This window comes from Pituophis catenifer, unplaced genomic scaffold (genome assembly GCF_029215685.1).
Source record: "Pituophis catenifer annectens isolate HBS135680 unplaced genomic scaffold, rPitCat1.0.hap2 SCAF_8, whole genome shotgun sequence".
In the NCBI taxonomy this organism is placed as follows: domain Eukaryota; kingdom Metazoa; phylum Chordata; class Lepidosauria; order Squamata; family Colubridae; genus Pituophis; species Pituophis catenifer.
Window position 1 is genome coordinate 72,835,729 of NW_027256888.1, and position 126,295 is coordinate 72,962,023.

The 126,295-nt window shown below is 42.7% G+C and overlaps 2 protein-coding genes and 1 long non-coding RNA gene across 10 annotated transcripts; all 3 read left to right on the top strand.

The window, feature by feature from the left end:
* Positions 1–13,487: 13,487 nt before the first annotated feature.
* Positions 13,488–38,506, top strand: LIN54 (lin-54 DREAM MuvB core complex component). Its single transcript, XM_070948766.1, has 14 exons — positions 13,488–13,566; positions 14,560–15,264; positions 17,511–17,631; positions 19,902–20,047; positions 21,312–21,470; positions 22,824–23,040; positions 25,042–25,118; positions 25,277–25,474; positions 29,250–29,341; positions 30,761–30,832; positions 32,071–32,173; positions 32,426–32,563; positions 34,200–34,402; positions 35,192–38,506. The coding sequence occupies exons 2-14, from the start codon at positions 14,587–14,589 to the stop codon at positions 35,391–35,393; spliced, it is 2,406 nt and encodes an 801-aa protein (XP_070804867.1). The 5' UTR covers positions 13,488–13,566; positions 14,560–14,586; the 3' UTR covers positions 35,394–38,506.
* A 3,282-nt stretch (positions 38,507–41,788) lies between these two features.
* On the top strand, positions 41,789–45,134 carry LOC139320392 (uncharacterized). The gene is made up of 4 exons (XR_011600689.1): positions 41,789–42,182; positions 43,215–43,257; positions 44,239–44,267; positions 44,898–45,134. It is a non-coding gene; the product is annotated as an uncharacterized lncRNA (long non-coding RNA).
* Positions 45,135–48,321: 3,187 nt separating this feature from the next.
* SEC31A (SEC31 homolog A, COPII coat complex component) lies at positions 48,322–115,844 on the top strand. 8 transcript variants are annotated; one of them, XM_070948885.1, is made up of 29 exons: positions 48,322–48,445; positions 55,611–55,693; positions 58,657–58,780; positions 61,712–61,910; positions 62,126–62,221; positions 63,766–63,906; positions 65,907–66,049; positions 66,441–66,540; positions 67,973–68,134; positions 68,639–68,791; positions 70,870–71,100; positions 71,211–71,285; positions 71,751–71,801; positions 73,853–73,930; positions 76,694–76,760; positions 76,889–77,067; positions 80,985–81,111; positions 82,456–82,601; positions 83,135–83,308; positions 84,541–84,714; positions 88,592–88,681; positions 89,524–89,644; positions 94,189–94,491; positions 104,634–104,672; positions 108,343–108,410; positions 110,029–110,301; positions 111,254–111,373; positions 113,974–114,045; positions 115,297–115,844. In XM_070948885.1, exons 2-29 carry the CDS (start codon positions 55,615–55,617, stop codon positions 115,474–115,476), a joined length of 3,765 nt encoding a protein of 1,254 aa, XP_070804986.1. In that variant the 5' UTR covers positions 48,322–48,445; positions 55,611–55,614; the 3' UTR covers positions 115,477–115,844. The 8 variants fall into 8 exon arrangements, with proteins under 8 accessions (XP_070804986.1, XP_070804990.1, XP_070804989.1 ...); XM_070948889.1 differs by having other exon boundaries at positions 108,343–108,401; XM_070948888.1 differs by having other exon boundaries at positions 55,614–55,693.
* The last annotated feature ends 10,451 nt before the right edge of the window (positions 115,845–126,295 follow it).

The following is a 126,295-nucleotide window of genomic DNA, read 5'->3' on the forward strand; positions in this document are numbered from 1 at the left end:
TTCCTTAAGGAGATAAGGAAGAGAAAGCAGAAATGGATAAATTGATTATTTCCCCCCCCCCCCCAAGAGGAGAATATGTTTTAAGTATGGATTTTTCATTTGGGTATTACTTCTGGGTTTTGTTGCTTTGGGGGCAGCCTTCTGGAGTACTTTTGCCACTGCTTTGAAAGGAGGAAACCAAACAATGTTTACCTCCTAGACCCCCTAACATGTCTAAGGGCTGTGAAAATGATCATTAACTTGGTCGGGAAAAGTCTTTGCTTTGTGTGTGTGTGTGTGTGTGTGTGTGAGAAAAAGTGAAAATAAAAATTTTGTTTGCCTATATAGATTACCTGCCCTGTCATTTTCCTTTTGGGAGGGATCAGCCACCCTCTTGTGCCAGGTACACAAAAAGGCGTGAAAAAACCCTCTTATGCCAGGTGTGCAAAAAGGAGTGAAAAAAGGAAATCAAAAGGTTTCCTAGGTAAGGTTATAGGTTATTTAGGTGCGAATAGACATGCATATTATTTCCTTAAGGAGATAAGGAAGAGAAAGCAGAAATGGATAAATTGATTATTTCCCCCCCCCCCCCCAAGAGGAGAATATGTTTTAAGTATGGATTTTTCATTTGGGTATTACTTCTGGGTTTTGTTGCTTTGGGGGCAGCCTTCTGGAGTACTTTTGCCACTGCTTTGAAAGGAGGAAACCAAACAATGTTTACCTCCTAGACCCCCTAACATGTCTAAGGGCTGTGAAAATGATCATTAACTTGGTCGGGAAAAGTCTTTGCTTTGTGTGTGTGTGTGTGTGTGTGTGTGTGTGTGTGTGTGTGTGTGTGTAAAACCTAAAATAAATTTTGTTTGCATATATACCGTAGATTACCTGCCCTGTCATTTTCCTTTTGGGAGGGATCAGCCACCCCCTTATGCCAGGTGCACAAAAAGGAGTGAAAAAAGGAAATCAAAAGATTTGCTAGGTAAGGTTATTTAGGTGCGAATAGACATGCATATTATTTCCTTAAGGAGATAAGGAAGGGAAAGCAGAAATGGATAAATTGATTATTCCCCCCCCCCCCAAGAGGAGAATATGTTTTAAGTATGGATTTTTCATTTGGGTATTACTTCTGGGTTTTGTTGCTTTGGGGGCAGCCTCCTCAAGTACTTTTGCCACTGCTCTGAAAGGAGGAAACCAAACAATGTTTACCTCCTAGAGACCCTCTACCATGTCTAGGGGCTGTGAAAATGATAATAACTTGGTCGGGGAAAAGTCTTTGCTTTTTGTGTGTGTATGTGTGTGTGAAAAAGCTAAAATAAATTTTATTTGCATATATAGATTACCTGCCCTATCATTTTCCTTTTGGGAGGGATCAGCCACCCTCTTATGCCAGGTGCACAAAAAGGAGTGAAAAAAAGGAAATCAAAAGATTTGCTAGGTAAGGTTATTTAGGTGCAAATAGACATACATATTATGTCCTTAAGGAGATAAGGAAGAGAAAGCAGAAATGGTTAAATTAATTATTTTATTCGAAGAGGAAAATGTGTTTAAGTGTGGATTTTTTCATTTGGGTATCACTTCTGGGTTTTGCTGCTTTGGGGGGGTACGGCCTCCTCAAGTACCTTTGTCAGTGCTGTGAAAGGAGAAACCAAACAGAATATTTTACCTAGCTTCCAAAAGAAACCCCTTAACATGTCTAGGGGCTGTGAAAATGATAATAACTTGGTCGGAAAAGTCTTTGCTTTTTTTTATTTTTTGTGAAAGAGGAAGAAGGCAAAAAAAGTTAAAATAAATTTTGTTTGCATACAACCTGTCATTTTCCTTTGGGGGGGGGGAGGTCAGCTACCTTATATGCCAGTGCAGAAAAGGAGTGAAAAAGGAAATCAAAGACTTGCTATAGATAAGATGAAGAGATGCAAATAGACATACATAAGTATGTTTTATATTTGGCTCTTACTCCTGGATTTTGTGCTTGTGATGAAAAAAACTGAAACTTTGATTTTGGTTTTGTCAAGTAGATGGATTTGTCATTATATTTGTCACTAGTTATATACTAATGTGTAAAAGCAAAAGGTTGAGGCTGAAGTGTTTTTATCTTGCACTTGCTTTATCTCACTAAAAAGAGTTGAAAATATCTTTTTTCCCCTTTTTTCCCTTGTACCTTACATTTTATTTCTCCCTCTCTTTTTCCTTCCCCTAATTTCCCATTTCTATTTTTCTTTGTGTTTTATATATAGATAAAACAATAAAAGCCATATCCTGAATAAAGACTTGCTAGATAAAAAAGAGGAACATAAGCAAATCTAATGGGCACCCTCAACATTTATTACCCTTTTCTATACTTGTCTGGCTTTACAGACAATTCTTGCTTCCATTACTGTACTTCATGTCTTATTTTTATTATCTAATCAGGATTCAGAAAACAAGTCTGTTTTGTAAAAAAAAAAATATGAGAGATTTTATTTGCTGTTAAAAGAGTCTCAATTTGTTCGTATCATAAATAGATGTCTTTTTCTTCTACTTTTGGCAAGTACATTTCAGGTCCATAGAGTTAGTAATATCTTCTGAAACTATGATGATCCATTCCTCAGAAAAAAATAGATAAGCTAATGAACAAATAGGTTTATATAAAGCATGCACACTCGCTGTGGGTGAGTGGAAGACTATATAAAATATATTTGAAAATCAATATGAATGTTGTCTGATAAGTTGCTTTATTGCTATGTTGACAGTGAAAATGATGTTGGGAAGTTGAGGTAAATCTACAGAGTACTTGGAGCCAAATAGTAATTGCATTTTAAGAACCTAATCTTTTCTAAAGCTGTGTAATTTTTTTAGTCCAAGGACTGCACTTTTCTAGTCCCTGACATGCCAGGGACTAGACATGAAAAAGTTGGTGACACCAAGGTAAAAGTAAAATTTTATTTCCATTCAATAGAGTGGAATGTGGAGGCTCTGGAGGCTAAATCCAAATTTTTCAGGGGTCACATACAACATTGGGCCATACATTGTGAGCCTCTGTTTTATAATATAATTGTTTTAAATGTAAATTAAATGGATTGATTTTTTGTGAGGGAGTCCTTGGTACTGTCTGAGGTTAGTTGTTTGCTTGCAGACTTTTATTACCGAAGTATAGCATGAGCAAGTAACATTAGCAAATAACATAGCAAGCAAACAACCAAGGTCAGAGAGCACCACAGTTCAACCTAGAGCTACATACCGATATATTCCCTTCTGATAGGATCTCTATTTTGTTCCCTCTGGATTAATGCCAATGTAGGAAAAGGAATCAGGCTTTTCTCCTATTGTAGCGGGTAGGCGATGGTATTCAGATTACTTTATAACTGCTAAAATTATATAGTAATCTTAACATATACAAAAATTTCTCTAAAGGTTTTGCTGATATGATTGCTGCGGCCAATGGCTTGGCAAGATTGTGTTGACAAGAACCTAATACATAGAAGAGAAACCTAAATTTGCCCAGATATTGAATTGTTGTAATTTGGCAACAACTGAGAATCATATATTTATTGCTGCCCCCGTTTCCCTGAAAATAAGACCTCCCCAGATAATCAGCCCAATCGGGCTTTTGAGTGCATGCTCTAAAATAAGCCCCCCTTGAAAATAAGCCCTCCCCAAAAACAATTAACCGCATGCGCAGTTGGTCCCTGCCATTTCCTCTGGTTAGGGTTAGGGAGACAGAGCTGGAAATCAGGTAAGACGGAAAGAGGAGCCCCATCTTGTTCCATGCACCCCAAAATAATAAGACCGCCCTGAAAATAAGGCCAAGTGCTTATTTCGAGATTCAAAAAAATATAAGACAAGGTCTTATTTTCGGGGAAACACGGTAAAGTGTGTGCCCAGTACTTACGCTTGTGCTTATTTGTGACATAGCATTGGCTTTACAATTTTTCTCATGTGATTTACAGAATAACTTGAATACATTCATGGGTTTAACATTTGTCATTCTACAGTGCCATTTTCATTTGACTATTAGGAAGTGTGCCAACTGCTTATAGAAGCAGTGTCTGTCATTCAAAGACATCCAAGGCTCAAATTCTTTCTGTAATTTCACATTTGCCAGCTTTACTTCTGAGTAAATATGTATTATGTTAGTTCACTCAAGCTCTATAATTCTTTGTTATCTCCCGTTTTGCTTTAGTTTGCTCTGCTGATTTGAGTTTTATTCTTGCAGGTGACCCAAGTAAATATTTTCTGAGATACTGTACACAGTTGTTTGCCTATGGAGATTCTCAGTCATCCAGGTCATGGTTGTCCCAAAGGCAAGAGGCAACTGGACTTTCTGGTTTTTCTTTGAAAACCTTTCGCTTCTCATCCAAGAAGCTTCTTCAGCTCTGATTGGATTGGTGGGGAATGATTCAGTCAGAGCTGAAGAAGCTTGGATGAGAAGCAAAAGGTCTTCAAAGAAAAACCAGAAAGTCCAGTTGCCTCTTATAAAAACACCTTTGGGATGACTGTTTGTATTGACTCTAGAATAAAACAGATTGGATTGGGTTTAGTGGAGCAGATTTCTGTGCATGGAGCCACCGATGATTTCCTATCCTTCCCCCAAAGCCCAAATAATGGACCATTTATTTGGGGGCTTAGTAGGGCACACGGGTAGTCCTCGATTTATAACTATTCATTTAGGGACTGTTCAGAGTTAGAGTGAGGCTGGATTGTCAGAGCTGAAGAAGCTTCTTGGATGAGAAGCGAAAGGTCTTCAAAGAAAAAGCAGAAAGTCCAGTTGCCTCTTGAAAAAAAACACCTTTGGTACACAGTGTTTTGGGTTTTTTTAACTGCAGCACCTGCACTCTTATTTTTGCTCTTGCATTTCTACACTACATTTTCAAGATCTTCAAGGTCAGTTTCTGTTAACATCAACCGTCCGATATCCCCCTTCCTCCAGCCTCAGGTTTAAAAAAAAAATACTTTCGTTCCCATTTTTAACCCGAGAACCTGGACCCTGAGCGAGAACTGTCCCGTCTATCCAAGATGAAACGCTTCTTCTGCTCCTAGAAATCCGCCACTTTTTTCAATGGTGCAAAGCACGGCCGCCTGTTAAGGTGCCGCGGGGACTCGAAGGCGGCCGATCCACCCGGTGGCGTTGCCGGAGCGAGTCCCCCTCCTTGTCCTCCGGCTGCGCCTTCGTCTCAGGGCGCAGGTCCTTCGCTCCGCTCCGCTCGCCGTCGGGCAGCGACGGCCGGGTCCGGCAGGGCTGATTTCCCGGTCCTCCTTTCCTGGCGGTGGGAGGGCTTCCCTGGGCGGGCTCCGGGGCGGAGGCGAGCCCGGCGGGAGGAGGCCGGGGTTGTTGCGGAGCTGGGGCTGCGAGGGTGATGACGAAGTGAAAATGGCGGATCTTTCGAAATCCTATCCCGGCCCTTGACATTCCAGAAGCGGCAGCTCAGCAGCCCGAAGAGGCTCTGCCCGCTTGCTGCCAGCGGCCCTCCAGCTGGCTCCCCTCCCCGCTCCAGCCGGGCAGACCCTCAAGGCGGAACGCCCCTTCCCCACCCGCCCGCTCGGGAGCTGGCACCGACCAGCCTGGAAGGACTCGCGGCTGCCTCCCGGAGAGGGTGAGAGAAGGGCGCATCGAGGTCTGGACAGCCCTGGATGCGCCGGCCACGGAGGCTGGAGCCGATCGAGCGGCTCCTGCTTTGGATGCAGGTGTTCCGTCCCCGGAAGCGCCCTGATTGTGCCGCTGGGAAAGGGATTGGGAGCTCCCGGGGCCTAATTTTCTTCCGCGGGGGGGGGGGGGCGATCGAGAGTTGTCCAGCTGTGCCACGGTTACTTGTCTGGGTCAGCTGGGAGGATAGGAGGACTCGGGGGGCGGGGGAGGTAGTGGCATTTTTCTGAAGGAACCCTGGAAGTATTCTTCATCCTTTGCTGTACAGGGTAGTGAAGAATATGAGTACCTTAAAAGTGCTTGTGGGACACAAAAGGGTCTTACAAACTAATTTCAGAGCTGTTCTTTCCCACATTAATGGGTGTGTTTCAAAAGCCATATCTTTTAATTAGCGCTTGTGAAAGCTTCCACCTGTGTTTGGCTGTTCATGTTTATAATAAGTAAAATAAAATAAAATAAGATTTATTTTTTTAAAAAATATCCTCAACTTTTGAAAAGTGAAGAAAGCTCAGTGTAGCAATCAGTAAATGAACTGATAAAAGAAAAGTTATTAGGAAAAAATAGGGGTTTCTCCTCTTTTTAATGGGAGACTGTGGATGCCAAGGGTGATTTAGGACAGGTCCTATTCCTGGCAAAAATGTCGTAGACAAATGATGATTATTCCACATAATGCCTCTGGAAGAAAAACATTTTTATTTAACAGCTCAATCCTAAAGTGCCGCAAATTAATCTCAACCTTGTTGTTTAGCTTATTTCAGGGTAGCACCATTTTTCTATGAATCTGTAGCTCTTCCACCGCTTTGAACTTTGTAGCAGCTCTACTTAATAGATCTTATAATGTGATTAAATGTTATGATTTTATACCCCAAAATAATTAGAAATGATATGTTCAAGTGATATATTAGAAATAAAATACCTGATAAAAAAGGGATTCTTTTCTATCTTCCTCTTCTACAGTTGTATTTAAAAAGGCCTAATTCTAAAATAATACATAAAACACAAATATAAGGCATTGCAAATTATTTAAATACAACATAAGGCATTTCAACCAGTGTAGAAAAAAACTGTGCTTAGGTACTTTAGGTATTTGATGGAGTATTTATCTTTTTTGTTTTCAAAAAAACATTGGCAGAAGTATAGGAGAACTGTTTATGTTTAGATCATTGCTTTATATTGTATGCTATAAAATGGAAACCAACATAATCTGCAGATTACTTGCCTGTTTTTGATATGTGTTATACTTAAGTAAAATACTTTTACATTTTCAAAAACTATACAATCTGTTTTTTACCTGTAAAATACCATGCTAAGCCTAAAATCTCAAAACCTATCTCAATTAGATTAGATTCTCAAGTTATCAACAGTAAAATACAGCAAATGTAATATTGGGCTAATCTTAAGTAAAATACATCCAAATATCATATTTACATTAAAAAAAACTATATTCTGTTAACTGCCCAGACTCACTTAGGTGAAATGGATGGTATAGAAATGTAATAAATTAATAAAATAAATAAATAGACATTGATAAGCTTGAACATGAAGTCTCAAAATTTATCACAATTAGAATAGATTCACAGGTAATGATTGGAACCAGTGATATCGCAAGCAATGCACCTGTAAAGCACAGCGTCACCTAAGCACACCTACTTATGACAGCAGTTGCAGCAGTTATGGTTACCGTCATTAAGTGAATCAAGTTGTTAGGTGCAGTGCCATATGTTTGCTATTTGTAACTTCCTACCAGCTTGTCAAAAGCCATCAGTGAAGTTCACAAATGGCAACCATATGACCACAGAATACCGTGCCCATTGTAATTGTGAGCCGGTTGCCAAGCACCTGAATCACAGTCACGTGACTGGGGATGCTGACATGGTCACAACTACGAGGATTGTCATAAGTCTCATTCAGGGCCATTGTAACTCTGTATGGCTGCTGAATGATAGACTTGCAGCTAAAGGACGTCAAGGGAATATTTTCCAAGCGGAATGTATACCCAGCTAAGTAATCAGCAAACAAAAAACAATAGTTAAGATTTGTGTAGGAAAAAATTACAGTAAACCAAAGAAGAAAACAATGTTATCTATAGTTTATAAGTAAAATGAATCAAATGTATAATTTATGATCTTCAGCTCATTTTGGATAATGGCATTTCCTTCTTGTAGGCTGTGGCTGGTAGTATGTACTTGTATATACTCAACCAATTAGCCTATAGCAAGTTATCAGCAATAGTAGAACAAGCCAGAATGATAGAAACATAGGAACCAAGCTTTGCAGCACACCCAGATTTATATTTAAACTAGCAACACTATTCTATGTTATAATTTTATGTGCCCACAAATAGTCAATTTATTGTTCAATTGTATCTTGATATGTCAGCAACCTGTATGGCACTCTATATAGAATTAACTGCCTGGTTTAAATACCAAATGGACACTGAATTAAAAAATGTCAATACCTTTACACAAATAATGAACACTTTACATTTCCAAGTCTTTCTATCATTGACGTGAAGAATCTACTCTCAAGTCCCAAAAAATTACAAAAAGCAATTTCATTGCCAAATATGTGAGCTACAGTTCATGCAGTGACTTAGTTCTGTCCATGGATTAAACAGAAACAAAGGGTTCCAAAGCTCCTTAATGTAATATATCAATTAGTTCACCAGTGAAAAGATGTTTTGTAAATAGTTGCTATCTGTAGAAAATTATGCTTTTTGCCCTTTTGTTTCACTTTTCTTCTGTCCTTATCCAGGCATGGGTTTTATGTCAGTATCATAATATTAAAAAAAGTGGAAATTAGAATTCATGGAAGCTTATGATCAATGTAATATTTGTCTTTTAGACAAATAAAGACTGGCTTTATTATGTTTACTACAAAAGGCTAGCATGGGTTATTATCTCTAGAAAGTGTTAATTCTGAGAAGAGAGCATAAAGTAGAGCTCTCCTTGCTGTAGTGCATTCAGTCTGACCAGAGTGGATAAAAATTGATGATTTTTTTAAAAAAAAAATTAAATTAAAAAATGGATTTTTTTTGTTTTTTATCAAATTTATTTTAATAAAATGCTTCTGGAGTAAAAATCTATCTAAAGATAGTTTTCTATTTAAGATACATTAATAATTTAGTTTATTCAACATGAAATGGAGTTTAGTTATGTAGCATGAGGCTGTATATTCTGCAGTATTGGGACTGTCGGTGAGTCAACAGCGGGTCAGAGGAGCAGCTGCTGCAGGACAGAGATGACAGTTGCTCTTTAAAAATTATGATTTAAATCGAGTTGATTTAAATCAAGCCTTTTTATTAGTGGTTTAAATCGTGATTTAAATTGACTTGATTTAAATCGACCCTGAGTCTGACTGATCTATCTATTATTTTACCAGGCTAGTTTGTAGAATCTAAGGAGTATCTTTCTTCCCTGTTCCTTTCCTAAACTAAATAATATTTGCACATAGCACTTAAGCCATAGCATGATTTATTTTGGGCTTATATTAGAAATCATGCCACTATAAATACAGCCATGTAACAAAACAAAACACACACAAAACACACACCATAATACGTGGGATCTACAGAAAACTACTAGCAGAATAACATATATTTCAAATACAGTGCTAATTGGCATAAAACTTTCATGTTAGTAATATAGCTACAAAATAGTTGGATTTAACAGACTCTGCCTTCCATAAAGTATATTTTTTGAAATGAGTCAGTATGCATTATTGACAGCCATATGTATGATTACATTTCTATATTTCTTTGTAAGAGCACACTGGAAGTAATCCAAAGGCATCTTTGATTGCATTAACTTCTATCTATTTCCTCTAAAACATACATATTTCTCTCTTCTTCAAGGATAGTTCAGGAACACAACAAATAATAGATGTAGAATTGGAGAATCCAATTTCTTAACTTAAGTCTTTTTTTTTTACAAGAAATTCTGAGTTCAGTCAGTTTACTTCCAGTAACTCTGCAAGTTTATGTTGAAAAAATATTAATCATTTGAGTAGTCCAAAGAAGAATTAATCAGTAAATTCAAATTTTAACTAAGAGTAGTTAAGTCTAGTGATACTACTAATTACAAATAATTCTCATTAAGTAATGACAAGTGAAAATTAAATAAAACCTGCCTATAATCTTGGATTTCATGGCCTATAAATTTGAAATCCAAATATTTATTATAACAAAGTTAAATAAGGTTCCCATAATTCATTCATTAAACATGAAATAGCTGGTGAGCTTATCGTAGTTAAAATATTTTTAAAAATGCTGAAGTCAAGCACATTGTTTAATGAATGATTAAAACACTAGTCCCGTAACCTGTTTTAATTAGTCATAAAATAATACAGAGTCATGAACCTTTTTAATCAGTGACCCAAACTATTAGTATTTCATTAATGTATGAGAATACTTTGTAGATAAGCCTTTAATTATGCATGGGGATTTTATATAAATAGTCTGTTTGGTATTTATAATTAACTTTGAGGAACTAAATGAACTGTCCATGGAGTCTGATATGTACGATAATGTTGCCTGAACAGAGAAGCTTCTGTATGAAATACATTTTCTGATGAAATCTAGTTGAAAATAAATAACATGTTGATGAATGTTAAAGTAAGTAGACATACAACTGACTGTTTTCATATGTACAACACACATACCCACACATCTCAATTATATAAGATTGTTGTGTTTCCTCTAACTCAAAAATTCCTAGTGCGTATTCTAGTACATGATAATATACTCTCTACAAAAATCAATGCTAAAAATAAGCACTCTTTAAAAAATAAAGATCTATTTGAACCCACGATAGCCAACTATTAGAATACCAACCTGTTCTCTTGTTATAATTTTTCCTTCATTTTCCCAGATTCTGAGGTCAGGTTTTGAAAAACAGGAGGGTTTTTCAGAAGATGGATAATTTTTGCAATTTTTTTTTAAAAAAATAGTACAGTAAACTTGTGAGTGGTACATCCAGTTAAAAATGCACATCAGCTTTATTTATGAAAACCAAGGTGTTCTAAACAAAACAAGCTGCTACATTTTTCTTCTACATTTAACAAATTATGGAATAATTCATTTAATATCTAAATATACTATCTGTCCGTCTGCATATAGCCCTTGAACCTCTTCCCCCAGATGATGATGATAATGATTTGTGTGTGGTAATTTCAGAGCCAACTCTGACTGTAGTTGCTGAAATTAATGGCATGATTTCCTACATTTTGATATCATAAACGCTCAGTATAAAAAAAGACAAGGATTTTAAAACAAGAAAATCCTGAAACTCTTTAAATAGCTTCACTTTAAAAAGTTATCATGCCCCACCTACTTTGCATTTTCTGTACTCCTGTTCTTGCACCTTGATGCTGAAACGTGTAGCCATCAATAAGTTGCCCATCCTTACCCTAGTTGATTGTAAATTGACTACTGTGGGCAATAAACTATTATTGGTGCTTGGATGAGCTGCTTTCAAATCTTTACAGGGTCATAATTTTCATTTCAAAAATTATGATCCTCACTTTGTTCCTCAGATACCTCATTAACCATGGGTTTGAGATACATTTCTCCATGAAAAATGTATCTGAAGTACTCTTGGAATAACTACTGGTAGATTCATATCTGAATCTGTATTAGTGATGCAGTCTTTTAATAATAATTTAATAATTTATTGAACTTGTGCGCTACCCAACTGCCAATTGCTCTTGAGAGGCATTTTTTGGAACATCTTTGCTTTTTAAAAGTATTTCAGTCACTACAAGACTATCACACAGCTAATAAAAAATCCAGATTTGTATAATAGTTTCCAGAACATTTATTTAATCACATTTGTATAGTCACCCATTTGATACAGTTACTCTGGTCCGTATACATAATAAAAATATAGGAAACCCATTAAAACAATTTGAATTAAGTTTTTTAAAGATAACAACAAAATGGTGGCAAAACATAGAGAGTGCTTTCTATTAACTGTCATCTAGCATGCTCGACAGGTAATCCTCAACTTACAACACTTTTAGTGGCCATTCAAAGTTACAACGGCATTGAAAAATGTGACTTATGACCAGCATCCTCATGATCATGTGATCAAAGTTTAGACATTTGGTAACTGGTTCGTATTTATGATCATTGCTGTGTCTCAGGGTCATGTGATCCCCTTTTATGTCCTGAGTAGCAAAGGGGGATGCGGTGGCTCGGGCTAAGACACTGAGCTTGTCGATCGAAAGGTCGGCAGTTCAGTGGTTCGAATCCCTAGTGCCGTGTAACAGGGTAAGCTCCCATAACATGTCCCAGTTTCTGCCAACCTAGCAGTTCGAAAGCACGTAAAAAATGCAAGTAGAAAAATAGGGGCCATCTTTGGTGGGAAGGTAACAGCGCTCCGTACGCTTTTGGTGTTTAGTCATGCTGGCCACATAACCACGGAGACGTCTATGGACAGTGCTGGCTCTTCGGCTTTGAAACGGAGATGAGCATCGCCCCCTAGAGTCAGGAACGGCTAGCACATATGTGCGAGGGGAATCTTTACCTTTTAGAGTAGCAAAGTGGAGTAGAGTAGTAGTTAGTGGGGAGGCCAAATTCACTTAACAATCAGGCTACTAACTTATCAACTGCAGTGATGCACTTAACAACTGAGGCAAGAAAAGTTGTAAAATGGGGGAAAAATAACAAATGTCTCACTTAACAACAGAAATTTTAGGCTCAATTGTGGTTGTACGTGTATTCTATCATGGTCTCCCCAAGATAGTTGATCAACTCAGGTTTTAATGACTTTCTAAAACAAGTTGGGGGGAGCCTCACCTTGTAGGGAATGATGTTTCACAGGTCAGGGGCTATGGCAGAAAAAGCTTTCCTCCTAGGTCCTATCTGATACACTTCCTGACTGAAGGGACCCACAACGTGCCTCTCCTGCTGGACCTGATTTGATGGATAGATATTCCTAGGCAGACACATCCATCAAATAACATGGCCCCGTGCCATGTAGGCTTTAAAGGTTATAACCAGCACATTGAATTGGACCCAGAAGGAAACTGGAAACCAGTTCAGCTCTGAATCAGAGGCATAGCATGTGCCGTCCTAGGGCACACATCATTGCCAGTGTCTCAAAAATACTTTTTCCAAAAGTCAAATGTATTTTCTCAGGTTTTTCTCCTCTCCTCTCCTCTCCTCTCCTCTCCTCTCCTCTCCTCTCCTCTCCTCTCCTCTCCCCTCCTCTCCCCTGTTTTTCTTTTTCTGAAAATGTTTTGTTTCTCATCCAAGAAGCTTCTTCAGTTCTAACTGAAACTGCTTTTATCTTCTAATTGAAGAAGCTTTGAGGATGAGAAGTGAAATGTTTTTAAAGAAAAACAAACCCAAGAAATCCACTTTGCCTTTTGGAAAAAGTACCTTTGGAACAACCATGACCTGGATGATTGAGAATTTCCATAGACATAACTGCCAGGGCCTCTGCATTTTGCACCAGCTGAAGTTTCTGGATTCTCTTGAAGGAGTAGCCCCATGTAGAACACATTGCAGTAGTCCATTGGGAAATGGGCACATCTGGTGACAATAGAAAGCTGCATAATGGCCCTCCTAGCCATGACTGGAACCTGCTCCTTGAGCAGGAGTTGTGAGTCCAGAAGGACCACCAGAGAGTGCACTTTGCTTAGGAAAATGCAACCCCACTAAGAACACCAAAGATCCGAGTCTCCAAATCCAGAAGACCCTACAACTAACCCACCCACCCAGTCTTGCCAGGATCTTCTGAAGCCTTTTGTTCCCCATTCAGGCCCCCTCTGCCTTCAGGCACTGTGAGAGGATGTCAACATTGTGTATCAAAGGTGAAGGAAAATATCCTGACAGTATAGAATTTCTCAATTTAGGATCTGAAAATAACAAACATCATTATCTTTTGCAGCTTCAGCACATGGTGCTGCACGATGATGTTTTTGGAGGTGCACCGATGTGAAGCAGCAGGAATTTAAAAGAAATTCAGGTAATTAGAAATATTTCTATTTCACAAAATCAGTGTCATTGCTGCATAGCGCCAATAGCCGATCTAGACATAATGTCAACATGTCAAGCATTTTGTACCCTCCCTAATTTCATCATAATATTGAGTTTAATTATGAATTCCCAACATTCTTTACCATACTTTGTTTCTGTAAAGCTAGATAGCAACAATGCTGTAATACGTATTTTGTTTGAGAGAAATGGAGTTGTAGTGCCTCTTTGGCTAGCCACGGGGGCCCCTTCTTGCCCCAACCCAAGTCTTTTCATGCAGCACTGGTGCCACTGGGAGGTTTTGAATAAATCTATATGTATTATTGTACACAGGGGTCACTTTCACAGAGTTTGCTGTTGAAAAAGGATGGGATAACTTGTCCCTGCATGCTGTCATTTCCAACAGAAATCCTGCCAGCCCAGTGTTTTGGTATAATGAAAGCGTACGTTGTTAACAAAGGAGGTTATTTCAAAGCAAATTAATTCCCATTTGGCTATGGTTTATCTTTGGTGAGTAATGGGTTAACCATCCTCTCCCTATGTAATTGAGAATCAAAATATCTTCCACTCACAAATATATGTCATGCTTTTGCCGATGGGAATTTTTTCAGCATTAAAACATAAGCATTATGCTGGAAGGGAGGAAAGCTCTCCCAGAGTGGCTGAAGCTGAAAAAGATCTTCTTGTTGATTATTCAGTATATTTATGGCTAATAAGTGATTAGAACTGGAAGTGTCCTGATTTGCAGCTCAGGCTCCTGGTTTCTGAGATATAATAATCCTTTCAATATAATTAGTAACTTTTCTTATTAGCTAATAGATTTCTACGTATGGGGGAGGGGATGCCAATGGTATATTTATCCACAGTTGCTAATACGTCACTTCCACAATTATATAGCTGTCCAGCTATGACACATCTGATGTTTCAAGTTACATAGTTTGGCGGAACATGAAAATTGATCATTTTTTAAAAAATATCACTGCAGTGGCTTCTGTTGAAACCTACCAGCAAAATGGAGGTCGTGTCAGCAGAAGTGAACAGCTTGCTCCCCGAAGAGATCATGGACACAGGTATAACATTAGAGGAAGACGAGAACATCGAAGCTGTAATTGTGGGTGACCCTATTCCTATGGAAACAGAACTGGAGGGAATAGCAAATGTAAGCTCTGCTGATGATCATACTACTACTGGCACACCATCAGTCACTACGGAACCTGTCACATTGTCCAGCAATTGTGTTAGCCCCGTTACCGGCAATTCTGCCTTCGTAAAATCTGATGCCGGTGTGACTGCACAACCTTCTTTTCAAAGCGGCCTCCAGAAGCTAGGCAACCAGACTCCCGTGTCTCTATCAGGCAATCAAATTATTCTTAACAAAGCAACGGACTTGAAAATTGGTAAACAGGCCATAAAGCAGGAAGGTCAAAAACTCATAGTAACAACTCTGGGCAAGCCCGGACAACCGATTGTCTTAGCGCTACCCCACAACCAGCTGTCACAGAAGACCACGCCGCAATTACAAGCAAGTGACTCCAAGGTTCCAGCCCAGCAGTTCAAGGTGGTCACAATTGGAGGAAGGTCAGAGGTGAAACCCGTCATTGGTGTCTCTACTTTGACTCCAGGGTGCCAGCTGGTAAATGCCGCAAACCAGTCATCCGTACTGCAGACCCAGCAATTAAAAGCAGTGCAGGTAAGAAGGACTTCTATCAATTATTCCCTTTGCAATAAAATTGATGTCCTATTGGGAATTCCCTTTGGTGGCAGCAATAGGTGCGGAGGACAGCTGGCTAGGTTAAAAAAAACCCTCAATAAATCTCTAAAAAAGCAAGTTTTAAAGCAAGGATGTTAAAAGACAGCAGAGATGATGAGTAATTTTTAAATAATAAATTAACTTGTCCATCGAGATGGGGTTGTAGTAGTACATATCAGAAAGTGTTTCCTCAAAATTACCAAACTTTGGAAACTTGACTTTTTCCCAGGACTTGATTTTGTTGAGGTGGTGAGCCTCTTTCAGGATTCACCTGTTATTTTGAATGTTTCCCCTCTGGGACATATCCTTGTTGTTGTTAATTGCGAAGTCGTATCCGACCCATCACGACCCCATGGACAACGTTCCTCTAGGCTTTCCTATCCTCTGGAGTCCATTTAAGCTCACACCTGCTGTTTCAGTGACTCCATCCAGCCACCTCGTTCTCTGCCATCCTGTTCTTCTTTTGCCCTCAATCTTTCCCAGCATTAGGCTCTTCTCCAGTGAGTCCTTCCTTCTCATTAGGTGGCCAAAGTATTTGAGTTTCATCTTCAGGATCTGGCCTTCTAAAGATCAGTCAGGGTAGATCTCCTCTAGGACTGACCAGTTTATCGCTTTGTAGTCCTACTCTTTCCTTATTATTTGGGTTATTATGAAAAAGCAAAAAAATAAAAATGGTTAATCTATATTTACAATTATCTTTTTCTTTTTTTTTTTGCTTTTTCATAATAGGCCAAAACCAAAGGAATGTTCTTCAGAAATAGGCATGAAGACTTACAGTTCTTGCGCTTATACTTACCCCCATGAATCACTGCTAAACTGAGGTTTAAATTTTTGCTTATGTTTATATGCGCAGTTGTATGTACAGTTTCTTTCCTTTTCACATTTTCTTCACACAGTGTGTAGTTTCCGGTTTTTATTTTGCTTTTAATGCAGTTTGGGAAGATTCTTATTCATAATAAAAGGGTATACATGTTGTAAGCCAATGTATGAATCTATTAACAGTCATTTATTTTGCCTCCCATCCCTCTATTACACACACATACACCCCAATTGCATATACAGGTAGTCCTCAATTTACAACAGTTCATTTAGTGGCCATTCAGAGTTACAGTGACACTGAAAAAAAAGTGACTTATGGCCATTTTTCACACTTATGACCTTTGTAGCATCCCCATGATCGTGTGATCAAAATTCAGACACTTGGCAAGTGGTGCATACTTACTTGTATTATGCAGTCTACATTAAAATTATATTAGCCTTGGGCCAAGAATTCTCTCTTTCTTAAACTCTACAAAAAACTAGGACTATTTAGGAAATGGTTGGCCAATATTTTAGCTTGTCTGAGCTGCATTAAATAAATGGAATGTCTTGGGCTGCATATAAAATATATAATATACTTAATGTATATAAATAACAAACTGCCTTTTTAAAAATGTTTTTAAATTATCTTTTGGGGCCTCATCACTAGCTGTTCGGGACTGCATGCAGCTCATGGGCTGCGGGTTGGACATCACTCATTTAGGCTATAACCATTCCTCACTGGCTGGATCCTTTCCCAGTACAGGTAGTCCTCGACTTACAACAGTTTGTTTAGTGACCGTTCAAAGTTACACGGCATTGAAAAATGTGACTTATGATTGTTTCTCACAGTTATGACCTTTGCAGCAACCCCATGATCATATAATCAAAATTCAGGTGCTCGGCAACTGGTTCATATTTATGACGATTGCAATGTCCTGGGGTCATGTGATCCCCTTTTGCGACCTTCTGACAAGCAAAGTCAACAGAGAATTCAGATTCACTTAACAGCCAGGTTACTAACTTTATCAACTGCGGTGATTCACTTAACAATTGTGGCAAGAAAGATAATAAAATAGGGCAAAACTCATTTAACAAATGCCTCACTTAACAACAGAAATGTTGGGCTCAATTATGGTCATAAGATGAGGACTCTGTACCCGTCCTACCCATATAGCTTTCATGTGGTAGGTTTAGGCTGTTCTTTTACCGTGTTTCCCCAAAAATAAGAGCCTGTCTTATATTTTGTTTTTTGTGGGGGTTTTTTGGGTGGGGGGGGTTCAGTGGAGTTAGGCCAGGGGTGTGATTCTCCCTTGCTTCTAAGTAGTTTGGTTCACTTCTTAAGAAATGATTGGTCATTGGATTTCTCATTGTTTTTTTTTTTTTAGATTGCTAAGAAAACCAGGACACCAACTTCAGCCCCAATGATAACGAAACTCATCATCACAAAACCAATCAATAGCAAAGCAGTTACAGGGCAGACAACTCAAGTATCACCAGTCATTGCAGGTTTATATCTAAATATATATATATCTTAATGGCTTTTTTCATGTCGTAATATTTACCCAAGGTGTAACAAATGAACGGGAAGTATAAAGTGACGTTTGATGGATTTTGATTTCATAATGGATTTTCCATTCCTGGTTTCTTGAAATTTGTCAATACAATCTTACCTGCAAGCATTGGGAGGGTATTAGGTTACAGAAAGCCCCGGAATATTTTTCTTCAGTCTGGGTTCTCTCCAGATATTAAAGGTTCAACTCTGCAGAGTACACCTGGTTGGGGGGGGGGAGGTTGGGAGTTGGTCCCTGCCTTTGGAAGGCACCCAGATTGGGGGAACCTGCGCAAGAAGTGATGCTGTTCAGATATAGTAGGATGATGAATTCCAGAATTCCCAAGCAATGCAACCAACGGCTCTGCTGATTGGGAATTCTGGGAGTTGTTATCCAAGCAATAACACATTTTGCATTGTGTTATTTTGAGGGAAGTTGCTCTAAATGGAGTGTTTCTCAACCTTGGCGACTTTAAAATGGGTGGACTTCAACTTCCAGAATTCCCCAGCCATCTTTGCTTTGCTTTGCTGATTGGGGGATTCTGGGAATTAAAGTCCACCCATCTTAAAGTTGCCAAGGTTGAGAAACACTCCATTTAGAGCAGGGGTGTTAAACTTATGGTGTCACAGCGGCATCACATGACATATCGGGACTTTTTTCACCTTTGCTAAACTGGGCAGGGGCAGGGCCAGAAGTGGGATTCAACCGGTTCTATCCGGTTCACCCAAACCGGTAGTGGCGACTGCGGAAGGCTTTGCCTGGACGTAATGCGTGAACACTGCATGCGCGTAAGACTGCGCGTACGCTCACATTTACGAACTGGTAGCGAAGGTAAGTGAATCCCACCTTTGGGTGGGGCCAACATGTGACACATCAGGCCCAAGGGCCGTGAGTTTGACACCCGTGATTTAGAGAATCACTCTTTGTAAAAGGGAGCTGGATTTGTAAGCTCTTGCTTTCTTTTATGGTTTAAAGAAACATTTTTCTAAGCACAGGTGATTTGAATACCAGCCATAAAAAGGACTGTTCTCTAGCCAAGTAGAAAAAATATAAAAGTTTATCATCTTATCTCTAGAAGTTCAGATCTTGGACTGATTACGTGGGAATACATGCAATCATTTTACCATGTGCTAAATATAGAAAGCTTGCTAGTTTTATGAATATGTTATAAAGTGCAGAAATGCATTCCTGGTTGGCTTTCAATGATGTTTTCATTCCACTTGGAATTATTGACAGGTTTTATTGCTAAGAAATCAATAGATTGATTGCACATATTATTTGAAGCATTTACTGCCCCATTTCAGCATATTTCGGCATACTTATTTTTGTATTAGAGCAAAAGATCAATCTTTTCTTAGGAAATCTTTTTTTTCTTCAGTGCAACAATGTTTGGAATTATTTACTTTTTCTTTCTTTTGTCCAAGGAAAAAAATAATCATATTAACTCTTACAATCAAGATTAATTGTTTCTCTTTCTTACTACCTACAGAGGAATTATGGGGCAAACATTTGCAGATTCAGTTACAAAATGTACATAGGAGGGGTGGGCTGCAGAGGAAAGGGAGTTAAATTCTGGCATAAATTTATCTTGAATATTTCAATTTATTTATTAAATTTGTAGATAGCACCCATCTCCCTGATTGGGGCGACCCTGGGCAATATTTGATCAGATTAATTAAAAAAAATCTCATTTGTCTTTTATGATGTTTAACAAATTATTAAGACCAGAATCAAAATTGTATCAACATTTTGGGATTATACTAAAATGCACTGCTATAAAAATTGTACTTGTTCAAAAGAGAACAGTGGATTTGGGGTGTTTTTGGCAATGGGGGCGATTCTCTAGTTATGTGAAAAAGTGTTTTATTTAGTTTTTAAGTGCTGTTTGTGATATCTGCTTACTTGGTGGCATTTTAGGTGAAGACCGTTTTGTTTTTTATTGCCAAAGTATTGTTTTGTTTTTTGTTTTTGTTTTAAATAAAGTAGTAGGTAGGCTATTCAAGAGAGAGAAATAATTCAGTGAAGTAGTAATATATTTTATAGTGCCACAAAATGTGAAGATTGCAGCAGTTTAAATTTAATGTTTATTTTAAAAGTTAAGTGGTCTGCTATTAAAAACCAATTCCTCTAGCTCATAGAAAGTGCTAATGCCTCTACCAGATAATCTTGCACTTTATCAGCTGAGAAGATGGGTAAGATTATAACTCTGTTTTTTTTTTTTTACAGGTAGAGTTCTTACACAGACTGCTCCGGGGACACCCCCCAAAACTGTAACTATATCAGAAAGTGGAGTTATTGGGACAACTTTAAGTTCTACAATACAGGAGGCATCAAATAAGATAGCAATTTCCCCTTTGAAATCCCCAAATAAGGTAAATTTATATTTCAATGGCTTATGTATATATAGTATTATATATACAATATATATATATATATATATATATATATATATATATATATATATATATATATATATATATATGACTCCAGTTTTCACATTTGAGACATATTGCTAAGAAATTCCACAGTCCGTTCTCCCGTTTGCACAAATGGATTGATGTGAAAACGATTGAAATGTATGTTCCACTTAAACTAAGTGAGTCTGATTTTGAAATGGACTTTCTAAAGGGTTTCTGGCTGTTTCAGCTGTTTTAGAATCATCTGCTCTCTGGCATTATTCTGCCATGGGAATTTGTGCTAAAGGGAAACTCACAAATCCTCCAAATAAAAATGAGTATGACAGAAAATATTATTCGAGTCAGTGAAGGAATTAGATACAGGTAGTCCTTGACTTAAAATAATTCACTTAGTGACCATTCAAAGTTCCAACGGCACTGAAAAAAGTTAAGTTACGACTGTTTTCCAAACTTATGACCATTGCAGCATCCCCATGGTCACGTGATCAAAATCCAGATGCTTGACAACTGACTCATATTTATAACGGTTTCATTGTGCCTGGGTCATGTGACCACTTTCGCGACCTTCTGACAAGCAAAGTCAATGAAGCCAGTTTCACTTAACAACTATGAGACTAACTTATCAACTGCAGCAATTCACTTAACAACTGTGGCAAGAAAGGCTGTAAAATGCGGCAAAACTCACTTAACAACTGTCTGGCTTAACATTAGAAATTTTGGGCTCAATTGTGGTTGTAAGTCAGGGACTACTGTACATTAATACAGCTATGCAAACTCTGAATTTAACAGACTTGTAGCTGCCACTGCCCCACGGGTGGTATTCAATTACCTTTGCAAATGCGAGTGCGCCTCTGTGCAGCTGCAGGACCTTCTGCGCATGTGCAGTGTCAAAAACGGGACGTGATAATGGGTGGGTGGGCAGAGCCTCCTGCCGCCACCGTTACCGGTTTGCCCAAACTGGATAGAACCAGCTGAATACCATCATTTCACTGCCCCCCCCTCCCACTACCTCTTTTCTCCTTCCATCCCTCCCTCCCTAGTTGATAATAGGTTTACTTTTTTCCAAAATGGAGTAAAACAGCCCGATTGCATTTTGGGTCCCCCCTTGCTCATTTTGCCTCCAGATCCTACCCATATTGTGGAAAGTCTTGATCTCTCACGCATTTGCAATGTTACATATTTTGAAGTTGAGAGTCTGTACTTGTGTGATCCTGTTAAGCAGCTAACGGTGGTGTCGGTCGCCTCGCAGCCTCCAAGCTCCCCACAGAAAACAGTCGGGGTTCCTCTAAACGTAGCACTGGGACAGCAGATTCTCACAGTGCAGCATTCAACGCCCTCTTCCCCGGGAAAAGCTGTCGCTAACTGTACAACTGCTCAGGTACACACTAATCTGAGTCCCCTTCTGAGAGCCTGTTCTTGGGTTTGTGATTTGCAGAATTGCAGAGCTTCAGGCACGATTGATCTTCCTTCTTTCCTTCCTTCCTTCCTTCCTTCCTTCCTTCCTTCCTTCCTTCCTTCCTTCCTCCCTCCCTCCCTCCCTCCCTCCCTCCCTCCCTCTTTCTTTTCCTTCCTTCCTTCCTTCCTTCCTTCCTTCCTTCCTTCCTTCCTTCCTTCTCTCCTCCCTCCCTCTTTTTTCTTTCTTTTCCTTTCCTCCTTCTTCCTTCTGGGGCTCCCCTTGAAGAGCACTCAGAGGCTCCAACTGGTCCAGAATGCGGCCACGCGGGTGATTATGGGTGCGACTCGGCGCACCCATGTAACACCTCTCCTGCGCAAGCTGCACTGGCTCCCGGTGGTCTTCTGGGTGCGATTCAAGGTATTGGTCACCACCTTTAAAACGTTCCATGGCTTAGGACCGGGGTATATACGAGACCGCCTTCTGACACCAGCAGCCTCCCACCGGCCAATACGCTCCCACAGAGGGGCTCCTCAGGGTGTCGTCGGCCAAACAATGCTGACTGGCGACATCCAGGGGGAGAGCCTTCTCTGTGAGGGCACCAGCCCTCTGGAATGAGCTGCCCCTAGAGGTTCGTATGATCCCCGACCTGCGTCCCTTTCGCCGCGCCCTGAAGACCCTTTTGTTCCAACAAGCCGGGCTGGCCTAATATGAATTTTATAAGGGGTGTATGTTAGTTTTTTAATTTTGTGGGCCAAATTTTTATATATTCGGTTTTAAATTGTTTTTAAATTTTGTAAATTTATATGTGTTTTAATATGGCTGTACACCACTCTGAGTCCTTCGGGAGAAGGGCGGTATAGAAATCTAATTTAATCTAATCTAATCTAATCTAATCTAATCTAATCTAATCTAATCTAATCTAATCTAATCTAATCTAATCTAATCTTCTCCCCTCCCTCCCTTTTCCTTCCTTCCTTCCTTCCTTCCTTCCTTCTTTCTTTTCTTTTTTTTCTTTTTTTTTCTTTTTTTTCTTTCTTTTCTTTTCTTTTCTTTTCTTTTCTTTTCTTTTCTTTTCTTTTCTTTTCTTTTCTTTTCTTTTCTCTTTTGATAAATTGAAATTAAAGCACTGTTGAAAGGAATCGCTTAAAGCCAACCCAGAATCAAGTAACTACTAAACTCAGCAAAAACCTTCTGACCTAATCATGAACGGTGTGGTAGCATTGTTTTATCTGTACGTTAGTATCGGACCTGAGGGGAACTGCGCTGACTCTCATTAGAAATGAAGAATTGGCTTGCTGGCAATCTCAAATATATATTTTTATATCGTTTCAACAGGCTGTGAAATCTGCAGTACAGACTCTCACTGTTGGGGGAGTGGGTACTTCTCAATTTAAGACGATAATTCCTTTGGCAACGGCACCCAATGTTCAGCAAATTCAGGTACCTGGAAGCAAATTCCATTATGTCCGGCTTGTAACCGCCACAACTGCCAGTAGTACAGCACAACCAGCCAATCAGAATCCCAGCACCAGCACTGCAACCCTGCAGCAAGGTTAGAAAAGTCTTCATTTGAATACATTTTATGATAATTGGAAGGCGCTTAAAAAAAACCCAAGTAGGAAGCTGCAAAGGACGTTTGATGAGACTGGGAAATTGGAACAGATGCTTTATGCAAATTGAAAGATGACTGCTTAACCCGAAATAGTTGTGTATTTTTAAAATAGTTTTAGGATTGATTTATGGTTGAAACATGATTATTTGTTATTGATCCTTGCTTAGTTGGAGAATGTCACTTCATTAAGACTTAATTATGACCACAGCTTGCTCATCTTACTCATGTGATCAGCTTTGCTTCAGAATTCTTGGAGGTGTTTTACAACTACAATAATGTTTGTTGCATTATTTTTCATGGCTTGTGACGCTATTAACCAACTCCCCGTAATAAAAGATCTGATATTTACGTTCACTTTTATCTTAAGTTCTGAAAAGATTTTCTTTTAAAAATAGACCAGTTGGCAATGTGGGTGTAAAGCTTTACTGATTAATTTCACAACTGCACTTCAAGCCATTACCTCATTTTCAGTTAATACTGAAAAGTGGGGTTTGCATCAGAACGCTGCGGTATGCAGTGATGTCCCTCCTTTTTGCTTCATTTTGCTTCCTCTTCCACTTTCCCATTCTCCCCATCACTGTGATCACTTCGTGGCTCCTGGACATATTTTGCCTTCATTGGAATGGGGGGGGGGGTTGAGGGAGGAAGTTCCCTACTCAAGTTGTGTCTGAAATCTTGATGTTTTTGTATACTTTGGAACTCCCTTAAGCCTGCTAGTGAATTGTTGACAGTCTCCGTTGAAAAAAAGAGTGCTTCCAAGCATTCCTATGTCCCAGGGGATCTCCAGCCTTGGCAACTTTAATACTTGTGGACTCGAACGCCCAGAATTCCTCACCTAGCCATGCTGGCTGGGGAATTGTGGGAATTGAAGTCCAGAAATCTTAAAAGTTGCCAAGTTTGGAGACTCCTGTTATACACCCCAGCAACACAGTTTTCCCCCCTTCTCTTGCTGAACTTTTCTCTTTCTCGGGGCACCTTTGTTATTTAGTTGTGTTGAAGATCTCCCTTAGGATGTTTTCTTAGCATTTTTTAAAAGCCATATACAGCCTTTATACCAACAAGCCGGGTAATACTGTACAGGTAGTCCTCGACTTACAACATTTTGCTTAGTGACCATTTGAAGTTACAGCGGCCCTGAAAAAAAAGGGACTTATGACCATTTTTCAGTTATGACCCTGGCAAGCATCCCCATGGTCATGTGATTTACATTCGGATGCTTGACAACTGACTCACATTTATGACGGTTGCAGTGTCCCGGGGTCATGTGATCCCTTTGGCGACTTTCTGACAAGCAAAAGTCAAGGGGGAAACCAGATTCACTTAACAACCGTGTTACTCATTTAACAACTGCAGCGGCTCACTTAACAAATGTGGCAAAAAAAGTTGTAAAGTGGGAGAAAACTCACTTAACAAATTTCTCACTTTGCAACAGAAATGTTGGGCTCACTTGTGGTTGTAAGTTGAAAACTACCTGTATTATCATAGCAACAAAGCAAAATTGGAATTAAAATATAGAACCCTGAAATCAGATCAGAGCTGCTTTGACCTATTTTTGACATTAAAGCTACTCAAATAAATGGAATGAATATATACGCTACTGTGGAAATTATCTTTCTACCTTCAAAGTGCTTATATGTGCCATGTTCTTATCTTGTTTCCCCGACATTAGATTTCTAAACGAAATTGTATCTGGCTTTTATAACAAGCATTTTTGCAATTCATGGCATTTTTCTGTAGCTATTTATATATGGACAGGAGGATATGACATGCTGGGTAGCATATCTTGCTGAACATGACATAGCTCAAGATAGATCTCCCAGCTTATGTTCTAATAGGTGAGAATGAGGGATGATTGGCTAATTAAGGAAGCTGCCGACCCTTTTCTTAACGTCTTAGTCTAGCAAGTCGCCTGTTGTATCTGATGCAATTTCTTTTGAACAGCCAAACCGGTGGTGGTGAATGCAACCCCTGTACGGATGTCTGTTCCAATTATTCCAGCAACGCAGACAGTCAAACAAGTGAGTTCCACATAAACACCGACTTCATACGAATCCCTAGTTTTTCACAGAAACTTTCAGTTAATTCAACTCTGACTATCTTTATAAAGTTATTTGTTCCAAAAGATTGCACTTTGGTACACAAAAGAACGACATCCTGAATATTTCCTTCTTTGCAGGTGGCCCCCAAACCAATGAACACAACTTCGCAGATAGTTACCACAAGCCAGCCACAACAGAGACTCATTATGCCTGCCACACCACTGCCACAAATCCAACCCAACCTCACCAACCTTCCCCCTGGCACTGTCCTAGCCCCTGCCCATGGCACAGGAAACGTGGGCTATGCATTTCTCCCAGCTCAGTATGTTACACAGGTATGAGATGATGAGAAGGAATTTACAAAAATAATATATAGCATTTATAACTAATACTCTTGGAGGAGAGGCTAGAGCAGGGGTGTCAAACTCACAGCGTCAGGGAGGTGTCATGTGATGTATCAGGATTTTTTCCCTCTTCGTTAAACTGGGCATGGGCGTGGCCAGTGCGTGACGCATCAAGCCCGCAAGCCGGGAGTTTGACAGCCCTGGGCTAGAGAGTTTGTATAGTTGTATAGTTGTAGTTTCTCAGCCTTCTGCACCTTTTCAGCATGCTGTCTAAGGCAGGGGTCTCCAACCTTGGCAACTTTAAGACTTGTGGATTTCAACTCCCAGAATTCCTCAGCCAGCAAGGTTTGCTGGCGGGGGAATTCTGGGAGTTGAAGTCCACAAGTCTTAAAGTTGCCAAGGTTGGAGACCCCTGGTCTAGGGAATTCTGGGAATTGAAATCCATACATCTGAAAGTTACTGAGATGAGAAGTGTCAGTTTAAAGGATGCAATTTCTAACTGCTGCGAGAAACAGCTCATCAGTAAGGTTAAAATCTTAGAAATCGTCTAAGTTATTGTCTTCATTTTGAAAGTTGAGATTGTAGAGTATATGAAGCAGTTAGCTGCTTAATGGAGCCTAGAATTTGTCACTTGCTCTCCTGAGAAGAGGGAATGTTCTTTATTCCCTAAAATCCTGGTGTGGGTGTGTGTGTGGAATTCAGAACAAGGCTGTAAGAAATGAAGTGTGACCTAATGTAATTTAGATGGCTAAGCAGAATGTATTTTCGCAGTATCACATTTAGAGCAACTCATCTTGGAAAATATTTAAAGAGCAAGTGCGGGCAAGAAAGAAGAACAGCTCTTCTTCCACATTGTCTTCTGTAGCCTGTGCATTCTTCAGATGTGCGGGCGTGATTTCCCAGAATTCCCTAAGCAACCTTCTAAGGATTTTAAGTATTGAAATCCATAATTTGGAGAACAGCCAGCTGGTGCAAAAAAGGTACAGGGGAAAAAAAGTTATGATAGCAGAATACTTTTATGGAAAGCATAAGGGAAAATCAGGTTCACAAGCTTGATTTGGATTACACTTGTCCCTTCAACTCTATTTTTTTCCGGTATTTATTCTACATTCTGAATGAATATTCGGATCAATTTTATTTTGTTTTTAAGATGCTTATGCATTCTGACATTACCTAGCCTTAAATGTATTGAGGGGGGAGGGCGAAATGGGGTATCATAAAATAAGTTTCAGAAGACCTCTAAAGAAATGTTTTGCAGAAGTCCACTAAAGGCAATAAGGGGCCCAAAGCAAATACTGGAGAGAACTATAACTTTATTGTAAAACTTTATTGTAAACTATAACTTTATTGTAAAAGACAGCAGTGGGAACAGGATGTACCATGCTCAGCAGAGGGTTCCTCTTAAATTTTGTAGATTTTATGTACCTGTGGAATTTTGACCTCCTGAAGCTAAGAGTGCTTTAGACCAGGGTTCTCCAACCGTGGCCACTTTAAGACTTGTGGACTTCAACCAGTGCTGTGGAGTCGGAGTCGGAGTCGGAGTTGAGGAGTCGGAGTCGGAGGAAATTTTGGGTACCTGGAGTCGGAGTCGGAGTCGGCAAACAATGCACCGACTCCGACTCCTACTAAATTTAGATTGGAATTTTAAAAAAAGCAAGTTTAAATGTCCCAATTCACAAAAAGTTATAATTAATGACTTCTCTACTGTAAGAATAAAGACCAATGCATGCAGTGCCTCACGTAACCGCAAAATGAACACGTTAAGTGACCGTGAAGAAGCATGCTTTTCATGTGCTTCACTATAAGGCACGCAACGCACAATTAGGAGTGGCAATACTTATACTTTCCATAGTGTTGTGTTCTGCTGTTACAGGGAACGCAGCGCCCATGGGTAACCTAGCCTCTCACTGATAAGGGATTAAGTAAATATGTTTTTTGCAGGACTAGAGACACTTGCATAAGTGAAGGGAATGGAGGGTCAATAGTTCAAGACTGAAGCTGTAAACCATTGGAAAAACTGCTGTCATTCAGCTAAGGCTATAAAAACTTGTAAACTCTGATTGTTAGCTTAAACTTTAAACATGACTATGGGATTCTACTAGGGAAATCATGTTTTATAATAAATGCCCCTTCCTGGATCCTCCCACTGCCCTATCTTCAGCAGCAGATCAGCACACAAAAAGGAGAAGGCAGCAGCTTCTGCCCAACTACCTCTCTCTGCTAGAAGAGCTTAGAACAGCGGTTCTCAACCTGGGGGTCGCGACCCCTTTGGGGGTCGAACGGCCATTTCACAGGAGTCGCCAAAGCCCTCTCTGAAACTGAAGAGAATGCTGACATTTTTTTAGACAACTTTGTTGAAGAAGCATTGAAGCTTGCTACTATTCATCATATGCGATGTGCTGTTCATACACTGCAACTTGCCATAAGAGATGGATTAAAAGATCGCCATGCAGCTACATTAATTGGCAAATTACGGCAAGTAACTGTTGCAGCCAGGGCCCCAAAAACAGATGCAATTTTGAAAAGACGTGCAGGAAAAGGAGCCATTTTGGATCAAACAACTCGCTGGGGAAGCACTTATTTAATGGTGAAGCGTTTGCTTGAACTTAAAGACTTCATAGAAGAAATGGACAATGAAAATCTTGCATTAACTGCAAGCCAGTGGACACAAACAAAAGAGCTGGAGAACCTTCTTTCTCACCCCTTCACTGTCACCAAGAGGTTGCAATGTGATGATCTAACCCCGGGTAAATTCTATGAAAGAGGATCTGGCAGAGGCAATTCTCTTCCTTAGAACTCTACATTGAATTGATTTGCATTTGCTAAGCCTATAACTACATTTCAAGATTAATATAAACCATTTCTAGGTTTTACAGATTTTGTTTTTGGTTCATATAGATAAGCTTTGTTTTTGTTCTAAAACAACCAAATAATGTGGTTTGTATTTTTGAACTGGTAAAGTTCCTGTTCCTGATGTTTATGCCTGCTGCTACTATCCAGCAACTTGATTAATTAAATTAATAAAAAAAATTAATAAAACTTTGTTGTTTTCATTGTGTTTGTCTTTTGCTTAAACTGTTCAATACAGTAGACTGTTGGCTTCCCAGCCAGTAGTCCTGTGGTAATGACATGTATGTTGCCTTTCTTTCCTTCAAGGAATGTATAAAATACATTCGCATATTAATACAGAGGAGTCGGAGTCGGGGAGTCGGAGTCGGAGTCGGAGTCAGAAGTACAAAAAACTGAGGAGTTGGAGTCAGAGTCGGAGTCGGAACATTTATCTCCCGACTCCACAGCTCTGACTTCAACTCCCAGAGTTCCTCAGCCAGCAAAGCTTTGCTGGCTGAGGAACTCTGGGAGCTGAAGTCTACAAGTCTTAAAGTGGCCACGGTTGGAGACCCCTACTTTTTGACAGCACAAATTGCAAATCACCATAGCATTTTTTAAATATATATGTAGTTGAGCAGGCTGTTATTTTTAAGTCACATCTGGTAAATTTGCCTATCTTTTTTTTTTCACTTTAAGTCTTTATTCATAATCAAAATTGCATGTACAATAACAAGAGATTAGGCTACCCTTGCAGGTATACTAAACTTGAAGATGCCATTGAAGCCAAAGTTTCTAGAAAGCCATATTGTTTTTAAAAATACCAATGACCACCTTCTAAGTAGGAGAAAAGAAGGGTGTGGGATTAATGCATCTATTTGTGAAAAATCCTCACCTACAAACAGCATGTCATGCATTAACTGTGTATGTGTTTTTTAAGCTACAGCAGCCATCTTGTGTCTCCATAGCGAGCAGTACTAGTCTTAGTGGGACATCAAGTATCCAGACCCAAGCCCGGCTTCCATTCAATGGGTGGGTATTGTCTACATAAATTATGCAACATGCATACTACATGGAAGGAGATGAGATCTGGAAAAGTATTTCATGTTCAGCTTTAAAAAACAAGACAGTCATAGTGTCTTGTCTACGTATACTAGATATTGAAGATTTTCCTTCTTTGCTTTGCATCTAGCTTGGCTACCTGATTAGATTGTGTGTTATTGATTTGGTTATTTCATCCCAGAGTCTCAAGACGGAGGAAAAAATTGAAATGAGGCTGTTAAAAATAGATAAACATAGAGACAGGGTTTTACAAATATTAGAACATACTCTTGCAGCCATCTTTATACAGAAGAATCCAATAAAAGAGTCTATCCATCCAGGCTTTATGTTTATGTTTACATCATGTTTTCTTGATAATGCAGAGTCTGAAAACAGACTTGAGGAAAATGGCCTATCTGGAATTGCCTTTCCCTGTTTCTTAGAAAAAGCGACATTTTTGTAGTTGCCGTCTGGATAACTTTCTTTTTAGAGTGTGTACATGTGTATGACTACTTCCAAAAGAGCTCACCTATGAATTTTGAATTGTTGCTAATGTGGGCATACTTGCTTAAGTGGAGACCATCCAAAAACAGGGATTTGTGTGGAAATTTAGGCACTGTTGTCAGATGATAGCTTGTTACTCATTGGAATGAATGGATGGCCAATTGCACGGGATTCTCATCTAAAGATGGGTCCTACTGGAAGGAACCTAAGAGAAAAGCCACAGCAGATAGGCTCTGCTTCACTTTGGAGTCTTAGACAATTTGTTTTTATAATATATCAACCTTGTTCTTTTGAAATGGTCATCTGCAGGAGCATTTTGCTCAATGCCTCTCATGCTTCTGTCCTCTGATTGTGGAACATGTTGAGTTAACTTGAGTAGGCTAAGTTGTGAAGGGATGTTACGTTGTTCAGATGAAAAGACAATTCAGAAATGTCATATCCTTCTTCGGCTCGTCTCGCTCATTCAGGCACGGAAGGTATGCTGCAGACCTCGTCAGTCAAGGAGCTTTGTCTGGCAACGTCTAGGAAGAGAGCCTTCTCTGCTGCTGCCCCTGAAGGCCCACACTCTCTTAGCCTTCTGCAAAGGGATCAAAATTTGGTTCTGCGGCCTTTGGTAGGGGGCAGAGAGAACCACACAACTGTGGGATGGGCTAGCCCCATGAGAACCCCTTCCTTGCCTGTAATAACCAGAATTAAATGGCCATTTTGGGATTATTATCCTTTGGAAGTTTATAATGTCATTATTCTGTAATTTATTTATTTTAATCCTAACAATGTTAATGTTAATCTTTCTACATTTCATTTATCAATTATATTACACTGCCCAGAGGCCCATTTGAGGCAGATTGGCGGTTTAGAAACATGAAATATAAATAAATAAAACAATACTGAAATCTTATCTTCCAGAATAATCTCGTCTGAATCTGCAAATCGTCCACGAAAACCCTGCAATTGTACAAAATCACTGTGTCTTAAGCTGTGAGTATTATACACGTAGCCTCTTTTGGATGTTTAAAAATCCACTTTGCTGTATATTAGAAGAAAACCCGGAAGAACAAAAGCCACATTTTCCCCAGGGATTCCACTTTAAAAATTATTCTGTAAAAATCTACTGAAATGATACTGTCCATTTGCATGATTAGAACAAGTCTCTATAGCTGAATGATTCAGACTTAGGGGCAGACCAACAGTAAACCTGGGCTTGCAGAAAAAGGAGTACAAGCAACATTTCTTTTTTCTGAGAAATCCACAGGTTATTCCCAGGATGAATTCATGGCTACTAAACTGAAGGAACCCTACCTTTTCCTTCAGGAGCAGTCCACGCTAGTTTATTTTCTTATTTTTTTATCGATTTAATCAATTTTCTACGGCTGATCACTCACCTAAGTGACTCTGGGTAGCTGACATAATATTATAAACAATAATTAAGATAGATAATATTACATCATCTCTTAAAATGGGCACATCTAACATTCCAGTCTGAATGCCTGTGGAAGACTCGGTTTTTTAATGCCTTACAAAAGCCTGGCAAGGTTGGAGCCAATTGAATCAGGAGGTGGTGGGGGCAGGAGCAGACCAAGAGCCGAGGTGGCACAGTGGTTAGAGTGTAGCACTGCAGGCTACTTCAGCTGACTGCTAGCTGCAGTTCAGCAGTTCAAATCTCACCAGGCTGAAGGTTGACTCAGCCTTCCATCCTTCTGAGGTGGGTAAAATGAGGACCCAGATTGTTGGGGGCCATAGGCTGACTCTGTAAACCCCTTAGAGAGGGACGTAAAAGCACTATGAAGCGGTATATAAGTGCTAGTGCTATTTGAGTTCCATGTGAGATGAATGTCAAAAGTCTTGAGTTTTGACATTGACTTTTCTTTAGAGGCAGCCCTTGTTTCTGTTTTTTAATTTATTTGTTCCTTTAGAAGGGCCTGGATAATTTTTATGGCTCATGTCATGTTGAGAATTCCTGCTAAACCCAAGGTTAACATACTCACACTCATGAATAAAGGAACTAGTGTACACACACGCGCACACATGTCTTTCCATAGGTTTGGACAGATGTTTCAGATAAAAGTCCAGCAGGTTGCCACCCTCCATGTCCAGAAGTTTCTCCCAACACTTAAGGGATTCTGTGGGGTTGGATGCAAAAGAAGAGAATGGAGGAAGGAGTCAGAAACTCTGCACTGAATTGGTCAAGTATCATTACAGATTTTTTTTTTTTACAGATATTGTGATTGCTTTGCAAATGGAGAGTTCTGTAACAATTGCAACTGTACAAATTGCTATAACAACCTGGACCATGAAAACGATAGGCAAAAAGCAATCAAGGTAAGATTTTTTTAAAAAAAATAACAATCCTGTATCATCTTGGAGAAATACATTTTCCAAATTCACCGTAGCCATGAATTTCTTCCTGAACAGTGGATTGAAACCACAGCTGTTGCCTTTACTACATTAGATGGATGTTTTTGCCAATTTTTCCTGCAGAAGTTGAATCCCTTAACATTTTGGGGTTTTTGTAATGGATTTCTCTCTCTCTCTCTCTTCTCCTCTCGTCCCTCTTTACATTTACCTTGTTAGGCCTGCCTGGACAGAAATCCTGAAGCCTTTAAACCTAAAATAGGGAAGGGAAAGGAAGGCGAGTCGGACAGGCGACACAGCAAAGGTTGTAACTGCAAAAGGTCTGGGTGCCTCAAAAATTATTGCGAGTGCTATGAGGTAAAGAGGAGCTTTGTGGTGATGCTTTCTTTGTTTAGTCTTGTGAAATCTAGGATTTCAAAAATCTAACCATTTAGTTCTAAAATTTACGTGGAATATTAATACTTTACACCTCTTAAAAACCCAGAGTTCAGTTCAGTCCATCAAAAACCTAGTTAATAAAAATACCTTCAGTTCTTCTAAGAAATTCAGAACGTTGATTGATTTTAATGGAGGCAATCCCAATGTCCCACTTCTATAAAGGCCTTCCACCATTCTCTCCCTATTTAGTAATCTTTCTGTGCATTTGATAGTGACTGTTTTTCAGGGTTTTCCAGCTTCTATTTTGATAACTTTTTGTGAAGTTACTTTAATGAATATCAAGCTTCATAATTGTAGGTCTCTGAGAGAAGTAAAAACTCTACCCCCTATTTAAAATGACCCCTATATTCTAGTCAAGCAATAGATGGGAAATTCTGTTATAGAAGGTAGGGTAATATTTCAGAGTAGTAAGCTTTTCAGGAACAATAAAATTGATTTAATACAATTTTATTTCTTCCTGTCCATACCAAATTAGTTTTTATTGGTCTATTAGTATTAACTTTCTATATTATTTGTCAAAATTCCTTTACTATAATTTTTTTTAAAATGCTAGCCACATCTTTAATTATAAAAAAAGGTTCAAGAACAATCAGGAAAGCTATATCAAAATCATACAGGTTCAGAAGTTCATTAAAGATAAATGTGTTTCCCTGGCAGAAATGAGACAGAAATTGAAAATCTGTATTATTTTTGAGTTGGCAATCGGGTGTTATTTATTTTAAAGCATATTTAAAATAAATCATTCACCTTAATTTGAGCTTCAGAAGAATGCACAACTTAAAGAGTGTTTTGTAATAAAATAATCAGCAAATCACCGTGTCTAGGGATGCGGTGGCTCAGTGGCTAAGATGCTGAGCTTGTCAGTTGAAAGGTCGGCAGTTCAGTGGTTCGAATCCCTAGTGAGTTCCCGTTACTTGTCCCAGCTTCTGCCAACCTAGCAGTTTGAAAGCATGTAAAAAATGCAAGTAGAAAAATAGGGACCACCTTTGGTGGGAAGGTAACAGCGTTCCGTGCGCCTTTGGCGTTTAGTCATGCCGGCCACATAACCACAGAGACGTTTTCGGACAGTGCTGGCACTTTGGCTTTGAAACGGAGATGAGCACTGCCCCCTAGAGTCAGGAACAACTAGCACATATGTGTGAGGGGAACCTTTACCTTACCTAATCAGCAAAACTAAATAAGAACAATAGGAGACTAAAATAATATCTGAATGGAGAATTTCTCTCCGGTTAGGGAGATTGTGATGTAGGTGCCAGATAGAGCTGGCCAGAGGACAAGATCCATTGACCTACTCTAGGTCAGAAAATCTACTTTATACTTGCATAGAGAACGCAAGAACATCTTCACGTACAGAATTGGATTGAAAGAAAGGGTCATTGTGACAATACTTGCATTATGGATTTGCCAGTAATTTGCCTGCTGAGGTTACACTGAAAGAGGAAGCTCCAAATGTAATACATTTGTACCTAGGAGCACTTTTATTCTATATGTTCCATGCAGCTCTAAAACCCAGCGAAAGTGCGTTTGGTTGACTTTTGATTTCTCCCTGTTGTAGGCAAAGATCATGTGCTCTTCAATTTGCAAATGTATTGGCTGCAAGAATTTTGAAGAAAGCCCAGAACGGAAAACGCTGATGCACTTGGCCGATGCTGCTGAAGTACGAGTCCAGCAGCAGACAGCCGCCAAGACAAAATTGTCTTCGCAGATTTCAGATCTTTTAACCAGGCCAGCCCCAGTGCTGACAAGCGGAGGGGGAAGGTGTGTTCGCTTCTGGTTTGTTAGCTTTGTACCGTTTCTTGCACATAAGAACCACGTGCCTAAGTGTTTTCTTCCTCTCTTCCCCTTGCTAGCCGCTAAACTCTTTTTGTTTTCCCTCATGGCTTCCGCTATTACTGATCATGAGAGTGAAATACAGTGCATAGATGAAGGGGTGCTGGTTTTATGATTTGCCCCGTTGTAGATTTAAAGGTCCAGTATCTTTAAACCTGAAGAAAGAGCTGTGGAATTGATTAATTAAAATCTATAGAAGGCCGAATGCATAGCGGAAAGAGAAAAGGAAGCGAAATATAAGAGGAAAGAGAAGAAAGGGAAAAGGAAGTGAGGAAGAGAAGGAAAGAAGAAAGAAAGTGAAATATAAGAGGAAAGAGAAGAAAGGGAAAAGGAAGTGAGGAAGAGAAGGAAAGAGGAAAGCAAGTGAAATATAAGAGGAAAGAGAAGAAAGGGAAAAGGAAGTGAGGAAGAGAAGGAAGGGGGAAAGAAAGCAAAATATAAGAGGAAAGAGAAGAAAGGGAAAAGGAAGTGAGGAAGAGAAGGAAGGGGGAAAGGAACCAAAATATAAGAGGAAAGAGAAGAAAGGGAAAAGGAAGTGAGGAAGAGAAGGAAAGAGGAAAGGAAGCAAAATATAATTCAAATACATTAGCACCGCTCAGAACCTAAACCTTCCTCTTGTTTGTGAATAGCTTGGTGTATCAGTTAACCAAAAGTGCGGTTGTTACAGCTGCATTGCATGGAAACAGCTCATGCTTTTTTTTTCTTTCCCCTTTCCAGGTTGCCCTTCACATTTGTAACAAAAGAGGTTGCTGATGCGACATGTGACTGTTTACTTGCACAGGCTGAACAGGCCGAGAAAGCAGGAAAATCAAAAGCAGTAGCGGAACGGATGATTCTAGAGGAATTTGGACGTTGTCTAATGAGAATCATTAACTCGGCAGGAAAGTCCAAAAGTGATCCTTGTGCCATGAACTGCTGATTCTTTTAAAAAAAAAAAAAAACTGGCTTTGCTCAGACTGGGACACTAAAAGGCACACGGACACTTTCCTGGTTCACAGCAGCATTCTTCGTTTGTTCACCGGTGCTGTGAAGTTTCCATTGGTGTACGTTAATATAGGAACTTTGCAATGAGGCTTTTACCCTTTTAACTTAACTTTCTTTTTCTTCACAGATAGAAGATGCATTTTATTCTCAACCTCTATAAACAACATGGGACAGCGAGTGCAAAGTTTAGAAGGTTTCCTTCCCTTTGTTCTCTTTAAAAGGGTATTCTAGAAGCAATTCTTTAACTTTTGTATTTAGAAGAAGAAAGAAAGAAACTAGTTGGTCTATCAAGAGCAAATCAGTTTTTGTGCAAAACTAATTGAAATGTCTGGATATTCTTATAAGAACAATATCAGTATACTGGATAGATTTTTTTCCCAGCCATTTCAATCAGCATCACAGCACAGATTATATTTGCCAAAATATAGGCAGTGGGACATCTGTGGGGAGTTAATGCTGACTGGAAATTATTAAAAAATAAATATTTGCTGGAAAACAGCTTTAAAAAATGCAAATTTAAAAGTTATCTTGTTGACCACAATCGAATTTCAGTGACAGTGCCTTGTCTGTTGATCTTAAAATATTAACACCCTAGCAGTAATAGCTGCAGATACATAACATTGATAGGGGAAAAAAATCAAGGTCATAATTGATATCTTAATCATTTTGGTATGTTTTTAAAAATACATCACTGTAAAATATATATTCCAAATTTTAATATGACATTTTCATGTCTGGCTTTTGAGGGGATCAACATTTTATTTGACAAACGTCAGTGTAATTAGATTTTTAACATTTCTGCTATATGCCCTACGACAAAATGAGGACAAACCTGTCTCTTGTTTGTTTAGAATGTAACTATCCGGTCAACTATTGAGTTTCCCAGTTTCTCCTTCAAATACTTCAGTAGATTAATAAAAAAAGATCTTAATTAATTTAATCTTAATTTATATTTGTAGTCTCTAAGCTTTATTCATACTCAACGGCAGGAATAGGTGGAAATAAATTGATGATCATGCCCATATTTGTTAGTGGAAGCAATACTGGGGATATTTCTAAACTAAGGAACACTTGGTAATATTTCTCCTTTAATTATAAAGGGGTGACCAAGATAATCCTTAGACTTCTCCAAATCTGGGTTAATTCCCAAAGTCTGGACTTCAATTTACAAAATTCCCCATCCCTGAGGATTCCAGAAGCCTGTTTTGTCTGGAAGTGCTAAAATTAGAGGCTACCTTCAGTTGTGTAAAATGGCCGATGTTCTTACTATACTGTCTGAGTTTCCGGAAGAAGCTATTCTTTTGGGTCTCTTGTGTTTCTCAAATCTTTTTGCCTCCATTCCAGATTACGCATGGTGAAATTGCTTTTGAAAAGATATTTTTAAATGGAAAGGGAAGAAGTCAGTACCCTAATATGGTCCTCATCCATTGTCAGTGAATTGCTTAGACATAGCTCATTTACTGCCTTTATAAGAATTGCATGAGTTTTGTTTTAAATTGCACATGGCCCAGTGTGGAGGGTGCATCTTTTGAAGGCTGAGGTGTCTTTTTTTAAAAAAAATCTGTATGATTGTCATTTACAGAGTTCAGTAGGATGAACAAGTTGGCACTCTGTAATAATGATAGACTTTGTGCTCCCTTACGTCCATGAGCATTCATGCATCGACTTCAGTCTGTCGGGTTATGGTTGAAGTGGATAAGAGAGGGAGGGGGAGTTATTACTGAGGTGGTGAAACTTTTTTTCTTCAACCGAGGGCAAGCATTAGTCCCAGTAAGTATTCAGCCAAGATGTTCTTTTAGCAGTGTTAAACCAATTTCAAGCTGTGTGCATTCTTTTTGTTATTCAATCGGCTTAGTTTATATTTTAAAAGTATATTTTAGAAGCATAGTCTTAGGACAAAAACCTAAAAGATTTCCTTGGGAAAGAGAGAAAAGAGTGGAATAACATTATTTGGATGGAACTGCTTAGGGAGAGAGAACCTTTGCGATAAAAAAAAACCCGATTAAAATGCGAAACACAACTGCATGGTTTTGTAGTGAAGAAATTGTTCGATGAGTTTATGAGTATCTAAGTTCCATGTTTGAATTAGCAAGCACCTGCTAGATAATGTAGCCTGCTCTGTAATTATAGTGCTGCAATTTTTTTTTCTCAAAATGGATGTTTTCTCCATGTAATTGTGGGTGTGTGTATAGATATATGTACACACGCAAACACACATTCTATTGTATTACGATATGTATGTACATAGCAAACTTGCTTAAATTACATACAACCCTGAAAGGGAAGCTGTTTATTTCAATATAATTCTTTTACAAATAGAATTATTTTTGGGCGGGCAAGAGTTTGTTAATTTTCTGAGTAGATGAAGACTTGCCTTTTTACTAATTTCATAAATCTCCATACAATAAGATTTGTATAAATGTAAACTAGTGTAAGTGAGTAAAGCTCGATCAAGTTATTTTTCAAACATGCATTGCTTTGTCTAGAATTACATTCGTTTTATGTTGTACATATTCTGTGTCTTATTTTAACTTGCACCTTTTTTTGTGATGTGTATTTATAAGTGTGCAGAAAACCTTCTGTGAAGTTTGGATTCTGGTTGTAGATTATGTATAATGGAATTGTGTGTAAAAGATTTGAAGAAGGTGCAATCAAAGAAAACTAGTTTTTTGTCTCAAAGAACAAGCTGCCTCTTCTACATAGCTTGGATCTTCTCCCCTTTGAGTTTTTCTTGATTGTTTGCATGAAAGTGCTCACGGGTTAGTAAAATATACCAAGATCTTGATAGCAGCTTATCAAAATTATGCCTGCGTTGTGATCCTCTCTGTCAGCTGAGATTCTGCAGTGTTTCTTTCAAAGCCCCTATAACAATAATTAGGAGCTGCTTAGCCAGAATGCTTTTATATTGCATCCCCTTATTAGCAGATTTTGAGATGGGGGAGGGTATTTGGGAAAATTTTCTAGTTATGGTTTACATCCAGAAATAGATAAAAATTTATATTATTAGACCTATTAAAAGAATACACTTTTCTATATTGTAAAAACAAATGTCAGATAAAGAAAAAAATAAAATGTTTATACTATTATGTACAAACTGACAAATGTGTTTTTCTTTGCCTAATGTCAGTAATATGAAGAAATTACAGTGGTACCTCGGTACTCATGCTTCATTGGTTCCACCAAGGCAACCAGAGTTCTAAAAAAGATGAGTAGCAAACAAACCATGTGACTTATCATATGACCTTTTGTTTCTCCTGGAAGGACTTCCCATTTGTCCCTTTTTCTATGTCAGCGACTTTCCCACCCCATAGCTGACTTCCTGTCCACTCTCTGCAGCTGTCCCCCAATTCCTTTTGCATTGCATCGAGTACCAAACAAGGATGAGTACCGAGACATTTTTATACGACAAAATGTGTCAAGTGTCAAATTTGAGGAGTTTTGAAGCAGTCGAGTACCCGAGGTACCACTGTACTATATTTCATTAGCATAACCACAACTTGACAGTTCACTTGCCGCTAATTTTTAAAATGTGTCACCTGAAACTTTTTTCAAAGTTAAACTTCTCATTTTTGCTTAAATGTTTTTCCTTATATAATTTGTTCTGTCATTATTGATGCTGTTGTTTACATGTCGCCTTTGTTTTCTCTCTCTCTCCTCTAAATTCCCTCTGTTAAAACACTGTTTCTCCTTTAAAATTTTGTGAAAACAAGGCAGTTACCGGCTGTCCTTCTCTGTAATTGTTGAGAAGTTAACAAAACCTCATCAGGTTAGTGCTGGTTAGTAAAAACACACTTAATTATAAAAGTCTAGATCTGGGGTCTCCAACCTTGGGAACTTTAAGACTTTTGGACTTCAACTCCCAGAATTCCTCAGCCAGCAAAGCTGGCTTTGCTGGCTGAGGAATTCTGGGAGTTGAAGTCCACAAGTCTTAAAGTTCCCAAGGTTGGAGACCCCTGGTCTAGATTATATTACAAGTTATTTAAAAAGCCTGTAGTTCAGTGGTGGGTTGCTCCCGGTTCAGCCGAGCCGGTAGTGGTGACGATGTGATGTCACTGAACCGGTTCTCTGTGACTGGGAGCTGAGCCCTCCCGCCCGTCCCCACTTTATTCCTACCTTTATTTCTTGGTTTTTAGCCCAGCTGATAGGCACGGCAGAGTGGATTGCCGCACCTCAGCTGGGCAGAAACCCAACTGGGTTCACGCACTGTGTTCACGCAAAGCGCGTGCGTGAAGATAACCGGTGGTAACACCGGTTGGAACCCACCACTGCTGTAGTTCATATCTATAAATATTCAGGCCCAAGTCTTACTTATAAGGGATGAAACAGCACAGCCTAACCAGACCACCTGTCTATCACAACAAGGGTGGGGACTAGTCATAAAATGCAGTGTTTTAAAATGATCATTACATAAGATTCTTTCATCATATTTTGGGGAGTGATATGCTGACTCTAAACCGCTTAGAGAGGGCCATAAAGCACTGTGAAACAGTATATAAGTCTAAGTACTGTTGCCAAAAAGCTCCTCTCAGCTCGTCCCGCTGTCCCGGGTCCTGAAGTTCTGAGCCAAAGAGCTCCAAGCACATTGCTCACCTGCACTTCAGGATTCGTTTCCAGGATGTATAGAGGTCTTTCTCTCATTCTCTTTTTCTCTTCTCTCGCTAATTCTCTCTCTCACACACACACACACACAATCCTCTCTCTCTCTCTCTCTCTCTCTCTCTCTCACACACACACACACACACACACAGGCACCCTGCAATTGTATAATTAAATTATTAGTAGTAGTATAGAGTCGTAGGGTTGGAACGGACCTTGGAGGTCTTCTAGTCCATCCCTGGACTAGACACCGGACACCACAGTTTCCAGGATGTATAGAGGTCTCTCTCTCGTTCTCTTTCATTCTCGCTCTCTCTCCCTCTCTCATTCTCTCTTTCCTGTTCTTGTGAGAATTATATCCATTTCCAATGCCCCCCCCCGAGATAGAAAAATAAACAGTCCCGCTTTCTAAAGGCACCATCTCACCCTGTCTCTCATACTTTTGCCACTGTAAACTTGTGTTGTCCCTCTACAATGTCTTAACAGAGTTGGTTTTCAAACTTGGCGGTTTTAAGACTTTGGACTTCAACTCCCAGAATTCCCCAGCCAGCCATGCCCATTCCCCAGTTCCCCCATGCTGTCTGAGGAATTCTGGGAGTTGAAGTCCACACATCTCAAAGTCGCCAAGTTTCCAACTTTGTTTGGTCTTATATCGTGTGAAGCACCAAAGTTGAGTTTTTCGGACTTGAAACACTCCAAGGCTGCCTCTGGCAGACCTTGGCTGGCAGGTTGGTTGGTTGGTTGGTTGGTAAAGCTGAAAGGAGCCAAGTTAGGGATAGGACTTGGCTTAGATTAGAAGAACACCGGGATATTCCAAGAATCGTTGCATAGCTTGGGAAGTCGAAGTGAAGAAGATGGCAGCAGCTTCCGTATCCTCATCAAGAAAGTTAAATGGATGTGCCCGTGCCATCGGCCGTAATAGAGGACAACTGGAAGAAGCCTCTCCTTTTAACAGGGACCATTCCTTGACAGGTCTAGGTGGCTCAGTGGCTAAGACACTGAGCTTGTCATTCAGAAAAGTTGGCAGTTCGGCGGTTCGAATCCCTAGTATAGGTCTCCTGAGTCAGCAGGGGGTTGGCCTCCAAGGTCCCTTCCAACTCTGTTACTGTTATCTGTTAAATATTGGGTCAACTGAAGCCACCTCTTCAGGGATCCTGCCTGTCCTTTGGTTCCCTTCCGTTTTAGATACCAAATTCGAACCGATGTCCTCTTCACCTGCAAAGGAGAGGAATCCTTCCCTCAGGAAAATGGCGCCTTAGGCCTTCTTTTGTCGTAGCCGAAACCCCGTACCAAAAAAAAAAAAAAACACAACTCTACCACCACCTTGCCAAGCGAAAGCGGAAGTAGCACCGGAAGCGCTGAAGGACAACTGCTTTCCGTTCCTCTTTCCTTAGTAAACTCCCACATCTCTCTATGGCAGGGGTGGGCAAATGTGGCCCTTTTACAACCTGTGGACTTCAACTCCCAGAATTCCTGAGGCAGCCAAGTTGGCACAGGAATTCTGGGAGTTGAAGTGCACAGGTCATAAAGGGGCCATATTTGGCCACCCCTGTTCTATGGCTATGGAACTGACCGCCGAACGCTCAAAACACCGGAAGCGGGGGGGGAGGGAAAAGAAGTCGTGCGCCAATCAAAGCCGGCGATTGGCTTAGACCAATGGGAGCGCGGCTAGAAGGAAGAGGGAGTCCTTTTATTCGCGGGTTCCGGCGCGGGGCTTTCTTTCCGCGCCGTAGTGGGAGTTACGCGTGGCGGGTCGGAGGGACCGCCGCGAAGCCTTCCCCCCCCACCCCCGCTCTGTCCTCGCGGTGGGACGTTAATTAGATAAATACAAATCGGAAAATAATTAGAGGATATTATTTTTCTTTGTCCTTTGAATTGCACGCGAGAGGGTCCGTTGTGTCCGGGGGAAGGAAGGAAGGAAGGTTTGCTAGTAACCGCCTCGCTCGTTTGCACGGGAGGCGGAGAGGATTCGTGCCTTTAATTCTGGCGAAAGAGGCGAGCATCGGGCTCGTTGGGAGGGGATGATGTGTGTTGTAGTCTGCGTGGGTGAAGGGCACATGGGTGGGGATTTGCTTCCCCTAACTGCTTGCTTTTGAAGAGCTGCATGCAACGAAACTTCCATTTTAAGGTATGCCGATTAGTGTACGTTTTAAAGCAGTGGTCCCCCAAACTTGGCAGCTGTTAAGACTTGTGGACTTCAACTGGGCCTGTTAAATATTGGGGTCAACTGAAACAGAAAAATTGGCGGTTCGAATCCCTAGTATAGGTCTCCTGCGTGAGCAGGGGGTTGGACTAGATGACCTCCGAGGTGCCTTCCAACTCTGTTATCTGTTAAATATTAAATATTTAAATGTATGCCGATTAGTGTACGTTTAAAGCAGGGGTCCCCAAACTTGGCAGCTTTAAGACTTGTGGACTTCTATGCTGGCTGGAGAATTCTGGGAGTTGGAAGTCCACAAGTCTTAAAGCTGCCAAGTTTGAAGATCTGATTTAAAGTGACTTAAGTTATTTATTGCAGGAGCCTGGTAGGGCAGCAGACTAAAGCACTGTTATTAACATCAGCTGCCTGCAATTACTGCAAGTTCAAATCTCACCAGGCTCAAGGTTGACTCAGCCTTCCATCCTTTCTAAGGTGGGTAAAATGAGGACCCAGATTGTGGGGGCAATAAACTGACTTTGTATAAAATATACAACAGTATGAAGGCTGTTGCTTAACGCATTGTAAGCCGCCCTGAGTCTTCAGAGAAGGGCAGCATATAAATCAAATTTAAAAAAAAATCTAAGTTCTAAATCTAATTCGGATGCCGTCCTCCTGGTTTATAAGCCACGTGTTGCATGGCAAACCCGAATCGCTGAAGTTCTGGGAACTCTGGGTTGAGAGGGATCCCTGGGGGTCGGAGCAAAGCCTGCCACTCAGTTGGTTTTTGATGGTTATAAAGGAATTATCTTGAACCAAGATTTTTATGGCCTCTTCGGTATAGCCACTAAAGTGGCCCTTTACCTTAAAAGAAAACGTGGGACTTATAATACAATTGGTAATGTGATTTACATTTGATTTAAGGACATGCCTCAAAGAAACCTCTAGCTGTGCTTTGTGCTTTAGACATGTGCCGTTTTACTCTTGGATGATAAATCGTTAATTGTTTTGCTTTTTTAAAAGAATGCGTATGCAATGTTTGGAACATGGAGTCCCAAAATTTGAGGTAAGATTTGCTGTTTTTCCCCTGAAGATTTCCTTTCCATGTATTAGATTGTGCATTGAATCAGATTTCTTCACATTTGGATAAGTTTGTGGTTCCACAATTGGGTTGGTGGTTTTATGGGTTCTTATGTTTATGATATTTTAATATAAGCCACCCGGAGGTACTCATGTGTTGGACAGCCTTATAAATTTGTTAAGTACAGTAATAAAGGAAAATTAAAACATTGATAAAGATTTTGATTGCAGTGAATCTGTTTTTAAATATAACTAAGAATGCATACTGTTTAATTATGTATAATTTCTATGAATTGATACTGTTTACAAAAGATTCAAAATTCTGCCACAAAATTATTAATTAGATTTATATACAATACTAGCTCCTTCCCAGTGATTCTGAGAGTTTACAAACTTTTTAAAACATTTAAAAATGCAAAACAATAAAAGGTGGCAGAGAAACCAAACCTGGATAGGGATCATGGAAAATGCAAAATGGTGTAAATCTCTTGCCCCAAAGGCCTGGGCAAAGAGACACATCTTTGGAGAACCTTCAAAGTAGCAGTAGGATGGGGACTGTTTGAATCTCAGGAGGAATCTTGTTCCAGAGGGGAGGCACTATTACAGAGAAGATGTGCTCCCAGAGTCTTGATAAATGGTATTTAATTGAAGGAATCTGGAGCACACCGCCAGATCAGACTATGCCCATAAAATATAATTTACATTTAAAATGCCAGGCTAATATATTTACATATCTGCAACATGGATGTTCAGACTGATACCTTTCTTTTGGCCAGTTTTTCTGTGGTGTTCAATGATTAAAATACTTTTGCTGTTCACATCATGATTTGCTGTGATTATTATCCACATAGATGAGGACACCATATTTTGTTTCATTTCAGTTTTGACTAAAGTATATTTCAACCTATAAATGTAAATATAATTTATAATATTTATGTATTCACGGTACTTTTTTTCTTGCTTTCAGGAAACAAATTTCTCCTGGAGGATAACCAGGTAACCATTAAAATATTTTGCAATGCCGTAGTAGTAGAGAATAAAATAATTGATCCAATGGGGGTAATGTTAAACTAGGCCACTACGTTGAGCAAACTATACATTTTAATGGTGGTCTATATATACTAGTCACTAAAATCAAACTTATGTTATAGCTTTGGTTTGTTAGCTGCAAACTAAACCAGTGAATTGCTTACATTTTTTTGTTTGTTTTAGCAACTAAATAAAACAGTACTGTGAGAACTCATAAACCTGTCCTTCTGAATACATATGATTGATCACATAGATGCAAAATTTTTGTGTGAAATCAACTTTATTATTAAAATGTTGTATATGATTGTATCACCGATAGAAATTTATTTTGTGTAGTATTTGCATGTACTGCTATTCTGTATTTTGTGGCAATCTAGCTTTTGACAGGTCCCACAAAGGGATCTTTAAAGGTTAAAATGTTACATAAAATGGAGTCATTTTCTAAATTTATTGTCCCTTATCACCAAAAATTAAATTATATCTTACTTAAAAAAAACCCACCTGTGGGTTAACATTAAAAACATAGAGAAGATTAGTATGCAATCAAGTCTTATGCTTTTCAAAAACTGATTACATGTAAAATATTTTGTTCCTTAGGTATGTTTTAAAGGCCAAACATTCGTGCTGTGGATTCTTCATCGATTTTTTTTCATGTTGTAGAAAACTCAACTTTCATCTGATTTTTCCATCTGTTTTTTAAAAACTTAACCCCGCTTAATGGATCAGATTTCCAAGGGAAATGGGGAAATGAACTTCAAGGTTTGTCAAAAGTATAGAAGTCAACTTCTTGTATTTTACTGATTTTATTTATAATAAAGAAATACCTTAATGTTGCCTTACGTGTTTTGATTTCTATACTGCATTATTAAAGGGGGTGCTGAATTCATAAGTATTGTAAGCACTGAGAGGGGTTGAGATGTTTATTTCAAGATATATAAATATGTAATTTCTATGCAGTGTTACAACTTTAAATAAAATACCATATTTTTCGGAGTATAAGACGCATCGTTAGTTTTTGGGGAGGAAAATGGGGGGGGATCTGCCTACCAGGTATTCATCTGGCTATCATCTTTAGCCTGGTCAGCTTCAGCACATTAGTTCGCTCACTGGTTTTGAGGTTGGGGCTAAAAAACAGCTTCTAAAGCACATCTGATCATCTGGAGCTCCAGTGACTAAAGCAGGTAAAGTGTGGAAAGGATAAGAGAAGGCAGCAGCTGTTCCAGGTAGCCATTTAGGCACTGCGCATTGTGTTTTGGGGGGGGGGAGATCGGCGGCAATGTACTCCCGCAGCCTTGAAGGGCTCTCAAACGGAGCCTTTGGAGGATGAAAATGTGACATGCAGAGCCCAAAAACACAAGGCATTGTCAGAGGCAATCTGCAGCCAGGAAGAGGATGTGTGGGGGCCAGTGGGTGGGAGGGGTTACATTCGGAGTATAAGACGCACCCAAATTTTCAGCCTCTTAGGAGGGAAAAAAGTGTGTCTTATACTCTGAAAAATACGGTAAATCCTTTGGTGAAATGATCAGACTTAAGCAAAGTTACAGGAAAATCATTAAGTAATTGTTGGCCATTACTTAAAAAAAATAAGTACTGCAGAGCTTCATCTTATCTATGTAATCACTAGGAGTCAAAAACCACTTGATGACACGTAATCAGTTGTCGAGCTTTAAATTTTCTCTTTGATCTCTTATGGCGCTTACCCAGTTGCCATAGAATCTAAGTCTACCTTTTCTAAACTAGCAACCATATTTCCCAGTTTTTCCCTACCTTAGCTGGGAATTATAAGTTACAAATCACACATGCAGACGATATCCAGTAAAGAATATTGCTTTAAACTTTTGATTGAAAAATATTTCAGGGTTTGTATGAATATTTTAGCATAGGTTCCCTCACCTCATGTAAATGGAAAATAGTAACTGGTTTACTGTTGTTTTAAGATACATTATTTAGGCTTTAAAATTAGGGATGAACATGAGATATTTTTTTTTTGCAATTCTTTATGGCTATGTACAGATAGGTATAGATGGCAACAGTATTTATTTGTGTGGTGTAAGGCATAGCTGACTTGTTAAATGAAATTATTTTACTTACTGGGGTTGACAAAATACCCCAATACAGTATTTGCTTTTTTAACACTTCTGTGCAATAGTTTAAGCCGAGAACAGGGCTAGTCATAGTAATGTGAATAAAGTAGGAATCATACAGCGTCAGCTACATGAACACTAAAGGACCCTCTCTATTCACATTATAAGGGAGAAATGTGCTTGTTTGGAGATTACATTAAAAATCAGCTAAATCCCATTATTGGTAATATATCTTCTGATGAGGCCTAGCTGTCACGGAAGGACAGCCATATGGAAAACATCTGAGGGGCCTCACTGTCAAAGACACAAAGACATGTATGTTACAAAGAGTTACTTATTGCCTAAGGACAGCAATAAAACTCCCGTATTAGTAATTACAGAACTAAGGAAGGATGTCTAGCTAAAGATAATCTTATAAACTAGAAAATAATGGTTTAGTAATTAGGAAGTGTCAATTATCATATAACAAGTGTATGTTAACCATATGGAAAAATGCATGAGCTCGCCAAACCCTTTGTCTTGGATATGTATAAAAACAGTTGTATCAGAATTCTTCCTTTGTACAGAATTTCAGGTACAAATCTGGCTCTGAACCTGCGCAATAAACTGTATCTGGCTGACCCAGGAATGTTTTTCAGTCTTTCATTCCATTAACAATAGATCTAGTCTATAACCTGTTCCAGCCAAAAAGAAGCGTGTCTGAACATGATGTGGGGATCAAGCAATAGCTTAGCACCGCCTAGACTGCTATCTCTTTGTACAAGGTGGCTTAGCATGATGCTTGAACCTACCCAACAGGTTTCCTGAAACCAGGATTAATTACAAAAGCATTTGCCCTGTTCATACCTGATGGCTAAATTAGATGCCCACCATAACTATAATAGTTTTATTGCAGTCACAGACCAGCATTATAAGTAAGCAGCATTAATAGTCAAATGCCTATGAGGATTCTCAGTCATCCAGGTCATAGTTTTTCTCAAAAGTATTTTTATTTTTTGGAAAAAGCAACTGGACTGACACATTTTTCATCAGGGCAAACGGGTCTACCCAAATACGGGACGGAGCATACTGCTTTCGCCTTTCAGCTCCGATGCAGGCTGAATCCCAGAAGGGTATAGCTAGCTGATGAGAGCTAAATAGCTCTAAATAGATCCATAGAATAGAATAGAATTCTTTATTGGCCAAGTGTGATTGGACACACAAGGAATTTGGTGTATATGCTCTCAGTGTACATCAGGAGAATAAAATACATTCATCAAGAATATAAAGATACAACACTTAGTGATAGTCAAGGTTACCAATAAGCTATCAAATCTTACTAGGAAACAAAAACAGTATAAATTGAAAGATACAAGCAACATGACAAGTCTGTTGATTATGTACTAGAGTTGTGTAAAGGAAAATTGTATTTTTTTTTAAAAAAAGAAAAACAATCTCAGAGAACACCAAAGACCCTTGATTTCAACTATGAGTTACAGGTATTCTTTAAATCAGGGGTCTCTCAAGCTTGGCAATTTTATGCCTTGTGGACTTCAACTCCCAGAATTCCTCAGCCAGCTTAGAGACCCCTGATTTAAATTGTATTATATTGTCCGCAAAAAAATAAAAATAAAAAATTAGGCAGACTTTGCCCAATGCCCACACCGGCTCGTGTCCGTGGACTGAGCGGCAGGAGCCCGGCCTAGCCCTTTGAGGGGGTGTCCCGACCCCCGCAACATCTTTTGCGGCCTAGTCCGCGGGAAAGGAAAGGAAAGGAAAGGAAAGGCGTTTTGCACGCGGGCAAGAGAACCCTTTCTCCCTTGCCCACCCGCCTCAGCTGGCGGCCCCGAAGAGGCCGTCGACGACCAAGGCTCCGCGCTTGCGTGGCGTAGTAGGCCCAACCCATGAGCCCAACCTTCGGGCGGGCGTCGGTTAGTGCCGGAAGCCGGCGCGATGAAGGCGGTGCTCCGGCTGCCACGTTGAAGCGGAACGTGGAGGAGCCGCGGCCGCTCCGAGACGCCGAGGAGGAGTTGGAGGAAGGAGGCGGCAGCGGAACCTGAAAGGGGCCCCCTCTCCGAGCAGGTGAGGCGTCTGCCCGGGTGGGGGTGGTAGTGAGTGTGTGGGGGACCCATCATCCCCAGCAGGCTGAGGCGGGAGAATTGGAGCCCGGGGGCGCCCCTTTATATATATATAGCCCATCCGCCTCGGGTTTGCCGTTGGAAAAGAGGCCGAAGGATCCCAAGGAGCGCCGCTGGTTTTGGCTTCGCCTCAGCTTTTGTTCCACCCGGCTTTGGGCCTGTCCGTGGCTTCGAAGGCGACGGGCTGCCCGTCCGTGGCTGGTCCAACCCGCTTGGAGAATAGAATAGAAAAATAGAATACAATAATAACAACTTTTATTGTCACTTTGAATGTAGACTAATCGGCATGCATTAAAATGAAATTTTGTGGCACGCAACTCTCCAAGGGTTCCCCACCTCCAATATACACTACATAACCATGTCTACATACCTACCTACCTACCTACATACATGCATACCCACCAATCTACCTACCTACATGCATACCTACCTACCTACCTATATGCATACGTACCTATCTACCTACATACATATACATACATACATACCTACTAACCTACCTACCTACATGCATACCTACCTACCTACCTACATGCATACATACATGCATACCTACCTGCATACATACATACATACCTACCTACCTACATACATGCATACCTACTAACCTACCTACCTACATGCATACCTACCTACCTACTACATGCATACATACATGCATACCTACCTACCTACATACATGCATACCTACTAACCTATCTACATGCATGCATGCATACATACCATGTTTTCCCGAAAATAAGACCCTGTCTTATATTTTTTTTGAACCCCGAAATAAGCGCTTGGCCTTATTTTCGGGGAGGTCTTGTTATTTGAGGGCGCCTGGAGCAAGACGGGGGATCCTCTTGTCGTCTTACCTGATTTCCAGCTCTGCGTTTAAATATATTTTCGGGGAAGGCTTATTTTCGGGGAAACGGGGTACATGACATACATAATTAGGCATATACCTACATATATGACACAGAGAAACAATACGGAGGTAGACATGTACACGGAGCTGCAGGCCAGCCCCTGGCTTTTGCAGTTTGGCTCTTGGCTGCAATTTCCGGGCTAAAATTCCCTATTTTTGCCACACTATGAATCATCAACTCTCACCTTTCCGGGTTGGATTTGCACAAGGCAGAGGGTTCAAAGGGGGAGGGGGGCTTTCAGCTGGTTCAAAGGGAAGGGGGGCAGTTAGCAAACTTCCTTTCTCTTGTAGCTCTTGAGTTTGTATGGTTGTGATTTTGGTTGTAGAAAAGAACTCAGCATTTGCCCAACATACTGAAACATAAATCAATCACACAGGCAGGATCTGGGCATAGTGCTTAGCTAAACTTTTCTTCAGTGGCTTGAGTGAACACAGACTTTCCTTTATGACTCCTGTTCTTGAAACCTGATTAAAATGGCAAAATAATAGTTATTGTTCCCTCTGTATAGTTTTTCGGATTCAAAAGGCAGGATGGGAATTTTGGAGTGCAAAGGGAAGCTCCTAGAGCAACTGTCCACAACTTCTTAAATAAAGTGCAAATTTTCTGTGGATGAGCTTCCGCTGCAGAGCACAGCTAAATAAAGCTGGGGGGGCAATGCAGCTGTTTAAAGGAGTGTACCAGAGGTGAAATTCACTTACCTTTCCCTACTGGCTTGCAAATGTGGCTTGTGCGTGCCTCCTCCACATATGCGCACAGCTGTCTGTGCATGCGCAGAGGGTCAAAAACGGGATGTGATGACGTCCTTGCAGGTGGGCGGAGCCTCCCGCCGCCAGCGCTACTGGATCGCACGATCTGGATAGATGCAGCTGAATTTCACCACTGGTACATATAGGTGTTATCTGAGAACCCACATATACTTTCACGCATACAGGTACTCCTTGACCACAATTGAGCCCCAAATTTCTGTGGTTAAGCAAGACAGTTAAGAGCCTCATTTTACAACCGACCTTGTCACAGTTGTTAAGTGAATCAGTGCAGTTGTTAAGTTAGTGACAACTGGTAAGTAAATCTGGTTTCCCCATTGACTTTGCTTGTCAGAGGGTCGCAAAAGGTGGTCACATGACCCCAGGACACTGCAATTGCCATAAATGTGAGTCAGTTGCCAAGCATCCGAATTTTGATCACCTGACCATGGGGATGCGGCAATGGCTGTAAGTGTGAAAAACCGTCATAAGTCACTTTTTTCAGTGCCGTTGTAACTTCGAATGGTCACTAAACAATGGTTGTAAGTCAAGGACTACCTATACTTTGCCTTTGCATCTGAATACTCCTAGTAATAATTCACATCGAACAAAAACATATTTCTGTATGGTTTGGAGAGCCCTATCTGTATAAATATCCAGGGACATGGTATTTATTGACCGTAGCATAATAAAGCTTCATTTAATATCGGGTTGGTTTAGATTTGTTGTATTTGGCATCCTGATTTCCATCATGGTGAGGGGAAAAAAGCTACAGCTTATTCAAGAGAAAGCAAAGAGGATTCCTTTTCAATATTAATCTCATTAGAGCCGATTGGAGATTTGTTTGATGTAGATGAAAAAGATTTCAGAATTATCCATTGAGTACATGATTGGTTCATAGAACTTCCCACTATGGAGGGTTCTGAACATTACAACTGCAAAGAGTAACCAGGGACCAAAGGTTGAATTATTTGAGATATGATTATACAGAGGCCCCTCCCATGTTGTCCTTCTGAATTCATGAAATATGCCATGTATTACACTTACAACCGGTCATTTAGCCATGAGTTCAGTTAACAACTACAGCATTTCCTTAACGACTGCCACAAAAAAGGTCGCAAAACCGGGTTTGGTTATTTATGACTGTTATACAACATACAGCTTACGACTGTCATAACATACGATCATAATGGGCAGGCTCCATTACAGTTCTGTGTTGAGAACTACCTGTAGTCAGTTTAAAATCACATATGTGCAGATTAAGACCTGCTTTCTCATTGAAGGACTGTGAATAGAGATTTAAGGCCTCTTACAAATACGATTTTGTGGCTAATTCTTTGATTCCTGTTGACCGATCGTCCAAGCATTTTATTTCAAGATATAGGTAGCATAACAATGATGAGAGATACTTGAGAATGTATTCTAGCTAGAATTATTCTTCTTCTTGTGCCATATCCGTCATCGGACATTGGCGATCATGTTGGCGATCCTATTTTTACCAGCAGCTGCATAAAAAAGTGCTGCTGACTTTTGTCCAAACCAGTCCCTTAGGTTTTGAAGCCATGACGTTCTTCTGCCTGGACCTCGTTTGCCTTCAATCTTTCCTTGGAGGATTAAGTGAAGGATGCCGTATTTTTTCCGGGTGTCGTATCACATGTCTAGCTAGAATAGACACTCAAATTACCACAAATAAACCGATAATAAAGTTTATTTATTTGGGTGTTGATTCTGGCTAGGATACTTTCTCAATTATTTCTCATTGTCGCTACGCTGTCCTTACAGTACCTAAAAAATGCAGTTGTGGCTTCACGATCAGAATTAAAAGGAACCATATGTTGAAAAAAATCGCTCTCCCACAGCTGTAGCATTCATTTACATTTTAGGATGGCACAACAGCTTTACTTAAAGCTGCAACCAAAGGATATCATGACGTTACAGAGGAATTACTTAAATTCTCCCTTGCACTTGGCATAGTGAAGGCAAGTTTGGATGGACAAAAACTTTGGAATGTTCAGCATTTACATAGTATTTTAGGTGGGAAGAAGACATGGCTTAGACAGTTGTTGCAAGATTGATCTGAAAGAATATATAAAATACAGTACAAACATCACAGTATGTTCACAGTTCTGTGGCCTAGTGTGTTATGTTTTGGGATCTTAGCATGATGTGCAGACTCGCCTATTGTGATTTGTGAATCATGTTTTACATCTTTGTGTATACGATAAACCCATCAATTTGGGTTTATTTAATAAATTATAGTTAAATTGTAAATATAAGGATAAAGGTTTCCCCTGCCAGTCATGCCCGACTCTAGGGGTCACTGCTCATCTCCATTTACTAGCCGAGGGAGCCAACATTGTCCAAAGAAGCTTCTGTGGTCATGTGGCCGGCATGACTATATGCCGAGATGCATGAAACGCTGTTACATTCCCACCGAAGTGATACCTATTTATCTACTTGCATTTACATGCATTTGTACTGTTAGGTTGGCAGGAGCTGGGGTCAGAATGGGAGCTCACCCTGTCACACAGTGCTTGGGTCTCGGAACTGCTGACTTTCTGGTCGACAAGCCCAGCATCTTAACCACTAGGCCACCACACCCATACTTAAACTGTAGAATCATAGAATTGATTAAAAGCCACGTTGGAAAGTGTTTAGTTCAACCCATGGCAGGAATGCACTATTATAGTATCCCCAGCAAAGGGCCATCCCATTTCTGTTTAAACAGGTCCAGCTAAGCCAAGATCATCATTTGCTGAGCACCCTTTCCACTGTCAAAAGTCTTCCTAAATAGCTAACCAAAATTGTCTTGTATTTTTTAAACTGGTTGTGCAAGTCCAGTCAGTGCCTTCCGTTGCTGCGGCTTTTTGATAGTTCTTCTATGTTTTAAGTTGTTGCATCAGAAGAAGAAAAAAATATGAGAGAGGATCCTACAAAACACTTCCTCAGCAGTAATCAATACACAGATCAGCATAGAATAGATTAACACAAAGATCAACATCAGACCAACAATCAAGAAGTAAACAATACCCCAATTGAGGAACTAACAGTAAACAGCCCAACCAAAGAACTACCATGACAGAACCATGAAGGCGAACCTATGGCACAGGCGGCACACCAGCCATTGTCCCAGCCTAGCTTCACCGTGCATGTGCGCGCGCGCTTACTGAGAACCAGCTGGTCTTTCGGTCTCTGCCACGCATGCGTGGGTGGCAGGGTGCATGCAGGGGATGCACACATGCGGGGGGGGGTGCATGTGTGGTCGATGCTTGTATTGCATTTTGGGGGTTTGCACGCGTGCGCCCCCACACACACACACACACTGTTTTGGGCCTGGAAGGCCTCCTGCACCAACCTGGAAGCCAAAAATGGGTGAGAGGGGGCAGGGCACATGCCTGGGGATGTGCGCGCATACACGGGGGTGGGGCTCATGCGCAGGGGCGGGGACAGGGCACTTGCGCAGGGGGCGCTCTCATTTCATTTTGGAGTTGCGTGGCCGCGCGCTTTGGGCACTCAGCACCAAAAAGGTTAGCCATCACTGTGCTAGAATATAATATATCTGTTGCCTTCTGGCAGAAGATACAGAACAATTAAAACTCGGACCACACGTCTTCTGAATAGTTTTTATCCCAGAGCTATAATTGCACTCAACAACGAACTAAAGGGCCACCATCAGTGAGCTGTTGGACAGCATTACTTGGTCTGCTGTATCGATGTTTGGTTGGTTTAGGGGTGGGGAATTTGTGATGGGTGGGAGTGTGTTTGGGGATTGTTATGTGTGTTGGACCTGGTCTTCGGGTGTTAAGTGAATTTCATTGTATGGATATACTCTGTATACACGTACAATGACAACAAAGTTATTATTATTATTTAACCGAGAGCAAACCCTATTCTTTACTAGCACTGATGATGTTGAAGACATTTCATTGAAGACATAATGAAACGTCTTCAAGGAAACAACCAAGCTCAGAAAGCACCAAGGATCCCTCATTTGATATAAATCAAAATAAAAAAAAAAATTCAATCCTGAGCTAAAATATTCTCCTTTATCGACACTTATATTAAAATAAATTTTATAGGGAAGGATCCTTGGTGCTCTCTATCTTATAGATATTTCTTGTTTGTTTTTCCTGGGACTGCTGGATCTTTTAAGTTTACTTAAGATGTTTTGGAAGCCTTTAGTTGGTTTGTGTGCTACGACGATGCCATGTGATTGTAATAGTCCTTGGGTGGTTTTTAACACTGCCATCTCAGCTCAGGAATTTTGGGAGTTGAAGTCCACAGGTTGTGAAGGGGCCGTAATTGCCCACCCCTGCTGTATATTATGCCCCTGACTGAAATATGTTTGAGTAATCTGCTTCTTCCAGGGCCTTCTGATCACCTTCTTAACAACTTTTCCCAAAAAAGGGGGAAGCTTTTGAAGGCTGGATGAAAACTATCCAGAATCGTTGGGTTTAGCAATGTCTTATTAAATAAGGAGCATACTGACCTCCTAAAGGTGACAGGCAATTGAAACCATCCCCTCACTCAGGAATGAACTCAATACGTCATGAGTTGTGCTTTGTTGCACACTGACCTAGCAAATAGCAGATATTTTATGTTCGGGTAATTTTAGATTCCAAGTGGAACATAAAGGAGAGTAAGCAAGCCTCTTTTCTAGCCCACGAAGTCAAGAAATTCTCCGAGAGATGCATCTTAGCACCACACTTAAAATTATCTCAATCTTTCTTTTGTTAACTCAAACCCTATTTACATTTTGAAAGTGCTGAGAGCAAATATAATTGAGTGCCACAAAACCGAGGACAAAGCATTAACTAACCAGGCTTTATATATTTTGTATTTTTATTGTATTGTATATTGTTGTATATTGTATATTGTTATTTTAGTGTAACGCTTCATACCCTACTTAGAAATCCAGTTTGGAAATCTAATCTTGAGAAAGATCTAGGATGATAATACAGTGCCTTTTCAGAGTAGAGTGGCAGGTATATACATTTAATAAATAAATAAAGAGAATACTTGTCATTTCGTGTATGTTTTATCAATGAGTAACTTTTGAGTAATGTCAATCTTTCTTGCCTCTAGTGTCAGTTTAAGGCAGGGTTCTCCAACCTTGGCAACTTTACGACCTGTGGACTTCAACTCCCAGAATTCCTCAGTCAGCATGGCTGGCTGAGGAATTCTGGGAATTGAAGTCCACAAGTCATAAAGTTGCCAAGGTTGGAGAACCCTGGTTTAAAGCAAAGGGAAGCATTTAGACCACGAAGACCTGAATCACATACTAGTTATTGAAATGCCTTTAGTGAGAAAGAGATGTGAAACTGGAGGAAAAGGGGCTTTCCTGGGGTTTTTTCCCTCCGGATGCCTTTGTTCAGGAAAAAAAAAAATTAAAAATTTTTAAAAAGTCATCTTAGTAGGATAACAGCGTTGATGTTCTTTATATTCCTTTTCTCAGCAGGATGAAACTGAAAGAGGTAGACCGTACTGCCATGCAGGCATGGAGCCCTTCTCAACATCATCCCATTTACTTGGCCACAGGTAAATTGTTGGGTTTGATTTCAGAGGATTGGGTAAGAATGCACAGTGTGGCTTCCAAAAATTCTTTGCAGTCTCTTAATAGCAACTCCACTCTGAGTTGTGTGACTAGGATGAGAATGGAGAGGTGGGTAGCATTCCTAACCTTTGCCCAGATACATTCTTCATAGGGATGCATTGGAAGATATTTTTTCTGTTTTTTTCCCCCCCTGCAACACACATACTTTGGAATTCAATCTTTTGTTAACCAACGTTTTCTTTTCCTTCCCAACAATTTTGGTCCCATTCATTTTTTACTTTTGGAAAGCTATCATGTTGATGGATAGATAGTTACACAGAGCCCTGAATCCCTTTCCATATATTTTTTTTCTAGGATTCTATTGCACTGGATAGATTAAAAAGGACTGAATTAATTTTTTCTAGTAAACCATTGGACTGGACAGATTAAAAAAAGGACTGAATTAATTTTTTTCATTCCAAACATGGACATACTTGATAATTACTGTACTTGAAAGTTACAACTGGCAAAAAGTTAGTTATTTGATTATGTGAAAAGAGGAAATGGATTCTTAATAAACTAAAGTATTTAGAACAGACAATATCCATCTAATTCAGATCTCCCATTTAGCACCACGTGCCCTACCTTTGCATGTTGATGTCCAGTTCATCTTTTAGAGCCACTGACTTCATGAATTACTGGAGCTATTGTTCCAAAATTGAAATGACATTTGTTTCATTACATCTTCTGAGTTTTTTGCCATCTAGCCAAGAGAAAAGATCCATTTATAGTACAATCCTGTGCATATACACATGGAAGAAAATCCTGCTGCGTGTGCAGATTCTTTTTGCAGCATTTACCTAAGGTTAAACTTGGGCCCTGAACACCAGAGGGCTATTAGCACCTCTATTTTGGGGGGAAATTACAAATTTCCTTACCTAATGAGTGTTTCATGGGACACAGTGGTTCAGTGGCTAAGAGGCTGAGCTTGTCGATCGAAAGGTCGGCAGTTCAGCGGTTCCCTAGTCCCGCGTAACGGGGTGAGCTCCCATTACTTGTCCCAGCTTCTGCCAACCTAGCAGTTCGAAAGCACGTTAAAAATGCAAGTAGAAAAATAGGGACCACTTTTGGTGGGAAGGTAACAGCATTCCGTGCGCCTTTGGCGTTGAGTCATGCTGGCCACATGACCACAGAGACGTCTTCGGACAGCACTGGCTCTTCGGCTTTGAAACGGAGATGAGCACCGCCCCCTAGAGTCGGGAACGACTAGCACATATGTGCGAGGGGAAGTTTTACCTTTACCTAATGAGTGTTTCAAACATTCACCAACAATGCAGTATTCTGTACAGTTATATCCCTGTCCTCCAATAATACCCTTTGCTTTTTCCCACTCAAAATCCAGCTCTGGAAGGAACTCGGGTCATCTAGCCCAACCTTCTGCTTTGTGCAGAATCTGCTAAAATGTTCTAAATGCATGGCTGTACAGGTGGTCCTCGACTTACGACCACAATTGAGCCCAACATTTCTGCTGCTAAGAGAGATATTTGTTAAGTGGATTTTGCCCCATGTTATGACCTTTCTTGCCACGGTTATTCATTGAATCCCTGCATTTGTTAAGTTAGTAACACTGTTGTTAAGTGAATCTGGCTTCCCCATTGACTTTTATTTGTCAGATGGTTGCCAAAGGTGATCACATGGCCCCGGGACATTGCAGCCGTCATAAATATGAGTCAGTGGTCAAGTGTTTGAAGTTTGATCACGTGAGCATTGGGATGCTGCAATGGCCATAAGTGTGAAAAATGGTCATAAGTCAGTGCAGTGGTAACTTCAAACAGTCACTAAATGAACTGTTGTAAGTCGAGGGCTACCTGTATAGCATCTTCTCCAGAGCAAATGTCCATACAGAGAAAAATGCAACCCTCTTTCCTTTTAGATATAAACGAAGCAATCCGAAATGTGGGGTTTTTTTTAGTTCAAGCACAGATACTGAAAACCAGCTGATTTGCCCCAGAAAGGTTGGGTATATAGAATGTGTTATACTAGTCCCAAATAGCCTAAGGTTATTCTTTAGAGCAGGGGTATCAATCTCAACTTCATTGAGGGCCACATCAGGGTTGTATTTGATCTCGGGGGGTGGGGGCGGGATGGGCGTGGCCAGGGTGGGTGTGGCCAGCTTGATGTTACTCGTGTCGGGGGGGGTGCCTGTGGCCCAAGTGCTCTGCCAGAAAAAACAGGCTCCCGAGCTCCGTTTTCAGCTGCGACAGCCTCCTGCAATCCTCTGCCAGCAAAAACGGAGCTCGGGAGGGCCAAGCGTGGAGAAAACGGAGCTCGGGGACTCCGGTGTTGTTTTTCTTTTCTTTTTCTTAAAATTTGATTTATATGCCACCCTTCTCCGGAGACTCAGGGCGGCTTACAATGCATTAAACAATAGCCTTCATACTTTTGTATATTTTATACAAAGTCAGCTTATTGCCCCCACAATCTGGGTCCTCATTTAACCTACCTTAGAAAGGATGGAAGGCTGAGTCAACCTTGAGCCTGGTGATATTTGAACTTGCAGTAATTGCAGGCAGATGATGTTAATAACAGTGCTTTAGTCTGCTGTGCTACCAGGGCTCTTTTTCATTGGCAGATGGCTGCAGGAGGCTGTCACGACCAAAAACTGAGTTTGTGAGTGCCATGCACGTGCCTCCCCCCCAGCTCCATTTTCGCTAGGAGAGGCACCGCAGACCAGACCTTCGCTGTTTCTAGAGCGGCCCTGCGAGCCAGTTCTAAGCACCCTGTGGGCCGGATCTGGCCCACGGGCCTTGCGTTTGACAGTCTTGTTTTAGAAGGAGACTAGTTTTTAAGCAGTCCTACAGAACAATATTAGTTTAAGGCTTCTCCTCAGCTCTGCCGAATTATATTGGAATTCATAGGCGCCCATTTTATAATAAGTCAGTGTTAAGCAAATGTGTGTTTTTTGCAGGTACCTCTGCTCAGCAGTTGGATGCCACTTTCAGTACCAATGCTTCCCTAGAAATATTTGAACTGGATTTGACAGACCCAGCACTGGATATGAAGTCCTGTGCCACTTTCTCCTCCCCTCATAGGTAAGTCCTGGATTTTAAAGCTTTATTTCTGCTCTTGAGAATTGCAGCGCACCATAGAAAAGGAAAGGGCGGCACAGTGGCTCAGCAGTTAAGACATTGGGCTTGTTGGCTGTAAAAGTTCAAGACCCGAGGCTCATGCGACAGGGTGAGCTCCCGTCCTCTCATCAGCTCCTGCCAATCTAGCAGTTTGAAAGCATGCAAATGCGAGTAGATAAATAGGTACCACTTTGATGGGAAGGATAACGTCATACTTGCCCCAGGACTGTGGAAATGTCTTCAGACAGCGCTGGCTCAGTGGCCTTGAAATGGAAACGATCCCTTTAGGATCGGCAACAACTAATGGAGTTAAATCTGCGGGACTTCTTTACCTTTTTTTTTTTTTTTTTATAGAAAGGGAAATGTCAGAATGTGGACGGTAGTTAAGGCTGCATCAGTTTTTTCAGTGCTGATGTAGCTTCAAACGGTCATTGAATGAATGGTTGTAAGTCGAGGACTACCTATATATATTTTTATGGTTTTAAAGAAGTCACCTTCTGGTGAGATGGGCAGGAAAAAAATGTTATACACAACTAGACATTCTGTACTTGTGGGTCCTGGCAGATGGGATTGTAGAAGGAAGATGCAAGAATTAGGCAACACATACAGGTTTCTTAGATTTCATGATGCCTAGATCTGTCAACCATCCCAACTTTGTCAGTTAGAAAAGAAAGATTCTTGAATACATTATTAGCGAATGTACATTTTACTAAAGCCAAGTGGTTACAGAAGAAGCAACGGATCTGGGATTTTCATGCACAAACCATATGGTTAACTTTTCCCTTGTTCCCACCTTCCCCCCTGGTTAACTGTGAGCTTCGGACTAGGTGCTAACAAATTGTTTGGGGTCTGTCTTCGGGGGCTGGATGGTTTTGCATTCCATAGTGTGACCTTGGAGAAGCTGGTGGCTTTCACGGGATGACAGATGTGTAGTTTCAACTCCTCTCATGCTAGCACCCCTTTATCCCACCCCACAATCCCCCCTCCCATTGAGTATAGCAGGCTGACAGTAAGCAATGCATGGCATATGCCTTGCTTGCTCTAGCTACAGCCTCCTTTTCAGCCAGCCGGCTGGCTTCACAAGTCACACCAAGTCATACTATGTTGATCAAGACATTGTGGTCTTCTTGACTAGCCCTGGGAACGGGTTTAAAAATTACAGAACCTGGAATTGTCTACTGAGTGCATTTAGTAGACGGGAAAAATTCTACTGGTCTTTCTAGTGGAATTGGTCTCCGCTTTTGATGTCAGTTTTGACAATATCAGTAAATGCTCCTCAGAATAACAAAAAGAGTTCTACGTGCCTCTAAACCATGGGTGTCGAATCTGGCCTGCGGGGTCCTTAGATCTGGCCTGTGGGCCCACCCTGGAAACAGTGACGGGCTGACCCGCAGTACCTCCAGCAGCAATAATGGAGCTCCGTTTTCACAGGGTTGCAGGAAGCCATCCCAGCTGAAAACGGAGCTCGGGAACCCGTTTTCGCTGGCAGAGCGCTCAGGCCACAGGCACCACCGACACGAGTGACATCAAGATGGCCACGCCCACCCTGGCCACACCCACCCCAGCCTCCTGAGGTCAAACACAACCCCGATGCGGCCCTCAATGAAATCGAGTTTGACCCCCCCTGCTCTAAACCAATCTTCTACTGAAGCCTTGAACCTTGGCTATTCTGTACGCTCCCTATCACCAGCGGCATCTTGATTTAAATACTAACAGGTCAGCCTGTTCCTCTTTAAACATCTCAAAGCAAATACAAAATGCCCAATTTTTGGAAAACTAAAAAGTAGATGGATGAAAAAAAAACTTCACTTGTTGCTGATCTACAGCTCACAGTATCCCATGCCGTTGACCTTGTTTGAGTTCTAAATAAGCACAGTTGGAGGGCTTCAGGTTCCTCAACCTAATCTAAAGTTTTTAGATAAAGTAGGTGCCTTGGCGTCAGTCTTGATTCCCAGTGACTGCCTAGACAAATCTCTGCCGTTGTTTTGTCAATAGTTTTGGAAGTGATTTGCCTCTGTCTTCTTCCTAGTCTGGGACACTCACTCATCTGGCTTCATGTCTAAAGCAGGACTAGAACCCACAGTCTTCCTAGGTCCCAGTCTGATGCCTTTAAGCCACTATGTCAGGGGTGTCAAACTCCATTTCATTGAGGGCCTCATCAGGGTTGTGTTTGACCTCCGGGGGGGAGGCGGGCTGAGGTGGGTGTGGCCAGGATGGGCGTGGTCAGCTTGACATCACTTTTGTCGGTAGTGCTCTACCAGCAAAAACGAGCTCCCGAGCCCCGTTTTCGACGGGGATGGCCTCCTGCAACTCCCTGCCAGCAAAAACTGAGTTTGGGAGGGCCACACCGCGTGTCAATCCTTCACTGTTTCCAAGGCCGAAGTGGCGCAGTGGTTAGAGTGCTGTACTGCAGTTACTTCAGCTGACTGCTAGTTCAGCAGATCAGCAGATCAAATCTCACCAGCTCAAGGTTGACTCAGCCTTCCATCCTTCCGAGGTGGGTAAAATGAGGTCCCAGATTGTTGGGGTTAATATGCTATTTAGTATACTGTCAATTGTTGTAAGCCGCCCAGAGTCCTCGGAGAGTGGGCGGCATAGAAATAAGATTAATAAAAGGCAGCTCCACAGGCCAGTTCTAAGCACCCTGTGGGCCAGATCCAGCCCATAGACCTTAAGTTTGACGCCCCTGCACTACATCACACTGGCTTTCTTTTACCTAATATAGGGCACTATCATCCAGTCTGTTTGTTTCATGTTTCCAATGAAAATTCCAATATAGGTCCCCTACTGGCAAACTCAATAGCATCACCTCTCAGAAAAACGGAACAAGGCTGATGGAAAAAATATTTCCCAATGACTTTTATCCATGTGTTTGTTCTTGACATTGTCTTGCAGGTATCACAAATTGATCTGGAGTCCTCACAAAACAGCATCCGATGAGACTCTTTCCGGAGTTCTTATTGCTGGTGGTGAAAATGGGCAAATAATTTTGTATGATCCGGCTAAAATATTAGCTGGTGAAACCGAAGTCATGATTGCTCAGAATGACAAGCATACGGGACCTGTAAGAGCTCTGGATGTTAATCTGTTCCAGGTAATCTATTCCAGGTTAGATTCTCCTTACAACTTTTCATAGTGTCTTCAAAGCATTTCAGATCAAACTTCCCCATTTTATCCCGAGCCATCGTGGTCACTTTATGAGATGGGCAGCCAAATTTGATAAATGAATTAAAAACTCATGAGCATTATCTTTCTTGAAAAAGCTGCTTTTGATGCAATTTAATTCTTGGTGCTTGCTTTGTGTTACAGACAAATCTAGTAGCTTCTGGTGCAAATGAGTCAGAGATCTACATCTGGGATTTAAATAACTTCGCAACGCCAATGACACCAGGAAGCAAGACACAGGTACGAGATTGTGCGAGAGCTGTGAAAATCACTGGATAAGAGGGATGAGATCATGGAGGTTGGTTTGCTCTTAAGTACAGTTTTATTTGCCTTACCTTCCTGGTGATTTGTCCTATCTCTGGATTTAGTGGGTCTCCAGTGATGACTTTTCAAATAAAGAAAATACATTTGATTTCTCCTATGGTGTAATGAATGTTCTAAAATGCACAAACATTCTTAGGTGTTTACAGGTTATTCTAGAAAAACTGGTTAAAAAAACAGTGAGATACCTCTGAGTCAAAGAAACATCATGTTCCTTAGAATAACAGATACAAAGCATTGTATTCTGGGGAATATCCAGGTCCTATGTTTGCCCTATAGGAGGGGTATCAAAACTCAAGGCCCACGGGCCGAATCTGGCCCTGTGGGGTGCTTAAATCTGGCCTGCGGGGCCGGCCTGGAAATAGCAAAGGACTGGCCCGCGGTGCCTCTGGCAGCCAAAACGGGGAGGCCCCCCTGTGTCCCATTTTTGGCCTTGGCGGCCTCCACCACTCTGCTGGCTAAAATGGGGCACGAGGGGGCCACATGAGGCCCCCCACATCCTGCTTTGGCCAGCAGGATGCTGCAGGAGGCCGTCCAGGCCAAAAATGGGGAATGGGGGGCCTCACACTGCCCCCTGTGCCCCTTTTTGGCTGGCAGGGTGCTACAGGAGGTGTCCGTCCCATCTTCCCACCACCCCCTCCCCCTGGCTGGCCCACAGAGGAGAACTACAATGCTGATCCGGCCCTTAAAGAAATCCATTTTGACATCCCCGCCCTCTAACTTTTACTCTGAAGGCACATTAATACCATCTTGTAAACATGACTTGACAGTTTTCCCCAGTGGTGAAATCTAAAATTTGTTACTACCGGTTCTGTGGGTGTGGCTTGGTTGGGAGGGGTAATGTGACTGGGTGGGCGTGGCCATTTTTTTTTTAACTTTTAAAAGCATTTTTTCTACAACCTCTTCGGCGAAGAGGTTGTAAAAAAAATGCTTTCAAAAGGCTCTGACAATCCCACCTGAGTTGCCTGATCGGCAGAGACTTTTTTTAAAAGCCTCTGCTGATCAGGCAACTCAGCTTGGATCCTCAGAGGCATTTAAAAGAAAAAAAGGGTTTTTTTCTTTTAAAAGCCTTTAACGATCCCAGCTGAGCCGCACGATCATCAGAGCCTTTTTTTTTACTTTTAAAAGCATTTTTTCCGCCGAAGAGGTTGTAGAAAAAATGCTTTTAAAAGTAAAAAAAAAAAAGCCTCTGATGATTGTGCAGCTCAGCTGGGCATGTGGGGGGAGGGCAGGGATTTTTGCTACCGGCTCTCCGAACCACCTGCCTCCATCGCTACCGGATCGGGCGATCCGGTTTGAACCGGGAGCATTTCATCCCTGGTTTTCCCCAATTACTCTTCTGTTCCATCTACTTCCTACTTGGCGTTCCTTGCATGAGTATTAGGAGAGAAAAAGCTAACACCTTTATGGTGCGTTGAAATGGAAGGTTGAATCTATTTCCAAACTTTTTTCACCCCCAACAGCCTCCTGAAGATATCAGCTGTATTGCGTGGAACAGACAAGTCCAACATATCTTGGCCTCTGCAAGCCCCAGTGGTCGTGCTACCGTGTGGGATCTCAGGAAAAACGAACCTATCATCAAAGTCAGCGACCACAGCAATCGGGTAGCTATTCAACTGCGGCGTCGAATTTATGTCTTAAATTTATGTCTTAAATTTATGTCTTAAATTTATGTCTTAAAGATGAGCCTGTAATACAGTGGACTAAAGCACTGTTATTAACAACTGCTGCTTGCAATTACTGCAAGTTCAAATCTCGCCAGGCTCAAGGTTGACTCAGCCTTCCATCCTTTCTAAGGTAGGTGAAATGAGGACCCAGATTGTGGGGGCAATAAGCTGACTTTGTATAAAATATACAAAAGTATGAAGGCTATTGCTTAATACATTGTAAGCCGCCCTGAGTCTCTGGGGAAGTGGCATATAAATTAAAGTAAAAAAAAAAATGCAATGGATCAGGGGAAAAAATTAGTTCGGGGGAATAATTAGAAAGTTAGAGGTAGTCCTCGACTTACGACCGCAATTGAGCCCAAAATGTACATTGCTAAGCAAGACAGTTGTCAAGGGAGTTTTGCCCCGCTTTATGACCTATCTTGCCACAGTGGTTAAGTGGATCACTGCAGTTGTTAAGTTAGTAACACGGTTGTTAAGTGAATCTGGCTTCCCCGTTGACTTTGCTTGTCACAAGGTCATAAAAGTTGATCACATGACCCCAGTGTCAGGGTTCCAAATAATACATCCTGTTCAAGAAAAACTCTGAGGCAGGCAAGTTCCTCAAAGAACATTTTATTGGGACATATCAAATTGGCACATTCCTGGTGGAAAACTGTCTTTAAGTTGCCACCTGGTTTTTCCCCCAATTAAAAGTAAAACTTTTATCACTTCCCTCCAGAGTCTCTAGTCACACGGTCCAATCAGCATACAGCCCATTTGCTAGGCGACCTCAGTCTCCACCTTTCGAACACCTGCACCAACGTCCTTGATTCCCAGGGAAAAGAATTGTATTTAGGCTACAACATCCCAGCTAACTCTACACACACCCCCGGCCCCCTTTGCTCCAGGCTGTGTCAGCCCTGAAGCCGTGAGAAGAGAAACCTCCCTAGAGAAATGTAAAATAACTGTTATGGAAGTAACAGTTCCATACAGTGTAGATTATATAATCCTTGCATTCTCTCTCCCCCTCTCCCATCCCCCACCCCATTTTTTTTTAGTACTTGATGATCCTATACATGAAGCCACATGAAGGTAGAGAGTAGCATTTTCATTTAGAGTATGTGGCTAAGAGGTGTGCCTAACCTCTCCATTTTACAGATTAATTTTTGGCTTGTTAAGTGCAGTCGTGAAATCCAAATTTTTTAACTACCGTGCTGTGGGCGTGGCAGGGGAAGGATACTGCAAAATCCCCATTCCCACCCACTCCTGGGGGAAGGATATTGCAAAATCTCCATTCCCACCCCACTCCAGGGGAAGAATACTGCAAAATCCCCATTCCCAGCCCACTCTGGGGCCAGCCAGAGGTGGTATTTGCCGGTTCTCCAAATTACTCAAAATTTCCACTATTGGTTCTCTAGAACCTGCTGGATTTCACCCCCGATTAAGTGTATGAGCCAGCTGTTTCATAAATATGCAGGGGGATTACCCTTCTGATCTCTTTGAGATTTTCACATTCTGCATGTTAATTGCTGCCCTAGCAGTTGTTGCAGTCAGCATGTGGAGCTAAACGTTAAACATGTTTTTCTAAGCAAGGAAATGTGTTGCTGAAAATTACTAGGATGCTGCAGTGTTTCTAAGGAAGTGAAGCCATGTACTAAAGGAGCTTGTAAAAGAGAAGTCGTTTTCTTTGACATTTATAGGATGAGCAGTGTGGTGGCCTAGAGGTGGAGCTCTCACCTTACAATCAGGAGGCTGTGAGTTTGATCCTAGTTAGCGGCAGATATTTCTCTCTTTGGGCACAAAGAGAAAATACTGCTGCGAACTCCACATAGGTGTCAGGAAGGACATATGGCCAGTAAACGCTTAGCTCCATTCGGTCACCCCCAACGCCACCCCAATGCAAAGGATTACAGGGTTGTTTTTTAAAAAAATGAACACTATTTATACCATTTCAGATGCATTGCTCAGGGCTGGAATGGCATCCTGAGGTTGCTACACAAATGGTTCTGGCTTCAGAAGATGACCGGCTACCTGTGGTCCAGATTTGGGATCTGAGATTTGCATCTTCTCCTCTTCGCGTTCTTGAAAACCATGCAAGGTGCATAAAATATAGATTTGATTGGGGGGGCAGGGCGGGGGGGGGGCTAGAAAGACTGGTGGAGATGTTGACAGATTGACAGATGTTCATGCAAGGGGGGTTGGCAAAACAACCATTAAATTTGAAAATAAACGTATAGGATTTGAAGCAGATGATTGGAGATACATATTTTTGATCAGCATTAAGAGTAAGGTTTTATTTTATTTGAGAAAAGGGCAAAAAAAGGACTTTTAAGCATTTTGGATGATAGTTTTACAGTTTTGTTTATGATAAAAGCCCTTTTATTTTAAGTGTTTCCTCTTTTTGAAATTTTAATGTCCCCATTGATGTCAGTTACATATTTGCAATGTTTGGTTAGTTTGATAAGTGTTTGATTTTTATTTTTACACAGAGGTATTTTGACAATTGCTTGGAGTATGGCAGATCCTGAACTACTGCTGAGCTGTGGCAAAGATTCTAAAATCCTTTGTTCCAATCCAAACACGGGAGAGGTATTTGTTTTAAGTTAACATTTAAACTTTAGAAATTGAAAAATATGTCCTTTTTGGGGGGGGGGCATTGTATAAAGAGCTCATCATCTTTTCACCATTTACTTCCATCAAAGCAAACTTATGACTACCAGCTTTCTAAATTTTTAGAACCCTAAGGGGAAAAAAAACATAAAATAAATAACATCAATTAATTAACTTTTTTTTAAACTAATTAGTTTAAATACTTTATATTTTGTGGTGTGATTTTGGGTTCAGGTTGGTTTGGAAATGCTTGCATGTTACTATTTATCAACCGAATAAATTAATGAAACAAGGATACATAATAAAATACGGAATTCCTTTTAAAATCCTGTAATAGTAAATACAGGGGATCCTCAACTTAGAACGGCAACTGGGACCAGAGTTTCTGTTGCTAAGTGACGTGGTTGTACAATGCAACTGCATCATTTATCGGTAGCAGACCCTGAGATCCTGGTTCCCATTGTTAACTGAATCTCACCGTTGTTAGGTAAAGCAACTTCCTGCCAGGTTCCAACAAGTCAATGGAGAATCCAGCAAGAAATTGCAAGTCCCTGGCAGCTTGTAGACAGACTAGCAAGCAGGAAAGGAGCTGAGAGGGAGGGTTGGGGAGGGTGCATTGCAGGGCCAGGATGGCTGTGCGAAGATGCAATGGAGGCTTGTGTTGTGGCCCGCCAGTGGCCAGCAAAGCTGGCAGCAGATTTGGACAGTGAGGAGGTTAGGGAGGAACCAGTCCCGGAGTCTGGGGAAGGCTCGGACGATGGCTCTGAGTCGGAGGCAGAGAGGGGGCCAAGGCCATCTGGTAGTTCTTTGCTGCCTCCAGAGTCTCCGGAGTCTGACATCAGCGAGGCAGAAGAACAGTGTGAGCCTGTTCCCAGTGCGTGCATGCGCAGAGCTGTCAGGAGACAGGAACAATTAAGGAAACAGGGTCGACTTGGGAGTAAGGCTTGGAGATGATTAGCCCCTCCCATAAGACATAAAAGAGAAGCAAACGGGACGTGAGCTTTTGCAGGAAGCAATTAGTTCATCTGGCCGATTCAAGATTTGAAACTTCTGTTTGTGACTCTGTGCCAAGTTTGGCCTTGCCCTGCGTCTGGAAATTAGTTCTTTGGCAGCATTCCACGTGGGATACGTGGGTGTGGATAACCTTCCTCTGAAAGACTGTTTATCAAGCCTTGTGGACTGTAAATGAAAGTAATTTACAGCTGTATGAATTAAAGAGGTTTGCCAGGACTAAGTTTGTGCTGTTCAATTTCTAAGGAAGCCTAGATCAGAACAGATGGAGGTTGCGGGAGAATACATCCTTAATTCTCCATCTTGCTCGCTGTATATTGATGCATGTCACTGACCAATTTTGCAATTGTTCGTTTTGGCAGCCATAATAGTTGTCCTCCTTCCTTTCTTCTGGTCACAGGTGTTGTATGAGCTTCCTACCTCTACCCAGTGGTGCTTTGATGTGCAGTGGTGTCCCAGGAATCCTGCCCTTCTCTCTGCTGCTTCTTTTGATGGGCGAATCAGTATTTACTCAGTCATGGGAGGAAGCACAGATAGCCTGCGACAGAAACAAGCGGACAAGGTATCTCGTTTTTTTTAAAAAAATGGGGAAAAGGCAGGGTTTGCAGTTTACAATGAAATGCATAAAAATAAATGATGGAAAATTTGGCTGTCTCAGAACTCAGTGTTCTTGGTTTCTCAATGAGGCTTTAAATGTCCACCTGCCGAGGAGGAACAGATCCAATGTTGACCAGTACTAGTGGTTCTTTGGCTGTGTTCATTTTTTCATCCTCCAATCCACTGTTTCTCAACCGTGGCGACTTTAACATATATATGGACTTCAACTCCCAGAATTCCTCAGTCAGCCATGCTGGCTGGGGAATTCCGGGAGTTGAAGTCCATCTTAAAAGTTGAAAAACACTGTTCTAATCCTTACTTATAATCCTTTGATTTTAAAAAAGAAAACAAATGCAGAAGGCACTTTTGATGAATGGTAAACAGATTCTGAGACATAAAAATTTGCTCTGGAATTGGATTGAGCTAAAGACCAAGGAATCATTTTCTCTTTCTCTTCTGTTTTCGAAAGCTCTCCTCGTCTTTTGGCAATCTCGATCCCTTTGGAACGGGGCAACCCCTTCCTCCACTGCAGCTCCCACAACAGACCACCCCACAGAGCACAGTTCTCCCTCTGAAGAAACCGCCCAAGTGGATTCGTCGACCCGTGGGAGCATCTTTTTCAGTAAGTCTCTGCTGATTAGATCAAAGAAAGAGGCATGGTGTACCTACCGATCGGTTTTCTGAAGGATGCCTCGCAGAAATCTGTGGCCTTATTGTAGAGAAACCTTTGTGTAACATAAGGCATCCATTACATCTTAGGCAGAAGAATGTTTTTAAATGTATTTATCCCAATGTCATGACCACCTATTTGCTTGACACTCTGGGCAGCTTACAGATAAAAAAGAAAAACAACACATATACCATATTTTTCGGAGTATAAGACGCACCTACCTTTTTTGGTGAGGAAAAGAAGAAAAAGAAATCTCCCTCTGCCTCTGAGCAATTTTGACTCTTTGCAGCAAACAGCCTGCTGTACTTTCATTTTCGTTTTCAGCATAGCTTAATTAGCACAAGGAAAAAAAAAATCTGCTCCAGCAATTTACCTCTTTGCAGCAAGCAGCAAATCCCTGCCCAAAACAGCTGAGCACAAATCCGCTGAAAGTCGGGAGGCCACTCTAATCAACTTGTGCTAATTAGGATGTGTTGAAGCTGAAAGGAGCTGTTTTTTTCTTGCTGTTTGCTTGCAAGGAGGTAACTGCTGGGAGGCAGAGGCCAAAGGGTGGGGGCCAGTGGGTGGGCGGGGCTACATTTGGTGTATTAGACACACCTGATTTTCACCCCCTTTTAGCAGGGAAAAAGGTGCGTCTTATACTCCGAAAAATACGGTATATAAAAAAAGATCATGACTGACCAGGAGAACAAAGCAGCCAGTCATAAATCAAATATAGTACTCGCATGCGCGCTTGTCACATGGTCTTCCGCTTTCTGGTGTTCTCCCAAACGCATGCACGCACAAAGACAAGCACGCCAGCGCTCATCTGCGTGCTGGAAACCAGAAGCTCAGCTTCCCACGCACACATGTGTGCTGGGGAGCTGCTCTTCCGGTTTCCCTTTCTCCCGCATGCGCAAAGACCAGCTGGAACCTGGAAGAGCAACGAGCAATGGCTGGCATGCCTGGAGAGATGGCTCTGTGTGCCACTTCCGGCACGCGTGCCATAGGTTCACCTTGATGGGTACAGGAAGTCCTTGACTTGCAGCCATTTGTTTAGCGACCATTCGAAGTTCCAGGGGCACTGTAGGTGCCACTGGGGTCGTGTGTTTGCCATTTGCAGCCAACTTTCCAACCAGCTTCCAGCAGTCAGATTCAATGGGGGATGCCAATTCACTTAATGATCACATGATTCATTTAACAGCTGCGGTGATATTTGCTTAACTGAGGGAAACAAGGGGATAAAATCAGGCATGACTCTCTTTATCACCTTGCTTATCAACAGAAATTTTGGTGGCAAGTGTCGTAAATCGAGGATTATCTTATAACTAAAGGGGTCTCCAAATGCAGAATCGGTTGGAATACCACAGATGCGTTTCAAAAGGCAACTGGACTTCTTTTCTTTTTTTTTCCTTGAAGATGCTTTGAATAGCACCTTCGGGATAACCATGACTTGAGATGTCCGAGAATCTCCATAGACAATCTGTGGAGCATATCCTTCGTTTTTGCATTTGGTATAAACCTCCAAGAATGCTTTACCTCTGGTTATAATGAACAGGAGACACAGCCTTTTGTGTAACATTTTTAACACCAGGACAGACAAATACATCACTTGTAGAATAATTAAGTACCTAACAGCAACTACGCCAAACATTTTATTATTTCAATTTTGCCTTCATTGTTCAACTCTTGTTGAATTTGTGGTTGTATTTTACCCTCTTGGAATTAATATTCCTTAACTTCAGAAATGGCTTTTATTTTAGATCAGCTTTAATTCAATATTTGTGTGTTTTTAATTGGTATTGTATGACCTAAATAAATGGAGGGTGTGGCCCCCTAGATCTAGACAAAAAGGGGCTGCCAACTTCTGTCTTAAGAAGGCTGGTTTCGTATATAATATTCACAAGTGTGTTTCATACTGCCAACTCCTTGTGAAGCAGACTGTTGCAATTCCCACAAATCATATTGAGAACCAAAAAGGACTTGCTTTAAAATTACCTAGTTGTATGAGTAGGCATGGATAACAATACCACCGATTGCTTGAATTTCAGTTTGGAGGGAGACTGGTCACTTTTGAGAACAGCAAGGCTCAACAGCAAGGAGAACATCCCCAACAGCCCTACCACGTCTACATTAGTCAAGTTGTCACCGAGAAGGAATTCTTGAACCGGTCCAACCAGCTGCAGGAAGCGGTTCAGGCCGAAGCCTTCGTCAGCTACTGTCAGAAGAAAATCGATGTAGCCAAAAATGACTTCGAGAGAAACGTGTGGTCATTCCTCAAGGTGATTTTTCAGGGTTGATTGCGTAGAGATCAACTTCCTGCGAATGGCGGGAGAACACAAAAACTAGCCATTCTCTCAAATGCATTCTTTCCTTCTTCTGTTTTTTTAAGGTACATTTTGAGGAAGACTCCCGTGGCAAATATCTGGAACTCTTGGGGTACAAAAAAGATGGTTTAGGACAGAAGGTAAACATTACTACATTGCATTTTGAAGGACTACATTAAAAATATTCGTCATAGATTAATTGCCTTTTGGGTTTGGTTTGGAAGAAATCATGGGGTTTGGGGAGAAACTAGATTTTTATTTTTATTTTTTTTAATTTGATTTATATGCCGCCCTTCTCCGAAGACTCAGGGCGGCTTACAATGTGCTCAGAAATAGCCTTCATACTTTTGTATATTTATACAAAGTCAGCTTATTGCCCCCACAACTGGGTCCTCAATTTACCTACCTTAGAAAGGATGGAAGGCTGAGTCAACCTTGAGCCTTGGCGAGATTCGAACCTGCAGTAATTGCAGGCAGCTGGTCTTAATAACCAGATTAATCTTTTAATCTTTTTGCCTGTTTTTTTAAAGACATTTCTAAGAAGTTAACGTTAAGTAGGTTCATTCTCCAAAATAAATGTTACGCCATTTGTTTTATTTCCTTAGATTACTTCAACTCTTGCTAAGGAGAGTCCACAAGGCAGAGATCAAGATGAGGTAAAAAAAAAAATCCAGTGCAATTTTTTTTTTAATTTGATAAAGTTTGGAAAGTAGCACCTTTTCACTTTGATTTTGTTGCAGCCCAGTGCTTATAGAGTGAAAAATAAGAATTTAAAATCCCGACAATGCAACAACAACCATTAAGAGAAAACACTGGTCTCTACAAGGAGATGTGTGGAAGACTCAGTATTCATTGCAATTTGTTAATTTTTCTCTAAACTGTGATTTTACGCACTGGGTATGCACAGATCCACCTGCAACGTGAATCAGTTCAAAGGATTACAAAACTATAGTTTTTATTGTTCATCCTCCGCAGAAGCTAAACACTGCCTCAAGCTGAGCTGGGCATCCTCTTGCTGTTCTCCTTTGTACACCCCCCTGAATCCCAGTTTGACTCCCAGTTTCATCCCAAAGTATTTCCACCTCATTCCTCTGCAGCCGTAATCTAACTTTCTCCTTTTATGGCATGGTTTCTCTTTCTACAGAGTGTTTGATTTTGATATATTTTTCTTTGTATTTATGTTAAATTATTTTTTTCCTTTTATAGATGATAGGGATAGATAGATGAGATGATAGATAGATAGATAGATAGATAGATAGATAGATAGATAGATAGATGCTTAGCTAGATAGATACTGTGTTTCCCCGAAAATAAGACCTTGTCTTCTATTTTTTGAACCGCAAAATAAGAGCTTGGCCTTATTTTCGAGGAGGTCTTATTATTTTGCTCCGGCGGTTCGAGTCCCAGCACTGCTTGACAGGGTGAGCTCCTGTCACTCACCCCAGCTTCTATCTACCTAACAGTTTGAAAGCATGTTCTATGCAAGTAGATAGATACCGTGTTTCCCCAAGAATAAGACCTACCCCAAAAAATAAACCAAAGCCTGATTTTTAAGTGTGGGTCTCATATAAGCCCTACCCAAAAAAATAGGCCCTAGTGAAGGGGACGGGCATGGCCAGTACAGGAGATAGCCCAACTACCTGTCCTCTCACAAACACAGGCAGCAATCCCTGAGTTGGCAGTTAGCACGGCAGCTCCTTCCCTTCTCCGGTCACCTCATGGAAGCTTGGCCCTTTCCTGCCCTGCCAGTTTAACTCCAGTGGCCAAATCTGTGCGTGTGACGGGGACCTGAGCTCCAGTGTCCCAGTAGCAGCAGGCAGTGCTTGGGGAGGCTGAGGCTCACCGAGAGCTTGGCCTGTTGGAGCTATGGGCAGGCACATAATGAGACGGAGAGGGCTGGCTGGCGATAGCAACACTCCCACTCCTGTCGGCCCCCACACTCGTCGCTTCCTGTATGTAAAAAAATAATAATAAGACATCCCCTGAGAATAAGCCCGAGTGCTTATTTTCAAGCAAAAAAATTAAGACTGGGTCTTATTTTCAGGGAAAGATGCTAGGTACCACTTTGGTGGGGAGACGAGCTGGTGCTCTATGCAGGCAATCAGATTCCTGACAGCTTTGAACCTTCCCAGTTGCAGCGTCCATTCGCGAGGCAGCCCCGGGAAAAGAGGAGGCCTTGGGTGACACTGCAGAAAGAACCAGTCACCTTTCTCTCTGTGGTGAAGCCAGATCGCCATCCTATGGCCCACCTTGGAAGTGTGCATGGGTGTCCTACGACACGGCTGGTATCTTGGCAAGCCAAACTACTATTCTGCACTAGTCTTGTGGTCTCCTGGCTAATGTAACAAAGCCTTACACTAATACTACTAATAATTACCCTCAAGGAGAATATTTGGACATATCCTGCGGGCAATCCTAACTGTGGTTTCTGCTACACTTCCTCACATTGCTGCTCTGTTGGTGTGGGTTGAAGGTCTCCTGTTATTATTTGAACAAGCGGTAAGATATTTGGATTCTCCAGAAAGGGAAATGTTGAAAGAAAGAAAAAAAAGATAGGGTTCTTCTCCTTGTTGCTATAACTCTAGGTTTACTAACATTACACTTTTTTGGAGACCTCTTGGGGCTACTTGGGGGCTGTTTGCATTGGTTAAGGAGTTGGTTTCTTTGCTTTAATCTTTCAAACGTCCTCTTCATATCGGTGAGAAAGGCTCACGAGGAAGCTGACCAGCTTGCACAGCCTGATGGTGGAGAGGGTCTTGCTGCTAAGGACCAGCTGTTGCCAGAGGTATTCACCCCCTTTTATGGTAAACATCAGTGGTGGGTTCCTCCCGGTTCGGTCCAGTTCGGCCGAGCCGGTAGCAGTGAAGATATGACGTCACCGAACCGGTTCTCCCCCCCCCACGTTATTATTACCTTTTATTTGGTCCCACCCCCAATCTTGCTGCCTCCTGAGTCCCAGCTGATGACTAGAGGGAAAAAAACTGTTTAAACTCTTGCCGCAGGGCTTCAAAGGGCCGTCCTACAGCTGATCAGTGTTAAAAGCAAACAAATGAGTCGGGTCGTAAGTGCGAGGACTGGTCGTAAGTGTGAGGACCTTCCAGAAATGACTGACCAGCTAGCCACGCCCACCTAGTCACATGACCTCCAAGCCACACCCACAAAATAAGCCACGCCCACAGAACCAGTAGTAAAAAAATTTAGAACCCACCCCTGGTAAACATGTAAACTGACTCGCATTGGTAATGAATGTGAGTGATTTTGCATTGGTTCCCAACTAACCTGTTTGCTTATGTGTGTATCTCGTGTCCTCAGGGTTATACAGGGAATCCTCGACTTACAACAGTTCATTTAGTGACCGTTCAAAATTACTACAGCCCTGAAAAAAGTGACTTATGGCCGTTTTTCACACCACCGCTGAAGCATCCCCACTGTTGCGTAATCAAAATTGAGACGCTTGGCAGCTGACTCATATTTATGACAGTTGCCAGGATCTCGCAATCCCCTTTTGCGGCCTCCTGACAAGCAAAGTCAATGGGAAAGCCAGATTCACTTAACAACCGTGCTACTAACTTAACAAGTGCAGTGATTCACTTAACCCCTGTGTCAAGAAAGGTCGTACAACGGGGCAAAACTCCATAAATGTCTCACTTAACAACAGAAAGGTTGGGCTCCATTGTGGTCGTAAATCGAGGTCTATCTGTATCCCTGGGACTGTCTTTAAACTTGAGACGGTATTCAAATTACCTTCAGAGTTTAGCCATACTTGACTTAGCAGCAAGGATGTTGCCTGCTGTGATTGGATGTTTTGGAAATAAATGTGTTCTGACCCAGCTCCCCGAACACGACAAACCCTCACCGCAGGCTCACAAGTCTGTTCAGCAGGGAGATGAATAGTTGTCTGCCACATCTATTTATCTCCGCCCTCTGCCTTTTATCCCCAGAGCTAGGGTGGGGCTTCGCTAGCAGCGGTGGCTCTTCTGTCCCAAGGACCGGCCCATGGATTTCCACTGCTCTCCTCTCCTCTGCCTTCTGCACATCCATGCATCAGGCACTGGACCCAGCTGTTCCTCCTCTTCCTCATCAGCCACCTCCAGACCTGGCGGCTGTTGACTCTCCATCTGAGGGCTGACAGATGGCCCAGGCTCCGCCTCTGTCTCTCTCTCTGTCTCTCTCTCTGTCTCTCTCTCTGTCTCTGTCTCTCTCTCTCTCTCTCTCTGTCTCTCTCTGTCTCTGTCTCTCTCTGTCTCTGTCTCTCTCTCTCTCTCTCTCTCTCTCTCTCTCTCTCTCTCTCTCTCTCTCTCTCTCTCTCTCTCTCTCTGCCAGCTCCATTCCCTCTTCCCCCTCGGAGCTCTCAGGTTGCCTTGATGCTGACCCTGACTCCCACACCGCCACCTCCTCTGATTCGGCTGTTGGAGGGACCGGCGGCCGGCAGGCCATAACAAAATGAAGCTGGTGTGTATGTTGCACATGTGGGTAGACCTCAACTTACGATTGGTCATTTAGTGACCATTTCAAGTTATAATGTACCGACGGCCATCCTCCCACGATTGTATGATTGTATTTAAGCTGCTGGCCAATCAGCCTGGACTTAGGGGCCTCTTGCAGTGCCTTACGGTCACGTGACTGTGTTTTAAAGCAGTTTTGCCAAAACTTCCCCATAACGAATAATTTGATTTACTTAACAGTTGTGGCATTTGCTGAACAACTGCCGCAACAAAGATCATAAAATGGGATCTGCAACATGAGTGGCCTGCTTTATGACTGTTGTGACTTACGATCACAATGAGCAGGCTCCATTACAGTTGTAAGTCGAGGGCTATCAGTGCTGCGCACAAGAAATTTTAATGAAAAGTCACTAAATGCATCATTGTGTGCCATCAGCTCGTATCTCTATAGCAGGGGTCTGCAACCTTAAACACTCAAGGAGCCATTTGGACCCATTTCCCCCAGAAAAGAAAACACCGGGAGCCACAAAACCCTTCCCGTGTCTGACTATTTCTTGAGCGGCCACAAAACTAGCAGATGTAGTTGAATTAAACGTTCTGTTTTCTTCTGAAACTTTTCTTTTCTTGGATTTATCCATGGTTGGCCTACCAGGGCTTGAAAAGCTCAATAAATTGGATGCCGGTGGGTGTCGCACATTGGTGGTTGTGACACATATTTTGAGTGACGGGGAGCTGCAGCAGAGGGGTGAAAGAGCCACATGCGGCTCCAGAGCCTCAGGTTGCTGACCCCTGCTCTATAGATCTTTCAATATGACAATTTGAATAACAGGGCAGAAATGATTATACACCCAGTCCTGTGCCTATTTGCTCAAAATTAAGTTCCATGGTGTTCATTCCCAAGATGCATGAGCAGAGGAGTAAAAATGTAAACATACCATTTCTCACAATAGTGAGTAGGATAAAATAAATTATAGTTAAGTGGCAGTTTTCATTTCAGTGCAGCTCTGTCACAATGTTTTCCGTTATAAACACGTTATGATTAGAATGCGTTTAAATAACATGTTCTGAAACTATACTAAGCTGCATTGTTTTTCCCCTTCCAGAGTAAAAAGGTGGAGGTTGATTCACTGCAACCCATCAATGAAACCTTTAACATTTCTGTCACCGGAGGTAAACATATATATATATATATATCTTACGTAACGTCTCAGGTTACCAAACGGAGTTAATTTTCTACATTTGATTATAAGCTTATGGTGATGACCATTGTCTGTGTGTGTGTGTTCTCCTTCGTGCAGACATTGATGGTCTGATCACTCAGGCTTTGCTGACGGGGAACTTTGAAAGCGCCGTTGACCTTTGCCTGCACGACAATCGCATGGCTGACGCCATTATCCTTGCTATCGCTGGTGGCCAGGAACTCTTATCCAAGACGCAGAAGAAGTATTTTGCAAAAACAAGAGGCAAAATTACCAGGGTAGGTGGACTTTTTCAACTGAAGGCAAGGATAAAACTTACATATTGGCAAACCTCGTGATCAGCTCCCTCCTCCTCCTCCTCTTATTTCCCCCCCCCTCAAACCAGTGGTGGGATTCAGCCGGTTCGGGCAAACCAGTAGTTAAATTGCTGGGTGGCCCCGCCCCTTCCAGGAGTCCCCACATGCCCCATTTTGGCTCCCAGGTAAGTGCAGGGAGGCCTACTAGGCAGGGGTGGGTTGTACTTACCTTTACTACCGGTTCGCAATGGGGCCGCACGCGTGCATGAGCATTCTGATGACATCAGGGTCGGTGGGCGGAGCCTCCCGCTGGTTTTACTACCAGTTCTACAGAACCAGTGCAAACCGGGGGCAACCCACCACTGCTACTAGGCCCAAAATGGGGGCACCGGGATTGGTGGTGTGGTGCGACCCCCCACCCCACCCCCCCGTGGCCCGTTTTTGCTCCCAGGAAGCTTCAGGGAGGCCTCCTAGGCCCAAAACAGGGCGCAGGGTGGGGGGGTGTTCCCCCCTGCGGCCTGTTTTTGCTGCCAGGGGGGTGCAGGAGGCCAAGGGGTGCCTGTCACACCCCCTGGCCACGCCCACCCTGCTTGTCATTAGGGCAGAGAGCCAGTTGTTAAATTATTTGAATCCCACCACTGCTGATAACCCTTGGGTAATTCAGAGAATAGCTCAGCAGGTATGTATTTACAAAAGGACACATCGTTTTTATTTTGTGTTAATAGATTTTTTACTCCATTTTACGGCCTTTCTTACCACAGCCGTTAAGTGAATCACTGTAGTTGTTAAGTCTGTAACGCAGTTGTTAAGTGAATCTGGCTCCCCCATTGACTTTGCTTATAAGAAGGTCGCAAAAGGGGATCACGTGTCCCCAGGACACTGCAAAGGTCATAAATATGAGTCAGTTGCCAAGCGCCTCAATTTTGATCACATGACCATGGGGCTGTTGCAACGGTCATAATTGTGGGAAATGATCATAAGTCACTTTTTTCAGTGCCATTGTAACTTCAAACGGCCAGTAAACAAACTATTGTACGTTGAGAACTACCTATACGGCCGTTGTGGCGCAGTGATTAGAGTGCAATACTGCAGGCTACTTCTGCTGCCTGCCGGCTGCTTGCAATTCGGCAGTTCAAATCTTACCAGGCTGAAGGTTGACTCAGCCTTCCATCCTTCCGAGGTGGGTAAAATGAGGACCCAGATTGTTGGGGGCAAGAGGCTGGCTCTGTAAACCGCTTAGAGAGGACTATAAAGCACTGTGAAGCGGTATATAAGTCTTAAGTGCTGCCGCTATTGCTATACGTCAGCATAAGCCATGGAAAAATTCAAAGATCAGATTGGACTGAACACTTGATGTCCAGTGTGAGGGTGTTACAAGGAGAAGAGAAAAAGACATTTCTTTCAAATATGTATTCTGTGTAATAAGAGAGTCTGGCAGCTGAATCTCAAAGCATAGCAGAGAGATGGGCAGAAGATAAATTACTTCCCAGACTTTGGATAAATGCCGAGATCTGACTCATTTGTGCTTCATGATAATCAATATTTAATGTCTCCATTCGGTCGAAGTTCTGTGAAAACAAGGCAGGGTTTTGGTATAGAAAGCCTGTCCCTTTTGTACTACTTAACTCAAAATATAGGTAGTCCTCAGCTTACAACAGTTCGGTTAGTGACCGTTCAAATTTACAACAACTGAAAAAAGTGATTTACGACCGTTTTTCACACTTACGACCATTGCAGCATCCCCATGGTCACGTGATCAAAATTCAGATGCTTGTCAACTGCTTCATATTTATGACGGTTGCAGTGTCCCGGGGTCGTGCGATCACCTTTTGTGACCTTCTGACAAGCAAAGTCAATGGGGAAGCCACTTAACAACTGAAGAAGGGTCATAAAATGGAGTAAAACTCACTCAACTGTCTCACCAACAGAAATTTGGAGCTCCATTGTGGTTGTAAGTCGAGGACTACTTCTACTGTGGCAACAGATGAAGCAAGTATCAATGTTGGTGCCAGAGTTAGTCATTCCTCATGTAGACCTGTCAAGATCAGGAGGACTTGAGTTAGCCATGATTGTGATTTATTTTATTTATTTATTTATTTATTTTATTCGGCTTATATGCCGCCCTATCTCACAATGGACTCAGGGCGGCTCACAACAATAAAACACAAGCCACAATAAAAATAAAGACTAAAATCTAAAAAATTTAAAATTAACCCATTAAAACCCTTAAAACTCCGTCATCAGACCAAGTCAAGGGATTTGAAAAGCCAAGTTTTTAATTCCCGGCGGAAGGTGCGAAGGTCAGGCGCTAGTCGGAGCTCCAAGGGGAGTTGATTCCAGAGGGTGGGCGCCCCAACCGAGAAGGCTCTACCCCTGGGGGCCGCCAGCCGCCACTGTCTAGCCGACGGCACCCTGAGGAGGCCCTCCCTATGGGCGCGAACTGGGCGATGGGATGTTGTTGCTGGCTGTAGGTGGTCCGCCAAATATCCTGGTCCTAAGCCATGTAGGGCTTTATAGGTCAACACCAGCACCTTGAATCTCACCCAGAGGGCAACCGGTAGCCAATGCAAACCGCGCAGGAGGGGTGTAACATGGAAGTATTGGGATTCTCCCATCACAACCCGCGTGGCCGCATTTTGCACCAGCTGAAGCCTCCGAGTGGTCCTCAAGGGCAGCCCCGTGTAGAGAGCGTTGCAGTAGTCAATCCGTGAGGTGACCAGCGCATGAGTAACTGTGCGTAGGGCATCTCGGTCCAAGTAGGGACGCAACTGGCGCACCAGACGTATCTGGGCGAATGCCCCCCTGGTCACGGTCGTTATCTGGTCTTCTAAGCTCAACCGTGAATCCAGAAGGACGCCCAAGTTGCGCACCCTGTCTACAGGGGGCAAAACTTCACCCCCTATAGTCAGCGATGGCACCTCTCCCCTGAACCGAGATGCCGGTACCCACAGCCACTCGGTCTTGGCCGGGTTGAGTTGCAATTTGTTTCTACCCATCCAGACCCGTACCGCTTCCAGGCACCGGGCCATCACATCGAGGGCATCACTGGGATTGTCATGATTTCAGTGGATCTCTTCTAAGTATGACCAACCCTGGAACCGATTCATGCATAACATGAGCGTAATGAAATCTGACGCAAACCAAGTTCTACAGAAGCTTTCCATATGCACTGGGACTGAGTTGCCTGCATTGGAAATTAGGGATGGCCAAATTCTGTGGGGTGCAGTCCTCACCTATCTAGAGACAACCTTACTAAGACCCCATCTAGTATACTGCATCCTATTTTGGTCACCATACTATAAAAAAGATGTTGAGACTCTAGAAAGAGTGCAGAGAAGAGCAACGAGGATGATGAGGGGACTGGAGACTAAAACCTATGAAGAACGGTTACAGGAACTGGGCATGGCTAGTCTAGTGAAGAGAAGAGAAGGACCAGGGGAGACATGAAAGCAGTCTTCCAATATTTGACGGGCTGCCACAGAGAGGAGGTGGGGGTCAACCTATTTTCCAAGGCACCCGAAGGCCAGACAAGGAATAATGGATGGAAACCGATCAAGGAGAGATTCAACCTGGAAATAAGGATAAATTTTCTCACAGTGAGAGAACAATCAACCAATGGATCAGAAGTTGCCTTCAGAAGTTGTGGAAGCTTCATCCCTAGAACCTTTCAAGAAGAGACTGGACTGCCATCTGTCAGAAATGGTGTAGGGTCTCCTGCTTGGGCGGGGGTGGGCAGTTGGACTAGATGACCTATAAGGTCCCTTCCAACTCTGTTATTCTGACAGCCGATTGGGGAAGGGTCTTTTATGTGTTCTCATTACTCAGTAAAATTGCACAACATTGGAGAAAGGGCATTTTGAAGGTACTAGTGACGTGTGTGTGTGTGTGTCCCATTCCAGCTCATCACTGCTGTTGTAACCAAGAACTGGAAGGAGATTGTCCAGTCGTGCGATTTGCAAAACTGGAAAGAGGCCTTGGCAGCTGTGTTGACCTACGCTAGGCCGGATGAATTTGCAGTTCTTTGTGGTAAGCCTGATGGGCATTAACAATTCTAAATATTCCCCCCTCCCCACCCCTATATCAGTGGTGAAATGTAAAATTTGTTACTACCGGTTCTGTGGGCGTGGCTTGGTGGTGGTGGTGGTAATGTGACAGTAGGCGTGGCCAACTTTTTTTTTTTTTTTAACTTTTAAAACCAATTTTGCTACAACCTCTTCGGCCGAAGAGGTTGTAAAAAAATGCTTTTAAAAGCCTCTGACGATCCCAGCTGAGCCATGGGATCCTCAGAGGCTTTTTTTTTTTATCTCAATCCAGGGAAATAAAACCTGGCACATCTCCTTTACTAAATTGTTTATTTTACTTGGGCACTCGGATTTCATGCCTGAAGGTAAAAATAGTGCTTCCCCTTTTCATGGGCCTCCTATTCTAAAACCCTCCGGGTTACTAATGGCCTTTAATTTGTCTCTGACAAGGGGCATGATCATGATTAATATCAGATAATTAATATTTGAAAGCATAGGGTGGGCTATCCAGACACTGAGAGGAAATGATAGCATTATTAAGCTGTTAAAAAATTGTAGATCAGAATGCAAAGCCGGTGCCCTCCCGCCGTAAAAGCTGTTCTTTTCTAGCGACTCAATGAGAAATCACTCTGGATCTTGAACAGGTTTACTTTGGGATCAGTACCCAATAGCACAACTTTAACTGAATTTAACTGAAAAAGTAATAGCCTTCCATCTTTCCGAGGTGGGTAAAATGAGCCAGATTGTTGGGGACAATGCGCTGACTCTGTAAACCACTTAGAGAGGGCTGTAAAGCATTGTAAAGCGCTATATAAGTCTAAGTGCTATTGCTATTGCTACTAACAACTGTCTTAGCAACAGAATTTTTGGGCTCAATTGTGGTCGTAAATTGAGGGCCTAGAGGGTACACTAAAATTATAAATTTAGTGGTCCCTGAGGTCCTAAAGTTTGGTGACCCTTGGTTTAGAGGATATTTGTTGAGAGAAAACCTCACTCCCTCCCCCCCCCCGTGGTCTTCATGCTCCTTTCTTCCCCGCCCCCATTTTAATCTTTTAATGATAATTTTTTAGCATAACTTATTGTTATTACTGTTTTATCTTTTTAATATTTGTAAGCTGCTCAGTCGCCTCCGGATGAGATGGGAAGCACATAAATCTAATACATGCATGCATGCATACATACATACATACATACATACATACATACATACATACATCACCAGCAAATGAAGACAGGGAAATGGGGGAGAAGGTGTACCTGAAGTCTCCAGCGCTTTCTGATAATCAGAATAAAATCGTTCTGCGGCCACATTGGTTCCCATGTATATTTTGTTCATCTTCCTAACCAGATTTGTTGGGCTCAAGACTCGAAAACGAAGGGGACAGTGTTTTGCAAACGCAGGCTTGCCTGTGCTACATTTGTGCCGGAAATGTGGAGAAGTTAGTTTCCTGTTGGACTAAAGCCCAGGAAGGAAACAATCCACTGTCTCTTCAGGTTAGGCCCTTTTATTTTCGATTCCTTTTGGGTCTCGGTCGTTGGGAGGTATACAGTATAATCCAGAGTTCCCCAACCTTTCTGGTTTGGCAGCCCGGGTGGGGGGGGGGGGGAGAAGGGCAGGTGCCTTTACACGCACGAGCATGTGTGCGAACAGTTCCGCGATCGCCCACGCAACACAAATGGAGCCGTGAGCACCTGCACATGACACTCATGGTGATGCTAGTGCCCACACAATGGTCGCAGTGACACTAGCGTGAGAGGGCTGCGCGTGCTGGCCAGCCACTCACGCAGCCCAGTGGCCAAGAGGCCATGAACCTGTAGTGGGCCACGGCCCACAGCTTGGGGACCCCAAATATAGGGTCTCCTGCTTGAGCAAGGGGTTGGACTAGAAGACCTCCAAGGTCCCTTCCATCTCTATTCTGATTGAAGTCAGTTCTAGCTTAAGAGTCAATCAATCCGTCTGATTCAAGCTTGGTCTCCTTTGTGTTTTTTTGTGTGTTTTTTTTTCTCCTTCCATTTCACGCTCCTAGGATCTCATTGAAAAAGTGGTCATTCTGCGTAAAGCTGTCCAACAGACCCAGGTGATGGATGCCAACGCTGTCGGGGCCCTTCTGGCTGAAAAGATGAGCCAGTATGCCAACCTTTTGGCTTCTCAAGGCAGCATCGCTGCAGCGTTAGCTTTTCTTCCAGCTAATACCAACCAGGTAAACCGACTTCACTGTACCCATCTGTATTTTCTTCTTCTGCCTTTTACAGGTAGTCCTCAACTTACGGCCACAGTTGAGCCCAAAATTTCTGTTGCTAGGTGAGAATTTTGCTAAGTGAATTTTGCCCCCATTTTACGACCTTCTTTGCTACCGCTGCAGTTAAATTGGTAACCTGGTTGTTAAGTGAATCTCGCTTCAACATTGGCTTTGTTTATCGGAAGGTCGCAAAAGGGGATCACATGACCCCAGGACACTGCAGCCGTCATAAATATGAGTCAGTTGCCTAGCGTAGAATTTTGAACACCTGACTTAGGGGATGGTGCAATAAGTGTGAAAAAAGATAGTAAGTCTCACTTTTCAGTACTGTTTTATCTTCAAACGGTGACCAAATGAACTGTCGTAAACCAAGCACTACCTGTACTAGATTAGCCCACACAATTTTTTATTTTTTTAAAAAATATACATCCATATTATATGTGAAAAGTGTTGATTCTGAGCATCATTCATATTAATCCAAATTACAATAACAATATTAGGGGTGAAATCTACTTACCTTCCCTACCGGTTCGGAAATGCACGCACGTCACGTGTGCGTTACATGCGCACGCCGACCCTCTGCGTATGCGCAAACCCTTCTGTGCATGCACAGAGGATAAAAAACAGGTTACTTCCTGAAGTAACAGCTGAGCGGGTGTGCGGAGCCTTGAGCTGCCATCGCTACCGGTTCTCCGAACCACCGGCCGTCATCGCTACCAGTTTGGCTGAACTGGGAGCATTTCACCCCTGAATATTAGTAATCTTTATCACATTTATCAAATTTAGGTGATCGTCATAATATTATTTAAACAGCAAAAAAAAAAAAAGCCTAACTTCTATAAACCTCTAGTCTTTCTATCGGTTATTTTTGTTTATTCTATTAAAATATACCTTCTGATCTTTCCCTTATCTAATTTTATTTCTGCCTCTTATCAGCTTACAACAAGCTCCCTTAATGTTTAAAAGGCAGTTCTTTCTACCCATCCTCTCTTCTCCTCTTTAGCGTTTCAGGTTTTATCCATATTTTTTTAGCCCAAACGACTGAAGATAGCCTGAGAGAAGAGAGGTTCAGTCAGCCATCACCAAACTGGTTACTACGAGTCCATTGTCTTTTGTGATAACATTAACTACACAACCTCTTGATAGATCTGTTCCTGTGAATGTGTTTAACCGGGTGTTTTGCCCTTTGCCAGCCCAACATCGTGGTGCTACGGGACAGAATCTGTAAAGCGCAGGGGGAGCTTCCCAGGGGCCCAGAGGCACCCCCAGCACCTTACGAGAGGCAACCAGCAGCCAAAGGGAGAAGTGGCCCCACTGCTGGCCAGATGCAGATGCCACAAAACCCAACTCCGCAGTATTACCAGCAGGTAAAACGCACTTTCAGCTACCGCCCTTACGTTGGTTGGTTGCAGCATTTTAGTATTTCTGCATGATGTTCTGCTCCAAATTACCCAAAAGTTGTGCCTTGAAAACTCTTAAATAAGAGCTTGTTATCCTACTTTCAGTTCGGGAGGATGCTCCTTGTCCTCTCGTTCCAGAGATATTTTTGGAATTCTTGCCTAGGAAGCTGCTGGAGGTTTCATGCAGTAGCTAGTTAAGGTTTTACTCATTTGAAAGGCTCTTTGGAATACTGATGTATTTTGCCCCCAGCTAATGTCTGGAAGAGCTCTCCTTTCTCCATTTCTTGCTTTAATTGTCCCTCTGGGTCTTCAGTTTTAATAAAGCTTAGTCAGTCATCATTTACTAGTAGATACCGTGCCCCAAAAATGTTATGGTAGTGATGGCTAACCTTTTTCTCCTCGTGTGCCAAAAGCACGCTCCCCCCGCTGTGCATGTGCATGCGACCCCCCCCCCACGCTGCTCCCACACACGCGCACACAATCCCCCCGCTCCTCGTTTTTGGCCTAGCAGGCCTCCCTGCAGCCTCCTGAGCCCACAAACGGGCCATAGGGGGGGCCGCACCCTCCCACACCCCATTTTGGGCCTAGCAGGCCTCCCTGCAGCCTCCTGGGCCCACAAACGGGCCATGGGGGGGCCGCACTCTCCCACACCCCATTTGGGCCTAGCAGGCCTCCCTGCAGCCTCCTGGGCCCACAAACGGGCCGCGTTCCGCCCTCCGCGCATACACGCGACCCTCCCTGCGCCTCCCAAAAATCAGCTGACCGGCGGGAGGCACGTGCATGCATGGTTGAGCTGAGTTGGGCGACGGCTCACGTGGCCGCAGAGAGGGCTCTGCGTGCCAGCTGTGGCACGTGTGCCATAGGTTCGCCATCCCATTGTTACAGCATGTCACTTGGCTCAGCCTTTTCTTCTGGAGACTTTCTAGATCAGAGGCCTCCAACCTTAACAACTTTAAGACTTGTGGAATTGTCCCAAAGGTGATTTTTTTTTTTTCTTTTTCAAGAGGCAACTGCACTTTCTGGTTTTTCTTTGAAGACGTTTCGCTTCTCATCCAAGAAGCTTCTTCAGCTCTGACTGGATGGTGGGGGACGGAAGGATTTATACTCCTTGCAGGCAGCTGGTCATTTGCATCCTTTTAGTGAGTCGTTAAGGCCACCTGGAGGTTTATCTGTGTCATCAGGGTCATCTGAGTGTTATAAATGGGGGTGGAGCCTTCTTGGAACTGTTGAAAGAACTGTATTGTAGACTGGGTCATCTGTCAGCTATCTCCAGTCTACAACAGTCCTTTCAACAATTCCAAGAAGGCTCCACACCCTTTGATGACCCTGAGCCTCCAGGTGGCCTCAATGTTTCTCTAAAAAGCAAATGACCAACTGTCTGCAAGGAGTATAAATCCTTCCATTCCCCACCATCTAGTCAGAGCAGAAGAAGCTTCTTGGGTGAGAAGCGAAATGTCTTCAAAGAAAAAATCCAGAAAGTCCAGTTGCCTCCTGAAAAAGCACTTTTGGGACAACCATGACCTGGATGACTCAGAATCTCTATAGACTTGTGGACTTCAACTCCCAGAATTCCTCAGCCAGCCATGGCTGGCTGAGAAATTCTGGGACCTGAAGTCCATAAGTCTTAGAGTTGTGAAGGTTGGATACCCTTGTTCTGGATGGAATGCAGTTCCTATTATCCCCTTACAACTGTGTAAAGTCAGCGAATGTTATACAGACTTGTAAATCAGGTTCCCCACCCCCACCCACCAGTCCACAGTGGCCTGGTACCAGGCCATGGCCTGTTGGGAACTGGTCTGTGCAAGCAGTGGGCAAATGAGCAAGCAGACAAAGTTGCATTGTGCAAGTGGCACATGCGTGTGTGTGAAACCATCCCCTCTTCCCCCACTCCCCCGCCACCGCTCTACAGAACCTGAAAGGTTTGGGACCATTGCTGTAAATAATCTCTCTGCAAGAAATTCTGGGTGGCTCAAAATATATCATTTTGCTGAGGACTGGTTTGGATGGCAAAATAAATGTCCATAAAGGTAAGGTGGGCAATCTTTGATGTCCAGAGACCCCTCTTAATATTTTCTATGAGGTGGAACCTAGAATGGGCGTTGCAGTAATGGAGAATGTGGAGGCTGTGTCACGCAGATAAACAGGTCAGTTTTTGGGTGGGGTGGGACATGGGATTAGATTTTATTCTTCTTTAACTGCACAAAGCCTCATCTCGAGTTTATTGTACTGTTCTTGTGCTTTCCACCACAAGATGGAACCAATGCCTGCCTTCAGCAGTTGTGGGTGCTCCATCACTGGAGGCTTTTAAGAAGAGACTGAACAGATATTTGTCTGAAATGGCATAAGGCAGTGATGCCTTTTTGCCGTCGCGTGCCAAAAGCAGGGGGGGAGCAGGGGGGGTTATGTGTGCACGTGCCCACACCCATAATTCAATGTGCCCCACCACCCCAATGCATGCGTGTGAGACCCCCCCCGCACTCCCCCCCACTTTTGGCACACGATAGCATGGTGGACCCGATAGGCCCGTTTTTTCGCCCTCCTTAGGCTCCAGAGCCTTTCTAGGAGCCTGGGGAGGGTGAAAACGGCCTTCCCCACCCCACCCCAGAGGCCGTCTGGAGGCCGGAAACAGCCCATTTGCTGACTTCTGGTAGGCCCAGAAGGCCCGTTTTTCACTCTCCCCAGGTCCAGAGCCTTTCTAGGAGCCTGGGAAGGGCAAAAATGGCTCCCCCCCCCCCCAAGAGGCCCTCCGTTTCCCGACTTCCGGTCCCACTGGAGCTGAGCTAGGTCAACACTCGCGTGCCTGCCGATATGGCTCCGTGTGCCAGCTGTGGCACGCGTGCTATAGGTTCACCATCATGGGCATAGGGTCTCCTGCCCGAGCAGGGGGTTGGGCTAGATGACTTCCAAGGCCCCTTCCAATCTGTTATTCTGTGCTCTATGGTGGGAAAGCCTAACACCAATTTTAATCAAGTTAAATGCTGGATTTTGACACTCTGGCTTCTGCACTCTGCCAGTTGTCCCATTATGTCTGTTTTTACATCACTAGTCTGCGTATGAAACATCGCAGCACTGTAGGAAATATTATCTGACAGAAGAGGGGAAATGTGCTTTGTTTCTGAAAATTGATGGGTTTGAGTTTTGTCTTTCGTCCTGGAGAACAAACATAACATAACCACTTGGTCTTCAATTACACCAATATGTTTTCTTTTCTGCCTGTTTTAATTGTCTAACCCCATTTAGCAACTTGATCAAACATATATAGCTTTTTCAGTTTGTCCCATGTCTTAAGACTAAATTCCCAGTCCAGCAACTGTAGTGGACGTAAAAGAGTCCACTTTCTTGCATGAACCTTTGCTGTACCTTTTCTTATATATGTCACAATACTATGTGTTAGGCCCTGCACAAAAGTCTCAAAACAGAAGGTCCTTTCCAAAGAATACCTGTTTCATCTTTTTTTTTTTTTTGACATTCCTATTCACTAATTCTCTTTGTGTGTTATTCAGCTTTGCTGCTTACCTTTTGTCAGTGGAGAAAAATGCATGCGCTGCAAAGAGTATAAACTTCTAGTACTTGTAGCATGAATATTTACTCTTAAGAGTTGGCAGTTCTGGTAAAATATTAGCTGCTTGCTGGTATATTTAGTCTCTCCATTTGTTTCCCTGTTGCTGCTTGTTTCCTTGCATGGATGAGAAGGAGTCTTCTACCAATTACTCTAAATGACTGGAAAGTTTCTTAGTGCATTCCTGAGCAGTCTGGCTGTCTGAAACGTTTTGGCTTTTCACTTCCTTTTATTTTATTTTATTTTTTTATTTTTCCATGATTGGTATCTCTCTGTTCAATTCAGGTTAGAATTGCCCCTACTGTTACTACCTGGAGTAACAAAAACCCCACTGCCCTTCCCAGCCTTCCTGCAGCCACTCCCTCTGAGACACAGGTATAACATTCATTATTCCTCTTCGAGCAGAATCTGCTCTCCTCCCTGTAGACCTCAATGCCATGTTCCTTGGCACTCTTTTCCTTTTTTAAAAAAAAACAAAACACCGCACTATTAATAATTCCCAATGCGTCTTTGGCCATCTGGGAAGCGGTTTTCAGACTTTCAACTTATCCTGAGGGTTTCTCCATTGTTTTGTCTCCCAAATATTGCTCTTGTTTTTTAAGATAACTTGCTGATCAATGGATTTGGAGATCAACTAAACCACCACCCCCCCGGGGTTTTTTTAATTTGTGTCCCAGAAAATCCCGAATTGTTTCATCATCCTTTCCCAATTCCCTCAGATTGCTTGAAATGGGTTCCCCGTTTATAAAATGGTTCCCTGTTTGTAAAAAAAAAAAAAAAAAAAAAAAAGTCTTGAAACAGATCCATTTCCCCCTCCGTGGCCAACCTAGTAATCAATTCAAAATGCATTCGGTAATGTTGCTGTTGGAGACTAAGCTTCTTGGCAAATCACATTTGAATGCTTTAGATCAGGGGTCTGCAACCTTGGCAACTTTACGACTTGTGGACTTCAGCTCCCAGAATTCCTCAGCCAGCGCATGCGTATGCGCTGGCTGAGGAATTCTGGGAGCTGAAGTCCACAAGTCGTAAAGTTGCCAAGGTTGCAGACCCCTTGCTTGAGATTCAAAATCCGTGTCGTAACGCAATAGTACAAAGGAACAACAATGTGTGAGCTGAGATCAGAATGTTTCACTTTCACGACAGCATCTTCTGCGATGCTACCCCTCAAGACGTAAACTTCTCTTGTTTCTCGCTCCCCTCTCCCATTTCTTCTTCAGAGAGACAACCCACCACCACCTCCAGGGTTTATTATGCAAAAGGACATGAACCCCCACATGCCACCGCATCAGACTGCCCATCCTGATTACAATATGTACACAAGGCAACCGTGCCCACAACGTAAGTAGCAGCCGTCTTCTCTGGGCCTCACATGCTGGATTCCTTAAAAATGACTCGGCAAATGTGAGATAATCTATTGCTTTCGTTTTCCTCGCATCTTAACTTCTCTCTCTAAAGATAATGTTATCGGGTGCCAACCTCCAATGTAATCTAACATAACTGTATAGTAGTGGCCAAAATTGTGGAAACCTTTTGGGAAACGTATATTTTCTAAAACTAGCTAATAATACCACTTTTTGTTGTAGTAGTACCATAAAATCATATATCAATGGAAAGATAATTTAATCCAGAATGTCATGCAATAACTTTTATGAAGGATTTGCTGTTAGAATAGCAGTTACAGTATAAAGAAGAAAAGTGAAACACGTAGAAAAAACGAGATATACAAAAATTATCACCATAGAAAAAACAGGTTATACAAAATTTATCACCATGTCAGTTAATAGTTGAGTAACCTTTAGCATGAATTACGGCCTTACAACATCTTCCCATGAAGTGAACCAAGTCTTTTAGTTCTGCAGCTGTTACCATGTGAAACCAAGATTGAAGGATTGCTTCTATTAACTGGGTTTTATTGCTGGGTTGCTTCTGACTAACAAGTTTCTTTAGTCGACTCCAAAGATTTTCAATTGAGTTAAGGTCTGGGCTGTTCCCAGGCCTTTCCAGCAGTAGAATATGATTATCTTAGAACTCCAAAAAAAAAGTGATGTTATTAGCCATCAAACCTCAAAAATACACTTCTCTCAAAAGGTTTCCACAAACCTTTGGCCACTACTGTAGTATAATGTTTAAGAAAGCTAACCATTTTTCTTCTCCAAGAAAATTGAGGAATGGGTAGATGATGGGTCTTGGTTTATTATAAAAAGAGAGCTCTCCCATGTTTGTCTTTTCTTTTGATTTCTATGTTACTATTGGTATTCCTTAAAAGTGTTCTCTCTGAAACTGAGAAATGAATAAGGATAAATGGTCACAGCTTCTGTTATAATGCATTGCCCCTTTTAGCAGAGGTGAGTTCTACTTACCTTTACTACCAGTTTGCAACGGGACCGTGCGCATGCATGCACAGAAGCTTCCTGATGACATCCAGGTCGGTGGGCGGAGCCTCCCACCGGTTTTACTACCGATTCGCAAGAACCAGTCGAAACCAGGGGCAACCCACCACTACCTTTTAGGGATAAAACGATTTTGGTTTTTGGGCTCCGCTTAGACCAGGGGTGTCAAACTCAAGGCCTACGGGCTGGATGCAGCCTGCCTGGGTGTTTAGATCTGGCCTGTGGGCCCACTTACCAAACAGTAAAGAACCGGTCCGCAGTGCCTCTGCCAGTGAAAACGGAGCTCAGTGCGCTATCCCCCGAGCTCCGTTTTCACTGGAAGAGGGTTGCAGGAAGCCGTCGCAGCCAAAAACGGAGTCTTGATAAGTGACATCGAGCTGGCCACGCCACCCCCCCCACCCCCCCCCAAAGGTCAAACACAACTCTGATGTAGCCCTCAATGAATTTTTTTTTTTAATTTGATTTATATGCCGCCCTTCTCCGGAGACTCAGGGCGACTTACAATGTGCTAAGCAATAGCCTTCATCCTTTTGTATATTTATACAAAGTCAGCTTATTGCCCCCACAACTGGGTCCTCAATTTACCTACCTTAGAAAGGATGGAAGGCTGAGTCAACCTTGAGCCTGGCGAAATTCAAACCTGCAGTAATTGCAGGCAGCTGGCCTTAATAACAGGGTGCTTTAGACCACTGTACTACCAAGGCTCTGGTTTGACCCTAGCTTAGACAGTCAAAGAGACCTGAATATGTGGCCTTCCCTGTCAATAGAATAATTTAGCCTTTTTCAACTGTGGCAATTTTAAGATGTGTGAACTTCAATTCCCAGTATTCCCCAGCCAGCAATATAACCCAAGGGGCACCAGGAGCTGTCTAGGCAGCTGCGTTCTATGCCAGCTTCTGAATTCTCTTCAAGGGTAGCCCCATGTAAAGTGCAGATGGCTGCCTTGCCCCCAGTGAGCCCATCCTTTGTGGTCTCTGACTGAGTGGGAATTAAGCCCAGATCTCTCCTGTTTTGGATATATTTTACCAGTGGTGAAATGTAAAATTTGTTACTACCGGTTCTGTGGGCGTGGCTTGGTGGGGGGGGGGGGAATAATGTGACTGGGTGGGTGTGGCCAACTTTTTTTTTTTTTTACTTTTTTAAAGCATTTTTTTACAACCTATTCCGGTGAATAGGTTGTTAAAAAATGCTTTTAGAAGGTTAAAAAAAAGGCTCTGACGATCACAGCTGTGGCGCGCGATCGTCAGAGCCTTTTTTTTTACCTTTTAAAAGCAGGAAGTAATGACACCCAGGTAGGTGGGCGGAGCCTCGCGCCGCCATTGCTACCGGTTCTCCGAACCACCTGCCACAATCGCTACCGGATCGCCTGATCTGATCCGAACCGGGAGCATTTCGCCCCTGTATTGTACTATGTTATTTGCAGCTCTAGTTGATCAATTTCCCCCAGGACATCTTAGAGGCATTTTTTTAAAAAATGAAAATCTCACCAGGCTCAAGGTTGACTCAGCCTTCCATCCTTTCTAAGGTAGGTAAAATGAGGACCCAGATTGTGGGGGCAATAAGCTGACTTTGTATAAAATATACAAAAGTATGAAGACTATTGCTTAACGCATTGTAAGCCGCCCTGAGTCTCCGGAGAAGGGCGGCATATAAATCAAATTTATATATATAGATTTTGCAGTCAAAAAGCTGCAGTTTTGTGATAATTCATATGATTTTCTCTCCCACCCCTCTCTTCCCCCCCCCCCCCAACCTAATCAATAACTAGTGTAACAATTCTTCACAGCCTAGCAATTTCTATTCTGGGCAAACTATTTTGTGCTTTTAGACTGACTGATTGTATGTCCAAGTTTAATTATCGCATTTCAAAGGGAGTGGGGGGAAACTGCACTTGGATGATAAATATCTTCTACCGATATAAACCTGTAAAGTAAGTTCTGCCTTGTTCATATGTGGATGTTTTAATTCTGTCTAAAATTTCCTTCTGGTGGTTTTTTTCACCGTTAAAATAGAAACCTGCCAGAGGTCTGTACAGGTAGCCCTCGACTTAACGACCACAATGGATCCCAAAATTTCTGTTACTAAGCAAGGCAGTTGCTAAGTGAGTTGGGCTTCATTTTATAACCTTTTTGCCACAGTTGTTAAGCGAATCACTGTCGTCGTTAACAGGATCATACAGTTGTTAAGTGAATCTGGCCTCCCCACATCGATCTAGCTTGTCGGAAGACAGCTGGGAAGGTTACAAATAGTGATCACCTAATCCCGGGACAGTGCAATTGTCATAAGTACATGCCAGTTGCCAAGTGCCTGGATTTTGATCATGTGACCATGGGATACTGTAGTAAGTGTGAAAGTCACTTACTCCTTATAAGTCACTTTTTTCAGTGCCGTTGTAACTTCAAATGGTCACTAGACGAATGGATGTAAATCGAAGATTACCTGTCATCTGAAAGAATTGCAGATACAGATAGTCCTCGACTTACAACGGTTCATTTAGTGACTGTTTGAAGTTACAATGGCGCTTGAAAAAAGTGATTTATAACTGTTTTTTGCACTTATGGCCATTGCAGCATCCCGGGGTCACTTGATCCCCTTTTGTGTTCTTCTGACAAGCAAAGGCAACGGGGAAGCCACTTAACAGCCATGTTACTAATTTAAGTACGGCAGTGATTCGCTTAACAAGGGTGAATGCAGCCTGGATGCGCTGGCGAGAACTCACCGGTGTGCTATGTGACAGACGAATGCCAACCCGTCTTAAATCTAAGATTTACAAGACAACCATCCACCCTGTTGCACTGTATGGCACTGAATCCTGGGCAGCAACAGCAGGGACCGAAAGCTCTCTCCATGCCATGCCATGGAAATGTGAATGCTCCGTTGGATATCGGACATCTTCCTTCTCAACCACATCACAAATGACATCATTCGACAGCATTTTGGTGTGGCACCAATTATAGAGAAGATGAGAGAAGGCCGACTCCGCTGGTATGGACATGTCCAGAAAGCAGCAACTTCCACTGTGGCCAAGACTGCCTACCAACTAGAAGTCAACAGCCGGCGACCTCGCGGGCGTCCAAAAACAGAGATGGCAAGACACCATCAACAAAGATATGCAGGCCGCGGGGCTGCGCCCTGGATACGCAGCTGACCGCGTAAAGTGACATTCAAGGATCCGAAAAGCGGACCCTGCACCTGCGGGAATACGCTAGGAAGAAGAAGAAATGATTCTCTTTAACAAACGTGGGAAGAAAAGTCGTAAAAGGGGGCAAAATGCACTCAACAAATTTCTCCCTTAACAACATAAATTTGCGGCTCAATTGTGGTCGTAAGTTGAGGACTACCTGTACTTATAAGTCACTTTTTCCAGTGCCGTTGTGACTTCAATTGGTGACTAGGCAAAAGGGTGTGAGCTGAAGGTTACCTATCATCTTAAAGAATTAGTAATTAGCGAGTTTTTCTTACTAACGTTGTTCTTTTTCTTCTCCAATGTAGCTTGTCAGCCAACCCAACCGTTTTCTTTTCGACCGTATCAGCCGCAGCAACCTCCTCTTGCCCCTCCTACTTCGACCTCCTACGCTACCTCTAACCCCCCTTATATGCCCTCTAACCCTGCCGGTGCCATGCCTCCCCCCTTATACTCCTCCCAACCCCAGGCCTCTCCAACCAGCTTGAATCCCAGTTCTTCTCTTCCTCCTCCTCCTCCTCCCCCTACTTCCGGTGCCTCCTTCCAGCATGGCCGGCCAGGAGCTCCACCATCTTCTCTGCCGTCGTACACGTTGCCTCCTGGACCAACAGGTACAGAGACCGCGAACAGTGAGTTGGCTGCTTCCCAAAGAACAGGTCTGCGCTTAAAAGGGCTGCGGGGGTATTTGCATGGCATATTGAGACAGGGTGCCTTTTACATTTCTTCTTATTATCGTTGCATGTCTGTGTGTGGTGATTTGTCTTGTGGTTTGACACGGCATCCGGGGGCGCATTTTGACAATTGCAGAGGGTTGGCCCTCTTTGCACGCTGCCTAGCATCCCACGCTTCCTCGTATCCTTTTTCAGAGCAATTAAGACAATAGATTTGTGGCTCCTCTTAAGCTAGGGTGCACTTGGCATTCCTCCCTGTTTCTTTATGGCAGGGGTGCCAAACTGGATTTCTTCAAGGGCCAGATCAGCATTGTAGGTCTCCTCCACAGGTGGTGGGGTGGGGGTGGGAGGACAGGAAGCGAGATGGGATGGATGCCTCCTGCAGCACCCTGCCAAAATGGGGCATGGGGGGGCGCACATGGTGCCTCCTTTTCAGCCTCCCTGGCCTCCAGCGAACTCTCCTGGCCAAAAATGACCTGTTTTCAGCCAGCAGAGTGCTCCTGGAGGCTGGGGAGGCAGAAAATGGGCCTCCCAAAGCCTCCACGTGGCCCGTTTCTGACTGGCGGAGTGCTGGAGGAGGCCAATGGGCCATGGGGGGGCCGCATGCGCCTTCCCGTGGCCCATTTTGGCCAGGAGAGGCACCCTGGGCCGGTCCTTTGATATTTCTAGGCTGGCCCTGTGGGCCTGATTTAAGCACCCTACGGGCCAGATCCGGCTAGTGGGCCTTGAGTTTGACACACCTGCTTTACGGGATATTTAGGAAAGGCAGCTTCCATTAACTTTTATTGGTTAAAAGGCACCGTACAGCTGCTCACCAAAAGACAGCCAGCGTGTTTGTGCCTGTCAGAAGGAGTTGGCAGCTCTGAATCAGCAGCTTGTAGGAGCAACAAGCTGTTTGGTTCAAGAGACTGGGGAAGAAGAGAATCTGGCTCTTTGTCTATTTTGGTTCTGTCCCAGGATTGTTTAGCTATTGTTTGCAATCTGTGGCTCACCAGCCATGAATCCTTGCTGTGACATCAGCGTGCTGCTCTTTTTATTTACTGACATGTTTATTCTCATCCTTCCTTCCAAGAGGTTTCGAGCACTTAATGTAAATGTCTTTCGCCAAACCGTGGCCTGGTGGTTGATTTCATGCATCGTGCCAAACCACAGTTTTATTTTAACCAGGATCTGGTGTCAGAGCCAGTAGGATTGGTTTCACAACTGTTCCAGTATGATGTGTGAATCCAGCCCACAACCGATCTCATAGAACAGGGGTGTCTCCAGACTTGGCAACTTTAAGACTTGGGGACTTCAACTCCCAGAATACTGCAGGCAGCCATGCTGGCTGGGGAATTCTGGGAGTTAAAGTCCATAGATCTTAAAGTTGCAGGTTTGGAGACTCCTGGCTATACAGAGGTGGCCAAAATTGTAGAAACCTTTTAGGAAAAGTGTATTTTTGAGGTTTGATGGCTAATCATACCACTTTTGGTTGGAGTTTCAAGATAATCCTATTCCATTGCTGGAATGGCCTGGGAATAGCCCAGACCTTAACCCAATTGGAAATCTATGGAGCCGACTAAAGAAACCTGTTAGTCAGAAGTGACCCAGCAATAAAACCCAGTTAATAGAAGCAATCATTCCATCTTGGTTTCACATGATAACAGCTGCAGAACTGAAAGACTTGGTTCACTCCATGGGAAGACGTCGTAAGGCTGTAATTCATGCTAAAGGTTACCCAACTATTAACTGACATGGTGATAAATTTTGTATAACCCTTTTTTTCTATGGTGATAATTTTTGTATATCTCATTTTTTTCTACGTGTTTCACTTTACTTCTTTATACTGTAACTGCTATTCTAATAGCAAATCCTTCATAAAAGTTATTGCATTACATTCTTGATTAAATTATCTTTCCATTGATATATAATTTTATGGCACTACTACAAAAAAAGTGGTGTTATTAGCTAGTTTTAGAAAATATACGTTTCCCAAAAGGTTTCCACAATTTTGGCCACTACTGTAGAACGTAACGAGCTTCACATCAGACTGAGATATGGAGGCAGGGCCTTTCACATCCTTGTCTAAGCACTAAACTTTTCGGGACCTCCAAGATCTTATCTCTATACGGATTCTTGGACTGGCATTCTTGGTGCACCTTATTTTTATGCTTGTACCCATGCTGTAAACACCCCTCCTTGTCCTGCTGCTCTGGCTGGGAGTGATGGGAATTGTAATCCCAACATACCTAGAAGGCAGTAAGTTTGGTAATGCTTGTATAAAATATCCATCCATGCAAAACCTAGTTGTTGTTTTTCAATTTGCAGAAAGTGTAGGCACTTTCTTGAAGCAATCTGGCTTCAGCCATTTTTGAGAATGCTGTAGTTTTCTGCTGCATTTTGTGAGTGAGACCACTGGAGAGCAAAGATATGATGCATGGAGGTGATTTTTAAATGTTATTTTGAGGGTACTCCTTTTTTTCATACCTGTTTTAGGTACGAAAAATCTTATTTGATGTCTTAGCACATCTCCCCCTTACCCCCCCCTTTCAGAAACAAATTTACTAGAAACTAGCAAGAACCCATAGGGATGCGGTGGCTTAGTGGCTAAGACGCTGAGCTTGTTGATCGAAAGGTCGGCCGTTCAGCAGTTCGAATCCCTAGTGCCGCGTAAAGGGGTGAGCTCCCATTACTTGTCCCAGCTTCTGCCAACCTAGCAGTTCGAAAGCACGTAAAAAATGCAAGTAGAAAAATAGGGATCATCTTTGGTGGGAAGGTAACAGCGTTCCGTGCGCCTTTGGCGTTTTAGTCACGCCGGCCACATGACCACGGAGACTGTCTTCGGACAGCGCTGGCTCTTCGGCTTTGAAATGGAGATGAGCACTGCCCCCTAGAGTCGGGAACGACTAGCACATGTGCGAGAAGAACCTTTACTTTTTAACAAGAACCCAGTTAGGATTTATCCCAAAGGTGCTTTTTTCAAGAGGCAACTGGACTTTCTGGGTTTTCTTTGAAGACGTTTCGCTTCTCATCTAAGAAGCTTCTTCAGCTCTGAGAATGGATTCAGCTCTGAGACGAGCTGAAGAAGCTTCTTGGACGAGAAGCGAAAGGTCTTAAAAAAAAAAAACCAGAAAGTCCATTTGCCTTTTGAAAAAAACACCTTTGGGACAACCATGACTTGGATGACTTGAGAATCTCCATAGACAGTTAGGATTTAGTAAATTACCCTTCCCACTTCAGCAGTGTAATCTTACGCAGCGGTCCTCGACCCCCAGTCCACAGCCCAGTGCCGGACCTTAGCCCATTCGGAACCAGGCCGCAGAAGCTCATGAAGCTGCATTTGCAAAAGCACCACATACGCCCGAAACCATCCTCTCTCTCCCCCTACCACGGCCTCCTCCGCCGATCCACCAAGCTGGAAAGGTTGGGAATGGATCTCTATCTAATGGATTCTATAGGGTTAGGGGATTTCAGAGTCATGATTGGCCCACCTCTCTGAAATCTATCCTATTTTTAAAATGTCATAACTCCAACCAGATGGATTATACCCTGTTTCCCCGAAAATAAGACTGAACTGGAAAATAAGCCCTAGCATGATTTTTCAGGATGCTTGTAAAATAAGCCCTGCCCCAAAAATAAGCCCCAGTTAAGATCGTCAGCAGATGGAGGCGTTTAGTATTGTATTTTCCCCCAAAATAAGACGTAATGTATCTTTTGGAGCAAAAATTAATATAATACCTGGTCTTATTTTGGGGGAAACACAGTAACTCCAGCCAGCCGGTGACCCACTATCAATCTATATTCACCGATAAGGAAGTGTAGGAGCCTGGATAGCTCAGAAGACTAATGCATTGTAATTTAACTCCAGCTGTCTGCAATTAGTAAGTTCGAATCTTGCCAGGCTCAAGGTTGACTCAGCCTTCCATTCTTTCTAAGGTAGGTAAATTGAGGACTCAGTTTGTGGGGGCAATAAGCTGACTTTGTATAAAATATACAAAAGTATGAAGGCTATTGCTTAACGCATTGTAAGCCGCCCTGAGTTTCTGGAGAAGGGCGGCATATAAATCAAATTAAAAAAAAAAAAAATTGTTTGCCTTCCAGTTGCGAGTTAGTTGAGAAAGGCCATTTAAACCAAAGGCCCCCAACCTTTTGGGCACCAGGGACTGGTTACATAGAGAGAGGTTTTTTTCCGTGGACCAGAGGGGGTGTGGTATCATGTGTTACCCTGCATACAGCGGATGGAGTTTCGCTGGTTTGTGGGGCCAGGTTACTGGCCTGCCCCGGACTGGTGCCACTTCATGGACCGGGAATTAAGAACCTCTGATTTAAGAAATGCAGTTTCCCCACGACGGGCTGAACAGAAGCATGTGTGCATGATACAACATCTGCTGCTCTAAGTTTGTTAAGCATGGCATAGACAAGGTGTGGCTTTTTAAAAAATGAGCTTTTTAAACCTTGCTTGTATTCCTTTTTGCCCCCTTTGGTCTTGGGCACATTTTAATGCCTAATAACAAACCTGTTCCTTTACTGATGTAATTTAATATTTCCTCATTTTTTAAAAAAGGATAATACCCTAAGTGGAAAGTAAGGAGGGCCTGATTTGTCAGTGGGAAAAGATTTTCTCTATCTATTAGAGTGAAGGTTTAGTTGAGGTGTTACCACTTCCACAAGTATGGATTTAAGATGGTTGCCCTTTCCTGGAAACAAGAAAAACAATTAGGGTGCCTTGGTAAGGCCACGCTTGGAATACTGCATCCAGTTTTGGTTGCCACGAGTGGCGTAGGAGGCTAATGCCTCCTAAGGCAGCATTTAACATCCAGCTGCCTGCAATTACTGTGAGTTCAATTCTCACCAGGCTCAAGCCTTCCATCCTTTCTAAGATGGGTAAATTGAGGACCCAGTTTGTGGGGGCAATAAGCTGATTTTGTATAAATATACAAAAGTATGAAGGCTATTGCTTAACGCATTGTAAGCCGCCCTGAGTCTTCGGAGAAGGGCGGCATGTAAATCAAATTAAAAAAAAAAAGATGTGGAGACTCTAGAAAGAATGCAGAGAAGAAGAACAAAAGGGTTACAGGTCTGCAGGCTAAAACATTTGAAGAACAGTTGCAGGAACTGGGTGTGACTAGTTTAATGAAAAGAAGGACTAGGGGAAGCATGATAGCAGTGTTTCAATATCTCAGGGGCTGCCACAAAGAAGACAGGGTCAAGCTATTCTCCAAAGCACCTGAGGGCAGGACAAGAAGCAATGGATGGAAACTAATCAAGGAGAGAAGCAACCTAGACCTAAGGAGAAATTTCCTGACAGTTAGAACAATTAATCAGTGGAACAACTTGCCTCCAGAAGTTGTGAATGCTCCAACACTGGAAGCTTATAAGAAGATGTTGGATAACGATTTGTCTGAAGTGGTGTAGGGTTTCCTGCCTAAGCAGGGGATTGGACTAGAAGACCTCCAAGGTCCCTTCCAACTCTATTATTCTATATTCTAGGATGCTTAGCAGATTCACAGGGTGAACTGTCTAGAAAAAACTTCCCCAAGGTGTAAACTCACAATCTATATCCAGCCCGGCTTCAATTACTGAGATTTGAAGTCTAACCTTAGTCATCCTGATTCAACCTGCAGGCTCTTCTTAGGACTGAAGACTTGCTATAGCAGCTGAGAGGCAGATAACTTCCCATTTTCAACTATTCAAAGCTGTATATATCTAACTCTGTACTCATTTACCTGGAAGTAAGTTCCAGTGAAAGCAGTAGGACTTACTTTCGCCTCGATACGCGTGGAGCTATATTGATGGCAGATCCACCCAACGTCTAAAAGGAATTGATTTATAAATGGCTCAAGAGTGAATCACCGAGTCATCTTCCCACTGGCAACAAAGTGCAGAAACTTTGTTTGAACCTGTCGTATCTCATGCAGGACACCACATTAACCTGGGCCTTATCAAATGACCTAAACTCCTTTCCTGCCAAAAAATAGGGCCATGTCAAGGTTGCTTATTAGCTGGCGACTACCATAACTACCATGTTTCCCCGAAAATAAGACCCTGTCTTATATTTTTTTTGAACCCTGAAATAAGCGCTTGGCCTTATTGCAATGCGCTCAAAAGCCCAATTGGGCTTATTATCAGGGGATGTCTTACTTTGGGGAAAACAGGGTACTTAAAATAAGATTAATTTTAAGCAAAAGTCCTATGTTCTTGATTTCCTCTATAGAGGAATAAATATAGCCATTTTAATCATTGGCAACAATGAATGGAAACTAATCAAGGAGAGAAGCAACCTGGAATTGTGGAGAAACTTCCCAACAGTGAGGACAATTAATCAGTGGAACACCTTACTTCAAAAGTTGTGGGTGCTTCATCACTGGAGGTTTTTAAGAAGAGACTGGACAGCCACCTGTCTGAAATGGTATACTATAGGGCCGTGATGGCGAACCTATGGCACACGTAGCCATATCAGTGGGCAAGCCAGCTCAGCTCTGGTGCACATGCGCGTGCTGGCCAGCTGATTTTCAGGCCTTCTGGACCCACCAGAAGTAGGGAAACAGGCTGTTTCCTGCCTCCGGAGGGCCTGGGGGCGGGGAGGCCCGTTTTTCTTTCTCACCTGGCTCCAGATCCTCTTCCTGTCCAACCAGAAGTTGGGAAATTGGCCGTTTCAGGCCTCCGGAGGGCCTCCGAGGGGGTGAGGAAGGCTGTTTTTGCCCTTCCCAGATGCATAGAGAGGATCTGGAGCCAGGTGAGAAAGAAAAATGGACCTACCGGGCCATTGCGTGCCAGGAGCAGAGGGGGTGTTGCGCGCACATGCGCAGGGCGGGGCGCATAGAATATGTGTGCGAACCTACCCTGCGCCCCCCCCTCCTGGCACACGTTGGCAAAAAGGTTAGCCATCACTGCTATAGGGTCTCCTGCTTGAGCAGGGGGCTGGACTAGAAGACCCCCAAGGGTCTTCTAGCTCTATTCTGATTAATTTGGTTTTTAGGGAGAATGTCAACACCAGGGCCAACTCCAGATGAAGCTATTAAGTGTTAGGAGACATCAACTAAGACCTAATCCCTTCTATTACTCTTCCACCCTACCCCATAGCATCTACTGCTTTCAGGTGGACATTTGCTATGCCCCTTGTTGACCTGGATAGATTGATCTTTAGAAGTCTTAAAAGCCTACTCTCTACTGCTAGCATCACAACATTGGAGGGATGGACAGTAGGTCTCCTTACTGTCCTTCCTCAGGATCGTCCAGATCAGATTGGTATTCAACCATACGGCAGGTGTTGTTTTCTCATTGTGCGAAGGGTGAAAGATGGCCAATGGACAGTGGTCCCAGTGACGCCATTTTTTATTTTTTTTTACAATGCTGCCCTTGTATCTTCCAACCGAATTAGATAGGAACCATGAATTGAGGTGTAGACAAACTTCTCCAGAACTTCCACAGTGCAGGATTTCAAGACGAGTTGTTCCTTGTCCCCAAAGCTAGTTTTTCTTTCTTTTCTAAGAAATTTCTCAAGGAGAAATTGATTGCGGGGCCCCTCGACAGACTATCCAGCATATAGTGAGGGAATGCCCTAACAGAAGGTATCCAGGAGATTCTAGGGACTTCCTCTGCATAACAACGGCAGCTACTGATTGGATCTCCAAACTCGACATTAAACTTTGAAATGTTATTTCTGTTTTCCCTTTAGGTTTTCTTACTGTTTTTTTTTATTGTTTTTATTGTTTTTAACCTGTAAAAATGAAGTGTTTTAATACTGTGTGTGGCCAACCATACGCTAAATAAATCTCAAGGAGAGCATTAACAGCCAAGGACGTTATCTGAAAGATACCTCCACAAAGTTCTCCAAGATGACATGGCTCTACTGCAGGGGTGTCAAACTCAAGGCCCGCGGGCCACATGCGGCCCGCGGGGTGCTTAGATCTGGCCCGTGGGGCCGGCCTGGAAATAGCAAAGGACCAGCCCGCGGTGCCTCTGCTACCGAAAATGAAGCGGAGGGGCTGCGGGTGGCCTCTCCACATCCCGTTTTGGGCCTGGACAGCCTCCTGCAGCACTGGCAGCCAAAACGGGGTGCCGGGGGGGGGTGCATCCGTTTTGGCTGCCAGAGTGTTTCAGAAGGCCGTCCTCGACTCAAAGGTTATATAAGGGAGGAAAGGTAACCTGTTTTACCTTTCAGGCTTGCAGGATTCTGCTACTATATTCTATGTCAGGGGTGTCCAAACCTGGCCCCTTGAAGAGTGGTGGACTTCAACTCCCAGAATTCCCCAGCCAGCAACTTGCTCATATTTATAGCGCACGCTGGCTGGGGAATTCTGGGAGTTGAAGTCCACCACTCTTCAAGGGGCCAGGTTTGGACACCCCTGGCCTATGTAAATAATTTATAAGTTCTATTCTTCCTACTGAGTCAGTTCCTTGATCTGGTCTCTCTTTCATAAGGTGATCAAGTATGTATTAAAAAAGCAAAATCACAGAAATGTATGCCTCTCTATTTTTATAAGTGTAAAAAAAACCATATGTGCGGAGGTGCGGTCCTGTGTCACCCCCCCACCCCCAATCCCCACCCTGGCCATGCCCACCGCACACTGCCCGGACCTCCAAGGTCAAACACAACCCTGATGCGGCGCTCAATGAAATCAAATTCGACACCTCTTCTCTACTACATCTCTGAATGTAAGGTGGGGGGGGGGGGGAAGGTAGACATTGTTCTCAGCAGAATGACCCTAAAAGTTATTCTGGGATGTCTTCCTTTCGTTTTTGACCTCCAACCTTATTACATTGATCCAACTATACAATTTTGTCCAAAGTGGTTTCTTTCAGAAACTATTGGTCTTTAACCAGTGAAATCCAATTCCGTCTAGTGGTTAGGGCACCAGGCTAGAAAGCGGCAAACTGAGTTCTAGTCCCACTTTGGTGCCTGACTAGGTGGCTCAAGTGGCTAAGATGCTGAGCTTGTCGATCAGAAAGGTCGGCAGTTCGGTAGTTCGAATCCCTAGTGCAGGTCTCCTGCGTGAGCAGGGGTTTGGACTAGATTACCTCCAAGGTCCCTTCCAACTTTGTTACTGTTAAAAATCTGTTAATTAGGAAAGCCAGTTGGGTGATTTTGGGTCAGTCACTCTCTTTCAGTCCAACTCACCTTCCAAAGGTTGAAGGAAGAAGGAGGTGATCTATAGGAAGAAGAAGGTGATTTGGATATGTCTGCCACCTTGAGTTATTGGTAAAAATAATAAAGGTGGGACACAAATAAATAAATAAGAACAATCTGTCAGCCAACGTATCAGAGGCACATCTGGAGGAATGGGAATTTTACTATCAGTAGTAAAGCTCCAACTGTCTGGAGAGGGAAAGGTTACAGAAGCCACCCTGTACTGCGGGGAGAAAAATCTACGTAAGCATTCTTTCAGAATTCAATCACGTCTGTGCTCATTTTGGCACACTCTCCTTCCCATCCCCATTTCGGTAATAAGAAATAGAAGTCACCCATTCAATTGTGCATATTGCAACAAACCATAATTTAATTAACTTTTTTTTTTAATTGAGCTACAGTATAATTAATTAAGGGATGTGGTGGCTCAGTGGCTAAGACGCTGAGCTTGTCGATCGAAAGGTCAGCAGTTCAGCGGTTTGAATCCCTAGTGCCACGTAACGGGGTGAGCTCCCATTACTTGTCCCAGCTTCTGCCAGCACATAAAAAATGCAAGTAGGAAAATAGGGACCACCTTTGGTGGGAAGGTAACAGTATTCTGTGCGCCTTTGGCGTTGAGACATGCTGGCCACATGACCACAGAGGCGTCTTCAGACAGCACTGGCTCTTTGGGTTTGAAACGGAGATGAGCACCGCCCCCTAGAGTCAGGAACGACTAGCGCATATGTGCAAGGGGAACCTTTACCTTTAGAATTAATGAATTCAGAGTAGGTTTGAGCCATAAACTAAGCTTTCTAATCTTCAGTGGCTGAGTTTGCACATGTTAAACCACAAATAAGGAATCCTTGTTATGGCTTAGATTAGAGCATTATGTACATTCATTGCATATTTGATGAAATTCCGGGTGCCGAATAATCACTCGTAATATATAGTTTAAAATATCTCCTAAGTTGTTTTTGTATTTTACCTGCAGAATATCATTATTTACAAGACCAAGCCAGTTTCCTGCAAGGTGAATTATGTTGTAAAATAAATGAAACTCAACCAAAGGATCTAACAAGTTTGCATGCAATCGCTATTTCAAATTCCGAGTGAATTAAATTTATTTAAACAAAATTTAGCCTCTAATAAAACATTTTTAAAATAAAAATGATCGTAAAATAAAAGTAACTAATCTGGATTTTCCAATCAAGTTTCTGATCAATTGTTAAAATAGTTTATGAAGTTCTTAATAATCTTTCTGCAAAATATTCATGTCTAGTCAACTCTATAGCGAGTAAATCAATTTTTGTACAAGCAAGAAAATTCAGACTACATGTTATAACCCAAGAGACAGAAATGCTATCTTTAGAATAGTGTCCCTAGCTTGGAAGATACGGTGTTTTTAAAAAAATAGAAATTGTGCTCCCAAGATGGAAATATTTGTGTAATTAAGGCAAATGAAAAAGTTTTACAGAAATTACCTAATATGCATAGTCCTTGACTTACAACGACAATTGGGACCAGAGTTTCCTTTGCTACGCATGGCGATTGTTAAATGAGTGATGTCCAATTTTACGACCTCTTTTTTTTTTTTGTCACGGTTGTTAAATGAAGCACTGCAGTTGTTAAGTGAATGACACGGCCGTTAAGCACATCTGGCTTCCCCCCCCCCTTGACTTTGGTTGTTGGAAGCCACTGGGCAGGTCGCAAATGGCAATCACATGACCTCGGGGATGATGCAACCGTCATAAATGCGTGCCAGTTGCATGCAGAGTCTGATCACGTGACCATGGGGATGCTCCAACAGTCCCAAGTCACTTTTTTCGGTGCCGTTATAACTTCAAATGGTCACTAAACGAAGGGTTGTAAGCCGAGGACTACATGTAGTTCCTTTCTCAAGTAGACACCCCCCCCCCAAGATAAGGAACCAAAAAAATCATGAAAATTTTCATTTGGGGCCAACTCAATCCACCACTTGTAGATAATAAGAATAGAAATAATGCACAGGCTGGAATAAGCTCATCTGCCTCGTAAGAGATCCAAAATTGTCGTAGAGAAAGGGCTGTCCACATGTCCTGTGTTTGGGATGCCAAGACAAAATTTTGGAACCAAGTAATTACGTTAAAAAAAAGGGATGTGGTGGCTTAGTGGCTAAGACACTGAGCTTGTCAATCGAAAGTCAGCAGTTCGAATCCCTAGTGCCACGTAACAAGCTGAGCTCCCATTACTTGTCCCAGCTTCTGCCAACCTAGCAGTTCGAAAGCACGTAAAAAATGCAAGTAGAAAAATAGGGACCACCTTTGGTGGTAAGTTAACAGCGTTTCTGTGTGCCTTTGGCATTTAGTCATGCCGGCCACATGACCACGGAGACGTCTTCGGACAGTGCTGGCTCTTTGGCTTTGAAACGGAGATGAGCACCGCCCCCTAGAGTCCGGAACGACTAGCACGTATGTGCGAGGGGAACCTTTACCTTTGCCTTTAATTACAGTAACAGAACAGATCTTATTAGCCAGATTTCAGGGGGAGAAGAGCAGCGGGAAGCAAACTGAAGTGGCTTTTCAGTTTCTAAGAAGCAAAAAAAGCCTCACCTCTCATTAGATTGTGAAAAACATGAATCAGGGAGTTTAAGAGGTGCAACTGCCAGGAATTATAATTAGTATATTCAGAGTCCCCTCATTTGCCAGGCAAGGAACTATCTGCTGGAAGGAAAATTTCAGTTTCATCTACTCCATTGCAGTCTGGCGCCCTTTTAAAAAGTATTGAGATTCTGTTAGGCGTTTGGCTAGTTGATGAAAGAGGGAATGCAGAAGCTGAATCATTGGTCATCTTAAATCCAGCAAGTGGCCATTCTCTGCATTTTGACCGAATACCGGTCGTGTCCTCTTACCTTGTACTTTTTTCACGTTCACCTCATTCTTAAAAGCCACAAAGACGAAACTGAAATTCTTATAAAGCAGAATTGATACTTTCTTATGCCGGGTAGATCTTGGAGACTGAGATGTGAACTGTATGGATGGCCTGTATTGCTAAACGTACAGTTCCGTCATCACATGATTTTCATTTGGTGCATTTCTCACATTTACTTTGCACATTTATAGGCTCTCCGATTCTGGTTGGCTTTAAAAAAAATACAATCAGATAACCTCATGATTGGAAAAAAAAAACCATAGAAATTACTCTGAAAGGCCTTGGTGAAAAACAGCACCGTTGTGCAACAAATGCGTTACTTGTTTTTATTTGAACAACCCTTGGAATGAATGAAGGACAGAACATTGAGTTCTGGGTACCATCCAGATTATTTTTAGGACGGAATCTGGGGAATTCCTGAATAAGAGAAAAAAAATCCACTGGGAATATGTGCTCCTGCAGTTTTGCCATTCAGAGAAGCTCCATTTTCAGTTGGACTTTCTCAGGAGCGATTCCTAATGGATTAAAATGTGCTCAGCATCATAAAAGCAGAAGCACTGAGCAAAGCTAGATTTATATTCTGCAGATTATCTGCCCATCTTTTTAGCATTGCACATGGGCGCTCGGCCTGATCTCTTGGGCAAACCACATTCCCTGGTGGATATATATATATATATTTCATTTGAGCTCACATTTTCCCCATTTTACAAGTCAATGTGCATGTGCTAAAAGCTCTAATCTCCTAATGTGACGCAGGTTGTTCTTTTTCTCACCATGGACCTTGTGGGAGTATTTTCCAGCCTAGTTGGTTTTTTGTTTTGTTTTTTTAGATTTAGATGTGTACGTTTTCCTTGAGCATCCTTGTTTAGAACTGAAAAAGCTGTACGACGATGTTTCCATTAAGCATTGGAACATTAGAATAGTTAGTTTAGAAGCCAACTAACCGTTGGCTTAGAAGCTTGAAGTACATGTAGAAGAAGGTGATATGGGCTACCAGCTTGCCAAGCTTCCCAAAAGTTTTGGGTTAATACACAGAAGTCATATGGAGATCCAACAACTATTACCGTACTTTCCGGAGTATAAAAGAGGGTAGAAATGTTGATGTGTCTTATACACCAAATATAGCCATTTTTGACCTCCCAAAGCCCTGCCCCTTCCCGTTTTGCGAAAAACGGGACCCGCAGAGAGTTTGGGAGGCCTGCAGAGTGCTCCTAGGGGCCAAGGAGGGCAAAAACTTTTTTTTTCTTGCTTACCTCTTCAAAATTTTGGTGCGTCTTATAGTCCGAAAAATACGGTAATCTTGATGGCAGTGTGACTATCTCTGAAAGCCATCTGCTGGGAGTTCGGTGGCTTCCTCAGGCAGTTGGTTGGCCCTCGTGAGAACAGACTGTTGGACCAGATGGGTATGGATCTAGTCTGGCAGAGCCTGGTTATGATCTAACCTTGGAGATCCTGACCCAGCTTATTACAATTCCATATATTAAGCCACTGACCTTGGATGGAGATAGCAACACTCTATTGGCAATTTCCCCATTGGCTTCTATCTTATTTACTTGTTAAGAGTTAAATTCCACCTTTCCACCGGCCAGAGCCCAGGGGGTATAGGTAGCACTTTCTCTTTTTTATTTTCGTCTGCAACAAAAAAAAAACCAGTAAAGTTGAGCTGACTCAGAGTCACTCCTGGTGGTCCATTGTGAAATTTGGTTTTGCTCAAAGCCCCCCCCCCTTTTTTTTGGGGGGGAGGGGATTTGAAACGGCTGTTCTGCCCTACTGACTCTTTGTTCTTCTCGCAGGCCCTCAGAACGGCTGGAACGATCCCCCCGCTCTCAGCAGAGCTGGAAAGAAGAAAAAGGTTAGCTGCGTAAGCGTGAACCCTCGATAAATACCAGCCTTCTCCTTCCCAGCGTTATTCGCCGTGATGGAAGGGTCTGCTTGTCGGCAAAGCCCTTTCCAATTGGGTCCATCTGGGGCGACGCCCACGTATTTCATGTCCTCCTGGATGCAGTCCATTCAGTGGTGACATTCAAATTTTTTCCCTACTGGGCGTGGCTTGGGGGGGCATCCTAGGACTGGGTGTGGTCAACTCAATGTCACTCATGGCCACTCAGTCACATGACCCCCCCACGCCCACAGAACACGGTAGGAAAAATGTATGTATGAGCACCAGAAGGACTCATAGTGAATGCTGTGGCAGAGAGAAGCCGAACTTCTCTCCCTCCATTCACAGCGGAGCTGCTGCTCCCTTTATCGTCCCCCCCGGCCCCCTCCCTCCCGGGGTCGAAGTACCTTAAAGGGACAGCCTGCAGCAGCTCCGCTATGAATGGAGGGAGAAAAGTTCAGATTCTCTCTGCTGCAGCATTTAACGTTGAATGGGTCAAGTGGCCGGAAGGGGTGAGCAGCAGGCGGGCGGGCGTGGGCAGGGCCAACCAGGGGTGGTTTTTACTGGTTTGGCAAACCAATTCAAATCGTCCCTACCGGTTCTCCCAATCCAGTCCAAACAGGTCAAATTTCACCCCTGAATCCATCCACCTTTTCTTGGGCCTGCCATGGGGTCGCTGGCCATTAGGATGCAGGCGCATGGCTGGTCCTTGCCACCGAGTCTTCTTGACCGCATCAGTACCAGTCTGGCTGACAAATAATGCTCAGCCAGGGTTTATCCCTGCAAGAAGGATGGAGCCATCTTTAAACATGACATCTGCAAGCTTCCTCTTTCCCTCCCCTCCCTTCCAGCTACTCCTATGGGAAAACAATATGCCAAAATTTATTATTATTGCTTTAACGGAGTGGATGGGAATTATATTTTTTCCTGTGTGGCCTGAAGCACTAAAAATTTGTTCAGTATGGCATGCAGATTGGGCCGTTCATGGCTTTTCTCTGCTTTCCTAACGGGCAAAAGAGCAATTTTGGGAAATACGAAATGCTGAGACCCACAGCCCTGCAAAAAAAAAAAACAACAACAACAACAACCCACAACTGCAGAAGTGGTAAACATGTCATTGTTTCCCCTTAAACAGCGGAAATATGCAGCTTAATGTCGCAGGGATCCTGAAAACATTACAGTATTGTGATTTTCGAATAGGGACAGAAGTTAGAAAGTTACTAAAAATAAGTTACGGAAAGTTAATAGTAACCGCGTTTAATCTTAAATAGAAATTCAGTGGCATTGTCCAGTTCTTATCTACAGGTTTTTCTTTTTTAAACAACAGCTCTGAGTTGCTGTATTCCCCTCCCCCTCAATCTCGTATCCAACAACTCGGGGCATCTTAACAACATAAAAGCATTGAAAAACATTAAAATCATTCATTCTAAAAACACAATAAATAAAAACATCAACAGATAAAATCAAGGAGACAAGATGGCAAAGAAGGGAGCCGGACTCACGGGGTGGGCGGGTGAGAGATGACGTTGAATTTTAATTAGTCAGCCATTTTAATTAGCCAACCACCATCATGTCATTCCTTCCTTGTTTTTCATTGTAGGTGCCTGATACCTTCTTGCCACCTGTTCCCATCACGGCCCCCATCATGACTCCTTTGTCAGACCCACAAGCTCAGCTGCAGCAGCCCCCCACTTCGGCCCCACCTCCGACTCAGGTTCCCTTCCAGCCCTCCCATCTGCCTCCGGGCCAGCCAGGGTTACAGAACCCCTTCCAGAATGTTCCACCGCCAGGGGTCCAGACAATCATGACTCCCACGGTATCGGCGTCTAGTATGGAAGGAGCACCAGGAGCTCCAACGGGAAACACCATGCAGGTAAGATGGTCTTGATAAGCTAGCAATTCTCCTTGGAGGTTACCGACTTCTTACTTGCCCAAGAGGTTCACGCAACCACAATTTTTCCACAGTACACTCTTCCTCGGAATCTTTTGAAGAACTCAGGAGGCTGAAAACGCCATAGGTGGAGAGATATCTGCTAGGAAGGAATTCTGGAATGCTGCCTGAAGGAAGATCTTCAGGAAATTCCAACAGTGCAGAAGCCTGGGCTGATTTCCCCTGCCCTTGTCCCTCCCACTGAAGTTTGACTGTGAAAAGAATTATGATATGAACTTTGTCCATGATTGAACTTTTGACTATGATATGAACTATGCTGAATTTATAGAAGGGAACGTCTGTAGGATTGAACTATGCGGCCCATGGTGGTCTCTGACCTTGGTTGTTCTCTCGCAGACATTTCATTACCAAATTACCGTACTTTTTGGAGTATAAGACTCACTCTCTCCCACCCTAAAAGAGGGTGGAAATGTCGGTGCATCTTATATACCAAACACAGCCATTTTTGGCCTCCCAAAACCCCTGCAAAAATGGGACATGCAGGGGGTTTGGGAGGCCTGCAGAGTGCTCCTGGGGGGCTGGGGAGGGCAAAAATGGGATGCATGGGGGGTTTGGGAGACCTGCAGAATACTCCTGGGGGCCAGGGAGGGCAAAAACTTTTTTTTTCTTGTTTTCCTCTTCGAAATCTTGCTGCGTCTTATACTCTGGTGCGTCTTATAGTCCGAAAAATATGGTAGGTAACATCATCAGTGCTAGTAGGGAGTGGGGATTTGCTCTCATTTTATATTATAATGGGTTGCCCTCTGGCAGGAACTGCCAAAGAAGCTAACCATAAACAACCACCAAGCCCACTGCTACCAACAGTGACAAAAGGCTGGGGCCACGCAAATCCCCCCCCCCCAAAAACCCTTCAATTATTTCTTTCTCTCTCCAGCACATGCAATCCCTGCCCACGGAGAAGATAACAAAAAAGCCCATTCCTGAGGAACATCTCATCCTAAAGACCACTTTTGAAGCTTTGATCCAGAGATGTCTCTCTTCAGCTACCGATCCGGTACATCTTTCATAGGAGACGCCAGCTCTGTTATCATTATTATTATTTTTAATGCATTTTGCGTGACATAATCATGCACCCATAACTTTTGTGACATCCATCATTAGGTGACAAGTCACACCAGAACTGATTTATTACCCCTAATTCAGCTCTCCCCCATGCTCCATGTAATCAAGTTATCAGAGAAATTGCAGAATTGCAGCTACTGTGTGATTTATGCAGCGAGTTACAGGGGGAGCCCCTCCTCTGAGAAGCTCTGATGAAATTTTAGGGCTTGCCAGCACCCATGGGAAGCAAACATTAAAGGTATGCAAAATATCCATGTACAGTTAATGTCTAAAACAGGAAATAGATGACTCCCATAGTCCTGTTAGCTCTCTGACTTACTCAGATAATGCACAGAGAAACATTTAATCATTTTCTCCAATTCAGTTTGTGATAAGCTCTATAGCGCCTGTCATCCCCAGCCAAGATGGGAAGCGTTAGGAAATGATAGAAGTAGTAGTAGAAACAAATATTGGAAAAAGGTTGAAATGCATAACAGATTTGAGCATTATACCATCCTGGGGCCTACAAGTAAATGCCAGAAAAATTATCCGGGAAAAATTAGTGGGTTTAATTCAGTTTGACAGGTCCATAGAGCCAGGAGTGGGATTCAGCTGGTTCAGACCGGTTCGGGCAAACTGGTAGCTCCGATGATCAGCTGGGAGCAAACCGGTTCGCTCCGACAATCAGGTGGGCCCGCCCTTGCATTTTACTTACCTTTATCTTCTCAGCTGATTCGCGCGGCAGAACAGATTGCCGCGCCTCAGCTGTGTTACTCCCCAGAAGTAAAGGAGAAGGTTAGTTTTGTTAAAACTGTGCATGCCTGCGCACAAAACACACAATCACCGAACCGGTTGTTAAACCGACGGATCCCACGGCTGCATAGAGCCATTGGAAGTTAGATAGAAGAGAGGACAGAGGAATTACTTGTTAACATTATGTCGCAAACCACCTCTCAGTTGTTCTTTGGAGGGGCTCCAGAATTGAGTATTCTCTTCTTCCCACTGCTAGGATGCAAATCCAGAACTTGGATTCAGCCTGCATTAAGAAGCTTGTTTTTCTTGATCCCAAGCCAGTATGTAGCTTCTAGGCCAGGGGTGTCAAATTCAAGGCCTGCAGCCCACATCCGGCCCATGGGGTGCTTAGATCTGGCCCACGGGGCCAGCCTGGAAACAGCAAAGGACCAGTCCACAGTGCCTCTGCCGGTGAAAACGGAGCTCCGTTTTCGCTGGCAGAGGGCTAGCAAAACAAACTAAAAACAAAAGGAGAAATGTTTCCTTTGGCATTTGAGCATGCAAGAAGGGACAGGAAAGGAGGAAGGGAAAGAGGAAAGACAAAGAAAAAGATGGGAAGAGAGCAAGGAAGGAAAAATAAGGAAAGAAGGGAAGGAAGAAAGAATGAAGAGAGAAGGAAAGGAAAGAAAAGAAGATAGGAGATTATGAGAGTGAGGGAGGTCTCAGGGAAATCCTGTCTTAACAGTTGGCCACCACAGGTGCCTCCGTGTCATGGCCACACCCATCCACTCCCTGGCCTCCTGAGGCCAAACGCAACCCTGATGTGGCCCTCAATGAAATCGAGTTTGACACCCCTGTTCTAGGCTGTCTCAAATAAAAGTCTTAGCTATCCAACTAAAGTAGGAGTAGGAGTAAGTAGGGGCCTTGGTGGAGCAGCGGACTAAAGCGCTGTTAAATAGCACTTAGCTGCCAGCTGCCTGCAATTACTGCGAGTTCAAATCTCACCAGGCTCAAGGTTGACTCAGCCTTCCATCCTTCCGAGGTAGGCAAAATGAGGACCCGGATTGTGGGGGCAATAAGCTGACTTTGTATAAAAAAGAACACCGCTTAGGGGGGGGGCCAAAAGCCCTACTAAGCAGGTATATACAAAAGTATGAAGGCTATTGCTTAACGCATTGTAAGCCGCCCTGAGTCTCCGGAGGAGGACGGCATATAAATCGAACCAATAAATGAATAAATAAATAAACTAGGCAGAGCAATTCTGAGATCTTTCTAGAACAATGCTGAGTATCTAAAACGTGTCAGTCTTGCTTCTTCAAAACACAAAGGAAAAACACAATGCTATAGGCATTCCTCAAGGGTAGCCTCATGGAGAGCACCCTGTAGCAGTCAAGCCAAGATGTTGCCACAGCATGGGTGACTATTGGCAGGTCTGTCCAGTAAATCTTTTTTTTCCTTCCCCCATAATACATTTCCCTTGGCTGAAACCTGGCTGGGTTTTGAAACAAATATTTAAAATCCCAACACATGTGCCCATATCCCCCACACGCATTTCCTGTTCCTTTTCTCCAAAGGGAGCAGCGAGATATTCAAAGACATGGCACCTCTGGAGGATGCAAAAGAGGACAAACCACAACAGATTTATATGTGCAAAATCCTTAGATGTTGCATTCAGTCTGAATGCAAGGGGTTCCCGGGGGCGAAAATGGTTAAAGTATAAAGTATGTACACCTTGAAAACACAGGTAGATGCAACTGTGGCTTTCCGTCAGTGCAATAAGACAATATTTTCATTAATTTTCTGTTCTGCTTCCTCCCATAGCAAACCAAGAGGAAATTAGATGATGCCAACAAACGCCTGGAGTTTCTGTATGATAAGCTTAGAGATCAGACGGTAAGCTTTATCTATTGCCATGCGTATCTCTTACGTCCAATGAATGAAATTGCATTTTGTTGGTTAGAGCCCAGTGTTCAAGTACGTCAAGATCCTTCTGGATCTTAAGCCTATTGTTCTGACCTAGGCTTCCTTAGAAAGTAAACAGCACAAACTTAGTCCCGGCAAACCTCTTTAATTCATACGGCGGTGAATTATTGTCATTCCCAGTCCAAAAGGCTTCTCAAACAGTCTTGCAGGGGAGTGTTTACAAACATTCCCCTTATCTCCCTTGGAATGCTGCCAGAGAACTAATTGCCACACACAGGACAAGGCCAAACTTAGCACAGAGTCAAACAAAGAGGTGGGTTTCAGCAGGTTCTGACCAGTTCCGGAGAACTGGTAGCGGAAATTTTGAGTAGTTCAGAGAACTGGCAAATACCACCTCTAAGTGGCCCCGCCCCCATCTATTCTCTGCCTCCCGAGTCCCAGCTGATCGGGAGGAAATAGGGATTTTACAGTAAATTTCAGAGGTGGGTTTCAGCAGGTTCTGATCAGTTCTGGAGAACCGCTAGCGGAAATTTTGAGTAGTTCGGAGAACTGGTAGTAAAAATTCTGACTGGCCCTGCCCCCATCTATTCTCTGCCTCCCGAGTCCCAGCTGATTGGGAGGAAATGGGGATTTTGCAGTATCCTTCCCCTGGAGTTGGGAGGAATGGAGATTTCACAGTAACTTTCCCCTAGAGTGGGGAGGGAATGGAGATTTTGCAGTATCCTTCCCCTGGAGTGGGGAGGGAATGGAGATTTTGCAATATCCTTCCCCTGGAGTGGAGAGGGAATGGAGATTTTGCAGTATCCTTCCCCTGGAGTGGGGAGGGAATGGACATTTTACAGTATCCTTCCCCTGGAGTGGGGAGGGAATGGAGATTTTGCAGTATCCTTCCCCTGGAGTGGAGAGGGAATGGAGATTTTGCAGTATCCTTCCCCTGGAGTGGGGAGGGAATGGACATTTTATAGTATCCTTCCCCTGGAGTGGGGTGGAAATGGAGATTTTGCAGTATCCTTCCCCTGGAGTGGGGTGAGAATGGAGATTTTAGAGTATCCTTCCCCTGGAGTGGGGTGGGAATGGAGATTTCGCAGTATCCTTCCCCTGCCACGCCCACCAAGCCCTTCCCCTGCCACGCCCTAGTAAAAACAGAATTGAATCCCACCACTGAAACGATCCGTCGTGTTAAGGAGGGTTCTCATGTTTTATTCTCCCCTTCTTTTCCAGCTCTCTCCAATGATAATCAATGGTTTGCACAACATTGCCAGGAGCATTGAAACCCGGAACTACACCGAGGGGCTGAACATCCACACCCACATCGTCAGCACCAGCAACTTCAGCGAGACGTCAGCTTTCATGCCCGTGCTGAAAGTCGTCCTCACTCAAGCCAACAAGCTTGGGGTCTAAAGCTGGCTTCGGTAGAAGTCCTTGAGCTGTGGAAGGGTGCATGACGTGTTCCACATTCTGTCCCTTAGCGCATGATGCGGTAGAGAGAGCAGGTCACAGCAGTATCCCTGCCGGAGGAGCTTCATTTTAGAAGGGCTCGTGAGCTCTGGTGCTTATTCTTTCTCTTCTCTTTTATTATTCCTACCTACAGATACTGTATTTAATTATGCCACCGCCCCCTCCATATCGTCCATTTTAAATGCATGGTATCTGCTGCTTTGAAAGTGGCTTTTAAATACTGTAAAGAGAGAGGATGAGGCAGCCGTCAAAAAATATTTCCTTCCACAAGTCTCATTATCAACCAATTAAAAGTTCCAGATTGTATTTTATATGTGTGCTGACTTATTCTTTTAAAACATCCATTGTTGTTTCGGTTATAATCAGCTGAACTTTCAGTTCCATGTCATAGTTTGGGGTTTTGGGACCACATGAACTGCTTATTTAGGCGACCGGCTAGAAAGCAGAAGATTGTGAGTTCTAGTCCTGCCTTCGCTATGAAAGCTAGCTGGGTGCCTTTGAGCCAAGCACCAGGAGTCTGTGAGTTCCAGTTCTGCCTTAGTCTATAAGCTTGCTAGGTGACATGGGGCCAATCACCAGGAGACTGTGAGTTCTACTCCCGCCTTAGATATGAAAATTAACTGAGTGACTTTGGGCCAATCACCAGAAGACCATGAGTTCGAGTCCCACCTTAGACATGAAAGTTAGCTGAGTAACTTTGGGCCAATTACCAGGAGGCTGTGAGTTGTACTCCCACCTTAGCCAGTCACTCGCTCTCAACTCGGCTCACAAGGTTGTTAAAGTGGGGAAAATAGGAGGAGGAAGATGTCTTCGATATGTTCTCTGCCTTGAATTATTTGTAAACGTAATAAAGATGGGACACAAACAAAATAAAAATACGTAAATAAAAAGTACTTTCTCAAAATCAAACTTCAGCCTTATTTCAGTTCAGGTTCAGTAACCTCAAAATTACTTGTGTAATTTTGACACAGGCTGTTTTAAACAGATACCGTAATTGTATTGATGATCTCATCAGTGATGGAATTGTGCTGTTGGATTGATCATTCTGATATTTTATGTTTCCGAAGCTTTCACACTTTGGATCTTCATGAAATGTTGACCAACAATCCTTTCTTCTTTGAGAGGACTATGAGCGATATTCAGGATAAACATCAGGGCGTTATCCTATTTTTCGCAATTCTGTGCAGCATTGTAAAAATGTATACTGGATATTAATGTACAGTCCCAAAATCAAACTCACAAACATTAAAATATATACAGTGGTTCAGGGAGGGAAAAAAGCATATAAATAAATTACATAAAAACCAAAGACAATGTAAAGAAAGCCACCATCTGATTCCTGTAAGCTAAACCTAGATAGAAATGTTGCCACAGTCCTTGACCCATTTAGGAATTGATCACTTAAAAAAAAAACAGTGATCACTTCATCATGAGGGAAATTACCATGTTTCCCCAAAAATAAGACCCTGTCTTATATTTTTTTGAACCCTGAAATAAGCACTTGGCCTTATTGCCATGCACTCAAAAGCCCGATTGGGCTTATTATCAGGGGACGTCTTATTTTGGGGGAAACGGTATTCTTCGTAATAACTGGGTTTATAAGCTTTAATCACCATTGTATATAAGGTCCATGTTATTAATAAATCATGGATAGGTTCAATCTTTATCTGACCACATACAAATTAAGCAACATAAGTCTACACAACCCCCCAAAGAGTTGCAGACTGATTCTAATTGTGTTACAATGCTACAAGAATCAGGGATGCATGCAGGCAGGGTCATAAAAATATAGAAATTCAGAGTTATCCATGGTACTCATTTTGTTAAAAAATTATAATTTATATGTCAAAAGAGGTTTTGTCTCTTTATTTAAAAGACAGTTTCAAATCTTGACTTAACTACTACAACCCAAAGAATGAAAATGCTCCACATATTGTCATCTCATTCGTAGATGGATTTAAACCTAAAAGCTTCCACAGCTTTAAAAAAGAAAAAAAAAATTTCCTCACCTGTAGTTGGTAGTTCAAGCATAGCTTCAAGGATAAAATCAAGATCACGTGAAGTGTTAATACCACTTTTTAATGCCATGGTAAGGCCACACTTGGAATACTGCATTCAGTTTTGGTAGCCATGATGTAAAAAAGATGTGGAGACTCTGGAAAGAGTGCAGAGAAGAGCAACAAAGATGATTAGAGGACTGGAGGCTAAAACATGAAGAACAGTTGCAGGAACTGGGTATGTTAATCTGATGAAAAGAAGGACTAGGGGAGACATGATAACAGTGTTCCAATATCTCAGGGGCTGCCACCAAGAAGAGGGAGTCAAGCTATTCTCCAAAGCACCTGAGGGCAGGACAAGAAGCAATGGGTGGAAACTAATCAAGGAGAGAAGCAACCTGGAACTAAGGAGAAATTTCCTGACAGAACAATTAGTGGAACAACTTGCCTCCAGAAGTTGTGAATGCTGCAACACTGGAAGTTTTTAAGAAGATGTTGAATAACGATTTGTCTGAAGTGGTGTAGGGTTTCCTGCCTAAGCAGGGGGTTGGACTAGAAGACCTCCAAGGTCCCTTACAACTCTTCTCTTCTCTTCTATTCAGGTTTCAAGAGGCCGCACATTTTTTTTGAATGCATGATTATAACAATGATTCCAATAAAGAATCTGCACAACTCAGAGCTGAACAGTTGGGATAACGAAATAGTTTCCGGACAATCACCAAGTTAACAAAACATCAAGAACCCAACAATTGCAACAACGGGCTAGTCAGAAGCTTGCTTATCTAGCGTGGGGAGTCATTCCTAGACTATGGAAAGAACCTCCTTGGGAGTCGTATTTGGGCCCTATATCTGTAAAACTTCATCTCTTCTCTTCCACTGGCCTTTTCAGGGGTCGAGTAAAGTTGGTTCAAAAATAACTTTCGGAAAAGATTTTTTTTTTTTGCTTTATTTAACCAGTATTAGTCACCTGAGTACTCATTTAAAGAGAAAAGTGGATTAAAATTGATTATTTTGGGGGGGGGAGAAAGGCACTAAAAATTCTTTGAACGCAGCCTAATAAAGCCTCAGCAAGAAGCAGTGCAAAAATAGCCACTCCTACTGTAAAAATGGGAATCGGATGGGACCCAGATCGTGAAAGTTGATGCAGAGAGCTCTGCATTTCCTCTGTAAGCATCATGAACCGAATTCCTTTCTAGCTGCGTTGCAAAGGCTTGCGGTCCCCCCTCCTCTTTTAATTGGCTTAAAGCCCTTCGAGTCAGAAATTATTCTATAATTTTTAACCGAAGATTGCTACTAAAAAATTCAATTGCTCTGAAGGCCGTGTCTTGATCCACCAGTGATGGACAAGCCATAAGACTTGCAGATCCTGTAGAATTTATCCCCCTCTGCATCTAGAACAGCCACCCTTAACAGCAAATCTGTCTCATGCGTCGGGCACATATTCCTTTCCATTCTGTCGCAAAAACAGTGGAAGATAAAGCAAAATGGAAAGGGGAACGGGGGAAGCACTAAGTGCATTGTGAAGACAAAAGGGGAAAAAAGGGGGAGAGGGACTGTGGGATGCGGAAGAGGTAAGGAGAAGAGAGAAGAGTGGCAAGAAGGGGGAAAAAATAAGCCTGATAAAAGAATTTAGAAGGCTAATTTGGCTAGGCAAAGAGATCCAGTTACCAAATCAACCATAGAGCATTTCAGTATTTTAGCAGCATCTATGCAGCCATTTGTATTGCTTCTTCGTGCTTTTTCTTTCAGGGGCTGTATTCTTACCAGCATGTTTCCATCCCTCCCTCCCATTTTCCACCTCTATAATTATTTGGGGCAACAAATAACCCTATTAAGCAAAAATAACAATAGTAGCTCCATCATGATTTTGAAGGAAGAGGATTTCAGGGTGCTGCAGCTGCCACCAAGAAGCCTCATCACACCTACAAGGGGACATTCTGTTAGTCCTGGCATACAGGTAGTCCTGGATTTACAACAGCTCATTTAGTCTGTAGAGATTCTCTATCATCCAGGTCATGGTTGTCCCAAAGGTGCTTTTTTCAAGAACTGGGGTATTTACAAGTGCACACTTGGGCTATAAAATGATCCAGGTCTGGTCTGGAAAAGATAGATTATAGTTCTGAGCTAGCTTGGGTGTGTTGGAAGAAATATCCATCTGATTCAGTTCCAAGCGGGGAGAAAGATACTGGAAACATGGAGGCTGATTGGAAAGATGGTTTATTGACGGACAGGGCCATATGGGTTTGAGGTCCTGGTCAGCTGAACACATGGTGAGTGAGTGAGTGAGAGTTATTTATACTCTCTCTGGGCTTTGAACTTTAGCTTCCTGTTCCTGTGGCAAGAGCATGTATTCTATTAGCTGTTGTCAGACTCCCATGGGGCCATGTGAGGTCATGTTTGTCTGAGCTCCCAGGTTTGATTGAAGCTTGGAGGGTGATGATGTAATCAAGAGGCTTGTGTTCTGAAAGGGGATTGGGCAATTCCTGTTGTGTCTTAATGGCTTTGCCCTGGTTCGGATCTTGAGTGAGGGCTAATCCCATCACCCTGGAGCTGAAGGTCTTTTGTTTTGTAGATAGGTTGGCCCAGTCCTTGCTGGGGCTATTAAAAAAGGTGGGGGCTGCTTTCCAAGAGCATGTTTCTCCTTTAGGGAAATATAATATTCCTGTCTTTTTAATATTTCTCAAAATATTTCATTCTTCTAGGAGAGGGGTGGGGGCTAACTTTCTACAGGTGATTACCAGTGGCTCTTGGATCGAGAAGTAAATATAAGCCATGCAATTTAAAGACCAGTGTGTCGTCTACACAATGCCCTTGAAAAAAATAAAACCTGCAGAATTGTGCAGGAGTCCTCTTAGCACAGCATCTCTGAACCAGAAAGACAAAAATCCGGGGAGGAAAGACATTGAATCAAAAAATAAAATGGAAGAAATCCAAAGGCACAGAACAATTGTCAAATAAGGTTATTGGGAAAATCCGCAGCAAAGCACACGGAGGTTTATAAATGTTACAATCCCTTGATAAAAGAAACCCAGCAAAATTCCATCTGGTCACTAGGCAACATCTATGCAGAGTGCTAATTAAATCTATATCCTAGATAACCCCCTTTTGCTAAATATTTTTTTTTTAAATTCACACTGGCTGTGATTCCTTGCTATTATTACTCTGATATTACTGCGGAGTCTTGAAGAAACCATGTAATAAATAAAGCAAGGGGGAAGAAGCCCATTTGGTTTTAAAATGAAGCAATGTCCTCTATTTATGGAATTCCAGAGCTGAGTCTGAACTATAGCAGAATCGTAGTCTAAAATGCCCTAGAATTTTCCATCAGACGACCTTCTCCCACAAAATATTTAAATTTGGGCAAATTTTCTGGGCCTGTTTATCAATTTCCAGGCCTATTTTTCTAACCGATCAAATTTTAATCATACCCTATTTGTGGGCTGTTTATAATTCAAAATGTTAACATTAGATTACATGACTTCATAACATGAAAAGATTAAAAAAAAAATTCATTTTTCTTATTAATATGTAATTACAAACACAAACACACAGCAGCCCGAAATCAAATCATTTTTATTCCTGTCACTACTACCTCCTTCAGCCACCGGGCCTAACGCTACTATCACAAATCACTTTAGGCTTATCTGCCAATTTTTATTTTATTTTATTTTTCAAGAATTACTTGTCCCAGGAGCCTCTTCTACCCCATTGGAAATGACAAAAAGAAGAAGAAGAAAAAACAATCACAGGAAATACTAAGTTCTTGGTTTTACACGTTGCCTGTAAAATAGAAATTATAGAAATTCAGCTTCAATGAATTTGGGGTGCAGATTCTGTGAAGATATTATTTGCCTCATGATGTGGAGATAACTCCATGATCTTTGATGCTGGAACTGGATTGATACCCCAAGATATATACCGTGTTTCCCCGAAAATAAGGCCCTGTCTTATATTTTTTGAACCCTGAAATAAGTGCTTGGCCTTATTGCCATGCACTCAAAAGCCCGATTGGGCTTATTATCAGGGGGTGTCTTATTTTGGTATTTATATCAGCATTTGCTGTCTTTTAAATTCTTTGCTAGTTGTGAGGGAAAGGGCTTCAGAGCATTCCATCAGCCGAGGGCCCAGGGGAGGGGCGGGGGGGTGGCGGTTATTATTAACGAGGATCTGGATCCGAGGGAGACCACTGTGCCTCAGATAGCCGGATGTGAGTCCCTCCTTGTGAGGTGGGGCCGTGGGGTTCAGATGGGCTTATTGCTTACGTACCTGGCTCCCTGCCGCGTGGCAACAGCCCTTCCTGAGCTACTCGACGTGATAGCCACGGTGGCAGTAGATACACCCAGGCTTTTAGTCATGGGTGATTTCAACTTGCCATCTGTCGGTGAAACGTCTGAGGTGGCTCGGGAGTTCATGGCTTCCATGACGGCCATGGACCTGACCCAGTTAGTTCATGGCCCTACTCACAGGGGAGGTCACACTCTGGATCTGATTTTTGTCTCTGGCCAGTGGTTGAGTGGTCTTGTTATAGGGGATATAGACATGGAACCCTTGTCATGGACTGACCACTCACTCCTTCGCCTAGATCTTCGAACCGCGACCCCTCGCCGCAGGGAGGCGGACCCAATTAGATGGATCCGCCCCAGGCGCCTGATGGATCCTGATAGGTTCCAGACGGAGCTTGGGCCATTTCCTGAGGATCTAGCACATGACTCGGCCGAGGACCTGGTAGCCGCCTGGGATCGGGCGGCTGGTGGGGCCTTGGACCGAGTTGTGCCTTTGCGGCCTCTGACCCGATGCCGATCCCGGGTGGCTCCTTGGTTTACTGAGGAGCTGAGGGAAATGAAGCGCCGGAAAAGACGCCTGGAGAGCGGTTGGAGGGCCAGTCTCGCTGAATCTGATCGAACACTGGTAAGGTCGCATATTAAGGCCTACCTAGTGGCGATAAAGACGGCAAAGTCTAATTACTTTTCCGCCTCTATTGCGTCATCAGGGAATCATCCGGCCGCCCTGTTTAGGGTGACCCGCGCCCTGCTCCATCTGGGAGTGCGGGAGGATCCCTTAGAAGGCAGGGCGGAGGATTTCGGACAATACCTGTATGACAAAATCGCTCAGATCCGGGGGGATTTGGACTCTGACTGGGTAGATCAGGGCAGGGTGACGAGGAACAGTCTTGAGAATGTTATCTGGGAGGAGTTTGATGCTGTGACTCCCGATGATGTGGACAGGATTTTGGGGAGACTTAGTGCGGCCACATGTTTACTGGACCCGTGTCCCTCCTGGTTGGTACTGGCTTCCCGGGAGGTTACACGAGGCTGGCTCCAGGGCGTCATTAATGCTTCCTTGAGTGAGGGTCACTTCCCCGCTGCCCTGAAAGAGGCGGTGGTGAGGCCTCTCCTCAAGAAGCCGTCCCTGGATCCAGCAATATTGGCTAACTATCGTCCTGTCTCCAACCTTCGCTTCATTGCGAAGGTTGTTGAGAGTGTGGTCGCGCAACAGTTTCCACAATTCCTGGAGGAAACATCCTATCTGGATCCGTTCCAGTCGGGTTTCAGGTCTGGGCACAGCACGGAAACGGCATTGGTCGCGTTGGTTGATGATCTCTGGAGGGCTCGGGACAGGGGTTATTCCTCTGTTCTGGTCCTATTAGATCTCTCAGCGGCTTTTGATACCATCGACCATGGTATCATGCTGCACCGGCTGGAAGAGTTGGGGGTGGGAGGCACCGTGTTACGGTGGTTCTCCTCCTTTCTCTCCGACCGGTCGCAGTTTGTGTTGGCAGGGGGGCAGAGGTCGACCTCGAGGCCTCTCATTTGTGGAGTGCCGCAGGGATCGGTCCTCTCGCCCCTTCTGTTCAACATTTATGTGAAGCCACTGGGCGAGATCATCCGTGGCTTTGGGGTGAGATACCACCAGTACGCTGATGACACCCAGCTGTACATCTCCACCCCAGGCCACCCCAACGATGCCCTTGAAGTGATGTCCCAGTGCCTGGAGGCTGTGCGGATCTGGATGGGGAGGAACAGGCTCAGGCTCAACCCTTCCAAGACTGAGTGGCTGTGGCTCCCGGCATCCCGATATAGTCAGTTGACTCCATCACTGACTATTGGGGGCGAGTCTTTGGCCCCCACTGAAAGGGCTCGCAATCTGGGAGTCCTCCTGGATAGGCAGCTGTCTTTGGAGGAACATCTGACGGCTGTTACCAGGGGGACCTTTTATCAGGTTCGCCTGATTCGCCAGTTGCGGCCCTTTCTTGATCGGGATTCCCTGTGCACAGTCACTCATGCCCTCGTCACCTCTCGCCTTGACTACTGTAACGCTCTCTACATGGGGCTCCCCTTGAAGAGCACCCGGAGGCTCCAGCTGGTCCAGAATGCAGCAGTGCGGGTAGTGATGGGAGCAACATGGCGCTCCCATGTAACACCACTCCTGCGCGAGCTGCACTGGCTCCCGGTGGTCTTCCGGGTGCGCTTCAAGGTGTTGGTTATCACCTTTAAAGCGCTCCATGGCATAGGGCCTAGCTATCTCCGAGACCGCCTGCTGCTACCGATGACCTCCCATCGACCCGTGCGCTCCCACAGAGAGGGCCTCCTCAGGGTGCCATCAGCCAAACAATGTAGGCTGGTGGCCCCCAGGGGGAGGGCTTTCTCTGTGGGGGCTCCCACCCTCTGGAATCAGTTGCCCCCGGAGATAAGAAGAATCCAGGACCTCAATGCCTTCCGTCGTTCCCTGAAAACCTATCTTTTTCAGCAAGCCGGGTTGGCTTAAGAAGAAATTTTTAAAATTTTTAAATTCTTTTAATTAGTCTGTGATTTTTAATTTTTTGGGCCAAATTTTATATATATTTTTAAATGTTTTAATATTTGTATTCTATGTTTTTTATCTTGGCTGTACACCGCCCTGAGTCCTCAGGGAGAAGGGCGGTATATAAATTCGAAATTAAATTAAATTAAATTAAATTAAATGGAAGTTATTTATATCAGCATTTGCTGCCTTTTAAATTCTTCGTTAATTGTGGGTGACAGGACTGAAATGGAAGTTGTCCCATGTTTGATGAGGTCCTAGAACTGACCCTTTTATCAGGCATTTTGAGGGAAGGCTGGACGAAAGGAAGACCAGCAGCAACTGCCTTTAGAAGAGAATATTTGTAGCTCAGGGTTGAGGTGTGGGGTCCTTGGTGCTCCCTGAGCTTGTTTATTTTCTTGCAGACTTCTCATGACCAAGCTAGGTAACATCATCAGTGCTACCACTGCATTTCTCCACCATTTCAGTGCATTGTAAAAAAGAACTGTGTGTGCCAGCTGGACAAAGCAGCATTTCATTTGATGGTCCCTGTGTACTCATATCCTCATATTTCTCCATTTCTATGCAGTTTTTCATGCTCTGGACTAAGAGGGCCTTGCTGAAGTCCCTGCAGCTCCCATCACACTAAAGACTGCTAGAAACTGAAGTTCAAAATTAATTCAATAAATTTAAACATATTACAGGATGATAGAACTAGAGGGGGTTTTGGCCTACCAGCGTGGGAAAAATACTATAAGGCAGCAAGTTTGACATGGATTAAGGATTGGGTCAATTTGGACAATTATAGACTATTAAAATTGGAAGGCCACGATTTATTAAAGGGATGGCATGCCTACTTGTGGAACGCCGGGAACAAAACATATAAACACTTCAAAAATCATATAATAAGAAATTCACTAATGGGCACTTGGCTCGAAATTAAAAACAAACATTATATGAAGGTTCCCGGCTGGATATCTGCATTGGAGGTGGCAATGCACCCCAATACACCAGACCCCCATAAATTAATAAGATATAAAGAATTACTGGATCCCCAAGGAAGATTAAAAACACGGCAGGAATTTAGGGAGCAAGGTATAGAAATAGATTGGTGGCCCTACCTACAAATACAAACTAGATACAATATAGATAGTGAGGAAGGAGGAATCGAAACAAATTCCCAACCAGCTAGACAAATTATTAGGAGCTAAAGATGGAAACTTGATTTCAAAGATTTACAAATACTTATTAGAATTCGACCTAGCAGAAAATCTAGTCAAAGGACAAATGATAGCCTGGGCAAGGAATATTGATAAAAACATACAATTGGAAGAATGGGAAAGGGTATGGGAAACCAACTATAGAATAACAAAATCGGTAGCATATAAAGAGAATCACTACAAGATGTGGTACAGATGGTATCTAGCCCCTGCGAGATTGGCGAGGATGTATGCAAATCTTAATCCAACGTGTTGGAAATGTAAGCAAGCACAGGGAACCTTCTTTCATGTCTGGTGGCTTTGCCCAAAAATTAAGAAATATTGGATAAAAATAAAAATTTGGATATCAGAAATAATTGCGGAGGATATTGAGCTAGAACCAGAAATCTTTTTGTTAGGAATGCTTAAACAACACATTAGAAAAGAAAAAAAGTACCTAATATTACATATAATTACGGCAGCTAGGTTAGCCCTAGCACAAGTCTGGAAAACAGATCAATTGCCAACGGAGCAGTAAATAATTCAAAAAATTTATACATGTGCAGAAATGGATAGACTAAGGTTGAAATTGAAAGATAAGGAAGACTCACAGTATTTTAAGGTATGGGATAGTTGGTATGAGTGGATAAACCAATGGAAAAGAAGGTAAAGTTAAAATTTAGTAAGAAATTAAAAGTAATAATTATACATCGTCATCAAGATAAAAAAGGAAATAAGTCATTGTGTACATTTGTACTTTATATACCACATATACTTGTTTGTTTG

Bases quoted from the DNA above. Each gene is read 5' to 3' on its own strand.
- LIN54 (XM_070948766.1), top strand. From the start codon at position 14,587: ATGGAGGTCGTGTCAGCAGAAGTGAACAGCTTGCTCCCCGAAGAGATC. The intron at 15,265-17,510 runs GTAAGAAGGACT...TTTTTTTTTTAG, and splicing joins AGCAATTAAAAGCAGTGCAG to ATTGCTAAGAAAACCAGGAC. The intron at 30,833-32,070 runs GTGAGTATTATA...TTTTTTTTACAG, and splicing joins AAATCACTGTGTCTTAAGCT to ATATTGTGATTGCTTTGCAA.
- SEC31A (XM_070948885.1), top strand. From the start codon at position 55,615: ATGAAACTGAAAGAGGTAGACCGTACTGCCATGCAGGCATGGAGCCCT. The intron at 71,286-71,750 runs GTAAACATTACT...TTATTTCCTTAG, and splicing joins AAGATGGTTTAGGACAGAAG to ATTACTTCAACTCTTGCTAA. The intron at 88,682-89,523 runs GTATAACATTCA...TTTCTTCTTCAG, and splicing joins CCACTCCCTCTGAGACACAG to AGAGACAACCCACCACCACC.